General features: G+C 37.9%; 19 protein-coding genes across 32 annotated transcripts in view; 8 read left to right on the top strand and 11 right to left on the bottom strand.

Moving 5' to 3' along the window:
- Positions 1-785, top strand: part of LOC104808292 (protein DENND6A) — a 2,885-nt gene extending 2,100 nt beyond the window's left edge. The window contains exons 2-4 of the mRNA XM_010533958.2: positions 1-90; positions 215-407; positions 501-785. The exon at positions 1-90 is cut by the window's left edge and continues 1,593 nt beyond it. Of these exons, the coding sequence (XP_010532260.1) occupies positions 1-90; positions 215-407; positions 501-653 (436 nt within the window). The 3' untranslated portion in view covers positions 654-785. The remainder of the gene's footprint in view (positions 91-214; positions 408-500) is intronic.
- An 8,807-nt stretch (positions 786-9,592) lies between these two features.
- LOC109116475 lies at positions 9,593-10,354 on the bottom strand. Its single transcript, XM_019201956.1, has one exon. It carries the CDS (start codon positions 10,289-10,291, stop codon positions 9,725-9,727), a length of 567 nt encoding a protein of 188 aa, XP_019057501.1. The 5' UTR covers positions 10,292-10,354; the 3' UTR covers positions 9,593-9,724.
- Positions 10,355-10,481: 127 nt separating this feature from the next.
- On the bottom strand, positions 10,482-12,466 carry LOC104808294 (probable rRNA-processing protein EBP2 homolog). The gene is made up of 2 exons (XM_010533959.1): positions 12,357-12,466; positions 10,482-11,556 (listed from the first exon to the last, which is right to left on the bottom strand). Exon 2 carries the CDS (start codon positions 11,554-11,556, stop codon positions 10,690-10,692), a length of 867 nt encoding a protein of 288 aa, XP_010532261.1. The 5' UTR covers positions 12,357-12,466; the 3' UTR covers positions 10,482-10,689.
- A 994-nt stretch (positions 12,467-13,460) lies between these two features.
- On the bottom strand, positions 13,461-16,362 carry LOC104808290 (peptidyl-prolyl cis-trans isomerase FKBP53). Its single transcript, XM_010533957.2, has 10 exons — positions 16,247-16,362; positions 16,040-16,113; positions 15,660-15,898; positions 15,398-15,543; positions 14,916-15,204; positions 14,437-14,836; positions 14,195-14,282; positions 14,076-14,117; positions 13,927-13,975; positions 13,461-13,726 (listed from the first exon to the last, which is right to left on the bottom strand). The coding sequence occupies exons 1-10, from the start codon at positions 16,257-16,259 to the stop codon at positions 13,645-13,647; spliced, it is 1,422 nt and encodes a 473-aa protein (XP_010532259.1). The 5' UTR covers positions 16,260-16,362; the 3' UTR covers positions 13,461-13,644.
- A 9,858-nt stretch (positions 16,363-26,220) lies between these two features.
- LOC104808289 (somatic embryogenesis receptor kinase 1) lies at positions 26,221-29,658 on the bottom strand. Its single transcript, XM_010533956.1, has 4 exons — positions 29,008-29,658; positions 28,094-28,354; positions 27,119-27,994; positions 26,221-26,897 (listed from the first exon to the last, which is right to left on the bottom strand). The coding sequence occupies exons 1-4, from the start codon at positions 29,453-29,455 to the stop codon at positions 26,416-26,418; spliced, it is 2,067 nt and encodes a 688-aa protein (XP_010532258.1). The 5' UTR covers positions 29,456-29,658; the 3' UTR covers positions 26,221-26,415.
- A 6,230-nt stretch (positions 29,659-35,888) lies between these two features.
- Positions 35,889-37,083, top strand: LOC104808288 (protein EXORDIUM-like 3). Its single transcript, XM_010533955.1, has one exon. The coding sequence runs from the start codon at positions 35,945-35,947 to the stop codon at positions 36,959-36,961; it is 1,017 nt and encodes a 338-aa protein (XP_010532257.1). The 5' UTR covers positions 35,889-35,944; the 3' UTR covers positions 36,962-37,083.
- A 3,437-nt stretch (positions 37,084-40,520) lies between these two features.
- Positions 40,521-44,502, top strand: LOC104808287. 3 transcript variants are annotated; one of them, XM_010533953.2, is made up of 14 exons: positions 40,521-40,875; positions 41,194-41,345; positions 41,425-41,574; positions 41,662-41,773; positions 41,905-42,205; positions 42,386-42,599; positions 42,752-42,841; positions 42,978-43,230; positions 43,324-43,436; positions 43,589-43,693; positions 43,773-43,820; positions 43,914-44,024; positions 44,113-44,203; positions 44,282-44,502. In XM_010533953.2, exons 1-14 carry the CDS (start codon positions 40,638-40,640, stop codon positions 44,386-44,388), a joined length of 2,085 nt encoding a protein of 694 aa, XP_010532255.1. In that variant the 5' UTR covers positions 40,521-40,637; the 3' UTR covers positions 44,389-44,502. The 3 variants fall into 3 exon arrangements, with proteins under 3 accessions (XP_010532255.1, XP_010532256.1, XP_010532252.1); XM_010533954.2 differs by having other exon boundaries at positions 40,522-40,875; positions 41,212-41,345; positions 42,978-43,233; XM_010533950.1 differs by having other exon boundaries at positions 40,522-40,875; positions 42,978-43,233.
- A 175-nt stretch (positions 44,503-44,677) lies between these two features.
- On the bottom strand, positions 44,678-45,622 carry LOC104808286 (21 kDa protein). The gene is made up of 2 exons (XM_010533949.1): positions 45,607-45,622; positions 44,678-45,471 (listed from the first exon to the last, which is right to left on the bottom strand). The coding sequence occupies exon 2, from the start codon at positions 45,440-45,442 to the stop codon at positions 44,801-44,803; it is 642 nt and encodes a 213-aa protein (XP_010532251.1). The 5' UTR covers positions 45,443-45,471; positions 45,607-45,622; the 3' UTR covers positions 44,678-44,800.
- A 9,243-nt stretch (positions 45,623-54,865) lies between these two features.
- On the top strand, positions 54,866-57,325 carry LOC104808285 (probable pectinesterase/pectinesterase inhibitor 59). Its single transcript, XM_010533948.1, has 2 exons — positions 54,866-55,790; positions 56,531-57,325. Exons 1-2 carry the CDS (start codon positions 54,869-54,871, stop codon positions 57,226-57,228), a joined length of 1,620 nt encoding a protein of 539 aa, XP_010532250.1. The 5' UTR covers positions 54,866-54,868; the 3' UTR covers positions 57,229-57,325.
- A 371-nt stretch (positions 57,326-57,696) lies between these two features.
- Positions 57,697-61,301, bottom strand: LOC104808283 (monocopper oxidase-like protein SKS1). Its single transcript, XM_010533947.1, has 9 exons — positions 60,995-61,301; positions 60,373-60,482; positions 59,972-60,242; positions 59,754-59,889; positions 59,082-59,448; positions 58,606-58,971; positions 58,435-58,513; positions 58,136-58,335; positions 57,697-58,057 (listed from the first exon to the last, which is right to left on the bottom strand). The coding sequence occupies exons 1-9, from the start codon at positions 61,145-61,147 to the stop codon at positions 57,955-57,957; spliced, it is 1,785 nt and encodes a 594-aa protein (XP_010532249.1). The 5' UTR covers positions 61,148-61,301; the 3' UTR covers positions 57,697-57,954.
- A 1,751-nt stretch (positions 61,302-63,052) lies between these two features.
- LOC104808383 (PRA1 family protein A2-like) lies at positions 63,053-64,335 on the top strand. Its single transcript, XM_010534057.2, has 5 exons — positions 63,053-63,153; positions 63,477-63,563; positions 63,651-63,739; positions 63,820-63,891; positions 63,984-64,335. Exons 2-5 carry the CDS (start codon positions 63,547-63,549, stop codon positions 64,085-64,087), a joined length of 282 nt encoding a protein of 93 aa, XP_010532359.2. The 5' UTR covers positions 63,053-63,153; positions 63,477-63,546; the 3' UTR covers positions 64,088-64,335.
- Positions 64,336-66,105: 1,770 nt separating this feature from the next.
- LOC104808382 lies at positions 66,106-68,318 on the top strand. The gene is made up of 3 exons (XM_010534056.1): positions 66,106-66,466; positions 66,768-67,282; positions 67,470-68,318. The coding sequence occupies exons 1-3, from the start codon at positions 66,106-66,108 to the stop codon at positions 68,316-68,318; spliced, it is 1,725 nt and encodes a 574-aa protein (XP_010532358.1).
- A 13,967-nt stretch (positions 68,319-82,285) lies between these two features.
- LOC104808282 (E3 ubiquitin protein ligase RIN2) lies at positions 82,286-87,916 on the bottom strand. 2 transcript variants are annotated; one of them, XM_010533946.1, is made up of 13 exons: positions 87,783-87,916; positions 86,807-87,116; positions 86,230-86,307; positions 85,819-85,905; positions 85,592-85,713; positions 84,880-84,976; positions 84,656-84,761; positions 84,363-84,520; positions 84,130-84,267; positions 83,985-84,052; positions 83,680-83,898; positions 83,031-83,400; positions 82,286-82,826 (listed from the first exon to the last, which is right to left on the bottom strand). In XM_010533946.1, the coding sequence occupies exons 2-13, from the start codon at positions 87,041-87,043 to the stop codon at positions 82,770-82,772; spliced, it is 1,737 nt and encodes a 578-aa protein (XP_010532248.1). In that variant the 5' UTR covers positions 87,044-87,116; positions 87,783-87,916; the 3' UTR covers positions 82,286-82,769. The 2 variants fall into 2 exon arrangements, with proteins under 2 accessions (XP_010532248.1, XP_010532247.1); XM_010533945.1 differs by having other exon boundaries at positions 87,814-87,916.
- An 18,867-nt stretch (positions 87,917-106,783) lies between these two features.
- Positions 106,784-109,065, bottom strand: LOC104808381 (putative glycerol-3-phosphate transporter 2). The gene is made up of 2 exons (XM_010534055.2): positions 108,111-109,065; positions 106,784-107,973 (listed from the first exon to the last, which is right to left on the bottom strand). The coding sequence occupies exons 1-2, from the start codon at positions 109,054-109,056 to the stop codon at positions 107,399-107,401; spliced, it is 1,521 nt and encodes a 506-aa protein (XP_010532357.1). The 5' UTR covers positions 109,057-109,065; the 3' UTR covers positions 106,784-107,398.
- A 14,562-nt stretch (positions 109,066-123,627) lies between these two features.
- LOC104808280 (23.6 kDa heat shock protein, mitochondrial) lies at positions 123,628-125,106 on the bottom strand. Its single transcript, XM_010533934.2, has 2 exons — positions 124,799-125,106; positions 123,628-124,298 (listed from the first exon to the last, which is right to left on the bottom strand). Exons 1-2 carry the CDS (start codon positions 125,001-125,003, stop codon positions 123,835-123,837), a joined length of 669 nt encoding a protein of 222 aa, XP_010532236.1. The 5' UTR covers positions 125,004-125,106; the 3' UTR covers positions 123,628-123,834.
- A 656-nt stretch (positions 125,107-125,762) lies between these two features.
- On the top strand, positions 125,763-128,635 carry LOC104808281 (luc7-like protein 3). Of its 9 annotated transcripts, none has more exons than XM_010533942.2 (10): positions 125,763-125,984; positions 126,078-126,206; positions 126,317-126,356; positions 126,672-126,747; positions 126,834-127,034; positions 127,165-127,374; positions 127,459-127,793; positions 127,896-127,957; positions 128,099-128,174; positions 128,302-128,635. In XM_010533942.2, exons 1-7 carry the CDS (start codon positions 125,921-125,923, stop codon positions 127,735-127,737), a joined length of 999 nt encoding a protein of 332 aa, XP_010532244.1. In that variant the 5' UTR covers positions 125,763-125,920; the 3' UTR covers positions 127,738-127,793; positions 127,896-127,957; positions 128,099-128,174; positions 128,302-128,635. The 9 variants fall into 9 exon arrangements, with proteins under 9 accessions (XP_010532244.1, XP_010532243.1, XP_010532238.1 ...); XM_010533941.2 differs by having other exon boundaries at positions 128,248-128,635; XM_010533936.2 differs by having other exon boundaries at positions 128,099-128,635.
- Positions 128,636-131,052: 2,417 nt separating this feature from the next.
- On the top strand, positions 131,053-134,709 carry LOC104808380 (branchpoint-bridging protein). Its single transcript, XM_010534053.2, has 4 exons — positions 131,053-131,715; positions 131,822-131,875; positions 132,000-133,842; positions 134,165-134,709. Exons 1-3 carry the CDS (start codon positions 131,108-131,110, stop codon positions 133,804-133,806), a joined length of 2,469 nt encoding a protein of 822 aa, XP_010532355.1. The 5' UTR covers positions 131,053-131,107; the 3' UTR covers positions 133,807-133,842; positions 134,165-134,709.
- Positions 134,710-136,799: 2,090 nt separating this feature from the next.
- LOC104808278 (transcription factor GTE12-like) lies at positions 136,800-138,553 on the bottom strand. 2 transcript variants are annotated; one of them, XM_010533932.1, is made up of 2 exons: positions 138,327-138,553; positions 136,800-138,235 (listed from the first exon to the last, which is right to left on the bottom strand). In XM_010533932.1, exon 2 carries the CDS (start codon positions 138,206-138,208, stop codon positions 137,087-137,089), a length of 1,122 nt encoding a protein of 373 aa, XP_010532234.1. In that variant the 5' UTR covers positions 138,209-138,235; positions 138,327-138,553; the 3' UTR covers positions 136,800-137,086. The 2 variants fall into 2 exon arrangements, with proteins under 2 accessions (XP_010532234.1, XP_010532235.1); XM_010533933.1 differs by having other exon boundaries at positions 136,800-138,227.
- Positions 138,554-138,990: 437 nt separating this feature from the next.
- Positions 138,991-139,742, bottom strand: part of LOC104808277 — a 2,200-nt gene continuing 1,448 nt past the window's right edge. For both annotated transcript variants that reach the window (XM_010533930.2, XM_010533931.2), the window contains exons 3-4: positions 139,565-139,670; positions 138,991-139,494 (exon numbers count right to left, since the gene is read on the bottom strand). In XM_010533930.2, coding sequence (XP_010532232.1) covers positions 139,226-139,494; positions 139,565-139,670 — 375 coding nt within the window. In that variant the 3' untranslated portion in view covers positions 138,991-139,225. The remainder of the gene's footprint in view (positions 139,495-139,564; positions 139,671-139,742) is intronic.

Below are 139,742 nucleotides of genomic sequence, written 5' to 3'. Positions count from 1 at the left end.
TGGCGATGAATTCCTCTCTAATATATTTGCAAGAGGAGTGGGGAGGTTCATGTCGAAGCGGATGAAGTCCAACTGGTTAGACTTGTATAGGTAACTTACTCTTTTCCTTTGTTGTCTTCACACACTCGAGATTTCTTCTGAAATATTTTGGTTTCGAATGAGTTCTCGGAGTATGGTTACAGGAAAATTCTTGAAAGTGTTGGTTCCCTTGTAGGCGGTTTCTAAGAGGGCCCAACTTTATGCCATGGTTCCAAAGACGACGAGCTGTTGCAGAGCAAGAACAGAATCGGCTATGGAGGATGGCCAGAATGAAGACCGATATGATGCACCTCACGTCTAAAATGAATGAATTGGAAGCCGTGGATTCCTTCAACGCCATTGAAAAGTACCTTAACGAGGAAATGAAGGTAAAACAGGAGTGTGTTTTTTTTTTTTGGTGACAAGTGAGATCCATTGTCATGAGAGACAAGAACACAAAAAAAAAACTGTTTCGATTGCAGCTGGAGGAATATGGAGGAGAAGGCTCGGGAGCAGGGGAGAGATGCCGGAAACTGAGGAAGGATTTGAAGGCAGTGTTTGACGTCCTTCCACGGGACATGCAGCAACTTCTTCTCTCAAACCCGCAAAGAGCTTCTCTTCTCTCCGAAGATTGAGGATTGAGGTTTTTTTCCCTTCCGTTGCTCTGTTTTTAGATGTTTCAAAGCAAGAGTCGGAATCACATCGACAGAAGTGTTATATCATATGAAGATTCCAAAAAATTGATCTATTCAACTCTTTCTGCTCAACACCAAACTTGCTAAGATTTTTACGCCGAACTATTATAAATAATAATAATAATAATAATAATTCCGTTTTTCCCGTGATTCTTGAATCAATATCAACTTGGAATTACATTGGCCCGTCAACTAGACCAAATTTCTTGGCTTTCGGTTCGATTATTCTTCAATTACCAAATCGTTTTTCTTGAATCCGGATAGTTATAAGTTCTTAGCGAAATGCCCCCCCCCCCCGGCGATTTGGGAGGTTGTCGTTCGTTCTCCAGCGGTCGCTAATACTTTGGGTGTTCCGTACACATTTCGGTCTCGGAGAGCAGGAGAGCAAAAGGCCGAACCCGGCAAGTTTATTAAAATTCTACCCCATAAGTTTCTAAAGAATACACTTCACCCCTTGAGTCTAAAGCAAAGTCCTTCCGACCACCGATGGACCTGTAAGCTCCCATGGTCGAACGTGTTGTAGTGAGGCAAACCCAAGACTCCGACCCAGTTGGAGCTGTAACTCATTAGAGTCCGGAAGAATCTCGTTGGAATGTACAAAGTCAGTCGGCGACAATATATATATATATATATCCAAAGGATGGATGATGTTTACGTTGAGGTTGATCTTCAATGAGTCAATCGATATGGATATTTAAACTTCAAAGCGCTAGATTGCTTCTTCTGAAGGATATGGTGTTCGAACTATCGAAGATCGCAACTCCTAACGATCTGTGTTATGGAAGAACATCAAAGGATCGAGAGCATCACGCCCGTCTTGAACGCCCGTCTTGAACTAGCACATTCGGATGGTTGTGGACCCATCAATCCCAAATCTAATGGTGGAAATCGATATCTTCTAATGTTTATTGATTCAAGGTTGAGAGAGATAGAGAGAGAGTAACACAAACTGATAGGCGTGGGCACGGGTCACGTACCCTGATTTTTAGAGGTATCCGGGTTTCCGTCTTCGCGGATTTTAGAAAATAATTATTTCATTTTCGTTTTCGTGAAGTCTGGATACCCGCGATTCGTATACCCGTCGTTAAACTAAAAAACCCGAGGATAGCTGAACCTGTCAAAATCTATGAAAAACCATTGATTTTTGTTGACTTTGAGGTATTGTGGTAATTTTATTTAAAATTATATTTAAATATTACTATAATTACATATTAAAATGTTGAGGATATAAATATCATTTTATTAATATTCGGGTACCCGCGAGTAACTCGTCGCCATTCAAAAAAATCCGAACCCGAATCTGCGGTTCTGATATTCGGCTTTATCACACCCGTCTTCGTTACTTAAGAATACCCGCATTTCGAATACCGGTGAAACCGCATACCCGAAAACCCGCGTCCACCCCTATAAACCGGTAGTTGGAGGAAAGAGACCTTAACTAAAGACATTCAAGAGTGATGTAATGCACCTTGATGAGGCAAGTACTTGTGGAAAAACGACTAATGAAATATATTAGTCGTAATCTCCAGCTTAATTAATGAAACAATTATTGGGGGAAGCGGGAATCTTCATGCCAGCTAACCCCATGATCTTTGTTAATCCAAGAAATCATCAGATAAACTTTGTAATAAGAATCTTGTGGGATGTAAGACCAAACAGCCAAAATAAATATGATACAAACCAGTTTAACCAAAGGAAATTGACTCACCAACTCATTTCCAAAATATTTTCGTCCTTGAATTGTATTTGGATGCAACAAAAAAAAAATTCATATTCCAAATCAAATACAAATATAACACATAAAGAGAAAGTAGAATCGAACAAAAATAAAACTATAAAAATGCTAACGAAAATATCAAAATAAAAGCATATATAGGAAATGTTCTTCTATTATTGATAATTGGAAGAATACATCATAATATATAGCAAAATACAATAGAATATTCTAGGCATAATATCTAGGGTAAATCGTAATCATATTAATGATAATATTCTAATAATAATATCTTCCTATAGCATAAAGTTACGAAATTCATTGTCGTTTCAGTTTATCAAAATAAAATAATGAAGGGTATAAATTGTGAATATAGATGGAGAAAAACATTAGATTTAGGGTTAATTAGGATTGAGCTCACGTGTTCGGTCTGTAACTTGTCTGAACTCAAATCGTCATGAACTGGCTCGCGAGTCTATGTTTTTTTACGGATCCCAAAAAAAAAACTCAAACAATCTTGCAAAAAACATCCATTTTCGAGCGAATCATTTCGAGTGGAACGTCTGATAATGTCTTTTTTTTCGGCAATCGGGTATTCTGGATCAAGGTCCAGACTAATCCCGTGACCGAAAGCCAATTAGGTGATTTGGAATATACGCTCCCTTCCCAAACTTGATTTTCAAACTCGGAGCGGAACAAACATTTTACGCACCCGTTTCACCGGTTGAACTATCAATAGGTTGATAATGTTCGTATATGATTTGTTGGTACGGACGACACGTCATCTTAGGGAAGAAGTGATCGTCGATATGCTTGATTATCGTGTCTTAACACGCTACGTGCGTGCATGGGAAAATCAGTTAGGGTATGGTCATCACTGCATGTCGTTTTTTTTAATCGTTTCGAGTTATGTCTTGAAAAAGCAAGCATTAATTGTTGTGTCGAATTCGTTGTTCGACCCTCGATCTATTTTTGTGTTTTATCAAATGAGAGGCAAAACATAATCTTGAAGCCATTTTCAAGTGATCCAATCATAGAAACGAAATCATCCTTTGAAATAAGGTTGCATGCATTTTATTAGAAAATATGAAGAGTTTCAATTCATATAAAATTTAGATATCAGTGTGTTTTATATTAGGAATTGTATTGAAAAAAATACATTGTATATTTAAATTCATTCGAATCGTAAATAATACACAACATATTATTGCACAAATCATGGTACATTTCATTAGGTATTCTGTTTCTATTAATTTCTTGTTTTATTGTCTTAATTTCACTAACACCTCGCAAATGATATCATGGAGTTCATAACCTTGAAGGCGCTATGAATCATTGAAAATTTGAGTTTCAAATTATTATCTAATTCTTTCAACATGTGTGAGGTAAATAAATATGCCCATCATCTCATCTATATATTTTTCTCATTAGAAAAATCCAATGAAATGTTTGTTTGTCGAGTTAAGAATTGATGGACCACATTTTTTTATTTCGCTTTTGACTTTTTAAAAATATTGGACTGATCTTTTATTAATGATACATTTTCTCCCCTTTTTTCTTCTTATTTCAATCAAGCGGCTAAACCACTAAAATATTTATTTCGTAAAACACAAAGCTCTAGTACATTGTGTGTACCACAACCAACATAAATTGACTAAAAATGACAGTTTAATTGGGTATAAATTTTAATATAATTGATTTGAACTAGCTGACATTATATGAAAAATATCTTCATTTTCTATTTTTACTTCAATATATACCCTTCTCTATCTGTGACCATGTGATGTTAATCAATCTGGAGGAAATCAACGGAAAAACGAGAATGAAATCGAACCGAGGGACCTGATATCTCTTCAAGGCGTGTAGACACTTTTCTAAAACCGTTATTTCGTCCGTTACAAGCAAGGACTACCGGAATACGATTCTGAGATACAATGAAGATAAATATATTCTAGAATTGCTCGTTCAAGAACGCACAGACAAGGAAACGTGAAAAAGAAGATGAACAAAAGCTTTCCGAGAGTTTTTGCAAGAAACTTCCGAAAGTGCTCTCAAAATCTCTCAAAAATCGAATTAATCTCGTACCCAACTTATTCAGACGTCTTTAGTATATAAATACTAAAGAACATCATCAAAAGTTGCAAAATCTGCAGTTATTACGCGAAGAATCGCATCAGTTCGTATATAACTGACATGGTCCGAGTTACACTTGACACAACACGAAGTACTTCTCACAGACTTTTGACTCAGATCGAGTTCCACCTGATACGGGCCGTGTCAAATTTCTGTGCAACACGAGTTTTTCCTCAGAAAATCAACAGGTCCGTGTTACATTTCTGTAGAGGAAATTTCGTTTTCGTCATGTAGACTGAGTTCTACTTCACTCGGGTTGAGGTATATCTCACCCCGAACCGAACAACTTTACTGCCAAACACATATGTGTTTCACCGATCCATATTATATCATTTACGAACATTTAACTCCTCCACCATATTCGTAATACATATAACTATGAATCTCTTGAGAGATTATTATTAAACCCCATTCATTTACTCTAAAATTACAACAATCCTCCATCATTTTAGAGTAAAATATGCAATGGACAATCAAGCAATTAATCATTCATCTTCACAATTCTGCGCATAAATGAAAGTGTCTTTATGATTGAACTTCCACTTAGTGTAATATACAACAATAGACTCGAATTCCGTAGGTGTCGATAACGATTGAACCTACGTAATCCTGTTGAGCTACCAAGTATACACACACACAGAATCAATAGATTTCCTTGTATATCTTGACACTATATCGGCCACGTGTCCATATCCCCTTCACAAGCACATAGATGTCGAGCCACCAACATCTTGAAGCGGCCACACTTCATGCTCGCATAGGTGAATTCTTTCAAATCGTGCTCTGCAACAAAGCACTTTGTCAAAGAATTCATTAAGTATAAAACAACCTCTTTACGTTGCAAACCAATATGCTTACCTCGGGATGATTTACTTCTAAGCATCTACAACCACATATTAGAGGATTTAACTCATTGAACTCAAGATCTAACGTTGTATTAGACGTTGAGTTGAGATTCCTCTAATTGTGATTTAATCAATAGGCCCAAGACCCATCCCTATAGTCATTTTGTGCAGCATGTCCTTCGACAAACTCTTGGTAAGAGCATCATCCAAGTTTTGTTTTGTACGCACAAAATCCACCACTATGGCCCCGTCTTTTATAAGACCATTCACATAGCTATGTCGTAAACCAATATGTCTAGACTTTCCATTATACACATGGCTATATGCCTTAGCCAAAGTCGATGCGCTATCACAATGTATTGTGATAGGCGATACCGGTTTAGGCCATAATGGTATCTCAAATACCAGATTCCTTAGCCATTCTGCTTCTTTTCCCGCAGAAGCTAAGACAATGAATTCTGACGCCATCGTCGAATCCGAAATGCAAGTTTGTTTCTTGGAGGCCCAAAAAATCGCAGCTCCACCTAGTAGGTACAACCAACCACTCACCGAGGCATGATCCTCTTCACTAGAGTTCCAACTCGCATCCGTATATCCTTCTAACACCGAAGGTTGACCCGTGTAGCGAAGACCGTGATTTATGGTATGCTTCAAGTATCGAAATACTCTCCGTACAGCATGCCAATGATGTACGCTCGGGTTACTAGTGTACCTACTCAACTTACTAACCGTGTATGCTATGTCGGGTCTAGTACTAGTCATAACATACATTAAACATCCAATGACACTAGCATATTCAAGTTGAGACACTGGTTCCCCTTTGTTTGCTACTAATTTAGCATTACAATCCATCGGTGTAGAAACTGGAGTACTATCGTAGAGATCAAAACGTTTTAACACTTTCTCAATATAGTGTGATTGAGATAGTGAAATCGTACCGTGATCTCTCATTATCCTAATTCCAAGGATAACATCTGCTTCTCCTAGATCTTTCATCGAAAACTTCGATGACAAGAAATCTTTTGTTTTCTTGACTTGCTCTAATTCCGTACCGAATATGAGCATGTCATCCACGTATAAGCAAATAATAACCCCATGACCATTCTCTTCAAACTTGCTATATACGCATTTGTCTGATTGATTCAGACTAAACCCGTTAGCTAATATCACCTCATCAAACTTTTGATGCCATTGTTTGGGTGCTTGCTTTAACCCGTACAGTGATTTGACTAACTTGCACACTTTGTGTGCTTGATCCGATAAGAGAAAACCTTCTGGTTGCTTCATATACACCTCCTCTTCAAGATCACCATTTAAGAATGTCGTCTTGACATCCATTTGGTGAATTACAAGATTTTTGATCGAAGCAAGAGCGATCAATAATCTTATCGTAGCTATTCTAGCTACCGGTGCATATGTATCGAAATAATCGATACCTTGTTTTTGTCTAAAGCCCTGAGCTACTAGACGAGCCTTGAACTTATCAATAGTTCCATCGACTCTCATCTTCTTCTTGAAGATCCACTTGCAACCAATCGGTTTACAACCTGGAGGAGGATCTACTAAGATCCAAGTGTTGTTGCTCATGATAGAGTCCATCTCATCATTTATCGCTTCGCGACATCTTGCGATCTCATCACCTCATCATACGTCCAAGGATCTCCCTCGATATTATATGTATAAGCGAGCTGAGTCACGATTGACTCATTAGTACCTTCCACCAGGTACATCTGAAAGTCCGGACCATAGGATTTTGCTTTCCTAATACGTTTAGCTCTACGAGGTTCACTTGGTCCATCCTCTTGATCGATTGTGCGATCACTCAAACTAGGTACAGAACTAGGTGGTTTATCCACCGAAGAAAATCGACTTTCGTCGAACAATGCATCTCTCGACTCAATGACCGTGTGAACGGCTATGTAGTCATTTGGTTCTATGGCTTTGCTATGTAAAGCATAACCTATGAAGATACACTCAATTCCTCTATCTCCCAAAGTTTTTCGCTTTGGTTCCGGGACCTTCGCTATCGCCCGACATCCCCAAACCCGAAAATAATTCAGATTCGGTTTCCACTTGTACCAAAGTTCATATGGGGTTACCTTGTTCCTTTTTTATGGAACTCGGTTCAGAATATAGCAAGCCGTAAGCATTGCTTCACCCCAAAATCTCTCACTTAATCTCGAATATGAAAGCATGGAATTAACCATTTCTTTCAAGACCCTATTTTTTCTTTCCGCTATACCGTTCTGTTGCGGTGTGTAAGGTGCAGTAGTCTCATGAATCACTCCTACGGATTCAAAATACGTAGGATCATAGTATTCCCCTCCTCTATCGGTCCTAAACTTCTTTAGTTTAACCCCGAGTTGTAACTCAACCTCGGATTTATACGCTCTAAACCTATCAAGACCTTCGTCCTTTGAATGCAACAAAAACACGTAGCAAAACCGAGTAGCATCTTCTATGAATGTAACTACGTACTTCTTATTTCCTAAGGACGGTGTATTATGCAAGTCAAATAGATCACTATGTACTAGTTCTAACATTTCCGAACTCCGTTCTATGCTAGAAAAAGAATGACTGGTTATTTTTGTTTTCATGCATGTAATACATTTTTCATCATTCAACGTGCATGGTGGAATTAAATTTATTTTCTACATAAGATTAACACGTCTATGTGTTGATATACATCAAATAGTTCGTCGGACATACCGTTCAGAATGTGACCGCAACACACGTAGTTGTCGTTGTCCCATTTGTTCCGTATACATGCCTGCGCCAAACTTTCTTCTTCGGTCTCTTCTGGTCTAGGTGTACTGATGACGTAGACGACATTCAGCGTCGTCAACAAGAAGTGCATCTTCTTCTGCCACCGCCTGAAGCCCACGCCCTCGAACTTGTCGAGTTTGTGAAAGTTTATAGCCAAATCCCTCACAGAAGATGTCATCCTCGAGTGGATAACGGTTTTAGATTGTTAATCAATCTGGAAGAAATCAACGGAAAAACGAGAATGAAATCGAACCGAGGGACCGAATATCTCTTCAAGGCGTGTAGACACTTTCCTAAAATCATTATTCCGTCCGTTACGAGCAAGGACTACAGGAATACGATTATGAGATACAATGAAGAGAAATACGTTCTAGAATTGCTCGTTCAAGAACGCACAGACAAGGAAACGTGAAAAAGAAGATGAACAAAAGCTTTCGGAGACTTTTTGCAAGAAACTTCCGAAAGTGCTCTCAAAATCTCTCAAAAATCGAATTAATCTCGTACCCAACTTATTCAGACGTCTTTAGTATATAAATACCAAAGAACATCACCAAAAGTTGTAAAATCTGCAGTTATTACGCGAAGAATCGCATCAGTTCATATATAACTGACATGGTCCGAGTTACACTTGACACAACACGAAATACTTCTCACAGACTTTTGACTCAGATCGAGTTCCACCTGACACGGGACGTGTCAAATTTCTGTGCAACACGAGTTTTTTCTCAGGAAATCAATACGGTCCGAGTTATATTTCTGTAGAGGAAATTTCGTTTTCGTCATGTAGACTCAGTTCTACTTCACTCGGGTTGAGGTATATCTCACCCCGAACCGAACAACTTTACTGCCAAACACATATGTGTTTCACCGATCCATATTATATCATTTACGAACATTTAACTCCTCCACCATATCCGTAATACATATAACTATGAATCTCTTGAGAGATTATTATTAAACCCCATTCATTTACTCTAAAATTACAACATGTGATCCATGTGACCAGAAATTTAATCTTGATCATATTGGTTATAACATTGAATTTATAAATTTTTTATCAAATGATTAGTGAGAGACTTGCCACACCAAACTGGGTTTTTTCTTAATCAAAAAACAAATTTTTCGAGTTTGCAAAAAAAAAAGAAAAAAAGAAAAAGAAGAGATGCAAAAGCATGGTTATCTCAAGACTCATATGGTTTGCATGTTTTAATACCCCTACTCCCACTTTGCTTGACCGCTCAGACGTACGTAGCCATTAATGTATGTTGGATATGTCATCATCATCATCACCATTATTATTAATTATTATGATGTTGATTTGGGAATCTTTTAGTTGGAGAGAACAACCCATGTCGGAATATCAGTTGGGAAAGAGATATGCAACTGAACTAAGAACAATGTTGCTGTTTGCTGTTTGAGAGTAATGCCGCCTTAGGGGTTGGGTACCAAATTGCTTACAAAACAAAAACAAATCTCAGGATTGAAGAAAACAATTACATTTTTCGGGATTCGATCACAATCAAGAATCGGGTCCATTAGGCAAAAGGGTAAAGTCAAGCCGTCGAATTCTCCCATTTCCATTGGCTGTTAACTTTATCGATGAACTCTTCCACTCTTCTTCGAAGTGTTGCGTCCATCTCATCATCCACGCCTTTCGACGACACTGGTTGAAATGTCAGCTCACTAGTTGTCACTATCATCCTCCTCCTCCTCTGTTCATCTCCGGTTTCCATTGCTTTAGAGACTGGACTTGACCCCTCAATCTCTAAACCCGGTCTCCATTGAGAGGTTTTTGCCCGGAAACCGGGTTTGGATGAGAGACTTTCCTGGTATGTTCTCTTCTGTTCCTTACCTTCATCACCCGTTTCAATGGCCTTACAGACCGGATTTGAGCCCTCAATCTCTAAACCCGGTTTCCATTGAGAGGGTTCTGCCCCGAAACCGGGTTTGGAGGAGAGAGTTGACCGGGATGTCACCTCGGGCCGAAACTTCGAACCGGATAATGGGTCGAGTTTGGAGTTGGCCATGAGGATCAAGAAGATGATGAGGTTGCAGAAAAAGAACATGAAGAGAGAATTTGAAGCAATCTTGTGAATGAACTCGAGAGCACACTCTATCATGGTTGAATAGAAGAAGACGCACAAAACAGAGAACGAAAGATGCAATGATAGTTCTGAGGAAAGAGACAGATAACAGACCTTTATATATATATATAGAGAGAGAGAGTAATAATACAATGCACACCTTAATGAATAAGTAGTAGTTGAAAAGGACTAATGAGAGATAAGAGTCGTAATCTTCTGCTTAATTAAAAAAAAAATACTAATCGGATAATTATAGGGAAACAAAACTTTTTCGCCAGCTAAAATCTGGTCTTTGATAATTCAATTTCAAGTAATCATTAAGAAACCCTTCACTCCAAGGACAGGGTTTTACATAACCTGCTAAAGTGCCGAATGAAAACATGATTCAAGACATTTTGATGATCAAACCTGGAAACCATGGACTGAAACTCCGTTCATCTCCTCTGTTTCTTGTTTGCTTTTGCCTTTCCTCCTCCGAAACTTTTGATATCGTTGGTTGTGTCTGCAGTGTTCTGCTTTTGCATCCCCTTTCTGCCTCCAAATCCAAACTTGGAATTTCGAAACTCCCGTTTCTTACCGTTCTTCCCTTGCCTGCCCTTTCCACCCGATCTATCCCCCGGGGACACACCCGGCCTTTTCTTACCAGACCTCTCGAAGCCTTTGCCATTTTCGAAATCCAAGTCGAGCTCACCCTCTTTATCGGCAAAGCCACTCTGTTGCCTCTGTTTCCTCCATTTCTTGACAGACTCAATATCTTCCTTCTTCTGCTTGGCCCTTTCCTTCAGCTTCTGAGCTTGTATTTCCTTGGCCAATCTCTTGTTCTCCCTTGCCTTCCTCCTCTCTTCCGCCTCCTCGATCTCTTTCTTCTCGTGCAGAAGACGAGCCTTCACTTTCTCCATGTGGGTATCTGATTTCACCATCTCAGCATAATAATCAGATGGCCTGAGGAAAGGCAAGCCCATCCCCTGAAGTTTGTCAAAAGCATGTCTTGTCCCTTCAAGGGCTTGGGTGTAGAAAGCAAGCTCCCTCGCAAGGTCATCATTTACATCCACCTCTTGTCCCTGATCGATGTCAACTGTCAACTTATGAATCCAGTCTACGTTCTCCGGCCAGCTCATGTCTTGAAGTTTATCGAGGAGCCCATCTCTGTTATAAACAGCATTCTTTGAAGGCTCGGACAACTTCACGGTCATCTCTTCCTCAGAGTCCGAATCTGACTGTGACTCCGCTTCAGAGTCAGATGCTTCCTCCTCAAGCATGTTTATCTCATCGTCTTCCACAAGATCCTCACTAAAAGCCATCTGTCCCAAATTCAATAAAAAAAACAATCCTTATTCAGAACCAAGACAGTAAACACGTGAACCCAGACTATTATTTCACACAAAACCAAGCCAAAAAACAGTTTAAGGATGCGATATCCGTTGTATGCTTTGCCCTGTCTGGATTATATATCGATACCAATATCTGATCGAATTCACTCCAAGACCTACTGATACGATAACTCTGAATGAAGATTGGCGTATATTCATTTATTAATATATGCACGGTTTATGACAACATAGATGCTAAATAATACATAGAAAGCCTTTAGGTGTAAAGAGCAGAAGCCAAATTCTGCAGAAAGTAAAATCAAGAACAATTATTTCCATTATAGATGCTTCCAGCAATTCAGCTCAGTGACTATCTAAATCAGAGAGGTAAACCTATACAGAATTCCTAAACGACCATGAAAGTGCAAGCTTTCGCTAGATGAAGGAAATCCAAACCAGTTAATGTAAGTATAAGAACACAAACAAAGAGGGAACAATCATCGAAGTAGGACTAAGATAAACATCAAACCTAAAGGGGGGGGGGAACTCGGAAGAAACAAAATCCTCCCCTCCTTTCCTCTCTTTCTGCTTCTTCTTCTTTTTGTTCTTCTTTTCACTGGAACAGATTTAGGGAAACAACTATAAACCTTTAAACGGTGAAATGAAAAGGATACATCGAAACCCTACAGTTCAAAAATGATGCACACCGACAACAAAATTGACGTCTGAAATCAACCAAACAACAGAAAAATCAACTGAGACAAAACATGCAGAGACCGAATCGAGAGTACCTATGAGCGTGTATGGAACAACGACAGAGGCGAAGAAAAACGAGAGAACAGTAGAAGGAAATCACACTTTTGAGAGGCGGTGGCCGGATTAAAACCCTCTGCAAAACCCTAATTTCAGAGCAAGCAAGCAAGAGGGGAAGAAATCTACCTTTACATGAAAGGCTCTCACACAAATTGGGCTGAGAATATTTGGGCCTATTATTGGGCTTTTCAGCGAGTTGTTAGTATCGACCAATCGGCCCATATGCACGCTTCATTACCAAACTACTGAAAAAAATTATGATGTGCAAAGTGCAAACTCTATTAAAAAAAAATCGAGTTTTGTAAATTATGTTTGTCCATAATCATTAATCATTACCAAATTATTATTTTTTTCAAAAAATATTTATTTATACTATTGCCTCTTTTATCTTTCTCATTAGTATATGTATTCAACTAACATCAAAACTACCCAAGAGGCGTTAGAGGAGTGGTGAAGTTCATGTTCGAGCCGTGGGTTGGGGAAGAGAATGTTACCGCTAAATTTCTTAAATAACAAAAAAAATAAAATAACATCAAAGCCTCAAAACCTCTTCAATTCGGATATCAAATCCTAACGAGATCATATTCTAAACATGGTGCTGCTATCACTTTGCATTATTTGGGATGAGTATATATATTTGTAACACCTTGGCATGATTTGGTTGGATTTAAGATTATTTGATAGAATAAAATAATATATTTGTCATGTGGGAATAGGATATTTCTTCTACTAATCATGTCGCAGTCTACCATGTTACATTATGTCATGTTAAACATTTTATCATTCTTACAATGAAAAGAATTATATGAATGAAATATCCTTCAAAACCAATGTTTTTTTAAATTAAACGCGTGGGAAAACGTAAAATAAATAGAAAGAAGAAATGTATTTGTGAGAAAAATCAATGATTTTTCCAAAACTTTTTATTCGGAAGTAACTAACAAATCAAAATCAAAATCAAAATATTGTTTATACGAATCCAAATCAGTAACAGAAGAAAAAAAAAATCGGATTATTTTATATTTTGGATTAAATTTTAAGTTTATTTAATTATAAAAAAATAGTATCAAACATAACTAAAATAGAATTTTAAAAATTGGTTTTAAAATGTTGGGCAGGATACAAAACTTCATGCAAAAAATTAATAATACCCGGGAGCTGTCTCGTTTTTAGTTTTAAATGGCAAATAGACATTTCTGAACATCAAAATGACAGAACCCTTTTTTTTCTTGTTGCCTTGTCTTGAAGTTCCAAGAAGAGAGGAGATCAGTTGACATTGATGAGTTCAACATCAAAGACAAGCCAAGCGTTTGGAGGGATCTGCCCACCAGCACCTTTGTGGCCGTACCTGATGCACAACCATTCTAATATCAGACTTGGGATCCATCCAAATCCCTAAAACCAATCTCGGGTTTCAAGATTTATCAGCAGTTGATTTGATGCTATAAGAAAATGCCCCTTTTCCGGGGTCTTTTCTCTCTGCCCTTAATCAAAGCTTAAATATCACAATCAAGAAAACCAATCCCAAAACAAAGATAAAGCAATTACCCCATTGATGGAGGAATTGTAAGCCTTCTTTTGTCCCCCACACGCATGCCTGAGATAAGGATCATCAGAAAAGGCTCGAGATGATAAACAATGGTGACAGGTTTAACACGAAGTGAATGAAACCCCATAAAAGAATGAAGGTGAGTTACCGTTAACACCAACATCCCATCCCTTAATGACCTGGCCAACACCTGCACATAACACAAATCAAGAACCAATCTCATTCAAAGCTACTACGCTATCTCTAGTTTAAAATCACAATTCATACCTAGCCGGAACTTAAAGGGCGCTTTTCCGATGTTGGAATCGAAAATCTTGCCATTCTTCTGAAGCTTTCCTATGTACCGTACACTAACCTGCATTCAGATAGCCCAGAAAACAATACCTTCATTGCTTGAGATAAACATTATGATGCTAATGCATACTGATTATATTTTTCATTGCCCGACTTTTCTTGTAACATCTTAGTTCACATGATATTAAGTATGAGCATATCTACATGCGACCAACCTGTTTCCCCGGAGAAGCTCTCTTGCCATCAGGTTTGCCCATGACTAACTCTTCAACAATGAGGCCGTTAGGGTAAGTTCGAGTTTGGGATGACTTGGAGTTCTCTTGATTCCCCTCAGAGACAGAACCTAACTTTTGCTTATCTTGATTATTACCAGAAACGGTTTTATCTTCAGCTTCTTGATCCTTGTTCTTCTTTCTCTTCTTTTTCTTTTTCTTCTCAGAAGTGGTGTCCGGGCTCTTGGAGCTTTCATTCTTATCCGAAGAAACCTGGTGAGTTTCCTCGTTTTTGAGCTCATTTTCCTTTGGAGCTTGTTCAACGGCAGCCTCATTTGCCCCATTGGAGTTTTCCCCTCCTTTCCTCTCTTTCTGCTTCTTCTTCTTTTTGTTCTTCTTTTCACTGGAACAGATTTTAGAATTTAGAGACAACTTAAAAAAACCTAAAATATGCATCAACAAGATATCAAGTGGAAGAGTACCTTTCGATTTCACCACCATCTTGCCCAGCAGCTATGGCCTTCCGCTTTTTCTTGCTTGTTTGATCACTGTCATCTATCCCTTTCTTCTCATCTGTTTTATCAGCTTCTTCCTTGGAAACGGGAAAACCATCTTCATCTTCACTCTCCAGAACCGGAACCCGGGCGCTGCCTTTGACGATAATTTGTTTCTTCAGATTCTCGTCTTCACTAGACTGACACTTCTTCTTGGAACGTTTTGGCTGAACCTCTTTGGCAGGTTTCTCTTCATCTTCTATCTCCTCAATTACAACTGCAAGACAATGTCCATCAGCCTCATTCTAAACGGCGCCATAGAAAGAAAAATCCCACGTAACAATTGCTTTTTGTAAACACAAATGTAGAGGATGGCACAGATAAAATGCTTATGAACTTACACATCCGTCGCCATCTCAAAAGCTACAATCCAAGACCAAAGTAAAAATAGAAAAGATGCAACAAATTACCTCCACTATTGGGGACAGAGGACTGCTGATACATAGCAATATCATCGTCATCGTCGTCAATGAAGTCCTCTTCAGTATCATAGTCCCCTTCGCTGCCATATAAAGATGACTCATCCGAATCGGTCTCAGCAATGTCAATTCCATCTCTTATATTGTCGCAATGAAAACATCAAGAAATTACCAGACAGAAGATTAACAAAAAGAAAACTATTATTTGTTTAAGATAAGAGAAAACAAAAAAAAGAAAAGAAAGAAAGGATACGAATCATCTTCCTCCTGATCGGAGTCAAGCTCATACTCCTCAAAGTATCCAGACAGATGGATGCTCTTTTCACCGATCACCGAGAACTCAACTAACTCGTCATTGTCATCGAACACAAGGCTCAAAGGGCAGCATTCGATTGTGGATGGTAACAACGAACACAAGTAAATCGGGCTCTTGTCTCCTATCGAACACTGAAGCACAGTCTTTGTCTCGCCCGAGCCAAGGCCCAGAGTAGCCTGAAGGATTACAAACATAGAGCAAGTGTGTATCAACGATCCATTTCCCAAATAAATTTCGGGTACAAGGAATTTGCTCCACAGCTCGATTCAGATTACAAGGGAATCCAAACAAGAATCTGTTCAAGAGCAATGCAATACCTGGGTTACGTGAAGCTGCCCTCGTACATTGCATGGGTTATAAGGTTGAGGCTTCCCAGGTTTCACTTCAAGCCCTGCAAACGAGAAGAAAATATCAGACAAATCACGAACGCGTACCGAGAAAATCAAAGAGAGAAGAAAAATCAAACCCCACAGAACAAAAAATCAGGCAAAAGGATATTTTGTTAATGGATCAGAGAAACTAACCCCAGAAACCCATTTCGGCTCGAGAAACGACGCAATTCCGGAAGAGAAAAAAATGGCAGCTTGTCCTAAAACCCTAGTAGGGTTCTTCGCTTGCTTTGAGGGGGTTTTAAATTTTCGGCGACGAAATGCGAAGAGATTTGACTTTCCACCACCATTTCGTTGACGACGAAACCGTTACGTCACTAGGCCCAAATAGGCCCATTATCAACGTTTTCCCAAGGCCCAATAAGGGCCATGACCATGGCGATAGTTCTCCTGTGAAGAACGTGGAAAACCACCAAAAAGTCTTGGATATTTTTCTCATTTTTTAGATTCTCGTGCCATTTTCGCACTAGTTTAATTTTTCATATTGCCTCATTTTTATAGTTCAGGTTTGATTTTTTTTTTAATTTTTTAACTAATATTTTTAAAAAATTACCAATTTAAAGAAACTACCATCAAATTTATTTTAAAAAAAAATTAAACTAGCCAGAATTATTTGAACCATGCACATCTTTACCCTTTGGCTAGTATTAGTATTACCATTATTTAAACCGGAGCATTATATGTTTTATTTTCAATATACTAAAAACACTTCCACACCTACAATATAAAAATTTCCTTCTTCTAAAATATTCTATCAAATATGTATTTATCAAAATACCCTTACAATATAATTTTATATTTATTTTTTAATTAAAATAACCATTTTCTCTCCTCAAATCGAAAGTTTCTCTCTCTTCGTCCGTTTCTCTTTGAAATTGTTTTTTTTTGTTAAAGGTTGTTTGTTTTGATTTCCTAAAATTTTACAAAAAAATTGTTCCCACTCTCAGTGGTACCCTGAATTACATCGGAAGGTTGATGCAGCAAAAATTGACCATCAATTAAAGAAACCCATGAAAATTCTGCGACTCCTGAACATAATGAGTTAGAAATTGTTCCCTCCAAACCATCTTTGGAGTAGTTGATTTGCTACGCCCGAGTGTGTTTGGCGTATTCCCGCCATCCTCATCCTGAATGTTTTGTCCACAATCTTGAGTATGGCTGCAACATCCTTATAAGTGGAAGTATGTATCCTATCATTTCTTTCCCTCCATATAGAGTAGATGTAGATCTGCCAACTAATAATCGCTCCCCATTGCATATCCCTGCATGTCCAGTTTCTTAAGAGCCACATTTGAATGGACTCCCAAGTCAGAGAAGGCGGAAGACTTCCCCACCTGCCCAGAACTGTTCGACACAAGTCCTGTAATGCAGAGCACTGGAAGAAAAGATGATCCCTGCTCTCATTATCAATCCCGCAATAAATGCAAACCAGATCCGTTTGAATACCTCACACTGCCATTCGATCTCTTATCGGACAACGGTTAAGAGTAAACAACCAAGTAATAAAGGAGTGTTTAGGAGTTAAGAACCTGCACCATATTATTTTATGCCATGTCACTGCTTGAGTCTCTGGATTAATCAATTCCCAAACATGTTTGGAGACAAACAATTCACTCTGGTGGTTCCCAATTTTCCAGGATATCGTATCAGGCTGGTCGAACAAGATTTTATCCGCCAAAAAAATAGCTAGATTCAAAGCCTGCTCTGATCTAGGAGAAGGTAATGTCCATGAACCAGAGTCATAAATGTCTGCCACCTTTGCTTCCCTCCTAATTCCGAGAGCTTGAGGTCCCGCTGGTCCAAAGTATTCAATGAGCATTCCAAACGGCGTCCAGTTGTCATGCCATAACCAAGTGCTTTTTCCGTCTCCAATCTTGATCGAGATAATCTTTTTTGTTGTCTCTCTAGCTTTGAGTATTTTTCTAAACGTCCATGAGTGGCTGGGTTTGTTTGTAAGTGACCAAAATTGTCATTTTTGATGTAGCATCGCTTAATCCATGCAACCCAAAGAGAGCCACTTCGAAAGAATAGCATCCAGAGGAGTTAGTATTCCTACCTCATTCCACCATTGGATATTGCGCAGACCCAGGCCTCCAACACACTTCGGACTGCATACTTTCTCCCAAAACACCCTTGCTCCACCATGGTTTTCAATTGATCCTCGCCACAAAAATCTCGAGCTTAAGGAGTTGATTTCCTTTATGCATGCTTTCGGTAACACAAATGCCTGCAACCAAGAGCCAATCATTCCCGCTATAACAGTCTCCAATAGTTTTAATCTCCCCGCAAATGATAGTGTCTTGACTGTCCATGCTGAGAATCTAGTTTTCAGCCTATCCAGCAGAGGAAAGCAATCTGATAAACTCAGCTTCCTAGAAGCTAGCGGAACCCCCAGATATCTGAGTGGTAAATGCTTCTGTTTAATCCTCGACATTTGCTGCAGCTGTGATTTCTGCGCCTCTGTTAGACCTCCCAAGATCAAGCTACTTTTGCTAATGTTTATTTTCAATCCTGAGATCAGATAAAAGTTATGCAAAATTTTCAGTATGCCCTGGATCGATCTCGTCTCTCCATCTGTAAAAATCAATAAATCATCCGCAAAGCATAGATGAGTTATTTTCCCAGCTTTGCAACCCGGATGAAAGCCAAACTTCCCTGCCTCCGTCCCTCCTTAAGCATGAGCAAAAGTACATTCATTATGACAAAGAGATATGGTGACAGGGGGCAGCCTTGTCTCAACCCTCTTTCTCCTTTGAAAAAACCATACAATCCACCATTTATACTCACCGAGAAAGCTGGTGTAGTTATACAAACCTTGATTAGAGAGATGAAATGTTCTTCAATTCCCATGGCCTGCAATAATGTGATGATAAAATCCCATCTCAGAGAGTCGAAAGCCTTGGCGATATCTATTTTCAAAGTGGCCCGTTTTGAGATCTTCTTCCGATGGTAGTTCCTAACCAACTCATTTGCTAGGAGACAGTTTTCTGACATGAGAAGACCTTTGATGAAGGCCGATTGACTTGGCTCTATAAAGTCTGTTAGCAGTGGTTTGATCCGCTTGGCCAATAGCTTCGTGATTGTCTTATATATCAGGTTGCAGCAAGAGATCGGTCTGAATTCTTGTATCCTCTCTGCTCCTTGTATTTTTGGAATCAGACATATCATAGTGGAGTTGATAGATCTTGACAGATTCCCTGTAACTAAAAAGTTGGAAATACTGTTAGTGAGCTCGTCACCTATAGTTCCCCAGCTAGATTGGTAGAACTCCGCTGTGAATCCATCTGGCCCTGGCATCTTGTTCTTCGGCATTGTAAAGATAGCTTCTTTTATTTCCTCGTTTGAGAAAGGTCTGGTCATCTCTCTCAAGTTGTTTTCAGATGGCAATTGCTGATACATGGCTTTGATTTCGTCCAGGTGTGCAACTCGGGTCGTGTCCGGCCTTGCTCCTATGGTTTCAGTGAAGAATTTTATGGCTTCTTCAATGATCTCCTCTAACTTCTCCAGCTTGTTTCCTCCCTCGTCTATCAGGTGTGTGATGAAGTTCCTTGATCTTCTCGCCACCAAACTCCTAAAGAAAAATCTGTTGTTTTTGTCACCCGTATGAAGCCAGTGCACCCTCGACTTCTGCTTGAGGAATTCCTCCTAAAATTGGCCAGATGTTCCCACCTCTCCAGTAGCTCATGCTCAACCCGATATGTGTTTTCTGAGGGCTGCCGTAGTGCTTCTTCCTGCGCCAAAAGAAGATTATCGTGAGCTTCTTTCACTCGTTTGGTAATCTCACTATAGTTCTCATTGCAAAGTGTTTTAATCGGTATTTTCACTCTTCTCGGCTTCCTAGCGAAAGATTCAAGAATAGTTGCATTTCTCCCTGCCATTCTCCAGGCCGTTTGCACAGTTTGGGCATAGTTGGGATGTTTGGTGATGAAGTTAAAGAATTTGAAAGGCTTGGGTTTTTTGTCTAAGGGTCTTATGAGTCTTATGGTGCATGGACAATGGTCAGAGGGATGTGGGGGTTGAAATAGCGCAGAGCTATCCGGGAAGGTCAGACGCCATTGCTCGTTAGCAAGGGTTCGATCAAGCTTTTTAGCTATTGGGTTCAGGACTTGTTTGTTAGTCCAGGTAAAGGCTGGTCCTTGGTAAGGGAGATCATGGATATCAATGTAAGAGATGAGTTGGTTGAATCTTTTCATGGGGGGAGTTTGGTGGTTGAATGTCGATGATGAATGCTCGGAGGGGCGGATGATTTCATTGAAATCACCCCCAACTAACCAAGGTAGTCCTCTCGGTTCTATTATGGAGGAGTAGGTGTCTCGGAGTTGGCTCCATAACATCTCCCTTTCCCCCACCGTGTTCGGAGCATAGACTGTCGAAAATATGAAGGGCACTTATCCTTTGATAGACAGCTCCACCGTGATCTCGTAAGGAGTGGTTTTCAGTAATGAAGCTGTTGAAGGGTGTTGGAAAATGACCCAAATCCTTCCATTGTCGACCTCCGAGTAATTGTCAATTCTAGACCAGTTATCTTCTAAGCTCCCAAGTATGTTGTCAGCATTCACTTCCTTGACATGGGTTTCAAGAAAGGCTCCAAAATATAGCGGTTTGCTCTTCAAAAATTTCTGCACCGCTCTTTGTTTCCCCAGGTCATTTAGACCTCGTATATTCCAAAAAAAAAATCTTCCATAAAAAATAGGGCTTGATATTTTTTAGAGGAGACCCTTCCTCTTTTTAAAAGGAGAGGGAAGAATCTGCAAGCCGCCTAGAGGTGGTTGTTCTGAAGAAGTATTGGCTTTGGGGTTTGATATAACCATTAGGGCAGTTGATTGGCACGTATGGTGTTGGGTGGGGATAGTTAATTTGGTTGCTTGGAACGTGGTAGTTTGGTTTAGGTTGGTGTGGGTTTGGGAAGGTGGGGAAGAAGGGTTGGCCATCTGTGTTGTGATGTCTTGGTTAGGCCAGACATTTATATGGATGAGTCCATTTGGTTCGTTGTGAGGGTTAATGGCTGGGACTTGTGGAGTTGTATCCGTTGTATTCTCTTGCAGGTTTGTGACTTTCTCACCAGACATGTCTTCTTGATGTTGCTTCCTTGGTGGAATAATTGTCTCAGGTTCCTTTTTGCAATCCTTGGTGGCATGTCCAAACTCCCCACAACTCATACATTTTGGGGGTATCCATCGGTACAGGACTTTGATCGTGTGCACAAATCCATCCTCGGTTTCCACCTCCACATCAGGTGGTAAAGGTTCTCTGAGGTCAACTTCAACCTTGACATCAACGGAGTGAACAGTCTTGGGCGGTTTATATGCCTTAGGCTCTCCAACCGCTCCTGCAATGTAGCTAATACCATCTCTTGTCAAGAGGTGTAGTGGAACTTGTGACAGTTGAATCCAAAGCGGAGCCGCTTTTAGGGAGGGTGGTTCCCTAGCATATTCCACATTCCACCGCCTTACAAAGAAAGCATGGTTATCAACATGCCACAGCTCCTGCTCCAATACTGCCTCACGGATCCTGGCAGAAGGTATTTTGACCAAAATGGAAGTTGCAGACAAGGGATGGATTTCCACTCTTTGAGTTTTCCTCCACAAGAAGTTCAAGACTGCTCGAATTTTAGGCATTCTAGGCATACTTCCAAAGAAAGAGCAAACAACAAAGTCTTGATGTTGTAAAAGGCCTGCTGCAATTATCGAGTGTGGAATTTTGACCCTTTTCTTGCCCATTTCCGATATCTCAGCATCGCGAGCCGATGCAGGTCGTAGCTCAGCCCCTGTACTTTGGTGGCCCAGATGGACTTGGCAGCGGCATCCCTGAAGGATTTGGGGTTGTTTTGTGTAGGAACTCCTCCGGTTTTGGCGTCCGGAGTAAATTGCGGTTTCTGGGAGGTTTTTGATACATTCGAAGTGGGTGGCTCCTTTGTTTCTCCTTCCCGGGGAGGAGTGACATTTATATTGGCTATGGGTAGCTGTTCCGCAGAGGATCTAGCCACCGGGGTGGTTTGCCTGACCACAGGGGAAGGTAGGGGGAAAGTCAGAATCATAGGGGTTTGGTTTGGGGGGGCTTTGAGGAGACTCAGTCTGTGTTGGGGAAGCAATGAGGGTGTCATTTAGGGGGTACCGCTCCACTAGAGTTGGGCGGTGATGAAGAGAAATAGGCAGTTGAGGTTGCGGTTGGGTTTTTGGTTGTGGCTGACTGAGAGGGATCTGGCGCTTATCCCTCAGCCGGGAGGAGGAGCGGCGAAGGGGTGGTGGTGAGGTTGAGTCTCGGGATGAGGAGGAGCTCTTGTTGGGAGGTGGATTTGTGGATCTAGGGATCTTCGGGGGAAGTGTGTAGATCTGGTTTTGGGTTTGGTTTTGGGAGGTATGTGAATACAGTAATGGCTGTAGGAGTGGTGGTTCGTGAGGTGTGTCGGTGATGGCGGAGATGTTTGGGGGTTTTTGGTCTGGAGGTTTGGTAGGATGCGAAGGAGTGAGGTTCGGTGACTGGTTTCTGGGTCGGCCCATGACCGACGGGCAGATTCCAACCAGAGGTTGGAGCTGGGAGATCGGCGCTACTATCTCTCTCTCTACTCTCTCTCTCTCTCTATTATGTTTTTTTTTGTGACCTCGTTTAAACAGAAAATTGTTTTTTTTTCTCTTCAAAAATCCGGCGAAATCATATAAAATCTGTGCGAAATCAACGAGAAACTTGAAAATAGGTAAGATAGTGTCGAAATCTCGGTCTTTTTTTATGCATATCGATGGTTCTTTCATTTTTCGTTGTTTTTAGATTATCATTGTATCACGGATCACACAAGTCACTTGTCATGATAGTCAGATATGGGTCACAAAAATCATAATGTGCACACACTACTCATAGATCACAAATGTCACAATGTTCACAACAATTATACGGGTCACAATTGACACAGATTACGAATCACAAGGTGACATAGATTAGAAAGAAACCGACTGACTGTCCCAACACGTGAGCAATATCTAGTCTTGTACAAACCATAGCATATATCAAACTCCCCACTGCAGAGGCGTATGGAACTTGTCTCATGTCCTCCGTCTCTAAATTTGTACTCGGACTCTGTTGACTGCTCAATCTAAAGTGTGATGCAAGAGGTGAACTCACAACTTTAGATTTCTCCATATGAAACCGTTGAAGTACTTTCTCAATGTACTTCTCCTGTGACAGATACAACTGCTTGTTACTTCTGTCCCGAGCAATTCTTATCCTAAGAATCTGCTTCTCTTATCCCAAATCCTTCATAGCAAAGAACCGACCAAGTTGCTTCTTCAACTCTGTTATCCTCGCCATGTTCTTGCCCACAATCAACATATCATCCACGTAGAGCAGCAAGATGATAAAATCATCATCAGAAAACTTATGTACAAATACGCAATGATCGGAAGCCGTCTTCTTGTAGCCATGCTCCCCCATAACTGACTCAAACTTCTTATACGATTGTCTCGGTGCTTGCTTCAACCCGTAAAGACTTTTCTTCAACCGACAAACATAATCTTCTTTGCCCTTCTCAACAAAACCTTCAGGTTGTACCATGCAGATCTCTTCGTTCAAATCACCATGAAGTCGTCTTCACATCCATTTGTTCAACCTCCAATTCAAGACTAGATGTCAATATCCCAGAACAACCCGTATGAATGACATCTTCACAACCGGTGAAAAGATCTCATCAAAATCAACTCCTTTCTTCTGACTGAAACCTTTTACCACCAGTCTAGCCTTGTATCGCGGATGCAGACTGTGCTCTTCATGCTTAACCCTGAACACCCATTTCTTAAGCAATGCTCGTTTATCCTCTGGTAGCTTCACCAACTCGAATGTTTGATTCTTGTACAAAGAATCCATCTCGTCATTCATGCCCTTCATCCATTCGTCCTTGTGTTCATCTCCGAGAGCCTCATCAAAACTCTCTGGTTCTCCCCCTTCAGTAAGTAATACATACTCACTGGAGCTATACTTCGTTGATGGTCTCCGAACTCTCTCAGACCTTCTCAACATCGGTGAATCTTCGGTAGTTGGTGACTCAACCGATGCCCTTCACCAATACCGCCATCAACCTGTACAGGAGCATATGTACCAGGTGTATCACGTTGAACCTCACCTTCAGTAGAATCCTCAACTATTGCTCGAGGAATCATCTCTGAGTCAATCAAACCACTGCTATTCTGAGTTGGATTTTTGCACTTCTGAATATCCCGAATAGTTTGATCCTCCATCAACACAGCGTCTCTGCTTCTGACGAGCTTCTTCTCAATTGGATCATAGAATCTGTATCCCATTTCATCCAGACCGTATCCGATGAACACGCACTGCCTTGACTTCGCATCCAGCTTCGACCTCTCATCCTTACGAATATGAACAAAACCTTACACCCAAAAACCTTCAATTGATGGTAAAAACATCCTTACCAGTCCAAACCTTCTCCGGAACATCACCATGAAACGGAGCACTAGGTGACAGGTTCAATACATGAACCACGGTGTTCAAAGCTTCTCCCCAAAAGAAATTCGGCAAGCCTGATTGAGAAATCAGACAACGAACTCTCTCCATGATCGTCATGTTCATCCTCTCTGCCAACCCATTCAACTGTGGTGTCTTGGCGGCGTCTTCTCATGTCTAATGCCTTGTTCACGACAATAGGCATCAAAAGGTCCGGAGTATTTACCTCCATTATCGCTTCGGATACACTTCAACTTCTTTTCAGTCTGTCTCTACACCAAAACATGAAACTGCTTGAAAATTCCCAGAACTTGATCCTTAGTCCTCATCATATACGCCCACAATTTTCTTGAATGATCATCGATGAATGTGACGAAATATGATGCACCACCCATTGATCTCGTCTTCAATGGACCACACACATCCGAGTGCACCAAATCAAGAATCTCCGATTTTCTGGAAGGTGTAGAAGACTTAAACGCAACTGTGTTTTGTTTTCCCGCAAAACAATGATCACATTTCTTCAGATGTAATCGTGAGACTCCTTGTAGAACCTCCTTCTTCGCCAGTACAGACATTCTTTTCTCACTCATATGACCAAGTCTCATGTGCCACAACTCAATAACATCTTCACTCTCTAAGGCATTAATGATATCCTTAGAAAGCTTAGCGTGCATGAAGTATAGTGACGAAGACTTCGTCCCACGAGCCACAACCATGACGCCTCTAGTGAGCTTCCACTGACCTCCATTGAATGTACTGCAGAAACCCTCATCATTAAGTCTTCCCGCTGAGATCAAGTTCAGACGAACATCTGGAACATGCTTAACATCCTTAAGCACAAGTCTAGTACCAAGACTAGTCTCCAAGCAGACATCTCCAATGCCAACGACTTGAGCTGATCCATCATTGCCCATCTTAACGGAACCAGAGTTACCCGGAATATAGGTAGCAAAGAATTCACGTCGTGATGTGGCATGGCATGAATAGAAGCTCCACTATCAATCACTCAATGCCAACGACTTGAGCGTTTTCATAATGTTTGGTAGCGATTGTCGGTGGCTGATACTGAATAATTGGTAGATAGTTGTTGGTGGCGATTATAGTTGAATGCGATTAGAAGTGAATGGTTGTAATCGTTTGCAGTTATTTTTGTTGTAAATTACCAAAAAGTACGTGAATTTAAAATAGAAAAAATTGGTACCAATTTCCAAATATGCCACATCATTAGAAATATATACTTTTTTTTTTCTTTCATTTGCAAACTATATCTTTTTATAAATTTTTGACAGAAATCTTCTTACTTTATTGTATAATTTCAATATTGTCATTAAATATTTCAAAAAATTTGCAGCATAAAATTTTTTTTTTTTTAGAAATTGTGTTATCTAGAAAAACTTTTTTTTCATATATGATAATTATTTTTTATCTTTTATCTGGAAAAATCTGTTTTTGTTTGGAAAAATATGTGTTTTCCATAATGACAATATTAAAATTATAAAATAAAATAAAGATATTTTTATCAAAAAATTATAAAAAGATATAATTTGTAAAGAAAAGAAAAAAAAGTATAGATTTATAATGATTTAATATATTTATCATAGTCTTCCAATTGCACCTTTAAAATAATTTTGATGTATACGGAATTTCAAAGACTCAGATACCGAGAATATAACGTCTAATCAATACTACTACAACACATTCAACAGTTTTACATGGATTAAAACCTTCTAACCTAAACCCTAAAACCGACACAACAACCCAAAACACAAAGAAGGTGGCTACATTTTTTCAAATGGAAAATTTAAAAAAAAAACCTTGCTTGAGTCCCAAGGCACAATTCACATGAAGAGTCATTAGAGACAGCTGCTACAGTTTCCGAGCTCGTGAACCACGGCATCCATGGATGGCCTTTCAATGGCGGATTCGTGGGTGCAGAGCCAAGCGATTCTCGCAAGCTTAGTAGCTTCGTACTCAAAGAATCTGCCGTTGAGGTTCGGATCAATGTAGTCCTGGAACCTGCAGGCTTCAGTCCCGAGTCTCACAAGGTTCGAAACCTTCAGTTTCCCCGAGAGTATCTGGAAGACGAGGACTCCAAAGGCGTAGACGTCGGATTTCTCTGTGAAACGGCCTGTGAGGGTGTATTCCGGGGCGAGGTATCCCATGGCAGCGCTGTCTTTGAGGGCTGAGAAGATGATATCGTTACTCAGAAGGGTGTGGAGGCCGGAGTTTGAGAGCAGCGGGTTGTACCGCTGATCGATGAGGACTTTCTCCGCCGATATGTTCTGGTGAACCAATGCCGGTTTGTTCGCTTTGTATGAATGCAGATAACCAATACCTATTAAGAAAAAAACAACTGAGTTTAAATATTAAGGCTGGGCAAAAACAGAGATACCCTACCCTACCCGTAGATAGGAGTCCAGACACTATATGAAAAAAAAAAACGAAAATCAAGTCCGGATTCGGATTTGTGTCCCTAGATTTCAGAAAAATTACATAGAAATCCAAGACTTTCGGATATATGAAATGGGAAGAAAAGGAAAAAGATAGGGGGTGTACCCTTTGCGATGCCCTTGGCGATGGAAACCCTAGTGGACCAATCAAGAACATGAGGATCGCCATTCTTGAGGTCGAGATAGTTCAGTACACTTCCATTAGGGGCGAAATCGTAAATGAGAAAGCACTCGCCTCGGCCTCTGGAACAGCAGAACCCTCGGAGTCTAGCCAAGTTCTCGTGTTTCAACGACGCCAACATGTTGAGTCCCTTCAAGAACTCGGGTTCTTCTGCTTTGCAGGCCGTTTTACTGAAGCTCTTGATAGCCACTACCGATCCATCTCTCAAGATTCCCTTGTAGGTCGTGGAGAAATTGCTTCTCCCGAGCAAGTTCACTTCCGAGAAATACTGAGTAGCGGTCTCAACCTCTTCCAGGTTAAACCGAAAGCTTTGGATAACCTCTTGAGCAAAGACATTAAGGTTCTTGTTGTCCGACAGCGGGTCCCAACCATTGGTGTACTCAAGGCTGATCAGAGGAGATCCATTGTTCTTCCTGAATTCTCTGTTTCCCTTAGCGAATTGGTCAGTGGTATCGGATATCTCACATGGGGTCGAAAGCCTCTGTTTGCGTCGGCGGTATTGCGTGAACAAGAGGACACCGATAGCGGACAGCAAGATTGTCATCACGACCAGACCAACAAGGACAGCTCCCTGGTGAGATCTTGGAGGGTCGGTACAGTTACTAGCGTTACAAGGCAACCGGAGATTAGCAGATTCGGATATGTCTCGGGCCGGAAGACCAGTCACGGATGCACTGTACGGCTTGGGCTTGCCTGATTCAGCCTGAACAGTGTCATTGCAAGACTTCAAGGGAGAGAACTGCTCTCCGCATAGTCCCAAGTTGTTCTCAAAAGCAAACCCTTCATTCAATCTCTTCAGAGCTGTTACGAACATAGAACAAAATATCAAAACATTGAGAAGTTGCTCAACTTGTCCAAACAGACAAAGACATGCCCACTAGGAGACTGTATATTTCTTACAGGGAGGTACATTGCCAGAAAGCGAATTGTTCTGGATATCAAGAACACGGAGGAGAGCAGGGTCGGCCAATTTGGAAGGTATCGAACCGAACAAGCGATTGAAGCTCAAATCTAGCCTCTCGAGGGTGTTTATTTCGCCTAAACTCGCGGGTATAGCACCGGTTAGTTTGTTCGACTGAAGAGCAAGAACACTGAGATTCTTCAGTGAACCAAGCTCGGTCGGTATGCTTCCAGTCAAATGGTTATAGCAGAGCTGCAAAACTACACAATATTGAGAAAAAGAAGAATCAGATATCAAGAACCATCAATGGATTCCAGATTCCTCTGGTGACAACACCCAACTGCAAAGCTTTTCGGTCGGAAAAACATCAAGTGTTACACCATAAACAAACAAAAGTTGTAATAAGAGCAAGATTACCCCGATAAAAGGGCGAGCCTTTTTTTAGGATTTCAAGACGAAGTTTGAATCTTTTAAAGACAATGTAGCAGCAGACCAAGTTTAAGTTTTGCAACAGTGACGACCCACTGGTTTGAAATCTAAAGTTCGTGAATTTGTCCTTCAAAGGAATAAAACAGAAAGAAAAGAGTCCAGCAAGGAACATGAAAAGGACGTTCTATAAACAGAGTTATTATCGAACGCATTAAATTGCAAACCTTTTTTGTAGTTGAAAGCTTTAAAACTTTTTCGACGGCCACAGATGTTAACATCTGAAAGCTGGGTTTTTTTTTTTCGTTTTTACTGCGTTTTTTTTTTGCAGGACCAAAGATCTTGATTACAAAGTTACAGAAGCAGTGGAATTTGGTTCCACGACTCGTGAGATCTCTAAAACCTATAGAATCTCTAAGTTCAGATCCTAACCGATGGAATCAAACTGAGAGAAAACAGTTTACGGAGAGGAAGTATGAACACTGACCTTGCAAGCTCTCAATCTTCCCAATCTCAGGAGGGATCTCCCCGGAGAGATTATTAACATTCAGATAAAGATCTGTTAGCTTCGACAAGTTCCCCATCTCTCTGGGGATCTCTCCGACCAGAGCATTGTAGTGTAAGAACAGACCTGTCAAGTGCTTGAGCTCTCCAATGGTGGGCGAGATTTTACCGGACAACCCTTTCCCTTGTAGAGATATGTTGGAAACGTGTCCGTTCTCGTCGCATCCAACGCCTTCGAAGCTCTTGCAGAAATCTCCATTGACGGACCATGAAGCGAGGTGCTTCTCTTCTGGGTCAAGCTCTGCTTTTACGTTCATTAAAGCCCGTAACTCGCCCTCGGGTTCTGGCACAGCCCGGTTAGGGTTTGCATCGGAGAAAACCGAAGAAACGAGAAGAACAAGAAGGGCAAAGAGTCTGCGTGTCGTCGCCATTTTTGGGGTTTGTTTGAGCTCGAGATGGCGTTTGCAGCTGCGAGTATGAGAGAATCTCAGAAGAGATGAAATATTCTCTCTCTCTCTCTCTCTCTCTCTCTCTCGTTAACACTCTGTTTTCAAGGGAGACAAAGAAAGAGACAAAGATGCAGAGATGCTCATGCTTGTTCAGACAAAAGTGAAAAGAAAAAAGAAAATGGTGCTGTAATCGGAGAAACCAGGGAGCGAGAGACATTTTAAAAAAAACGATAATGGGTTCGGAGGAATCTGGACCGTTGGATCTGATGAGATTAATGGTAGGTGTAGTGTGTTATTGTGGGGTTAGTTGCAGAGTATGATTCTTCTTTGAACTCGTTGAGATTACTCAGGTGAGCCCACTGCCCCATGCATTTTAGTTTTGTTTTTCTTTTTCAAATCCACTTCGACTTTTTTTTTGGTTGGGATGTGACCTTAATTAATTTCCAATGATAATTTCCTCACAAAAATTAAATTTAGAACATATATATTTTGATTAATTAAGTGGGATAGGGTTCCAATATTTGCCCGTCTTTCTTTAAAAATTGTAGATGAAATCACTCTAAATTTTTAAATTTTAGATTAGACCAAATTTGTAAATTATTTTTTTCATAAACTATATCCCGTTTCTGTAGTGAGATACATCCAAAGAGGCATCACAATAAATCATTGCATTGAATCATGAATGATGAGAGTGAGTATGAAAAGTCAACTTAATTTTTTATCCAATAAAACCAAAAATTATATAAAATATCTATGCAATTTATTAGAATCTATCAGTCCATTTCAAGCTGCGAAAATATTTCTATATTTCAGTTCCAATGAAGTCTAAAAAAGCGAATAGAAAGATATAAATACAATATAAATGCAGAAAATATGTTTTCTTTTTTAATTACCTTGAAATAATGTCATTATTTATTTATATTTCTTAAAATAAAAAACCCCAAAAAAAACTAGATTTACTCACTCTCAAATCTGACAGTCTACCACGTGGCAATTGACTGAGTCAGAAACTTCTGAGATTCGAAGTGCCCCGACAGACATTGCACTGTTTTTAGGTTTGAAATTCAAAAGGAGCTTATAATCAAGTACAACATGTTCCACGTACGCTCGTTATAAGAACCTTATTTATTGGTTTAAGTATCGAAAAGAGCCAAACAAAAGACTGACCTACGGTGGAATTGAACGCACCGGGTTCTGGTGCATCGCTATTGGACGACGATTGGAAGAAAGGGGACCACTGTATTTTACCTATTTGTTGCCGTTTTAATCAATGAGAGCTACACATCATGCCATTTTCGATGTCAGCATTCGACACGCAGTCCAAACGAGGACGACTTGGTTAAAAATATTATCAAAATATTCTCGTATCTTACAATCTTTCTGTTTGAATGTATTCCAATATTATATGTTATCTCTCTTTTTTCACAGTTTTAGACCATAAATATATAGCACATGTATTCTGCAATTCTTCATTTTCATTATATATATATATATATATAACAAGAGTTGTTCTTTTCAGATTTGAGATTTATAGAACGCTTGGCTGGAAAATAAAAGACTAAAAATAGGACCATAAAGATTGTTCTTGAATCGCCTAGGACAAATATATATATATATATATATGTCTATATAACAAGAGTTGTTCTTTTCATGAAAATTTCGATGTTTTGGACATTAGTAAATGTCTATGGAATCTATGGATATGGAGCTCGATGCGAAATTAAAATTTAAAATTCGCTAATTCCTTTGGTGGCGTCCATGTGCTTTTGGTATTATCTTTTGGGATTTATGAAAAAACAAACAAAAATAGCTTGTGGAAACCAAAGCAGTAGTGACATTTTGGGTTTTCGAGTTTACGTCGGGTTTTATTCGATCTTTATTTTAAAAAAATTGTTTTTTTTAAATTAAATTATTTATATTCAATTTGATTTTTGGGATAAACAGTCTCTAACTTATTTTTGTGAACTACGCAAAGGAGACAAAAAAAAAAAAAAAGAAGAAGAGGTTTTGGTTTCAGGTTTCAGCCAACGAGGAAAAGTAAACTTAATTTTGGGAATATCAATTTTAAAATATATACCATATAAATAACTAATTTGTGTATAGTTTCGTAACATGTGAATAGTAAAATATGCGATTCATGCTATTAGATTTATGCATAACATTTTATATATTCGGATTTTTTTATAATATATATATCAGTTTGATTGCTCGAACCGGGTTCAATGGTACCCTCTAGTTTGGTTTCGGTATTCCGTCCCTCGCCATGCTTTTGTTCAGTGGCAAGCGATGCATAACCGTCTCCCAACGAAAGATCGCCTACACCGTTGGGGTACTATATCTGATGTCACTTGCAACCTATGTGGTGATGAAGATGAATCACATCAACATCTTTTCTTCAAATGTACCTACAGCAGGCAACTATGGAACTTCTATGCCTCTTGTTGTTGGCCAAGCCCACCGGAGAAACTACACGGCTGCTTATCATGGATCGATAATCCGAGCAACGATTTCGCAAGAAGCAAGGAAATAATCAGCAAGTTGATAGCACAAATTGCAGTATATGAGCTATGGAGAGAAAGGAATCACCGCATATTCCGAAACCGAGCACGGCCAGTCGATGTTATTCGATGGAAGTTGGACCGCACGATGAGAACCATCCTACTTGCCTCTAAGGGACCGACAACAAATGTCGTTAACTCCATCCTACGGCACTATTATTCTCTAACTGAGAATACAAGGCCACGTCTGTCAGGTTGATAGTTTGATACATTAATTCTTGGTCGTTTCTGGGACCAATTTTTATTTACCACTTCTACATGGGTTATCTTATATTTTTGTATACATCTATAAACTAGCTGTAAACGTTATTTTTGAGTTTAATTTAATCACCTTTACCAAAAAAAAACATTTTTTTCCAACTGAAACAAAATAGAACGTGTCGTATCATGAATATCCGTTATTTGGGCTTTTTTATTTTGGGCCTCAGTTGATAAGGAAAAAGGCCCAACTGCACTGTCATTAAAGTGCATTCGTTAATCATTGTGAGGGAAAACGTCACGCATGTCACCGGAAAAGGGCATTAAAATTTGTGAAAACGACACACATGTTCAACAGTATGTGCCATAAGGCTCATGAACTCCATTCCATGTCATGTAATATTTTACAGATATATATGTGTGTATATATATATAATATAGTAGCCAATATGTTACAGAAATTGCCACATCATATGTGTGTCTTCTAATTGGCAATCTTTGTTGCAACTGCAGCCATCTGTTAAGAGTTTTTTATTCCATTCATTTTTTTGGATAACGGAAGGAACCATCACAATCCTTTGCATGTAGAATAAATCCACTGGTCTTACATAATAGTTTATAAACCACGTAAAACAAGTGAACTAGTCGAAACTGACAGGTTAAAAAAAACTCATACTCCATAGATTTGAACCCATTATCTCCTATTAGAAGTCATATGCTCTCAACCAACAGAGGTGGGGGCTTCCCTTTATTTCTTCATCTTATGTTTTTCCAATCAAACTAAATATCCCCACCATCTGAAATCTCCGATGACGATGATGTCTTTTGGTTTGGGAGTAACAAATATATTTTTTCGGATCTTTTTTAGTTTTTTTTTAAATTCCAAAAAAAATAGACCAGACTCGAGAGTCGTTTAAGAATTTAGAGGAGCACAAGTGGAATTTTTGCACAAGACCCATATTAGATAGGGTTTATTTAAACAAAATTAAAAATAATGTATTTAAAAAATAAGAATTAGTTTTTAATAACAACATTTTGTAAAAATTTTATTTTAAAAAAATTTTAAAATTTTAAAATTTATTTTGATGTATTAGTATAAATCTAATAATATTATTTTAATTATATTTGTAATTATAAAATAATATTTATTTTTATTTCATTATTATTATTATTTGTTATAGATCATATTATATATAGATGGTTAGAAATACCATTTAATAAAACAAATTTATTTAATTTTTTAACATATGTTTTTATTTGATTCATTTATTACTTATTAAAATTTAAAATTAATACATTTTTTTTACCAATGTTATTTACGTGAATAATTAATATATTTAAGTTGGCTTGATATATTTATATTTATAGATTATCATGAATTATAGCAATAACGATGTTTATAATAAAATTATATATTTTTATTTATTTATTTTTCTTATTATAAAATGATTAATTTTCTATGTTTGTACGGGGTCACTACTCACTAGACGACTAATAATAGGATTAGGCTCATTGCTCACTTATATGGGCTCCACTTTCGCTTAATCGTCAAATCTTTGCATCAAATACTAATTTACAAGAAGGCAAACGGAATATATGGAGGAAAAAAAAATATCCAAGGTAGATATTTTTTTGAATCAAGATTTCATCATTTACCCGTTTACCCCAAAAAAAAACATGTTGGGAAGAAAAACTCACGTGAAACATGTGAATGGCAAACGCCTTGAACAACGTCCACACACGTCTTTTGGCATGAAAATTTCACTGCAAAATAAAAGACATATATATATATATATATATATATATATATTCTTCTAATTTTGTACTAGTATCTTTTATATTCCGAAAGTTTATCGGTCATTCGCAACTATATCTCTTAGTGTATTGAGGAAATCCATGTAAATATTTTTTTCTAAAAATATATTTGAATTTGGATCGAGAAATAATTTTTTCTATTCCTTACCAATTGAAACATCTGATTTTAGATTATACAAATATTTTTGTCATAATAATACCACATTATTTTTTTTTATAACGGATGACCCTTATCTCCTATATTTTGGACGCGCTGATTAGATAAACTTTCGATCTGAGATCAACTTTTGTATATAAGTCTTAATTGATCCATAAATTACATCTCTCTCTATCAAGGAGAATCGAACATCCGACCTGAAGTTGTTTTGAATCATCAAATTGACCACTCAACCACTGGTGGACCGAGAAGAATTTTGTAACGGGGCAAAAAAGTAAAAAAAATATATAATATAAAAAAGTTAATAAAAATATATGGTATAATTTTTTATTTAATTAAAGAGAAAAATAAAAATTTAAAAATAGAAAATAAGAAAAACAACTATAGGAGATATAGATTTTTTTTATTTAATTTGTTAGATAACGTTTTAAGATACATTCAAAATTAACAATAATGGGATCCATAACCAAATTATAATGGGTATTAACTGTATTTTTTCAAAATCTTTAATAAATTTTATAAATAATTTAAAAAAAAATCAGTGGGAGCCAGTACCTCATTCATCTTCAAGTGGATCCGCCCTGCACTCCACCATCCCTTATTGGGTGATAATACAACAATAGCTTACGATTATGCGGAAAACACTCACAAGACAGTATTTTAAAACAAAATTTAAACTCTCATGGTAGAAAATATATATCTTCTTTATATCCGACTCTCTTCATGGTCTATGTAGACCTTTTTTTTTTTTAAATAATTGGTCTATATAGACCCTTGACTAATTATATTGGATATCTGCTTCCATGCTTTCTCTTTTCTAATTTCCACTTGTCATTTTAGCAACCCGTCTTTTTAATATATCTACCAAAGTATCTAATTTTTGTTCAGACAAGAGCCATACAAATAATCAATTTAAATAAGAAAAACATTTATAATATTCTGATTATATCCGAATTCAATTCTATCCTAAGTCGTTTTTTCCCCTTTCGAATTTGTTTTTCATTTTATCGAAATTGTAGCCTTTAAAAATTAAGAAAAATGAGGTCCACTTAGAAAAAAAAATTAAAAGGTCGGGGGCCAAAATCCCCAAATTACCCCTGAAGGCCAATCAGGTTTTCCCGCGCAACGGGAACCGAAAACAGCGTTGGGGTTGCTGACGACTGACATCAGATCAAGGACAATCGGACGGCTAATGAAGACGCCGCTTGTCTGTTTGTCGGGGACCCACTTATCCACCTCACTTTTAAGAATCCATCTGTCCTCCATATTACTACGCATCTCTATGACCCATCATCAATACTCCAACTACATATATAAATACCAAAGCAAGCATAGAAAATATAATCTCGTTCTAATATTTTTTTTGTAATAAAAAATCTTACATTTAAAAAATATTATATTTCAAATTATACAGCTTTTGTAGGATAAAAGATATTGGACTTTTAAATTCTTTTAGATCAAATAGACATTTTTTACCTATATTTTCAAGAACAGTTTTGTTAAAAAAAAGGAGATAGCTTTACGTACAACTTGTTAATTAGGATAATATTCCAAAATCTGTTCAAATTTAATAAAAGTTCTGTTTAAGCATAGAAGGTAAAAGTTCGATGAAGAAAAACAGTTTAATTAATTTGTCCTATATATTGATGATACACACTCGTTCATTCGTCTCTCGGACCAGAAAACTCTAAAAAAAAAAAAAAAAAAAAAATCCTCCCTTCCATATTTTTCTTACAAAAAAACATGATGCGTGTTCGGGTACTACTCAGCCTAACTGTGGTAACGGTGTTGCTCACATCTCCACCGTCCGTGATCGGATGGAGGCCGTGGCCCCACCAAACCAACGGCTCAGATCAAATCTTGAGCGGGTCCAAGAAATACGAAGGCTCGTCGGAGCTCGTCCACCTCCGTTACCACATGGGTCCCGTTCTCACCACCAACATCACCGTACACCCAATCTGGTACGGCACGTGGCAGAAATCCCAGAAAAGAATCATCCGTGAGTTCATCAACTCAATCTCAGCCGTTGGATCTAAACGCCCCTCCGTCGCCGGATGGTGGAAGACCGTACAGCTCTACACCGACCAAACCGGCTCCAACATTACCGGTACGGTCCGGTTAGGCGAAGAGAAAAACGACCGGTTCTACTCTCACGGCAAATCCCTCACCCGGTTATCGATCCAGTCCGTTATAAAATCCGCCGTCACGGCGAAATCTCGGCCGTTACCTGTGAACGCAAGGAGTGGTCTCTATCTCCTCCTCACATCTGCTGACGTGTACGTTCAGGATTTCTGCGGGCAAGTCTGTGGGTTCCACTATTTCACTTTCCCATCGATCGTAGGGTTCACACTTCCTTACGCCTGGGTTGGGAACTCGGCGAAGTATTGTCCAGGTGTGTGCGCGTATCCTTTTGCCGTACCGGATTATATCCCGGGGTTAACGCCGTTAAAGTCGCCTAACGGAGACGTTGGAATTGACGGCATGATAAGCGTGATCGGTCACGAGATTGCCGAGCTGGCGACGAACCCGTTGGTGAACGCCTGGTACGCGGGTCCGGATCCGGTGGCGCCGGTGGAAATAGCGGACTTGTGCGAGGGTATTTATGGAACTGGAGGTGGTGGGTCGTACATGGGACAACTAATGAACGATCGCGATGGCGCCACGTATAACATGCACGGCATCCGACGGCGGTATTTGGTTCAGTGGGTCTGGAACCATTTTGTTAATTATTGTACTGGCCCCAATGCGCTCGATCAATAAGGGTAGTTTTGTCTTTTTATTTGTTTCGGGATGCGGCTTGTTGGGGTTTTCCATAGCATGTTAGTAATGTTAGTTTTAACTTTTGTTAAAATTTAATGATATTATTTATGCATTAATGTATACTGTTTTGATATAAATTTTTTTAAACTTTATAGTTCGCAGAATTTTTACTTTGGAACACAATCTCTAAATAGGTTTATTAGGGGTATTGTTCTCATTTATCAAGATATTATTCGTTGCCAAAAAATATTATAACATAATAATGTAATCATGTTATCAAATAACTTAAGGTTTTATACGAATAGATAATAAATAAATAGTTATTATATAGTTAATATTTTTCAGTATTTTTATAAATCAAAAGTATCGTCGTTTTAACAAAGTGAAATTACAATTTCTAATGTACTATAAAAAAGTTATTTTTTACTATTTGAAAACAAATTACAAAAAATAAAAGGGGAATTAAATCCCGATTTTTTTTTTTGTTTTTCTTGGAAATTATTTTGCATGTAATATGAATCTATATAAGTTTGCTCCATATTAAACTAATAATGTACTTTTATTTATTTTTACACATATACAAAATATCTAAAAATTCGAATAATCATGTATTTATATACATCTAATAATAAAATAGTATGTAAAACCAACCTATTAGTTATCCATTTGATAGTTGAGGAGGCATAGATGATTTTCGAAAAACATTATTTCGTCTCAACCGAACAAGAGAACAAAAGAGATTGCCCGAAATACATTTTTAAAATACAAAAAAAAAAAAGACAATGATTATGGTTTACTCTTCTAAAATCACCGCAAAACTATTGTAAAAATCTCAAATCTTTCAAAGAATGAATCTCTAAAACTGTGTTCAAACGTCCATAGTAAATAAAATCCAAGAGATATCAACGAAAAATCATAAAAACTCTTTATGGGTTGATTGGATCAAGGAGAATACTACAAGGAAGCATGACTTTTGGGACACTCCGATAACAACAAATGCATCATACAACTTTAGAAAATTGCTCAAGCTGTATGACCTGAGAAAAACTTTTCTACGAGTCGAAATAGGTGACAGCATGAAAGCTTCGTTCTGGTTTGATAATTAGACTGAGAAGGGACCACTTATCAGCCTTGTTGGAGAGACGGGGCCTCGCTTGTTGCGCATCCGTCGGCAGACGACTATTAGTGACGCAGCGGAATAGGGAAGTTGGAGACTACCACCGGCTAGAAGCCTAGAAGTGAAAGGCTAGTTGAGTTACAACAAGCACTGTCTACCATTACACCATCCGCATTAAATAGAGGCGAAGACAGGTTTCAGTGGCGGCAAAGAGCATGAGAGTACCGTGCTTGTTTTCACTCGGGAAGTACACGTGCTCTCCTACGATCGCACAACCCAGATCTCACCTGGTACCACCTTGTTTGGTTCAAACTTCAGAGGTGCAATCCCGCGTATGTCTTTCATCATGTGGCAGGTGGTTCAAAACAGACTTCCAACCCGCGACCGACTTGCATCGTGGGAAATGAATGTTCCCCCGTATGTACACTATACAATAGGGAAGATGAATCACACGAGCATTTATTTTTTAAATGCTCATACATCAGCAGTGTTTGGATCCCAATGGCGGCATATTGTGGCACTTCACCACCGGATGATGTCAATGCATGCTTACAGTGGATGATAGCTCATGTTTTTTGGCCAAGATCACAGGCAACCGAGATTAGCAAAATTCTGTGCACAAGTTGTTGTAGTCTACGAGCTATGGAGGGAAAAGAACAATTGGATCTTTCGACAAAAAACGCGATCTGCATCCGTAGGAAAATTGACCGCACTTCTCGCCTTGAGGGTAGAAGGTCGGAGTTGTCCCGACAATGCACTGCTTGAAAATTGGTACCATTTAACGGTGCACGATAGATGATTAGTTATTAATCTGGTTGTTTTTTTGTAATTACCGCTTACACATGGGAATTAAACTTGCAGGAGAGTATTTTCTATATACTACCAACATCGTTTTTTTTTTGTAAATTTTTCCAAATAAAGTAATATGAAGCACGTTAAACCAAAAAAACGAAAAATCACAAAACGTGGTAGTTTTCTCCAAAAAGCCGTATAAGTTTGTGTTTCATAGCATTGACTCGATGAGTTACACTTAACCATGACCAAGATAGTCATAGAAAAAGTCAAGAAAGGGAATCTATATGATTAAAAAGACTAGATAGTCATTATTAAGAGGTTGACATTTCGGGAAACGGTTCGGGTTCGCGACGGGAATGGAACGGTTCGATTTTTTCGATTTTACAAAAATAAGTACCAATCGGTTTTTATATTATTTCGGTTCGGTTCGGTTTCGGATTTTATTAAAAAAAGATAGATTATTTTCTTTAAAAATATTCGGTTTTTCAGGATTTTTTAAAGTTCGGTTCGGTTCTGGAAAAATTCGGTTCTCTAAAAATAATATCGTTCGGAAATTGAGAACGGTTTCAGGTCGAAAAAAATACCGTTTTTTCGGTTCGGTTCGGTCCGGTTCCGAAGAACCTAACCAAAACGTCCACCCCTAGTCATTATACCCATGACCAAAGAAAAAAAAATCTAATAATTTTTTCATAAAAAATCTTTATTTTACATAAAATATTTTAAACTCTCAATCATACTAAAATTTCAAAAAATCTCAATACTTTGTTCGTATTTGATTTATAATTATCTCTATCTAAATCAAACTAATTTAATTTATAACAAATTTATGTTTTTCTAAATTCGAAATTGAATTTAGATCAGCTTTAATATCTTTTTATCAAATATTTCTCATCATTTATTATTCGTTTCTCATTTAAAATAAATAGATTTTAAAAATAAATAGAATTATGTTCTGGTCAATAAACATGAAATGTGTTAACAAAAAAGAAAAATAAACATGAAATGAGCTATATATATATATATGTGTGTGTGTGTGTGTATGTATGACGAGGTTTCTGAAGTGGGCAGGGAAAGGTTCTTCGTCTTTTTGACCCCAAGGATTGAGCCCCTTTTCCCCCACCCCAAAATCTATACATATTCAAATATCATGTATGTATGTATGTATGTATAAAATATGTACAGAAATTATTAAAAGAAAATGAAGGGCCCTACTTTGAGATCTTTTGTTGACCAAACACTCAAATCTCTCTCTCTCTTCCTTTCTGTGTGTCCCTCACGATGGGGGTCCCCCATCGATGGCTTTCGTAGCAAGAAGGAGAGTGATGATGTCATGTTCGCCATGCTTCATCATGAAATACACCCAAAAACAAAAAAAAAAGGAACTTCATGATGAATGGGTAACAACTAGGGTTTCTGCACGAGAAGAGACGATGAAGATGATGGAGTTTGGGAGAGAAGGAATATGAAACATGGACTTGTAGCGCCATTTTCAGTTTATTTGGTTCCAACTACTCACATATCATACGTCGTCGTATTGATGTTGGGTCAACCGCAAACTGCTTGCCGTTTCGTTTCAAACTACATGTCGTTGTCAAAAACTTTTTTTTTTAACCTTTGAAACGACGTCTTTTATTTCTCTGCGTTCTCCCTCCACCACAGGCTCCAACGAGTCTTCTGCTCCACAATCTCACTCTATCTCTCTCTACATTTGTACTCCATGGAAGCTAGTGAATCTCATCTCTCTTCTTCTTCGTCTTCTCCTTCATGGCGTCGATCAAGATTCCGCGATTTCTGCCTCCTCGTCTCCGGCCAGATCATTCTTCCTCCGATCTCCGGAGGAGGCGGTGCTTGTGTCGTTCGTCTCCGGAGACCAACGAGGGTTCCACGGCAGTTGTATGGTTCAAGCATGATCTCCGAGTCGACGATCACCCTGGCCTCCTCGCCGCGTCTAAGTGCCAAGCCATTGTTCCTCTCTATGTCTTCGATCGTCGCATTCTCTCCCGTGAGTTCATATACATTTCAGTAGTGTTGAAGAAATCCGACTGTCTGTTGCTTTTTCATCAAATTGGACCGGATGTTTCTGGAATTTTCCGTTAGTATATGATTGTATATTTTAACTGAGGAACTTCAGTTCGAGCTCTGAATATTATGATTCGTCATATAGCTTATAACGGACTGCAATGGCGTAGTTTTGATTATTTTTTTTTCGCTAATGGGATTCGATTGGTCAAGGTGATTAGGGTTTTTAGTAATCTCGCTAGATGATTAGGTGCTGATTATAGCCGTTGTTGGGTTTTTGCCATTTGGGTATCTGATGTAGATCGTTGCTCGTCTATAGGATACACGAATGAGTCGCTTGAACTTGCTGTTATTGCCTTGGAAGAGTTAAGGAGATCTTTGAAAGAGCAAGGATCAAATCTTATGATCAGATACGGGAAGGCTGAAAATGTAATTGAAGAGCTTGTCAAAGAGGTACATTCGTGTGTATAATTGAGTGTTTCTGCCATCTGCAGTCAAGAAAATCCTTGAAGCTTGTACTTGGCTGTAATAGGTTCAAGCTACAGTCGTATTTACAGAAGAAGAGGCTGAATATCATCTGCATAAGACTTTGGACATTGTCAAGAAGAGATTGGAGGGAACTCATTTTCCGGGAGAGAACCCAAGGATTGTGGTGTGGCAGACTCCTTTTTATGAGACTCAAGTAATGCATTTGCTTGTCTTGTAAAGTTAATTTCTGCTATCAGATGTTGGGGGAGTAATTTATTTTAGTATGTTTCTTGTCCTCTAGAATTTGATGGAGCTGCCTCAATCATGGGAAGAACTTAAGAAAATAAAGCTGCCCCTCAGTTTGCCTGTTCCTGCAACGATCCTACCATCTTCAGGAAGTGAATTGCAATGGGGTAAGCTCTCTTTTCAAAGTATTGGGATTGTATCTCTTTAATATCTCTTAATGTTTGGTGTAGTATTTATTGATCTCTAATATGTGACTCTTATTAACACTAGGGGAAATGGTAAATGAACTATGCTTCAGGTCCTGCACCAATACTCCGTGATCTGAAGGACTATATGAAAGCAAATCCATGCAAAAAAGAAAATAGATTGATGGAGATGATGCAAGCATCTGCTGACAGAGAATTACAGGAGAGGTTTGGTGAATTAGAGGAAAGCAGCATGGGCCCAAGTGTTGACAGAACTTTGGCGAAGAGGGCTTACAAATCTGCTTTCTTCACACGAAAAAAAGATACTGTTGGAAGTGGGACTAATGATGTTCTAAATGCATTAGCAGCATACTTGAGGTATTTGGAGGGAACAGCTCGAGACGATTGGCAAGAGTACGTGATACTTCTGGCTGTCCCGATCACACATTAAAATGTGGACTAGATTCCCATTAACCGAGCTTTCTGATGCGGGATTCTTTATAGCTTATAAAAGTTACTAGAAAATGAAACTTGGTCTATCTCTCTCTGTTTGTGTGTTTGTAAGGGTGATCTGCTTGATCTCTCTTTGGCCAGGGTTCATGCAAGGCTGCGAGATTATGAGACTAGGCCTGGAGCTTCATTCTTTAAGCTCTTCGGACCCGTCCTTTGTTTTGGAATTATATCCAGGAGAAGAGTTCACTATGAAGCAATTCAATATGAGAAGGAATGGAATGGTGGATTTCTTTCTCCGTTTGGATATTCAGCCACCACGGTATTTGCTGCCACAGATACTGTGCGCTCGATGGAGGTAAAAGGATAATCTAGAACAACTCTCATTTTGACTGTTATGCTGGCTGACATTTCTGTGTGGATGCGAGTATGATTGCAAATCTTTCCTCTCACGTTCTTAAATTTTCGTGTTAAACTTTTCAAGCCATTTGATTGGGTTTTTTGGGGCAGTGGTATTCATTAATGGCTCTGAAAAGTCAGACGAACGGAGAAACAAGGCACTCTATAAGGATTTGGAGATGGAAGGGGTATCTTATTCAGGTTTATGTCATCACACATATAATAAGTATCCCGAATCTTCAACTATCTATGATATATAAACTCTCTTTGTTAACTCAAATCTTGAAATACGTTTCGGGACTCTAAACATGTATCTCTTCTTTTATTTTCTTTGCAGTACACAGTTCTCGGGGACGAAGGTCCTGCTGTTCTTCTTGTGCATGGTTTTGGTGCTTTTCTGGAGCATTACCGTGACAACATAGACAGCATTGCCAACAGCGGGAACCGGGTGTGGGCCATCACACTCTTGGGTTTTGGAAAATCAGAGAAGCCGAATATCATATACACCGAGCATTTGTGGGCTGAACTGCTGAGAGATTTTCTGATTGAAGTTGTTGGTGAACCGGCACATTGTGTGGGAAACTCCATAGGTGGTAATTGCCTGAACTAATGAGTACTTTGGGGAAATACCGTATATTCTCATGGTATTCATCTAATTGTGCCAATTCATTGTACCTTTACAGGGTATTTTGTTGCACTAACGGCCTTTCTTTGGCCTACCTTGGTCAAGTCCGTTGTCCTTATTAACAGTGCTGGTGAAGTGATCCCGGGATACTCTCCTCTGCCACCTTCAAGAGTATGTATCTCCTGCAAATGTGGCATTAGTTAAATTCAAGAGTTCAGGCCCTTCATTGTTCAACCTTCATAGTTCTTTCTCTAGACTCCAATATGTTGCTTTGTGAAGTTCTCCTCCAGTAAATTTCATTTGTATTCCGTTCATCATATTAGTTTCAGGAAAGGCGGCTTCCGGGAGGTGCATGGCTTGGAGCTCGGCTTCTTCTCTTCTACCTAAAATCAAATGCCAGAAAGCTACTAAGGAATTGCTATCCAGTTGTAAGTGATCATTTATTATGACTTCAGTCTGCTCTATATCTTGCTCGAGGGTTTGAACCCACTGGTCTATATCGTGCAGAAACCCGAGCGAGCCGATGATTTTCTTGCCAGTGAAATGCTGAGAGCAGTATCCTCTATGATTGTTAGTAGCATTCATTGTTTCATCAGCTGTAGGCATTGAACAATATCGTTCAGACCATTACCTTAACAAATACAACAGTCACAAGATCCTGGTGTGCTTCTGGTCCTGGAAAGCATATTCGGTCTTGATCTTTCGATTCCATTGAATTATCTCCTGAAAGGGTTCGAGGAAACGGCTCTCGTGATACAGGTAAGAGGAGTTCGTAACACAATCCCCTTGCGATTAATCGCGTACTTCTCTATGGGACTGGAGTGTTTGAATAGTTTTTCACTCTTAGGGAATGAAAGATCCCATCTCTGATTCCAAGAAGAAAATGGCTTTACTGAAGGAGCATTGTCCAGGGATTCTGATTAAGAAGCTTAATGCAGGTTAATTACTCTTAACAATATACTTCTCTAATCTTTCTTTTAAATCTTATTTAGTTTAATTCGTGCTGAACGTAACAGGCCACTGTCCTCATGATGAGATCCCGGAGGAAGTAAATCCGATCATTTGCGAGTGGGTACTGAAAGTTGACCACAAACAAAGCATTGAGAGTCTGTCTCATCCCTAATTAATTTAACCGCAAGTACGATTTACATTCATTTATACGTCTATTGTAACGATTACATTCATTTATACGTATACTATACAGATTGAAAAATGGAATATAGATATATAAAAATCACTAACAAGAACTGCTAAACAATTTGTTATACATGTGCTCTAAATAGTGTTATGTATGATCTAATATACAGTGCGATTTATATATTTGTAATGCTTAATTTTTTATGATCCATTATTTCTCCAACCAAGTGAACCGGTTCGATTTCGTTTTGCATTCGATTATGCATTCGGAATCGGAATGTTACCTTTTTTAACTTGTGTTAAGAAACCCTTACGTAAATATGAAAAAGAAAGTTAACTTGCATGCAAAATATACTTTAATAATAATAATAATAATAATAACAATAAGTATCAAATAATCAATATCGTAAAGCGGTGACAAGAGCCAAAGCGTTGCTAGTGGTCCTGGAGAGATTCAGAATCACCTTCTTGACCTTCTTCTTCGTGTCGGCGTTGACTTTCGTCATCTCGTCAAACCCGTCCGTACATGTCGTCTCGTCGGTCAACGCCGAGCTCAGAAACGTCCGCGCGTTCGTCACACGCTCCCCCTTGTCTCCACTGCTCCGACTGATATTCTTCATCTCCACCGTCGCTTGCTTCAGCTCATCGATCGTGTCTTTGATCTCATCGAGGCAGTCTCTGAGGATAAGCGTTTCTGGCCGTTGGATGGATCCTCCTCCACCGTACGGTTTCTGAGTTTTCTTCAGAAGCTTCGAGACGACTGAGGAAGCTTCCTTCGCGACCTTGACGTTGAGGCTGAGAGCGGTGGTACAGAGCTTGATGGGGTTGGCTTTAATGGCGGTCGCGTAGGACGACAAGGAGTTGTAGCACATCATTGGGTATGTCGTCGCGTTGCATGCCGTTTTCACGAACGCCCTGTAGTTTGTGTAGCTCACTGGTGCAGTGGCTGTCGTTTTCGGTGTGCTTGATGTGAAAACGTTGATTGCTAGAGAGAGTATTAGGAAATGAGAAACGTTTGTGGCAATTCTCTTGACTTCCATTTTTCAGGGTTTCCTTCTTTCGGTTGTGACTGGACAAGAAGAATATATGCAATTTATACACATATACATGTGTGTGTGATATATATATATATATATATATATATGTATATATATACACACACTCACAAAATGAAGTTATCATAATAAATTATAAATTGAGTTACCTAGTGTGGGGTAGGCTGGTGGCAAGGTGTTATTCACCACCAGGGTTCAAATCCCTCTTGGGCCAAATATTATAAAAAAAAAAAAAATGAGTTTGGTTTTCATATTAGAAAACAAAAATGGTTAGATCTTTGCTTACTTTAACATAACAACAAAAGTATTGCAGGTTCGAAAATTATTTAGATTAACATTTAGTAAATAATAATAAAAATTATTATGTTGCTGTAACGTTCGAATCTAGAAAGCCATATATATAAATTATCATTGGTCGGCTATATATTGGATTCCGAAAACGGTCACAGTTGGGGTTTTTAAGCATGACGAACTCCGTTCACACACGAGATAAGGTCAGGATCTATATATGTGTGTGTGTGTGAACGGATACAAAGAATTATTTTTTAGAAAAAAAAATTATATTTTAATAATAATTTATTGGTACCGGATACAAAATTAAATCGCTCATATTTTTTTTAGATCTTATAACTCTGTCTATGCCAAAAGAAAATAGAAATAAAGTTATAAGTAGATGAAATTAAAATAGGATGTTAGTGAACATGTTTTGGGTCCGAAATTTATTCCATAGTTTAAGCATAGGAAACGTGAGGTGGCATGTGATGTTATTCATTATGTCATCATGAACGTGACTCAGATCTCATATTTCGGAGCAAACACATCATCATATCTCTACTTTTATTTTTTTTTTCCAGAATAATTAATTATCGGATGGTCAACGGCGTCTAATCCTACGTATAATTATCGTTATTATTATTACTATACTATTATTAGTCCTTCTGTCGTCGTAATTTCTTTTTTTTTCCTTGTTAAATTTATTGTACGTCGAGTTTTACAGTTTGAATTACACACGTGTATCAATTTGTGAAAGAAAAAAATTGCATTTTAATGTTCGGTACTCATTTTAAAACACTAAATAAATTCTCATTGTGACCTTTGAAATCATGGGAGATATTTCGGTTCGGTTCCGGTGGGTAATTTTCATATCTGGATTGTTTTTGTTTTTAAACATTTCGGATTTGGTTTTAAGCAATAAAAATTTTCGTATTTTTTTAAATCCAGTTCTTATGCGATTTATTCAATTCGAATCGATTAATTTCAATTGAAAAAACATATATAATTAATTTTTTAATAATAAAATTTGATTTGACACGCTTTATAAGATTCCGTTTTGCATACCCTGTACGAAATGTTCATGACAACTCGAAGGCGAGCGTAGACATGAAAACAAGCAACCAACATAGGGATCAATGAACTTGAAGAAGGGATCTTCGATTACAAAACATGTGGATTAAGAAGCAAACTCGGCCGTACGTTAAACTGGTTTGGTTTATGATTAAAGTAATAAACCAATTTACTCTTAATCATTAGATTCGCTTCGCAATTAGAGGAAATGCTCTTAAGGTCTAATTTGACTATTCTAAATCTAATCACTCATTTCCTCAAAAAAAAAAAAAAAAAAAAAACAGGAAACCACCAAGAAACCCAACCTACGCAAACGATTTGAACTAAAAAAAAAAAGCTTCCATCTTTTTCTTGTGGAGAATGCAAGTCATGAGACGAAACCCACATGGGGAGGGTTCCAAAAAAAAAAAAAAAAAAAAAAAAATCAGGAAACGTTCCAACTGCTAAATTAGAAGTACGAAAAAAAAAAGTAAACTAAATTTCTAAATTATTTTCTTTGACAAATTTACTCACGAATTTACCAAAATATTTTATTATAATTCTTTAATTGGTATTCGAGAAAACTTCGAATATGTTGATTTTAAAAATTTGTTACATACCAAATTTAAAAATTTAATTTTTAACTATTTTACAAATTCGAGAATCTTTTATGGGTTTTTATTTTTAATTGAATAAAAGGGTGAAATCAGGAAGATCAATTTTCCCCCTTTTTTTCCCGAGTTTTCTCGATCCTCAAGAATGCATCACGAGGAATAGCCACATGAATGCGCTTGTATGCCAAGAAATCTGCGTTACCGCTCCGAGTCTTAGTCTGTTCCTAACAGCAGAGAGTACCGAAAGAACTACGGCAATGGAAGATGCAGCCGTTCAAGAAAATGGCACGGCTATGTCTTCGACCTTCAACAGAACATATATCCAACATACAGACGGCAACCCCCGAATGAAAGGATAAAAAGATCGATCATCATATCACGGTGGAGAGAAAGTGGAACCTAATTCTCCTACCAAAGGAAGGATGCACAGCAGCTGTGTTAAACAATGCAACGGATAGTCCGACCAAAATAAAACACTGCCTGCAACACGAATAGAAGAATATACACTGAATTGCTAGAGATGAACAAGGCAATACTGTTTCCCAATTCCACACTACAAATCAAATCCTGGAACGCAGTTACTCATCCATTTCCGAAGAAAATCGTGATTTTGCAATCAAATTCCGGTACAGATTGCAGTCGGTAGATTCCACACACCAAAATAGAAACCAAACCAACAAATCCAAATCTAAAGCCAATGGATTCTCTTCCTAATAAAGCCAAATCGATTCGTGCCTGAACGAGGATCAGAGAACGAAGACGAGACTTCCCTTCCGCGACCTTCGTTTAACCTAGGATGAAATGAGCGACACAAACCATCAACGCGAAGGGTTGAATAGAATGGATCGGAGACGGAGGAGACTTTCAAAAGTCACGAGAATCGACGGCCGCCCGGTACGAGTAATAGGAGCCATCGGTGCCGGAGGGCCTTCCCGCCACTGGCTTCCTCCGCTGCATCTTCTCCGGCGATGCCTTCCCTTCCACTCGACGAAAACCGGTCAAAGAGATTAAATCCAAACTTCAGACATCGATTGGCCCAAATCGAACTTGGCCCTATGGGCCTAGGTTTCTATACAAATACTGGAAAAAACCTCATAAAATCTAAAAAATATCAATTAATACTAAAATACGGGATTAATTTATGTTTTTAAAACTCAATTTATAATTATTATTTTTTGTTTTTCTCTGTCGTAATATAACCAGTGTGATGAGATTTGGTTTTTCATTGTTCAAAATATATAAAAAAAAAACTGAAAAATTATAGATTAAAATGGTGTTCTAATAGATCAAAAAATACCAAAATCATTGTATGCTTATCTTAAAAAATAATTGTTCCGACACATGAATCAAAACCTCAAAATCAAAAGGGAATATATATTAATTAATTAAATGAAAATGAAACTGTAAAATAGTGAGGCAATAATAGGGAAGATATAATGGATAATGCAGAGAACTTATCAGAGTTGCGTTGCAAAAAGGTCAAACCAAACCCTTGTGTCTTACGGATCCAAACCCAAAGTCCACTTCTTCCACATGGGGTTTTAACGGTGGCCACTTATCGCTTTTCGTTAAAATAAATGTTTCATTTGCAGACACAACTTCACATTTTTCATCTTAATCTACGAATCAAATTTAATTTAAATTCAATTTAAAGTTATTTGATTCGATTTTAAACAAATCCAACGGAAATATCTATTCTTTCTTAGAACCAACCAATACGGAAACATATTGAAAACATTAGATATCAAAACTCGCTTGTTAAAACTGCGTTATATTTCTTCCTAATGGATAGTTTGTGCATCTGATGATATTTTTTAAGGTGCATGTTATTGAATATCAAATATATTTGTTTTTTTTTTATTATGTATTGATTGTTACGGCGATCGCTTGCGTGTGCATGGACGCTCGTGATCACATGGCTTCAATTTTTTTTTTTATTTGTTGTTTCGACGATTAATTCAATTGGAGAAAGAACGTGCTTATCTTTCACAACTTGGCCGTTCATACTATTAATTATCCATTGTATCTTATTGCATATATCTATGTATAAATAAATTAAAATAAAAAAAAAATAGAACTATTTGTCAGCCATTAATTAGTTTAAGAGTTTTACTTCTTGGATCCTCGATAGAATGAAACATATAATACTTACAAGTTGCATTGATGCGTGATTCGGAGGAATTTTCTTTGTTCATATTAATTAATAATCAAGATCTCGTACGGCATCTTTTAGCTTACTATTGGATTATTTATATTGTGCTAGATAGGATGATACCTAGCCTTCCCCGTTTTATAGGTTTATATATATATAACTTTATACTATTATTTTAATATTTTAATTTGGTTGAGAAAAAGGGTTTAGTAATATTTCAAACTCGCAAATAGTATTAAAAAAACATGTGAAAGTAGGTAATACAATAACATTTTAAGACCTTATTTGTTTTAAAAAACATTAACTATGAAGTACCATAAAAAAATATAAAAAAATGAAGAAAATATAATATCGGTTATATCTATATTTTCCAGAATATAATACTGAATAGTTTGGTTAGAGAAATCAAATATGCCAATTTAATTTCATACTAATCCAAATGACAACTCGAGTTTCATACTGAATCAAGCAAAACTATAAGAATGAGTTGAAGTGTTTTCCATCTTTTGCCAACTCAAACCCGAAAACATTCACTAACATAACCCATTCTATATTATTAGCTTTTGTTTTGTGTGTGTATATATACTTGGTTAAGTTAATATTATTACTATTTGACTATTTTTGGCATTAGTTATATATATCTTGTGGAGTGTCTTCAGCAAAGCCTCCAAATGGAGGAGAGGTTTCCGAAGTCTACAGGCGAAGTGGAAACTTTCAAAGTTTCTGGGCAGAACAGAAGGTTCGAAGGGGCAAAAGGGTCATTTGGTATAGTCATTAATCTGACCTAGGTTTCGCTTTGGTTTCGGATTGATTTGGGTGTTTTTCGTCTAAGAGTCTTCTCTCTCTTTCGACGAGGCGATTTTGCTTCTCCGGGTTCGGGACTGCCGTTCGGCGGTTTCCGGCGGAAACTCTTGTTGTAACCCTAGCAGAAACACGCGTCTTCCTCTTTCCGAGATGTAGGCATCGAGATTCATCTCGGTTGCTGAACTCGTAAACCTCTGTCTCCTCTTTCGTTTTCTGTTCTTCATACACGAGAGATCAGAGAGAATGGTGAGGCGAACCTCGACCGGAGCTGATCTACCAGGAAGATAATCGGTCATCATCTGACATACTTCATCCATACAATTTTCCATCAGATTATAACTCGACTTCATGCCCATCATTCGTGCAGAAAGAGATAATTGGGATAATCCTTCTACACACCCATCATATATAGGTTGATTCGCTGCCTCCAATAAATCAAAAAACCTTTTTGATTCGTTGTTTGGTTCTTCGACTTCCCTGTTAGAATAAAATTGAGAATGAAATGCATCTTGAACCATATCAACGTAACGGTTAGTTGGTTCGCTGCTCCCAACAAATTTGTCATTAATAGTAGGAACATTAACAACATCGAGCGTTTCACCATGATAAACCCAAATATAATAATTTGGAACAAAACCCCTTTTGAATAGATGTTTTAGAACCACCTCTAGAGTAAGAAACTTAGAATTTTCACATCGTGCACACGGACAATAGATTTTACCTATTCTTACGCACTGATTCTGACTTGTCGCAAATTGCATGAAATTCTACAACCCCTCTTCATATTGGATGCTCAAATTTCCCGTAGATGTATCGATTCTCTCATATAACCATCTTCTAGAGTGATAAATATCACTTCCACTAGATGTCATTTTTTTGTTTGAATTTTCGAAGTTTGAAGAGAAAAGGAGGATGGGGGGATTTTTATAAAATTTAGTTGCAACGCAATTTCGTTGCTAACCTTAAACTTTTGCAACGAAATTGCGTTGCAACATAAATAACCGGTTAACAACCCTCACCATGTTGCAACGCAATTTCGTTGCAAAAGTTTAAAGTTAGCAACGAAATTGCATTGCAACTAAATTTTGTAACGCAATTTCGTTGCTAACAAAAAGCGGAATTCTGACAACGCAGAAATTTCGTTGCTTTGTAGCAACGAAATAATTTTCGTGGCAATTTCGTTGCAAAACGTTTACTCTTTGCAACGAAACTTTCGTTGTAACAAGCAACGAAATTTTTTCGTTGTAAAAGCGTTGCAAAGCGTGATCATTTCGTTGCAAAAGCATTGCAACGTTTTCGTACGTTTGTTAGCGTTGCTAATCGTTGCAATTAACAACGAAACATGCGTTGCTATTTTGTAACGCAATTTTTAGCATTGCTAAGCGTTGCATAAGCGTTGTAAAATCGTTGCGATTTCGTTGCTAAATTTTTTGTTGCAAAGCATTGCTAAAGCGTTGCAAAGTTAGCAACGAAATAGATTTCGTTGCAAATTTCGTTGCAAAAACGTTGTTTTTTTGTAGTGCAGGTCTGTAGTAGACTGATTTAAGTCGGTATAGGTCTATAAATGTTGTTTAGGTCTTAGTTAGGTCTGGTTTAAGCCAAATTTGGGTTAGTCTAGCTTAGTCTAGGTCTGATAAAAAGATAATTAAGTCAATATATGTTTGGTTAGGTCTGATTAGAGGTTTAGAATGTTTGTAGAGACATAGTTTAGATCTGATCATGTTAGTAACTTGGTTGTAGACTTAGGTATTATCTAGTTTAGGGCTAGATATGACTCCTAATTACCTGTTTTGAGTCATAGAGTCCGGTTTAGATCTGATTAGTTGGGATTTGGCTAAAACGAGTTAGTTTAGGAGTTGGTTAAGTCTAGAATCGGTATAGGTCTGTATAGGTCAGTTTAGATCAGGGCAGGTCTTTAGGGGTTGGTTCTAGACGTTTTTAGGGTCTGATCATAGGAAAATTGGGTCACATAAGGCTTAGTTTAGGTCTGATTAGGATGCTAAAAGTCTAATCAGGGGTTGGTAAGTCAATAGGGTTGGCTTAGGTTTGTTGATTAGGACTTTTAGGTGATTGACTAGGACTTAGGGTAACTAATCAGGGGTTGGTTAGGTCAATTAGGATGGGCTTAGGTCTGATTAGGTTTCTGGTCTAATTTGGGCTTTTGGTTGTCTAACTAGGGCTGTTAGGGGTCTGAGTAGTACTTGTTGTAGGTCTGATTAGGACTTTGGTAGTGGCCAGGTAGACTCGGGATCGTAGGACTGGTTAGGACTTTGTTGGGGGCCATGTAGACTCGATGGTGTAGGTCTAATTAGACGTAATCAGGTCAGATTAGCCTTAAGTTAGGTCTGGTTAGACGTAATCAGATCTTAAGGTAGGCTGTATTTTCGAGTCTAATAGGTCGGTTAGGTAAAATTATGTCTAGGGTAAGTCCAATCAAGTATGTGCGAGAGTCTAAGAGGTCGGTTATGTAGAAATATACCTTGTGTTAAGTCCAATCAGGTATGGTCTAAAGTCTATTAGATCCATTTTAGGTAAGATGTACCTAGGGTGATGCCCGGTTAGGCTTGGTTTAAAGTCCGTTAGATCGGGTTAGGTTGAGTACTTAGGTTAAGTCTAGTCAGGTCGTGTTCTCTCTGAGTCTAGAAGGTCTGAGCAGGTAGAGACATACCTAGGTTTAGGACCGATAGACTAGGGTTAGAGTGTGTCAAGCACGACTAGGTAGAAATATACCTAGGGTAAGTCTTATAGGCTGTTTCTTAGAGACCATTAGGTCTGTCTAGGTAGAAATATACCTAGGTTTAAGTCCTCTAGGATTCGGTCTCATCCCTCGTGTCATGTTACATCACTTCTAGGGGTCGGTTAAGTCTCTTCGGGGTAGAGTCAGTTTTAGACTCGGGTCTTATCGTCTTAGGATGATGGACTTAGATTTTCTAACTCGGTATACCCTGAAATAGGATATGGTTGAAAGACTAGGGGTCTCAGGCAAAAGCGAGAAATCGGGTTTCAGGAGAAAACCAGATGGAGTGATTAGTTCCGCGAGTAGGTATGGACACTACAAGAAGGAGTTGTAGGTCACGGATGACGAGGGAGGGAGAGTCCGAGAGAGAAAGACGTATTGACCTCGGAGGAGTGAACCGAATTCACTTCGGTTCTTGGTGGAAGGTCAGGAGGTGAGGTCTCCACATTTAGGTGGAGACGGGTAGATGTCGGGTATAATCCTCAGGTTGCTAGCAGATAGAGTGTCAGACTTTATCATAGAGGGTTATGTAAACGGTCTAGGGAATCATAACTATTCGAGGTCTTAGCTAGTCTTCGGAAACGGAAGGTGTCTAGGACACTCGTTTTGGGTAGACTAGGTATTTGCGTATTTATTTGTTTATCACGCTGAGACGTACTTTTGGTATGCTCGGTAAGAACTCTATTAGAGCGGCATGTTTGATACGCCTACAATGTGTTGGGAGGTAGAGTTACAAATGGAAGTAGACGGGAAGCGACAGCATGCTAGGGTTCATGTTTGGCGTTATATATTATGTTGCTTCGTGTTCTTTTTTTCTTTTGCAGGATTTGCTGATGAAGGTGGAGATTTGTGGAGTGTTTTCAGCAAAGCCTCCAAATGGAGGAGAGGTTTCCGAAGTCTCCAGGCGAAGTGGAAGCTTTCAAAGCTTCTGGGCGAAACAGAAGGTTCGAAGGGGCAAAAGGGTCATTTGGTATAGTCATTAATCTGACCCAGGTTTCGCTTTGGTTTCGGATTGATTTGGGTGTTTTTCATCTAAGAGTCTTCTCTCTCTTTCGGCGAGGCGATTTTGCCTCTCCGGGTTCGGGACCGCCGTTCGGCGGTTTCCGACGGAAACTCTTGTTGTAACCTTAACAGAAACACGCGGCTTCCTCTTCCCGAGATGTAGGCACCGAGATTCATCTCGGTTGCTGAACTCGTAAATCTCTGTCTCCTCTTTCGTTTTTTGTTCTTCACACATGAGGGATCGGAGAGAATGGTGAGGCGAACCTCGACCGGGATCCACTACATATCTAATGCTTTTGATCTCATCTATTCAAATTATTATAATTTAGTCTATGAATTTTATATCATTCGTTAAGTCAATATTATTACTATTCAAGCTTCGCAATTCGATAAATTCAATTTTCTAATTCTTCTATCATTCATCTATGAATTTTGTAAATTACTCTAACTTTTCAATTTTCTTTGATGTAATTGGCTATTATTAGAAATTTGTGTAGTATTTGATATTTTTAAAATTTTTGAATTGGGGCTAACTTTTGATGACGCAAATGCAGAGCTCATAATTCTTCCAAGTCATAATTACACTATACATATAGTTTTCCCTCATTTTTTTTCCATGCAATAAAACCCCTAAAATATAACTTTTACAACAATTTATCTATAGTTCTGTTCCCATTTCTAACAAATCTCCAAAACTCAAATATTCATACATACATATATATATATATATATATCCCACTCTCACACCGAACGCATCACTAATTTCCCAAAAAAAAAGAATGATAACTCTAACTCCATTCTCTCTACTCTTCTCACTGTACCCATTGACCGTACTTTCTCTCGCCGTAGAAGCCGCCGGAAATCCAACTAACTCCGGCAACGACATTGCAAGGTGGTGCGACAAAACCCCCTATCCCGAACCATGCAAATGCTATTTCACCAACGACAACACTTCTGTCCCCAAACACTTGTCTGAATTCAGACAAATGCTCGTCAAATCAGCCATGGACCGAGCCGTTACCGTCCGGTCCGATATCGCTCGGTTCGGTATGAACTGCACCGGCGACTCACGGCGACGTGCCGTGTGGTCCGATTGCCTCGAGCTCTACGACGATACCGTCCTCCAGCTCAACCGCACCCGAACCGGCGTGTCCGGTGGTTCGTGCACCGACTTCGACGCGTCCACGTGGCTCAGCACCGCCTTAACCAACATCGAGACGTGCCGGTCCGGCTCGTCCGATCTCAAGATCTCAGATTTCATCACACCGATCATGTGCAAAACCAACCTCTCACAACTCATCAGCAACACGTTAGCCATCAACGCAGCGCTCATACATGCTGACGTCACCACCTGCAACTCCAGCAAAAACGCCGGCGCAGGAGAACATTTCCCGATCTGGGTCTCCGGAAAAGACAGGAGATTGCTCCAATCTTCGATCCGAGGAGCGAATCTGGTGGTGGCGAAAGACGGATCGGGTCATTTCCGCACGGTTCAGGCGGCGATTGAAGCAGCCGGGCGAAGAAAGGTGACGTCAGCGAGGTTTGTGATTTACGTGAAGAGAGGGGTATATAAGGAAAATATTTTGGTACGTAATAATAATGACAATGTAATGTTGGTCGGAGATGGGATGAAATACACGATTATCACCGCAAGCAGAAGTGTCAAAGGAGGCTACACAACGTATAACTCCGCCACTGCAGGTAAAAAAAATAATAATTATAATTTGTATTTTATGATGACTATAGAAAAAATTCGTAGAGATTATTGGTTATGCGAAATTATAAATTTTCCGTACGAATTCGATCATTTTTATAATGATTCGTATGGGGATGGGCGAACGGGGTGACTTCGTCCAAGGTAATCATACGTCGGGATCGCCAGCCGTACATTATATATATATATATATATATAATTTGGATAAAATATAAATAATAAATTGTTTGATTTTTGTGCAATATACGACCAAAATAAAATTTCGGATTTTACTCATAGATCCGAATGTATAGATACATACATACATACAATTCTAGTATTAAGGTTAGTGCAGTAGAAAAATATGACATATTATCTAATATTAAACTATAAATTTCATTGGCTTTGTACACATTTTCTATTTTTTGTGAATCATTTTAATATATTTTAATCGCAAAAGTTTTCAAAGAGCACTCTATTCACAATTAAAAAAAGTGTATTACTAGATAAACATATATTAATTCACTCTTAATACATTACCTAAAATCTTTTTAAACAAAAAATATCATTGGTTTTAAGTAACATATTCGTACAGGGAAAACGTGAAAACTTAGATACAGAAAAAAAAAACAGTGCATAACCTCTCTTTTTTTGGTTTCGGTTTGATTTGTTTTATTCGGGTATATTTATATATATATATATATATATATAATGAAATCATGTTTCCCTTGCTCCTTCACTCTTTAAGGCATAGAAGGTCTCCACTTCATCGCAAAGGGCATAACCTTCAGGAACACGGCCGGTCCCGAAAAGGGCCAGGCCGTGGCTCTGCGGTCGGCATCCGACCTAGCCATCTTCTACAAATGCTCGGTGGAAGGCTACCAAGACACGCTCATGGTCCACTCCCAACGTCAATTCTTCCGCGACTGCTCCATCTCCGGCACCGTCGACTTCATCTTCGGCAACGCTGCCGCCGTCTTCCAGAATTGTCTCATCCTCCCTCGCCGTCCCCTCCACGGCCAAGCCAACGTCATCACCGCCCAAGGCCGGGCCGACCCTTTTCAGACCACCGGCTTCTCCTTCCACAACTCCAAGATCTTCCCCTCCCCCGACCTCGTCCCTGTCCTCCGTACAGTCAAGACGTACTTGGGTCGGCCGTGGATGAAGTACTCTCGGACCGTGGTCATGAAAACGTACATAGACGGTGTCGTCAGTCCACTCGGGTGGTCACCCTGGATCAAGGGCTCCGTGTTCGGATTGGATACTCTGTTTTACGCAGAGTATAAGAACACCGGTCCGTCCTCGTCCACGAGGTTTAGGGTTCGGTGGAAAGGGTTTCATGTTTTGGGTAGAGACTCAGAGGCCGCGGCTTTCACCGTCGAGAGGTTCATTGCCGGAGGCGCCTGGTTGCCACGCTCCGGTGTCCCCTTTACCTCAGGGCTATGAACGAAGAAAACGAGAGATTTATTTGTTGTTGTGACACGTGAGAATACAAATGTATACCCATTTTACTCTTATGATTCTAATATAATGGTTCATAATATATTACTGTATCAATTTTACCCAAAATCCGGTCTGAATCTGTCCGAATAATGATCAGATTCGGTTTCGAATTTTTAGGCCCGAAAAAAAATTGACTTTTCAGATCAGATTCAAATCAGATTTTGGATCTGGTTGGGTTACACCCAAAAGGAATCGGACCGATTAAATCGATTTAAAAATATTGTAAAAAAATGATTCAAATGAAAAAAAACTCTAATCAGACGGCCCAGCCCAACCCGGCCCGAATCCGAGTTTTATAAGACTGGGCATCATATTAGATTTTATAGATCCGAAAAAATTCGGACCAAATGTCCTCAGGATGAGACAAAAACTCAGGCCAGACCAACCGGTTTGACACCCCTGGCCTATATGGTTCGACAATGAAACATTGTAGGAAACAAGACTTTGATTACAGTTGGGTTTTTGAATTTTAATAAACGGAATGAAGTTTTTAACAAGAAAAAGGAGATCTAAGCCTAAGAAGAACTTGTGACCACCTAAAACTCAAATGAAACATAAAGGAAATGAACCCAACAGTCTTGCAACTTTCCATCTACAGAAGAACCAGGGCATGCTTTTTTTTCTTTTTTCTTGACAGATCAATGGACACAATGATGTAATTTTGCTTAATCATAAGGTGAAAACTGAGACAAGCACCGCCATTAGCATGCTGAAGAAACTAAGCTTCAAATGCCCATTTAGTATCGATGTTGCAGCAGAGTGGCGTTGTTCCCTGCACCAAATTTACAAAGAACGGTGTCATTAGTATTCTCAATCAACAGAGAGAGACATAGAGGTTTCTGATGCATACTTCTGCATGCTCTTAAGGGCGCCACAGTAGAGAACGTTGTCAGGAGGATCCATCTCTGTCTTGCCATTTTCCTCGGGGTTTATGATTCGCATATATGTTTCTTGGCCAAGATACCATCGGTCCAGATTCTCCACTCGGATGTTCCAGACTCCTACGTTATCAAGGGAGATTAGGACAGCAGTCCATGCTCCCGGGTAAACCTGAGCCCACATTCATAACCAAAAAGAAAGACCCTTTCAGAAAACCTACTAATCAAACTACAGTAGTCCGACTCTGAGAGAATTTCTTGTACTACAAACCTCGACAGTGCTTCTCGAAATGGCATCCCAGTTGTTGTAGGAACCTCGTTTGTCTTCAGACCAAATACCAAAGTCCATTCTGCAAACATGGTTAACCGGACTAGATCATGAAAAAGAGATGGCTTGAAAATGGACGGATTACTGAATGAATATAAACCAGGGAAGACATACCCAACGACAAAAAATGAATAACCGTTGACATGGAAACTCTGGACTTTGGTGTCGTTGTTTTGAAAAATAACTTCTATGAAGCCCTTGTATGTTGCATTGATTATGGACCTGTCCAAACGTGGTGGTCTATCAAGAGGCTCGTCAGGAAAATCCAGCTTGTAAGCTCCTTTCACTTTGAATCGATCTGCAAGCCTCACGGGTGTGCTTGGGTAGACAAACGAAATTCCATTAAGCGTAGCGCGGAGAGATCCATTGATCGTTGTTGGAGGTAAACTCCTCAAGATGTATGTATGGGTTATGTTTATCTGGCCATAATGAAATGAACCCTGTGGATTTGGACGAGCTCCACTGGCAGATGTATTTTGCCTACAAACACAGACAATATGATGCCCTCTACTGACAATGTACACTTGCACTACTATGGCAAGGAAAAAGAGCCCTTAAGCAGTCTAGCTGGAAAATTTTCATAGACATACCTGATTGCCCTTGGTTGGTTCATGGCTGACCACTGGTTCGAGACATCGGTTGTTGGAGCCGGGAGTGGACCAGAAGCAGGTCCCTTGGAGTTGGAATAATGGAGAATGGCAACACCCGTGACTCTTTGCCACACTGTTTCATTCACAAACCTTGCACTTGCCACTATGTAGTAATCACTTGTGGCGTTCTGGTCCATGGTGACCAAGAAAGAATATGACTGTCCAACATGAATATCAAAGTCTGTGAAGTTTGCCTGTGAGGTATAGTGACCCTCAGCTTCCACCAAAAGGAGTTTGTGTTCCTGAATCCTGAAGTTCAAGCTTGTGGAGACACCGACATTGTGAACACGAATTCTGTATGTTTTTCCTGCAAATTCAGACACCAGTGTTGGATTGATCCTATGTGTAAGAAAATGTTAATAGAATAAAGGACAGGTTCAAGGGTCTAAAGAGATCGTTTTGTTTTTCTGTGTTTTCCCAAATCGTTAAAGAGGTCAATCTTTAAGCACACGATCATAGCAAAATGTTCAATTGCAAGGCAACAATTAACCTAGAACAAAAGAAAGGTAACTCATACAGACAGGACAATTAAACCTTACGGGAAGAGATTTATCCAGATTCAATGCATGAGCAAATGAAAGCAAACTTTGATAGAAACCCCAAGTATGTTACCTGGATCAACATGAACTGTTTCATATTCAATTCCGTCAGGAACACTACTGTTGTACTTGAAAGGACCCTTCCCATTAATGAGGACTCCATCAGGCATCCCGAGTTCTTTCCCAGAGTCAAGTGTTTTTCTTAATGCCTGAAAAGCAACATTGTTTTGAACTTTTGCCACTTTAACCAAATGTGAACAAATATCAGAAGCCCTGGTGATGGTTACATACCGTATGGTTCTGGGTGTACCAGTCACCGATAATAAGGATGATTTCACCATCAGGTTGCGGGAATGGAATAGGAATAATGTCTCTGTTATTGACGATGATTGGACCAAAACCCCCAGATGCCCTCTGGAGGTTGAGTGAGGGGAAGTAGAAATAGCTTCCAATCTGATCTTTCACTTGAAATTGGTAAGTGAAGTTCCATTTCGAAGGAATGGGACAGTTTGTGCCAAGAACACCGTCCTGCCATGAGTCCCGCCGCATTTCGATTCCAGACCTATATAGACAAACCCAATGTAGAAGAACCTCAGGAAATGCCAAACCCAGCAAAATTATTCAAGAACAAGACAGAAGACCCAATAAATTTTCTGATGGAACCCACAGTAAAATCTCGGCCAAGAACTCACCAAGTCAGGAGGAGAGGCTCATCCAATTCATTTAACACGTTAACAACAACATTGTAGTTGGTAGTCGCATTGAGCACAGGACCTGGAAACCCCTTGTTGACGGCTATAACCTGAAATGACAGATTCAATCAGATGAGTTCCTTCGAGTTTGTAACATAGAAAGCCCCAAATCCACCATCCAATATATGTTCAGCAATAAAAACGTAAATTTTCCGTCACCATTCACAAAATAAGAACAGGAATCACAGATCGCAGAACGAAAATCAACAGTATGAGATAAAGCCATGAATGAACTTGAGAGTTTACGGCTTGAGTTTTATTCAACTTCGGTTACACTCTCTATACCGTCAACCTGATTTGACAAAACACCGAAAAAATCGCAACCCATCACTCACAAACACCCTGAAACTACAGATAACCGCCCCAAAACGTATTGTACGGGAGATCCAGAGAAAAAATCAACTGCAGTACAACTTTTAGCAAAAACCCAGAACCCTAAATCACACAAGACGCCGTTAAAATCCCAGGAAACAGCGAGAAGCTGCATCAGAGACATCGACCCGCACAGTTTCCGCGTAGAAGTAGGGAGAAAAGCAAGCGAGCGAACGAATGGAGAACGAACCTGCTGAGGAACGCCGAGAGGAGAAGCGGTGATATAAGAAAATTTGAAGTCGTAGAATACGAAAGGGTCCGCAGCGAGAGAGACGCCGAAGAGGAGAGCAAAGCAGAGGAATGACGCAAAGAGCGAACGCCGCAAGAACAAAGCCGCCGCCATTTTTTCTAGTTCTTCCAAAGGGTTTCTTATTGATCTTCGACTACGGAATCGGCATTATGGGAAGCGAAGGAGCGAGAGAGAGAGAGAGAGGTGTGAAGAGTGATTCTGCTTTTGAATTTCGGGATGTTTCTTACAAAGGAGAGGAGAAAATGACGAAAAATGAGGTTTTCAACTTTTCATATTCGCTTCCAAAGCCATAATAATGAAAGCGAAACGCGTCTTGGTTACCGGTTACCGCCTATACCAAGTTTCCTTAAATCGCCATTAATTAATGTCAATTTGACTGTTAATTTTCTTGGTTTTACAAATGGAATTGTATGTGTATATATATAGTATTCATATTAAATACCGAATGGCGAATTCCCCTTTACTTGCAGATAAAATTTTCAGGATGACTTTAAAAGATTATATATAAATCATCGTTAGTTGAGGAAGCTTCCGATTCCACTAAAATTTGTGATTTATTAGTATTTGTAGGTGAATCTATTTTATAGTTTGATAAACTGGTTTTAGGTATGGCCAACTAGATCTGTTTCTGTAATTGCTCCGCACATTGGTTTTTCGACATATACATATACTATAACAAGAATGATTTTTTATAGTAAAATATCTATTTATTTAATAATCAAGAGAAACCATAATAAAACTTTGTTTATTAACATAAACTATGAATAAATAAGTAAAATTATTGTACCTACACATTCATGTTTATATAGTTATACAGAAACTATAAATAAATAATATATGTATGTAGTTATACATACCTAGATAACACAAGAAAATATCACTTTTTTTTTTTGTATCAAAACGTATAATATTATGTGTAGTTTGTCTTTTCTAATTTCATGTTTACATAGGGTCGGTTACAAAACCTCATTTCTGTTGGATACTATCAAATTTAAAAATTAAGATAAAATATTTAAAATAAATAAAAATCAAGATATATGTCGATTATACATTAAACTATTATTTAATCTTTCGTTATAAAAATAATGAAATCACCGGCAATAGCCAGTTGCCAAATCCATTTGTATATAACAATATCGCTTGATTGCACTAGTCTCGGCGTCCGTCTCCTTGGATATCTTTTATTTAATTTCTTTTTGCCATTATATTAAATATTATTCCTAACGTTCATATTTTTCACATCACATGCTACTGTGGGCCCCACATATTTTGTGGGTCCGCTTCGTATATTTCCTCATAAAATATTATTTCCTTTTCTGTACATTTTTTCTAGTTTCATATTTTTCTATACAGGGCAACAAATGTGTTTTGTTCGCCTGCCTTTCTTTTCTTTTCCCTTTCCTTCACCTTTATCAAAATCACAATTTTAATTTGCATAAATTGATTTTTTTGGGAATGTTCCGTAAAAACCTCGAACTTATAAAATGTTTATCAAAAACTCCAAATTTGTAAATTTCCATTAAAATATATAAATTTCATTTAGTTTTAAAAAAACTTCGAATTTGCATTGCTTCTAAATTAATTCCTTAATTTTATTGACCATTTTATTTTTCAAGTTTGACGGTTTACGTGACTCACCAGAGCAATGACGTTGCAATCACATCCGTATCACGATAATTAAAAAAAAACTAAACAATATGCACACATATATTTATTTATATATATATATATATATATATATAAATATATATATATATATGCATGTATATATAAAGAGATATGAAGAAGATTTGAGAAAATTACGTAATATTTAGATTTGGTTTTATTTCTATATTTTACATATTTATATTTATTAAATAAGATATTTTATGATTTTGTTTTCTCCTATAAATATTATAATATTATATGTTGAATAATGAGCCGTAGCTCCTTACCTTTTTTTTTTCGCGATCTGGGTTTTGATTAGATTAAGATCCTGTTGAGTTATGTTAATTAGGGTGATTTTGTTTTGGTGGAGCAGGTCTTGCGTTAATTACCAGACCAGTGGCTATCATTGGTGCTGCTCTTACAGCATTGGGCATAGCTTTCCTTAACGACAGGTGTTTCCCCTGATTTTGCTTGTTCCCAATTTTATCTCTACTAGTACTGTGGAGATGCATTTGTTGCTCGTTGGAATCATGGAGTTTCTGTAGGTTCTCATCAACTGAAAGATGATATATTGGCTGTGGTTCTTGAAATGCTGATATCTCGAAGTATCTTAGTTCTGGATTTATGCAGTTAGGATTGTTCATGTTAGGGTCTTTAGTCAGAAACTTCATATGCATTCTCATTTATGTGGTGGGATATCATATGCAAATGGTTCTTTGTGTGTTCCAAAATAAGAACATTTACAAGGTCTAGTTGATATGTTTTTTTGCTGCAGCTTTGCAGCTAGTTTTAATGAGAAGGTGATACGGACTGTAAGGCGTTTCTCCCCGCACTTAGCTGCAAAGATGAGACCTCCCCACATGTAAGAGTTCATTTCACTTGCTGCTACTACTCCATCCATGGAAGGGTTTGAGAGCTTTTTACATGTATTGTTTGTTAACCCTTGCAGGCCTGTCATTAGGGGACGGTCTTCAGCAAGAAAGACGATTTACATCTGTGGCCAACCACGCTTTGTTTCCGTCTTTATTTGCTTAGCCGGTACTCAGCATCCCTTGTCTCCCTCCCTCTTTGGTTTAGCATGTTCAACTGATCAAAAGACGTTGATTTCTTTGGTGTAGTCAGCCTTGTCTTGTGGTTTTCTTCTTGTGGATTGTTGTGGGTCCTCTATGCTCTTCTCGCTGGTATTCTCGGTGAGTTACTTGCACGGGCTTTATCGTAGATATCTTTTAGAAGGGTCGGTTAAATTCCTTTCCTTTTTAACAGGACTTTTTTCTCGATGCAGCTATCGTTCTTCACGCAAGCCTCAGAACTCCAAACCTGAAGGCACGTCTGAATACATTCCGTGAAGAATTCCGTGCTGTCTGGCGCAACTACAGTGAACTCTGAGACATAGGGGAGCTAAGCCGTTACTGTTTTCGAGCAAAGGGCATGTTGCAGTTACTGCAAATGATTGTAGTGAACCAATGTTGTTTTGGTTAGCCGGCGAATCTTAGGCCACTGGTCCTGAAATGCACATTCCTCTGTTTTGTCCGAACAGATATGGTTGCCCATGGGACGACTGGTTGTAATGTATTACTTGGAGAATCATGTTCAACACTTTTTTACAGTTTCTTAGTGGCCAAGTTTTAATTTAACCTTGCGGTTTCTACAAGTTTTTGCAGCAGATTATCATGAAGAGAACAGAATTTACATGTTTAAATATATAAAAAAAAACAATTTATATATCGAAATGCAAATTGAATCCAATATTACAAATTCAAAAATTAATCCATTTTCAATTATGATTTGAGACATCTACACTTCAATCACATGCTTAAATCCATTCCAGACAAGAAGGGAACTGTAAAGATTACATCAAACTGTTCCATGAACACAGAGACAGCAGTAGCAGTAATAGTGGATCGAAAGCTGACATCAGCTACTGTGGTAGATAAGCAACAACCAGTGCTCCAACAATGACGCCGCCATGGATTGAACGTCAGGATCTCTGTGTTCATTCAGAGATTGCATCCTTAACCCGGCATCCGTCGACATAAGAAGATCACGTGTCACCCCCTGCGGAACTACGAACAGTCCTTTCAACGCCACTACACATCTTCTCGACTCCTCTGCACTCAGAATGCTACGCTTTTTCACTGCCTCGTGCGCTTCCTTCAAGGTCTCGTATACTTTCATATACTCTGTCGTCGTCGTCTCCATCTTCTTCTGCTGCTGTGTATTATATATATATATATATATATATATATGCATGTATATATAAAGAGATATGAAGAAGATTTGAGAAAATTACGTAATATTTAGATTTGGTTTTATTTCTATATTTTACATATTTATATTTATTAAATAAGATATTTTATGATTTTGTTTTCTCCTATAAATATTATAATATTATATGTTGAATAATGAGAAATCTATTGATTCTCCTTCTCTTTCTCTATTATGGTATCAGAGATTTGGTTTTTGATATAATTTTTTTTTCTTCTCATCAACAATGTTGGTTGAATCCGAAAGCGACGATGAAGATGACAATGATGTACTAAATCTAATAGTATCATCGCCTTGAGTATCGTTTTAAATTTATTTTGCTCTTTTTTTTCTTCTATTTTTTTCTCCGACGGCGGTGTTTATCAATGTCAACCCTAGCCTATATGCTACTCTTTTTTTTTTCTTCTGCCGACCTCATTGTCGTACAACCCAAATCGCGCATATGCGCCGCACATTCGTGCCACATCACCCTTTGAATCCGGCTTTTAGCCTCTTTGATTGGAATACTCCGATCGTCGATCCGCACATTTGCGTCATCTTCTTTTTTTTTCCTTTTTTTTTCGGCTTTAGCCGCGTGCATTTGCACAATCTATTTTCTTTTCCCGGCATAGCCGCTAAACCATCGCGCCTTTTGCGCTGCCGACATTGCTGTTGCACTACACCACAATACCGTGCATGTGCACCACGCTTCTGCTTCATCGGACTTTTTCATATCCGCCAACAATCCACCGGTTTCTAGGTTCGATTGTCAAATCCCGTTATTTTCTGGAGAATTCAACCTCAATCAGTTGTTTCTCATCTCCTTGAGTTTGAGGGGGCGTATAAAGAGATATGAAGAAGATTTGAGAAGATTACGTAATATTTAGATTTGGTTTTATTTCTATATTTTAGATATTTATATTTATTAAATAAGATATTTTATGATTTCGTTTTCTCCTATAAATATTGTAATGTTATATGTTGAATAATGAAAAATCTATTGATTCTCCGTCTCTTTCTCTATTAGTATATGTGTCATTGATATTGCATACGATTGGTTGCCGCCAACATGCAGTAAATGTCATGAGATTGGTCATAGCCACCTCCATTGCCCCATGTTTCCTCCGATCAAAAACCCGATACTAGACTCCGCCAAACCCATGGGAACTATAGTGAAAGCACCAAAGGAGAAAGTTGTAACTCTAGATGAAACCGAAAATCAGAGCAGTGAGGATAAATCTGGGGAGCAAGATAAATCTGGCTTGGTAATAGACTTAGTACACTCAGCAGAAAAGGGGGAGGGGGTAGCTAGTCTACCTAACACAACCATCGTAAAGCAGAGCAGTGAGGATAAATCTGGGGAGCAAGATAGATCTGGCTTGGTAATAGACTCAGTTCACTCAAAAACAAAGGGGGAGGGGACAACTAGTCTACCTACAAACCCTCATGATCGAGACTCGAGACAGAATGTGACAGCAACCAACCGAAAGACCAATAAAAGCCAGAAATCTCAGAGCAAAGGTAAACTTGACCAAGGAGAGGTAGAGGTACAGATACAAACTCGTGGCCGAAAGGCCACGGGAGGAAACTAAATCTACCATAAGGATTCCCATGATTTTTGCCTGGAATGTGAGGGGCATAAATGCCCGGAATAAAGGTTTCTTCACCCGCAAATGGATTGCGGAGAATAAACTCTGTATGGGAGCACTACTTGAAACTCACATACATGAGTCAAACTTTCGTCGGATAACTAATGCGATACCTCTAGGTTGGAAGAATTTTTGTTCTTTAAGTGATCGGTCTGTTGGTAGAATCTGGTTAGTATGGGAGGAATCAGTCAAGACTACTGTCTACAGTACAATGAACCAAGCTGTAACATGCGGGGTGGTGATCCCGAGCCGAAATCTACAGTTTACGGCAACGTTTGTCTATGGATCTACATCACTAATTGAAAGAAGGCAACCATGGGAAGAGTTGAAATTCATCGGGCAATACGAGTCTATTGTCAACTCACCTTGGGTTCTACTCGGGGATTTGAATCAGTGTCTCAATCCGTATGAACGATCTGATCACGGACAACAACAGAGCCAACAAGCTGGTATGATAGACCTTCATGACTGCATGTTGGCGGCTAGAATTTCCGATATGCCTGGTAGAGGAGCATCCTTCACTTGGTGCAACAACCACTCACAAAATCCGTTATCTGTCAAATTGGATCGGGCTATGACCAATGGAGCCTGGAAACTCATGTTCCCCAACGCTTATGCAGAATTTGCCATTCCTGGACATTCAGATCATACTCCCTGCATTATCCATTTTTCGGATAACCAAACTCAGGTACGACGTCCGTTTAAATTTTTTCAACACTTAACCCTGGTTCCCGAGTTTTTTCAGACAATCTCTAGATATTGGGTAGCCTCAGATATTGAAGGGAGACCGCAATACCAGTTATGTCGAGCCATGAAAGAGCTCAAACGTCCCACTTAGAAACTTGAACCAAGACAGATTCTCTGACTTATCCAAGAGGGTGATTGAAGCGGAAAAGCTCTTGAAAAGGGTACAACAAGCCTTATTTGAAGCCCCGAGTGTAAATCAGATTGAAGAGGAGAAATTAATACGACTGAAATACATGACTCTGGTATCAGCCGAGGAAAGACTGTACAGACAAAAATCTCGGATAAGGTGGCTACGCTTAGGGGATAAAAACACAGCTTATTTCCATCACATAGCTTCGGCAAGGGCGGCAAAGAATCACATACATTACTTAGTCGACGATCAAGGCAACCGGTTGGATAAAGTGGAGCATATCAAGAGACATGCAGTGGCCTTTTATTCAGAGCTGCTTGGCCGACGAGGAGAGGTTCAAGCACCAGAACTGGACTTGTTGCGAGACCTAATACCATACAGATGGAGTGGCGGTCCGAATGCTCCGATGGATGCCATTCCCTCGGCCGAAGAAATTAAGCAGATCATGTTCTCTTTACCGGACAATAAAGCGTCCAGACCGGATGGATACCCAAAGGAGTTCTATACAACTAGTTGGGAAATTGTGGGGGGAGACGTGATAAAAGCAATTCAGGAATTCTTCCAAACGGGTAAACTACTTGGGCAAATAAACGTCACTACCATAGTCTTGGTTCCGAAGAAGTCAGAGGCAACAAAGCTCACAGAATTTCGCCCCATAAGCTGTTGTAACACCATTTACAAGGTGATCTCGACCATACTAGCTACTCGACTAAAGGGGGTGGTGATGAATATGATCTCTAAGAACCAAACCGCGTTCTTGAAGGGCAGATTGATGATAGAAAATGTATTGTTGGCTTCTGAAATCATCCGAGAATACAATAGGACTTCTACCAAAGTAGTGCAATGATAAAGATCGACATTCGGAAAGCTTTTGATTCTCTGGATTGGATCGTCATCGTCAAGCTACTGAGAGCAATCAGTCTACCTCCCAGATTCATCGCTTGGATTACTACATGTATGACAACGCCTAAATTCTCGGTTGCCATTAATGGTGAGCTAACGGGCTATTTTAAAGGTCGTAAGGGCCTACGGCAAGGGGATCCCCTCTCTCCTTATTTGTTTATTATGGCAATGGAAGTCTTGACTCGTATGCTAGACAGATCAACATCTGAAGGCAGATTAAAACCTCACCACCGAAACCTTCAACCCTTGATCACTCATCTCTCCTTCGCGGATGACATTATGATCTTCGCAAAAGGTGACTTACGATCATTAGAGGAGGTCAAACGTACGATGAAAATGTTCTCAAACATGTCGGGGTTACATATCAACCCGGAAAAATTGGAGCTCTTCCTGGCAGGCATGATAGATGGGGAAAAGCGGACACTTAGTTCGCACATTGTCATTGGACTTGGAAGCTTGCCTGTAAGATATCTGGGAGTGCCTCTAAGTTCGGTAAAACTCTCTAAATCAGACTTTCAACCTTTGATACAGAGGATTAAAGACAAACTATTGGGATGGACAAACAAATTTCTATCTCCAGCGGGGAAGATTCAATTGGTGACCTCGGTGATATTTGGCTTGGTAAACTCTTGGGGTATGACTTTTGTGTTGCCTAAATTTGTGATTACAGAAATTGATGGCATGTGTTCTAAGTTCATATGGCAGCACACATCGGATAAAGCTCCAAGTCACCAGATTTCTTGGGACAACATTTGCAAACCAAAAAAAGAAGGTGGTTTGGGCGTCCGAAGACTTGAGGATCAGAACTTGGTGTTCAGACTGAAGCTGGTGTGGATATTGCTCTCCAAAGCGGGTTCACTTTGGGTGGCTTGGGTTAAGGCGCATGTCTTTAAAGGCGGCACATATTGGGAGAGCAAAACCAGGAATAACGCTACATGGAATCTGAGGAAATTGTTGGGGTTGAAAAAGCATGCCACAAAATATGTCAAGGTGACGATTGGAGACGGAAAATCTGCATCTTTTTGGTTCGACCATTGGTTGGAGGTTGGGCCGCTTATTGAGTTCGTTGGCATATCGGGACCTCGTCTACTCAGAATCCCCATCGGCGCAAGGGTATCAGATGCAACACGAGACGATCAATGGCATCTACCGGGTGCAAGGAATGATAGGATACAGCAAATCCAAATCATCCTTTCGACCACTACACTGCCAAGAGAGGAGTTAGGAGCAGATGAATATACATGGAGACACAAGGAGCACAAGTTTCAACCGATGTTCAATGCGAAGCAAACATGGGAGCTTGTGCGACGACCATCCCCGGAGGTTCCTTGGCATCCACTAACATGGTTCATAAATGCTATTCCGAGGCATTCATTTTTGCTATGGCAGGTACTCCATCGGAGACTACCAACCATGGATCGGATAATGCGTTGGGGTATACAAGGCCCCAATAGGTGCATTCTATGCTGCAGGAGCTTGCAAGACCACAATCATTTGTTCTTTACTTGTGAATATTCGGCTGCCATATGGTCCTATTACGCAGGAAAACTCGGAGGGAATGACGGAGATGCGGTTCAAGATCCGATCAGCTGTTTATCGTGGTTACAAGGGCCGACATGCACGGGTGGGAAATATGGAAAGACAATCAAGCGACACCTCATCCAACTCACTGTCTACGAGCTATGGAAAGAAAGGAATAGAAGGATACATCGACACTCCTTCAATCCCGTTCAGCAAATTGTTGCGAAAATCGATATGTTATTGCGGAATATTTTGATCTCCTTGCACAATCCGGGAGTCATAGATCACAACGAATGTTTACAGCTATGGTATCGCATTAAATAACTATTGGAGTTCAGTCTTTGCCCGACTATCATGGGATTCCTTTTTTTGGTTGGTTTTTGTAATTTTGGTCACTTAATATGTACTTCTTTTGAATTTTTGAAAGGAATACAAGCACATTTTATCAAAAAAAATGTGTATGTGTATATATGTATATATGTGTGTTATACTATATATAGTGTTGAAGTTGTAAGATATTTGAAAGGCATAGATGTATTATTGCTTTCGATCAATATTTATACACGAGTATGTTTAACCTAATGCAACAACTTCCCTAACTTAATGAGATATCAAATATATACAAGATATTGATAATATCTCTAATACACCCCCTCAAGATGGAGGGTCGGAAGAAACTCCAATCTTGGCCGACAAATCACGAAAGGAAGTACGAGGAAGCGGTTTGGTCAGAATATCGGCAAGCTGATCCTTAGAAGTAACATGAGAGACACGAAGGGAGCCATCATTCACTTGGTTCCGAACAAAATGATAATCCAATGCGAGATGCTTCATCCGAGAGTGAAAGACAGGATTAACACAAAGGTATGTAGCACCAATATTGTCACAAAAAATAGTCGGGACCGATGGCAAAGAGCAACCAAGTTCACGGAGAAGAGAGGAAAGCCAGCTCAGTTCAGCCGAAGTGTTGGCAATCGAACGATATTCAGCTTCCGTAGAAGACCGAGATAGACCCATGAGCTTCTTGGAAGACCATGAGATCGGATGTCGACCAAGATAGACAATATAGGCTCCCGTGGATTTAAAATCACTTGGATCACCAGCCCAATCTGAATCACTAAAAGCATGAAGCGTCGAGATGTTATTAGAGGAGAAAAAGATGCCTGTCGATCGTGTACCAGCCAGAAAACGAAGAACACGTTTCGCTGCTGCCCAATGTTCATCAGTCGGGGAATGCATGAATTGAGAAAGCTTGTTGACCGCAAAACTGATGTCCGGCCGGGTAAGAGATAAATATTGCAAGCTACCCACAACCATTCTGAATTCCGAGGGATCCGACAACGGTGAACCTGAGGCAGGAGTGAGGCGAGAGGTAGAAGCCATGGGAGTTGCTACCGTCTTAGCGTCATGCATATTCGTCCGAGCCAAGAGATCATTGATATACTTGCGTTGGCTAAGAAACAGACCCTTGCTCGAGCGAGATGCCTCGATCCCCAAAAAGAAAGACAATGCTCCAAGATCCTTTAGAGAGAACCGAGAGCTAATGCTAGCTAGAAAGTCCCGAATACGCTGTTCACAACTTCCCGTGACAATGAGATCATCAACGTACACCAAAACAAAGAGCTGAACACCGGCATCACGTAGTATAAATAAAGACGCATCAGCCACAGAGTTAACAAAACCAGCTGCAAGGAGGTAAGTACGGAGTTCAGAGTACCAAGCCCTTGGAGCTTGTTTAAGCCCATAGATCGCCTTATGAAGTTTGCAAACAAATGTCGGATGATCTCTATCCACAAAGCCCGGAGGTTGTGACATATACACTTCATCAGATAAATGACCTTGGAGGAAAGCATTGTTAACATCAAGTTGTCGAATATGCCAACCATTGGAGACCGCGAGGGTAAGAACGACACGTATCGTAGTGGGTTTGACAACCAGACTAAAAGTCTCCTGAAAATCCACACCGGGACGTTGATGAAATCCCTTCGCAACTAGACGTGCCTTGAAGCGATCAATCGAGCCATCAGGATTTTTCTTGATTCGAAAAACCCATTTGCAACCTACCGTATTCGAAACACCCACTGACGAAACGAGCTCCCAAGTGCCATTACGAACCAAAGCATCAAATTCATCACACATGGCCTGCCTCCAACGAGGATCCTTCAGAGCTTGAGTGACACAAGTCAGTTCCCTGAGAGAGTCCACAATAGAGGCAGCTAAGGTCAACTTCTGAACCGGTTTCACAATGTTGTTCTTACCCCTCGTAGTCATAGGATGTTGATTGCGTGTCGGAGACGGAACTAAGGCAATTGGCTCTTCCTCGACAGTCGGCAAGGAAATATGCAAACGATCACAATCGGGATCAACCATCGTCAACGGAGAAACACCCTCAGCTTCCAAGGGCGAAGGAGCAAGACACGGAGGCTCACCAAAGGAGGCAGTAGAGACCGGCGGTGAATATGGAGTAACACGTGTTGCGGATGACATAAAAGAAGGACGAAAAGGTTCAAACGACTCGGAGGAAGAAGGGGAGGCAGACGCAAGACCACGATTGGCAAATGGAAAGCTAGACTCGTGGAAAACGACGTGACGAGAGATGAATAACCGAGAAGAAGAGAGGTCAAGACAAAAATAGGCACTTTGAGAGGGGGAGTAACCAAGAAAAACACACGGAGTCGACTTAGGAGCAAGTTTATGAGATGCATATGGCCTTAACCAAGGATAACAAAGACAACCGAACACTCGTAACTTTGAGTAGTTCGGAGACGAGTGAAAAAGAATTTCAAACGGCGATGACATACCTAGGACCGAGGATGGTAAGCGGTTAATGAGGTATGTGGCTGTGGTTAGGGCATAGGACCAATAACACAATGGAATGGAGGCTCGGTGGAGAAGGGAGAGACCGGTCTCAACAATATGTCGATGTTTTCTCTCGGATATTCCATTGTGCTCCGGAGTATGTGGCAGTGTTGTATGATGAGAAATACCATGAGATACTAAAAAGGAAGATAGAGCTAAAAACTCACCATCATTGTCCGAGTAAAACATAGATATTTTGGAGGAGAACTTGTTCTCGACAAGGGCTTTGAAGCGAACAAAAGTGTCGTGAACATCAGATTTACGTTTGAGAGGGTAAAGCCAAGAATAACGCGTGAAATGATCAACAAAAATCACATAGTATTTGAAACCATCCACGGAAATGACCGGAGATGTCCAAACATCGGAAAACAATAGTTCGAGAGGACGAGAAGAAGATAATGTGGACAATGAAAAAGGAAGCTTATGACTTTTATTGACCAAACACGAGTCACACGGGGAAGACAAGGAATGCTTAGATAACGAAACATCAAAGCTTGAAACAATACGACGAAGAATCGGCAAAGCCGGATGATCTAAACGTAAATGCCAATCGGACAAGGTGGGTTTAACACAAGTAAGGGCAAGAGGTGACGACAGGGGTATGGAAGCCACCGGCCACTCATAGACGCCGTCCTTAGATTGTCCTTGGAGAAGGAGCACCCCCGTGTTTAGATCCTTCACCTGAAAACAACGAGGAAAGAATTCCACCGAAACGTTATTAGTGTGACATAGTTGATAAACCGAAATCAAGTTCTTCGCCATAGAAGGAACACACAAGACATTATCAAGAGATAAAGGGCGAGTGTGAGAGGGAAGAGATGTAAAACCCTTGTGAGTGATGGAGAGACCCGAACCATCACCAAGGACCACATCATCATTGCCATGGTAAGGGCTATGAATAGCTAGGTTGTCAAGCTCCGAAGTAATATGGTGTGAGGCACCACTATCAACCAACCACGGATTCGGATCAAAAGACGGTGCAACAACCATGTTAGCTCTCGGCTGCCAAGGGCGAGGAGAGACTGAGCCAGACATATCAGAGGGAGACGCAGTGACAAGACGAAACTGTGGATAGCGCTGTGCACTGTGCCCGAAGATGCCACAAGCTTGGCACTTTCCTTGATAACCCCGAGAGGAGCCAGATGAAGAACGATCCCAGGGCCGACCTCGCTAATTTGTATGACCTCGAGAAGAATGACGAGAGCGAGCAGCTATAGGATTTGCCGTCACAGGCAATGACGGCGAAGAGCGAGAAGATGCAGCAGCAATCTTGGCTTCATGGTTGAGAAGTTTCTCATGGAGTTCCTCTAAAGAAATAGCGACATCCTTGGCTTGCACCATATCCACAATGGGCTTATAATCTTCCGGTAATCCCTCAAGAACAGCATCAAGAATATCCTCATGATCAAGAGGTTTCCCGAGAAGAGAGAGTTCATCCGACTTGGCCGTGATGAAGCGGAGATACTCATCGACGGACTGCGTACCCTTAGTACAGCGCTTGATCTGATCCCGTAACTGTAGGAGATGCCCACGAGAGGCCTTTCCATACGTATTGGCAAGGATTTGCCACGCCTCACGAACTGAAACAAATCTAGCCACGAGCGGTTGTAATGTGGCAGAGATTGCACCAAGCAAAGCACTAAAGAGAAGCCGATCTTGCTGCCTAAAGGGAGCAAAAGCTGGGTTGGTACAGAGAGTACCGTTAGAGGAAAGCATGGCAGCAGGAATGGAGCCATCATCAATGACGAAACCGTCAAGACGGTAACCTTCAAGTAAGGCACGAACTTGGATACTCCAAGTGATATAGTTGGAGGAAGAGAGCTTGGTGATACTCGTCATATTGACGGCGAGCAAAGTTTTGCTGGGATCCTCAGGAGTAAATGTGGCTATTGTTTCGGAGGTCGAGATAGCAGGGGTGTCATTGGAAGCCATCGAAACAGGGGTTGACTAATGTCTAAGACAATGTCTTCGATAGAAGAGAAAAAAATTGAAACAGGAAGTGCGTTGACGGCACTAGGGTTGACGATAACAGAGGTTATCGTCGTCGGAAAAAAAATGGCGGATTTGAGTCGTTAGACTTAGGTTTTTCTCTGATACCATGTAAGATATTTGAAAGGCATAGATGTATTATTGCTTTCGATCAATATTTATACACGAGTATGTTTAACCTAATGCAACAACTTCCCTAACTTAATGAGATATCAAATATATACAAGATATTGATAATATCTCTAATAGAAGTAGTCTTCAAGTCAGTATTTTGTTGTGTCTAGTCGACAATTGCATGTTAGAAAATTGATCAACGAAATCCAAGAATTATTTTGAAAGTAAATTGTAAATTTGAGATAAGTTTAAGATTTTAGATGAAAAAGTGAATGCAATTTATGTTTTTTTAATAAAAGTTTTAAAATTCAACAATTTCTAATAAAATATTTTTTTAAATCCAGGATTTTTTGGAATTCTTTTTTTTTTGTAACGTGTAATTGTAATTTTCATAAATTGTTATATAATATGAATGATTTGTTTATTTATTAAATGTAATGTTTTTTACTTGCATTTATTTTTTTTCTATTTCTTAAGTTTGTATTAATTTAATAAAATTTAAATTATATGAGAGCCATTTTAAAAATTCGAGCCAAAAAGTGATTTTTAATGTTTATTTCCGAACTATGCAAACCTCGTGATATTTGTGTTTGAAATCTATTTCTTTACAAAAATATTGCATTTCCAAATATACAAACTTTTGATAAAAGAAAATACGTACTAATATTTCGTTTATTGTAAATTTTGGAGTTATATATATGTGACGTTAAAATAAATTAAAATACGTAATAATCTTTTTAGAGGTCAAATCATATAGACTTTACATTATCGGACAATGGCAAAAACTAAATAACAATAAAATAAACAAGTAAACCGCGAAACACACAAATGAAACTCGGAGAGAGAAAAAAAATGAAATTAAAAAAAACATACGAAGCCGAAAATATTTGTCATAGAGTTACAAATAATAATAATAATAATAATAATAATAATAATAATAATAATAATAATAATAATAATAATAATAATAATAATAAAGCAGAGATTGAGGGACATCGCTGGAAACACGTGGAGGAGAATGTGGGAGAAAGACACCACCAACTCAGCCATGGATTATGGCATTATCATATTATAAATCCATTCGCTCTTGTAACTCTATATATACGGTGTGTGTGTATATATACATATTTAATATCATTACATTATTCGTAATATATATGAATTATGGGGATTGATGATGAGGTGTCCTTCCTCGTTGTAATCCCCGCAGATTGTGGCATCAAAACGGGCCACGCTTTTATTTTCTCTATCTATGATAAAGTCATATATATATATATATATATAGCTCTATCAAATGATGATTGCCCCAGAGAATGTGAATATATATATATCATATTTATAGGAAACAGTTCAGTGTCGAATTTGTAACTTTTTTACAAACAAATTGTAATTCTAATAATGTTGCTGGTGTAAAAAATTAGGGTTTTCCTTTGCCTTTCTCGTTGATAATTCTAATAATGTTTCTTCACCTAATGCTACGTGTTTACACAATGCCCCCTTGTAAATTAGAAGTTACTAAGATGTAATTTTTTGTTGGGATATACAAGTGTAACTTTTATTGCATTAATCTTACCTGATTTTTTCAGTAATTTTGTTTTGAGATGAACATATAAACTATCAATTTTCAATATATATATATATATAATTACTCCATCTCGTTTTATATATGCATAATGGAAACGATTCTGAGCGTAGAGATCCTCAAATTCGAAATAACGCCAAAACAAATGATCATATGAGGATTTGGACCGCCTGTAACTTAAACATAGTTTAATCAAGTTTTGTTTAATGAAACTTTATGGTCAAAATTCCTCTTGTCGAGGTGTGTGTATATATATATATATATAATAAAGTTACATGGGCATTAAAATATCTTTATATGCATCGTTAAAACAAATTAATCTAAGCCTTTTGTTTTCTTCCAAACAGTTTCAAACCTGAGTTGCTGGATCAATGGGTACCAACCGGTACTGTAGAACCAAGTTCGACCACTACGTCTTCAAACACCGTATTGTTCAGCCACGCACATTGTCTCTCCATCTCCTAAACCGGCCTCTTAACCGGCCATAGAATGTTTTGGACTGGAGGCATAAGTAATAAGTATAATACCTACCGTACAAGGCCCTTAACCGGGTCGTAAGCCCCACCCATGCTTATGCATCTTCCTTTTCTCGTCCGAACTCGCTTTTCAGTACGTGTTTTAGACAAAGCTCATTAACCGACGTGTATGAACCGACAGACCGGTTAATCTAAACCGGGATGAAATCCACGCATTCTTCATATCTCCGTGTCTTAAACCGGAAAACACAACAATGAATGCCATTAGCTTTAATTATTTTTTATCAAAATTTGTACTAAATAATTAATCGAATTTACATAACTGTAACCGCGTGTAACGTCTCTCCTTCATAAGTTCATATACGAGATACGAGGTAAACTTCGTGGTTTCGTAAACCGAAGTCAAACCGGTTTTGTTATCCTTTGAACCTATTGCGACCCGCCATTTCCCGTTGGGCCCAACAAGCGAGGGTTCGGTCTGCAGCTCTTTGGACCCAATACCGGGTGGATTGGAGTTATTGGATATTAAAATACATTTAATCCATATATATACACGTGTGTGTATTATCTTAATGTAATATTAAATCTTATTATCATGATTAATTGTAAACTAATTATAAATAAAAGTGGAAGTTCAAGAGATTAAATAAAAAATTTAATTTCAAAATCCAATAAAATATAGAAAAAAATCCGCTGAAGAGAATTTGTTTTATATATCACATATATGTTAAACATATGATAAGGAATCCAACTTGAGAGGGGACAACTTACAGTTAGAGAAAGAGATTGGTCGGAAAAAAGAAAGATCTCCGACTATATATATATATATAAGTCTTCATGCGATCTCTTTCATTCTAATTCCGAGGTTCTTCTTTCACGGAATATTGATATGATGGTATTTTTCGGTTATACTTGGTTTCGCTATCCCTTGTACCAATCCAACATTATCTGGTTTATTTAATAATGATATATTGTAGGGTTGTTATTTACTGTCCGTAGTAGAATAGCCTTTTTCTTTTTGCCTTTTGCATTGTTCCTTCTTGTATATAAAGAGAAGTATAAAGAGAAGTACAGTGAAGGAATCCACAAGAAAAATTTTCCAATTCTCTCTCCTTTAAAGCTTTCTCGCTAAAGTTTCTGAGCTTCAATGACAATTTCTCTGTTTATCAAAATGGTATCAGAGACCAACCCTAGCGCTCCAATTCTCTTCTTCGTTTAAGCTTTTTCGTCCTCTCCTTTTTTCTCCCCTGTTTCCTTTCCTCTTTAACCTACCCTTTTCTTTTTCATCCCCGTTTCTTTTCGCCATGGATACCTCACCTCCTTCTCCACCGACAGCTACATCTGGTATCTCCTCGGCTGCACCCATCCCACTCCCCAACTCTGATCCATATTCTAACCCCCTTTTTCTTCATCCTGCCGACTCTTTTAGTCTTACTCTGGTTTCTGATAAACTCACTGGTGAATCCAACTACACTCTTTGGTCGAGATCTGTCACCAAAGCGCTAACCACGAAGAACAAGCTTGGGTTCATACACGACACTGTCTCCAAACCCTCTGTAGATCATGTTGACTACAGCTCATGGCTTCGCTGTGATGCTCTCATATGCACCTGGATCACAAACTCTGTTTCGCCGGACATCGCTACTTTTCTCATGTATCTAGATGAGGCGAGTCTCATCTGGTCAACTTTGGAATCCCAGTTCAAACAGAAATAATGTTTCCAAGATTTTCAACATTGAACAGAGGATTGATGCTCTCCATCAAGGTTCGATGGATCTAAACACCTTTTACACCAAGCCGAACTCTCTGTGGGAGAAACTTAAAAACTATGAACCCTACCCCATGTGTACCTGCAATGGATGCACTTGCTAGGCGGGAACCAAGATGCATGAGCTCTTTGACAGAAAACATGTCGTTAAGTTTCTGATGAAACTCAACGAATCATATTATTCGGCTCGTCGCTAGATCTTGATGCAAGATCCCCTTCCCACTCTGGCAAAGGCTTACAACATGATTCTTCATGAGGAACATCAACGTCAGGTTATTTCTTCTTTCCCTGATACCCTAGTGTTTCAGATTTCCTCTGCTTCACCTACTCGATCCCGTGGTTCTGCTACAACCTCGACAAAGCCTCGTCCTGTTTGTTCGCATTGTGGTATGACTGGGCATACCATTAACGTTGCTACAAAGTTCATGGGTATCCTCCCAACTCTCGCACTACAGGCTCTTCTTCAACCTTGTCTTGGCGCAATAAACCACCTTTGTTGCCCACACCTGTGACTGCTACACCTCCCAAGTTTCTGTCCTCTGTGAATCTGGTCACGCAGGACTCCTCTACATCGTCTTCTGCTACTTCAAGAACTTTGGCTGAGGCTCAAGCGTTGATTGAGCAGTTTTAGACTCAACTCAGACCTCTTAGCAATTCTCCTTCATATTCAGGTTCCATAGCCACCCCATCCCCAGGTATTCACTATCCCTCATCTTATATTCTTTTTACATTTACTCCTTGCCTCACCCATTTAACCCAGACCTGGATCCTTGATACTTGAACCAGTAACCATATTTGTTGTGATTTACGGTTACTCATTGAGGTTCATATTGTGACAGCCCAGAAAACCATAGGAGGGCGGAGAGTGATCGTTGGGGCGAGAGGCATGGACAATGTACGGCTCCTAACGAACTTCTGGGTAGGGGTACAGGGATGAATTAGACACATCAGAATGAGAGAGATCAGAGTGCTGTGTAGGTATGAGACTACACAGTCAAAGATAACTTAAAGGAATTGATTGAGATACTCATAGCAACAAGATGCATCTACCTTTTCGGTTGCTCATCTCGAGAGAACTCCAAAGTTAAGTGTGCTTGCTTTGGAGTAGTCTTAGAATGGGTGACCTCCTGAGAAGTACTTTCTGGGATGTGTGCGATTGAGGACAGTGTTGGTTGTAATGATCTAGGATGATCCGTGATATGACATTTTGAATTTGTATTGATTCGTTGGTTTATGAATGCATTACTCTTCTCGTTATATGATTGACATGTTTGTTATATTTCGGTATCCTTGAATCATTAGAGAATGATTCTAAACTCCCTAGACAGTTATCATTGTGGAAACAATAATGAATTAAGACTAGCATGAGGTGTGATCAACGCATTGGATGCATATCACAATCATGGGTACTCGTTGTGAACGAGTGACTGGATGACCCGTATGAGATTGTCACATGGGCAGAGTGATGACTTGAATCTCATACAACGGTTCGTTCTTGGATCCTCATACCTGAGTCTCTCTTTGTTTTCATCTTCTGTAATCGAATCTTTCATGTCAATTGTCTCTACTGATCCGTCGATCACTTCCATGCCATCAATGACTTGAGAAACTCTGTCACCTTCGATGAAAATGTGAATTAAATCGGCGTTCTATTCATCTGGAAACTGAAACATTTTGATATGTTTGTTACCTCTGAAGGTCTCTTAGAGAGTAGATGTCATTGCTTTCTTTTGGCACGACAGAGACTAATGGCATATACCCACAATTCGTTTCCTTCCTTAATACCTAACAATAATATTGCCTGTGCTCTAAGTAATTGCACGAATCGAACCCGATCGACCGTCTATTTTACATCCCATATATATGTATCTATATATGTATATATAATATATATGTGTGCATGTATATCTCTATATACGTATATATGTGCGTATGTATATATATATACTTTGATATTATTTTTTATTTTTATTTTTATTAATTGTATATAGAAAAATTAATAGTATATTGTGACATCCCGACGGTAATTAGTGAAATTTAATGCCGTTTAAAGTTGTATAAAAAATTGTTAATAATTTTGAAATTTGATGTATGTATTTAGCATATTTTGAATTCGAAAATAGTTTTTGGTCGAATTAAAGATATGTATACAATTATAACACATTTTGATAACTTCGTGTAGTTTTTGTTATTTTTCCTTTTTCAGACAAAAAAATTCATATTGAATTCCGAATTGGTTATGTGGAAAGTTTTATGAATAATGGTTGTTTGTATAATTATTAGTCGGTTACATTAAAAATATATATACATAAATATAAATTAAGAAAGTCGAGAAGAAAAACATGTGTGGCGGGTTCATGGCCATTCTCATAAGGCTCATACACAGAATCTAACAAGAAAATGTCGAGCCTCACACTGTTTCCATCCCTCTGCCGTAAGCCTGACCTAAGTATGACGTCACACAGGTACACATGCAAATATCCAATACAATTGTGAATTCATAAATTAAAATATAGTTTGTTAGTTTCAATAATATTTGATTCTATATTGAGTTATGAAAAAGAAGGGAAAAATACCCTCTATTGGTATTTTGATTTCAACCCATATATACACCCTTCTACAACTTGTGATCATGGTCACGATAGAAAGCAAACATTGTGGATCCATAACAGGCCTATATCTAAATATGGGCCTAGAGTGCCTCTTAATGGGATTCTCAATGGGCCTGGTGAAGTGGATCCTCGTTTTAGAGACGTTGCGTGCTTTTTTCCCGAGACGAACACAACGTTCTTTCTCGAGCAAACTTTTTTTTTGGTAAAGAAGAGTGCAGTTATGACGGGGAGGCCAAGTGGACGGCTTTCTCGAGCAAACTTAACCAAATTTGGTTTTCTCTGTAACCTGAGGGAAATAGGAAATGGTGAGCCTCTTCGGGACATTATTGTAGTGAACAGATGAAACATCAAACATGGATCAAAACCATGTTTTTTGTCTGAAACCCGAAATCCGAGTCGGAAACAGTATGGAGGATCCGACGAGAATCACAAGCGTGCATGATGAATATGAACATGAGAAGGATTGAAGCAGCAGGAACTGAACTCATTGCTCAAGAGGACGTCGAACCACTCCTCTTGAAATCCAAATTTTGAAACGTATAAGTTAGTGCCTCTAAGTCTTACAAAGATAGTGAGGAGAGACAAAAACAAACGAAATACGACAATCTAAGTCGGTGAAAAACGAGACGAGTGTTTTCATGCTTTTTGTCTCCTCTCCCTCCCACCCACATTCATCTACCATTCCCAAAACCACAGTAAATACTCTATATAGAAAACCAAAATGCTAGCTTCTTATCATAAAATGTGAACCCTAAACCTTTTAAGCCATTATTTTTAGGGGAAAAAAAGTACCTAATAATGGTGGTTGCCTCGAAGATGGACACATCTGTCTTCCAAAAAGCCATGCCAGTCTCCTTGGATTGCTCAAAGCCTGCGTTCACATGAAACGAATCTTAGTACCTGCTTTTGTATAAACTTGGATTATGCCTTCAGAATATATCCATCTTCTCTCCCCCTTCCCTACAAAGAAATCACCAAAACCTGTACAGAAGCCGATAAAGGAGACACCTTTTACATTTTCAGAGAGAAAGGTCCACAAGGAGTTTGCACATTTGATCACTACAGACACCTATTGGATTGGATCAATAACAATACAATTTCAATTGGCTTTTCTTTTATTGTAAAAATACACATTGTTATACAGGAAGAGAAAGTAGCAGCCCCACAAGTATATCGCACTATTTGGTTACTGCCCTCGAGAAGGTGAGAGAGACTGTGATGAGATATCTCCGACCCGCCAAGGCATGAACCTTCGAGCGTATTTTTTTTCCCGCCAGAGAACAATGAACCAAAAGGTACTAGAGCCTCTTCTTTCTCTTTGCAAGACTGGCAAGCCGCCTCTATATACAGAAGATGTAGTAGGTTCCCGAGTAAAACATAAAGAGAAGGTTGTGACCTGATAGTGATCGATTTTATCTTATGCTAGGAATCATCAAGCTTGAAATGGAAAAGCTCGAGACTTGAAAAAACATTATCACATCTGGAGAAGATTGTTCACTGTAACTGCAACAGAATTTGTTCTCTGCAGGTCCTGCCAGAAAACGAGTTGCAGTAGGTCTTAGTATCAAGTCAGAAAGGTTTTAGAAATCACCGGAATTCTATAAAAGTTGCCCATCGATCTCACGATGAGAATTCAGTTTCGAAGAAACAAATACGAAGGTCCCTATGTTCCATGCAATGCAGAAAAAGACCTTAGTGACCTCCGGAGAGCGTTCCGATCACGTCTAACATTTACCTGGAAAATTATTTCATCCGGCACATGTGGCAGGACTTCCCTCACTGTCTCGGCCATAGCTAGTATATTCGCCATGTTGTCATTCACCGTATGGGAGGCAGTTCTCAGATGCAGACCAGCAGTTCTTCCACTGACACCAGGAGGAGCGGATGTAGAAGAAGTTGATGCTTGGGAAGGATTCACTGGCCAAAGACCCCAAGCAGCATCTTCAAGTGCAGTTTGAGCATAACTTTCCCCGACTGATGCAAGATGTCTCATCATCATCTGAACACGTCCAAGCCCCACGGATCCGGTGGCTGTGGAGGGACCAGCTCCATCAACACCATGACCCGACCATGTTTGCAGCAAGCTTGGATCCAGTCCTGAATTCCTATTTGTTGAGATAAAAGGGTGACAACTGGTTACTATCCAAAATAGATCCAGCTCAAGAATGTCACTCCTGAACAAGAAATCACGACAGAAAGGCACCAAAACTAATCCTCATAAACCGAAACCTACTTAACTTCCTGTGCAATCCGTATATACTTTTAACACAAACAAAATTTAGTACTTTAACATGGCGGAAAGACTGGAAGGGGATCATGTAGTCATAAACACAATGTTACTTCTAGTAGCCAAGAACGAATTACAGTTGAACAAAGAACCATACCCCCAAGAATCACTTTCAACAGAATTTGGCATCTCCGTAGGAAATAATCCAGTAGCTATGGCATGTTCAGAATTGTTTTGTCTGTCAATCTGACGAGCTAACTGCTCATCAGTTGAGACTTCCCCTGTGGAAGGGTTTGCTTCACTTTCAGTTCTACCAACAAAAAGAGGCTTACGGCATGTAGGACATGAGTATGCCTCATTTAGACCTTGATCCAACCTGCCAATTTTATTTAAATATCATCAAAATGACAGACCCCACAGAACTGCAAATAAACACAAGGTTGGCAGATATAGCTAGCATACCAGGATCGCAGGCATGAAAGATGAAAAAGGTGATTACAGTGAAGCCTTTTAGCCTTCGCCATAGGCTCCTGTCATTAGTAATATATACAAGGTAATGAGGAAACCGAGAAGGGGATATGCAAATGTCTCTACAGCAAAAACATACCCGGCATATAGCACAATCATCATCATATGCACGTAGTTCTTCGCAAGTTGCGTCAGGAAGTGCTGCATGGAGTGCCCCTAGAGCTACTCTAAGTTTGATGTATCCTCTTATACGTTTTAAAATCGCACTAAGCAAGGCCTGCCAAAATCAAATGCAAAAAGTAAACGAGGGGTTGCAGCCAATAAGTAACATGGTGAGCAACGCTTTATAAAAAGATCACATAGGACACTTACACGGATATTGAGAAACAAAACTGCATCCACCAAATGAAAAACCATGCCATGAAGCCACCAGATGTGCAAATAATGGCCAAGTGCCATTACCAAAGTGGCCATGTCCAAGAAGAAACCAAGGTTTCGGTTGAGGAGGCCTTTCCATTCCAACAGTGAGCCTACCACAGATACACAAAAATAATTAAAGGTAAGTATTCACATCACGGATGTGGAGCTCAAATAGACCAAAAATATTTAAGAGAATGCATTTCTGGATTCTAATAGAAAAATAATAAAATCGAAGAAGACAAAACCTGCTGTCATAGAATCAAGAAACTTAGATCTTTGGCAGTCTGAATTCTTGACTGCTACATGGTTGATCCACATATCAAGCAGCTGAAACCCATGAATTAACAGTGCCTACAAAACAATCCATTTTGTGACAATGATCAACCCTCTGTTTTTTCGACCATAGTTCAAAAAGAAGAAACGAAATATAACAAGTTAAATACTGAAGAAATTGATGCTACTGAAGTACCTGCATGGTCTCAAACGCTATACTGCATGGCTCATAAAGTAATAACAGGTACATAGATGAGCCATTTGTATTGTATATCAATAAAGACAGCCTTATCCTGCAAAATTAAACAAAAAATATGCAATTTGAAGTCAAAACATTGTTTAAGCATGAACGACAAGCTTGGTAATAATCACTCGATCAGAATAGGATATGATTCAAACGTATTTCCAGTTTTTCACAGTTCAACTGCAGACAAAAAACAGAAGGAATCGCATAGGTGACATCCTCCTTGCTCAACATAGTGGCAGGACAGGACATGTGTATTCAGCAGCACATTTAGTTTCCTTCATTTCGTCACAATATGGACATTAATAAGCATAGATGATTTATCAAGAAAATATTTTCACCAAGTATCCTAAACATAGAGAGCAGACTGGAGACTCTATTCATATTGTGCAAAACTTAGCAAATTGTTTTTAACAGATTAGGGCAAATCTAAGAGACACATTCATTTGAAAATTTGGTTTTCTGAGCAGGATCGAAATTATTTTTCACAGGGCACAGATTTTCAATTGAAAATATCAGGAGTATCAGGCATGCACAGAACGATCACATGTATATATCAATTTGTTTTCCCACCTTGGACAAATCGACTTTCCTACATAGAAATATAAAGAAATGGCTGAAACTGAATGTTTTGACATTATACCACAAGAACTAAAGGTAATACCAGAAGAGATCAACAGCGAGAACCAGGAACAACACTGAATACACACGAAAGTATGTCCAAGGTGTAGAAGATGGAGATGCATTTAATCGCTCAAGCCGATCTCTAGCCAAAGCTTGAAACATCTGTACAATATTACACGATATCTATTAGGATATCTGGCAGAAAATTCAAGCTTATTTATCATACACCAAGAAAGCCTACATTTTCAAATAATCCATTATTCATACCTTTAGAGTGCACAGGACAGTCAGCCAGACCGTCCATAGGACCCCCTGCAATATTGTTGGTGGAACAACTAGTGGCAGGAAGGTACCCTAAAAACATCGAGAATACACATGATCTGCAATGCACTCAAATTACAGCAAAACGAAACAGAGATGCTAATGCAGGAGAATTAAAAGGGGGAAAACATATCAATATAACAAAGGTATTTGTCTGAGTTAAGACATCTTTTAAACCGTCACAACTTAAATTTATTTCTCCTTTTCCATTACACATCCATGTAAGGTAAAAAATGTAACTTTTTATGCAGTTGTCAAGATATTCAGTAATGGATACCAATCACAACTCATATATACACAGAGTGCACGTTTTCCTCTGCTAAATCTATTGCCTTGCATCAAAATATAAATCATTACCTTGTAAATAATGTAATTCGCAAGGCGCTCCAGTAACTTTTTAGTTTCAACGGCATACAAATCTCCGAAAAATAGAGTCTGCAAGAAAATCCAAGAATCATTAGAACCACACATAATGGTCCAAAGACATATCTGCAGAGAAATACCAATCGGTATACAGCAAGATTATCCACACTGCTGAGGCCAATGGACAGAATGGAGTTCTATCTTCTAGATATTTATCATACACTACAAGCTATTAACCAGCGAAAGACAAAGGAAATCTCAGAAGCTTGCTTCCTATTCCATAATTCTTTATTTGGACATGGAAGCTATTTTGATGCTGTAGTTGTTACCAGAGTAGTAAGAACTATAGATTGGTTCTCCTTCAAACTGTAGCACAATCTGTAACAAGATGTCAGATACATTGACACAGAGAAATAATTCCACGCAGCAAGACAACCTTTAAGGATATGAGTAATACACTTTGATAAAACCCCTTAACCATATGCATGCCTAAAGTGTTTTGAAGAAAGTTAGCCCAAAACTCACAATTTTACATCTTCAAGTTCAATAGTAGCAGAAAGGTTGCTCTTACCTTGAGAGAAAGAACCAGAAGAATATATACATTGAGAGCGAAATTTGCAAGCAATGCAATTGTTGTGAAAGAACCCAGAAGCAGTTCAAGGGCATGCTCGGAATCCCCTAAAGAAATATTCTGGGTGATTAGCCCATCTGTCCTAAGTCTGTGCAAAGACAACTCTGTCCAAACTTGAAGGCCGACAAAGCTCACAGCCGCTGATGCTACCGAAAGGGGCAAATATTTTATACCCATCAGGAACTATTACTGCCTTCAAACTGAATCTTATCCCCTGAAATCTCATCTAATCAAATTAGCATGATGCTACCTGCATCGACACGATTTTCCGTTCAGTGTTAACTTAGATGGAATAAATATCCACAGTCCAGTGATGAAAAAATGCACAGAAGGCAGAAATATACATAATCATGTATAAGTTAGAAACTAAGTGGTCTAAAGTATTAGCTCCTTTGCAAGTAGCAATTCACACATCAGCATGGTGAAACAACCTGACATGTAATCAGCAGTTCAAGTATACGGGCAAGACAGGATCCTTCAACAAATCCTTTTGCATCATAAGGAATGCAGACTCTACAGAACATTGAGCTCCACAACATCAGACAACCAAAATAGGATTCTTGCCTTTCTTACAAAAGATTAAGTTCTTCCCTATGTCCGAAGATGAATCCGAGAGATAAAAAAAATTCATCCATAAGGGACCAATTTCTCGAAAGCGAGAATGTAACAGAGCAATGACCTCGACTTTGGGAAGGTCAATCACAAGTAAATACACAGCCCCAAACATCTCTCGAACAAAGGATCCCATGATTCACAGGTTCAGAACCATCGAGACGAAATATAAGACTCACAATCGAACATAGAAATTCAAAACAAAACTGGAAAAAATCATGGAACAGAGGACAAAAGAGGAGCTGAATCACGGGGGTTTTCCACGAGAATCCAGCTGTCGAAATGCAAAGAATAAGAGTCGTACAACGATGAAGATCGATCAAATCGAGGAGAACCTGATTCGGCGAAAGCTGTCGGTTGACAATTCTATTCAGCGCCGGCGATTGCCTCTCTCTCCCTCGATCGAGAAGGAAAAGTAAAAGAACATAAATCGAAAGATTTTTTTTTGTTGGTTGGGGAATCATATGTGTGTGTATATATATATATGTGTAAGAAGAAAAATATAAAAAGGATAAAAAAAACAATAAAAAAGATAAGTCAGACGCTAAGGAAAGAAAATAAATGGGTAAAATTGCAAAAATAACCGATCTTTGACTTCAAGGATGACTCTTCAGGGTTTTCAAAATAAAAACTAAAATGACAAAAAGATTAAATTACCCTTAAAAATTTGAACACGAGATTACTGAAAAAAAATTCGAAAAATTTATTCTCACTTTTTCTAAAAATTCAAAACACAATTTTTTTTTCTCTCCAAATAGATTTCGTTGACGATTCTAACAACAAATTTCTCAATTTTCGTCTTACACTCGACATATTTCTCTACTATGACGAGATCAGACATTCCAAAGTTGAAGAATTTAAGAATGCATGGAAAATGTTCGATAAAAATCCTCAAAAAAAATTTGGCTCTTAAAACGTCATACTGGTCATATCGGTCAGACTTTGGTCACACCGATCAAATTTTGGTTAGACATTCACAATTTGGTCAGCCGATCACACTTTGAGTGAATATGACTTATGTTAAGAGATTTTTTTATACATAGAATTAGATCACCAAAAACGATGAAATATATTCTTATAACCCCTTATACAACTTTTTGAATCATTTAAACTTAATTTAAACCTTTTATTTTTCGTGTAAAAAAAGGTCATACCGGTCACACTTTGATAAGACGATCAGACATTGGTCATACAATCAGAATTTGGTCAGACATTCAGGCTTCTTGAAAATTGATAAATTTATATATAATAAGTGTTAATATGATATAATAATAATATCATATAGCACGTTTTTTAAATTTAAATCGGTCAGACGGTTAGACTTTGGTCAAATCGATGATGCTTTGGTGAGACGATTAGACTTTGGTTATACAGTCAGATTTTGGTCATACCGATCATACTTTGATCATATCACCAGACTGGTCATAGGATTATATGGGCCAAACTAGTCAGACTTTTTCAAAAATTATGAATTTACGAATTTAAAAGTGTAGATCAAACATGTTTTTCTTATATTGAATTTTAGTTTATTAGGGTTTTACTTCGATTCGATTCGAAGGAACAATATCATTTACGCTTACACTCGTCAAATTTTTTCTCTAGAACGAGATCCAACACATCAAAATTGAAAATTTTGAGAATGTATAGAAAGCGTTTGATTAAAATCCTCAGAGAAATTTTGGCTATTGAAATGCCACACTGGTCAAATCGATCTGATTTTGCTCATGGTGGCAAGAACAACGATGTCATCAACAATGTAACTCCTTCCAAAGAGACCTAAAATACTACTAGTGTTTGTATAACACATTGGGTACAATTGACTTATATTGAGAGATTTTTTTTCTACATGAAATTTAAATATCAAAACGATTCAAAAGTATTCTTATCACCTCTATACAACTTTTCAAATCATTTAAATTTAATTTAGGCATTTCCTTTTTGTATCCAAATGGTTAGACGGACATACTATGGTCAGACGTCATACGGTCATACCTTGGTCAGACGGTCACACTTGTTCAAAATTGCATAATTTATAGTTGTAAAAGTGTTAACATAGTAATAGTCACATCATATCACAAATATTTCAAGTTCAAATCGGTCATATGGTCATACCTTGGTCTGACGGTCATATTCCTTCAAAATTGATTAATTAATCGTTTTAAAAGTATTTTTGTTTGTCAATGTAACTCCTTCCAAAGAATGTATAAAGTACTAGTAGTGTTTGTGTAACACATCATATACAATTGACTTATGTTGAAAGATTTTTTTCACGTGAAATTAGAACTCCAAAACGATGCAAAAGCATTCTTATAACCTTATACAACTTTTCGAATCGTTTAGATTTAATTTAGACATTTTTTTCGTACCCAAATGGTCATACGGTCAGACTTATTCAAAATTGCATAATTCATCGCTTTAAAAGTGTTAACTAGTAATAATCATATCATATCACAAATATTTCAAGTTCAAATCGGTCATAGCAATATGGATTGAGCACATTTTTTGTTTGACAATGTAACTCTTTCCAAAGATGATCTAAAGTAATAGTAGTGTTTATGTAACACATTGGGTACAATTGACTTATGTTGAAAGATTTTTTTTCGCGTGAAATTAGAAATTCAAAACGATGCAAAAGTATACTTATAACCCCTATACAACTTTTCGAATCGTTTAGATTTAATTTATGACCAGTTTCGCAAGTATGACCATTTTGAGAAGTATGACCAGTCTAACCATTCCGATACGTATGTATGACCAGTTTTCTGAATTTTTCCGTTTTGACGAATTTCACAAATTTAATGATTTCGACCAGTTTGAATAACGTGAATCATGGTATTTCTGATAAATATGTCATTTTTTATTCAACCCATATTCATATTGATTAAATATAAATATGAGAAAACAACAAAGCAAAAATGCTCACAAATGCTCAAATTTAATAGGGAGAATCGCCTGTACTTTTCCATGATCTCAATTTAATACCTGTACTTTTTTAATTACTGAATAATACATGTACAATTGGTTTTTCTCCAAATAAATCCTATACTTTTAAATAATTCGCCAAAAAATACCTACCGTCAAATAACTGCCACGTAGACACACGGAAATCCTACGTGGCGGCGAAATTCTCAACCTCTCTCCTAATCATCGCGCCATGTCATCGCCACGTCAGAAATTAAATAAAAAATAAATAAAAAAATAAATTACTTAATAATAATAATAATTAATTAATTAAATAAAAATCATAAAATAAATAATAAATATATATACATATACACATATATATACATATATGTATATATACATACGTATATAAATATATATACATATATATACATATATATACATACATATAAACACACACATATATATACCATATATAAATATATATATATATACATACATACACAAAAATATACATATATATAAATAATAAAAATATACATATACATACACATATACACATACACATATATATATACACATGTTTATATACATACATATAAATACACATATATATATATATATTAATACATATATATAAACATACATATATATACATATAAATACATACATATACATTATACATACACATATATATACATATATACATATGCATACACACATATATATATATATACATGCATATACAACACATACACATATATATATATACATATATATACAACATATACATATATATATATAAATACATGTATATGCATACATTTATATATTTATATATATGTATATATATGTAGCATGTATATGTATATATATTATTTATATATGTATTGGTATATATATGTGTGTATGTATATATATACATATGTATATATGTATATAAACATATATATATACATATATATAAATATATAGATATACGTATATACATGTATTTATATATATATATGTATATATATATGTATATGTTGTATATATATGTATATATATGTATGTGTGTGTGTTGTATATGTATGTATATATATATATGTGTATGTGTATGCATATGTATATATGTATATATATGTGTATGTATAATATATATGTATATATATGCGAATGTATATGTATGTATGTATATGTATATATATGTACGTTTATATATATGTATTAATATATATATATGTGTATGTATATTGATATGTATGTATATATATGTATACATATATGTGTGGATGTGTATATTTATATACGTATGTATATGTACATGTGTATATATATGTATATATGTATATGTGTATGTATATGTATATTTTTATTATTCATATATATGTATATTTATGTGTATGTATATATATATTTATATATAGTATATATATGTGTGTTTATATGTGTATATATATATGTATATATGTGTATATATATATTTATATACGTATGTATATATACATATATGTATATATATGTGTATGTGTATATATATATTTCTTATTTATTTTATGATTTTTATTTAATTAATTAATTATTATTAAGTAATTTATTTTTTTATTTAATTTTTGACGTGGCGATAACATGGCGCGATGATTAGGAGAGAGGTTGAGAATTTCACCGCTACATAGGATTTCCGTTTGTCTACGTGGCAGTTATTTGACGGTAGGTATTTTTTGGCGAATAATTTAAAAGTATAGGATTTATTTGGAGAAAAACCAATTGTAAAGGTATTATTCAGTAATTAAAAAAGTACAAGTATTAAATTGAGACCAGAAAAAAATACAGGTATTTTACGGCGATTCTCCCAATTTAATAATGAAATTTATAAACAATACTTTCATTTATTCATATATGTTTTTAATTGATGAAATACCCAAATTGTTTTTTCAAAATAAATTAGCTGAAAAAGAAATGGAGATGAAGGCTCCAAGTCACAGAACGATATTCGATAGAGATGGAGAGGAGAGAGAGAGAGGCGGGAGAGGAGAGAGAGGATAGAGAAGAGATGGATCTATAATATATTAAAATTAAAAATGAAGAATATTTTTTGAAAGATACAATTATAAGGTTATGAGATGATATTGTCTTTTTTTTTTAAAAAAAAGTCAAGGTCATCCTTTGAAGTCAAGATCGATATTTTGGGTTATTTTTGCAACTCGTCCAAATAAAAGTTCCTGGAATAATTATTATAACAACATGAAATCATATATATATATATATATTCTCCTCTCAATGTAGTAACAATCCTAAAACTCTGTTACGACATTTATCCATTTTTTTAAAGCTCGGATTAGAAATTCAAAAAATTATCTTCATTAAATTTTTCTTTAATTTTAGATTTTATTTATTATTTATTGAAAATATTTATTTTTTCAAATATTTATATTTTTTCTCAATTTTCTATGGTTTTTATATTTAATTTAAAATTAATTAATTTAGTTAACATAATTATATCAAAATAATTTTAAGTTATATTCCTTTTAAATATTATTTAATATAATCCAATTTGTTATATATATCCAAACGAAAGATATAGACCTAGAAAAATAATTATTATATTATTTTTTTAGCTCGATTCAAATATTTAAGCTAATAATGAAAATAATTCATTCTTTTTAAGATTTAACAAGTGTAAGTTAGTTGGCCTTGAATATATTGCATGATTTATTAGTGCTCCATTTGCTGTATTAAAAATTGAAAGTACAATGAAATTGACAATATGTGTAGTTCTAAATCCTAAATAGTCTTATTTACCTACCATTTATATTATACTTTGTTCTACTTGGATATTTTTTAATAAATCAAGAATTAAAAAACAATAGAAAAGTAGTGATTCTTTTTTTTTGGATTATAATCCTCATTTTTATGATAGAAATTATGTGATAGCCCAGAATACCGTAGGAGGGCGGGGAGTGATCGTCGGTACGGGAGGCACGGACAAAGAGCGGCTCCTGACGAATTTCTGGATAGAGGGTACATGGATGAATTGAATGTACCGGAATGAGAGAGATCCGAGGACTGTGTAGGTATGAGACTACACAGTCAAAGATAACTTAAAGGAATTGATTGAACTACTCATAGTCTCATAGCAATAAGATGCATCTACCTTTTTAGTTGGTCATCTCGAGAGAACTCCAAAATTAAGCGTGCTCATTTTGGAGTAGTCTTAGGATGGGTGACCTCCTGGTAAATACTTTTCGGAATGTGTGTCAGTGAGGACAAAACACGCTAAAATGTCTCGTATTGGTGTGTGTGAGGACAGTTCTATCATTCCGTAGCGATATTTTTAAATATATGATCTTATAGATAATTATTTCAATTTATCATAACATAAAAATATAATTATATAAAATCATACCAATCAAAATAATTTCATTAGTACAAAACATTTTTTTGAATAAAACTTAGGTTATGAATGGTGATACTTTTTATTTTGAATTTTTGGTCTTATTTTTTGGATTTTAGTTTTTGATTTTTGTAGTTTTTTTTAGTTTTTACAAAACTTGATTGGAATACTAATATTTTAGTTTTTAGATTTTAGATTTTAAATATAAAATTATTAAAAAAGGTTTTTGTATATATATAAATTATAATTTTTTGTAAAATTATGGATATTTTTATCTTTTGAATATTTTATATAATTAAAAATTATACCGTAGGAGGGCGGGGAGTGATCGCCGGTACGGGAGGCACGGACAAAGAGCGGCTCCTGACGAACTTCTGGATAGAGGGTACATGGATGAATTGAATGTACCGGAATGAGAGAGATCTGAGGACTGTGTAGGTATGAGACTACACAGTCAAAGACAACTTAAAGGAATTGATTGAGCTACTCATAGTCTCATAGTAATAAGATGCATCTACCTTTTTAGTTGGTCATCTCGAGAGAACTCCAAAATTAAGCGTGCTCATTTTGGAGTAGTCTTAGGATATGTGACCTTCTGAAAAGTACTTTTCGGAATGTATGTCAGTGAGGACAAAACACGCTAAAAGGTCTCGTATTGATGTGTGAGGACAGTTCTATCATTCCGTAGCGATCTCGAGTTATTACAAATTATGCGTTCAGTGAACTCAACATCATTAGTTATAATGTTTTTAAATTTGTAAATAATATATATATATATATATTCTTCAAATCTAAGAAATATCATTTGATTCATAAAACATTTTTAAATATATGACTATATAGATAATTATTTCAATTTATCATAACATAAAAATATAATTATATAAAATCATACCAATCAAAATAATTTCATTAATACAAAACATTTTTTTGAATAAAACTTAGGTTATGAATGGTGATACTTTTTGGTCTTATTTTTTGGATTTTAGTTTTTGATTTTTGTAGTTTTTTTTTAGTTTTTACAAAACTTGATTGGAATACTAATATTTTAGTTTTTAGATTTTAGATTTTAAATATAAAATTATTAAAAAGGGTTTTTGTGTATATATATATAAATTATAATTTTTTTGTAAAATTATGGATATTTTTATCTTTTGAATATTTTATATAATTAAAAATTAATAAAAATAAAAAATCTATTAACAAATGAGATTTTTTAGCTAGAATCTAAAAAAATACTTTTTGACTTTTCTTATTTTTTTCTAAAAATGGTAAAAAGTAAAAAAAAATATTGATGGGATATTTTTTGAGTTTTTAAAAACAAAAAAACAGGAAAATTTTTAAAGAGATTAAAAGGCGTTAATCTAAATCAAAGATATAACCAAAATATTTTTTTAATAAAACTTAATCCAAATCTATATATATTAATAAAGATGTTTAAAGAGATTTGGTGAGGACACCTAAACATCCTATGTGGCAATTTTCTTCATTTCAATTGGTTTATAAACATGTTCATTAGTTTTAACTACATGAAAAATATCAATTGACTAATTAATGAAAAACAATATTATTAGTTATCTTAATGAAGAAAAATTAAAAAATTTCATCTTTGTAATATAAAAAATATTATTAGTTATCTTGATAATATTATTCAAATTACAAAATTAAAATATAATATTATATAATAATCTTGAGAGAATGATAAAAGAAAAATATCAATAGAAATCTAGGTGGAATCTTTAATATTATACAAAAAAGAAAATATCAATGGATATTTTGGTGGAATCAACCTAGCGTGATAACAATCATTTAATAACCACTAATGAAAAAAACCATTAGTCTTCCCCACTAATTCACTAATGAAAAACGTTACTAATGAAAACCGACGTTATAAATATTTGCATTGCATGTCCATTTTATTTATTTTTTGTATAATTGCAATTAAAGTTCTTGGTTGGGGTGAAGATGGTTTTTATTTGATGAGCAATCTTTGCATTCTCTGGCATGTTCTGTCGTTGTGGAATATCTCCCGAGTGTAAATGTGAAACAGTTTATAATCCGTAGCTGCCGCAAGATATTTGCTTATCATATTGTGATCCAACTCGCTGAGGATCTCTCCCAAGGGTAATTTTCAACGATTTCTTTTCATTATTTTATTTGAAGAAATCGTGAGTTTGATCGAGTGCAGGTAAAGCTATTAGATTTCGAAGAAGATCGTTTATCTTGATGTGAAAATATAGAATATGCTTCTAAACACCAACATGAATCTGAAGATAATTGATTTTGGGTTGTTCGGGTGGAGGCACACAATCCAAAGGACATGAGCGGTGAAACTGATACTTTTGGATAAATGAATTATGAGGTATATACTAACCTCTCCATCGGATTTAAAGAAACACCATAATTCATTGTGTTCTGGATGGCAAACCCTACTATATGTTGGATAATGCCCAAAAAGAAACACAAAGGGAGACAAAGATTTTTACTTCAAATGTACTACAAAATATTTTGTTTGACTTTGTATGTTGGCAGTTGAGTTATAGATTTTTAACATCTTAAATATTTCTTATACAACATCATAAATATGATAAATTGTAGATTTTTTTTTTAAGTTTTATACAGGAATATTTACTCAGTAACCATATAAATATATAAATCTAATTATTTCCCTATATATTTTCAGAACATACATATATATATATATATATACACACACTATCTTTATGTTCTATATGTTTCAGAACTTGCACTTAGACCTACGGATATACAACACTTATCTCTTGATGCCTCTTTTTTTTAACCATAAATAATGAATTAGAGTTGTCAAATGGAAAAGCAAATATATCTATATATCTATATATATATATATATATTGATTACATATTTCAAATGATATATACAATGCTGATCGGATTATTATTGTGATTGATGAGTATTTGTTATATGAAGGGAATATCATCTGGTTTTAGTGGACAAAGCGGTCCATTAAAAAGCCACCATCGGCGGCAAGGGAGGGAGCACAGTATGTATCTGAGCATTGATTTTTCGGCGAGAACAAGCTAGGTGACTCGGCCATTGGTATAGACGATTCCGGTCCAATGACACGGAGTCGGGTTGGAATCTGACCAGGAGCACGCAAAACAAACCGATCTCGATGGCAGATTTTAAGGCAAACACAAACACCCCATTAGAATTAAGCGACGAACAGAAGCTCACCATGCACAGAAAGATGAAAGAAACAAAAAGAAAACAAAACTAAAGCATATTCATTTCGAACAAAGAAATCTGAAATATGCGTCAGTGATTGTTCTAAAGAGGAATCATGAGGTGGGTGAAGCAACGAGGAATTGCAGAGAGAAGACGAAGGAGAAGACTAAGAAATGTTATCGAGGTTGGAGTGTTATGCATTCCTTGAGCAACGTGGTGTAATGAAACCATTAGAAAGTTTTTGAATTCTTGGCAGACACTGTCAGAAAATGTGCGAGTGAGGTATTATTTGAAATACTAATAATAGTATAAAGTTAAATTAATGTTTTACTTAAATCCAAGTTTTTTTGTCATTGAACGATGGATGAGGATGCAAGTGGGTTGTTGTCTTTTTTTATTTGACCAATCTAGTTTTGTTATATTAAATTATAAATGTTAGGACTTATGTCGATTAACAATTTAGCATTGGGTTTAAATTTTTACATCATATAATATATGCTTCTAGCAATGATCGTGTAACACAGATAAAACTACATAACGTAGGCTTAGAAGAATAAATTTAATCAAACTATACGACTAAAATAAATGATGTATGTATGTGTGTATATGTATAGATTTTTTTCATCAATTTTAATATTTATTTTATTTGGGTATTTATGTTAATAATTTCTTTTTAGTTTTTAATTTATTTTAATTATATGTAGCGTAATAAAATGAATGTTGCATAGATATATAGAATGAAATTATTTTTTATTTTAATCAAAATAAATGTAGTTTTATATTTTTCCACAGTTTGTTGCACAAAAAATCTAAATAAGTCATATATACTATTATTACATTATATTTTCATTAATAATTTATTGAAATGAGATGTTTTTAAATAAGGTTAAAATTGAAAACTTTACTAAGACATTACCTAGAAAATATTGAACGATATTTATTTAGTAATAAAATTTTTTCAAATGATGTATTTACAAAAGAAAGGAATAATATATATAGATACATATAGATATAGATATAGATGGGTGACTCGATGGATATTATTTTGCTTGTGGTGAAGAAATGGGTTTAAAGGATTGTAATGAAGCATTGAAGCCACCTCAACATCCACATCATCATCTATGTGATATTTTTTAAAATATTCAAAATCTTTGTTTAAACATAATTTATTTTTAGTTTTATATATTATTAAAATTTTATTTGATTATACATATATTTTATATAAAATTAAAATATGTTTAAAGATATAAAAAATGAAAAATATCAATATCTTATTATCAATTTTAAAAAAACAAACAGTTCATCTTTATTTTAGATAATAACTATGATAATTAAAATGATAATATTTTGAGAAAAAATTTATCAATGATTGTTATAATTAAAAAATATAAAAAAACTACCAAAAATATGGTTAAAAAATATTCATTAAACTACCCATAAATAAAAAACGGACAATAATATTCATTAGTTCATCATAATTATTATGACAATAAATGGAAAGCAATATAATATATAACATATATTTAATAGAATAAAAAATTAAAAAATTAACTACCCAAAACGATTCATTACCTTCAAAACAAAAAATGGTGCATATATTGGTGGTCATAAGTGGTCAAGATTATTAATTAGTAATATTTTATGTAACCTATAAAGGTCTTCGAGTGGTGGTGGAAAACTCTATTTTTTACTCTTTTTTTGCAAAAAAAAAGCTCTAACAAAAAAAATCTTAGATTCAAGGAGAAAAAAAAAGAGGAATAGATCTATACAGTTCCAATCCAAGAACCATGGAATTATTTGTCAATGGGATCCTCAACTCCATATTCCGGGAAAGATCGAGAAAGAGCGATTGGATTCGATGATTCTTATTTTATGGATTCGATTGTTCAATGTTTTCATGATTTGGATCAAAGAAATTGTACTGTTTGCTTGAGACTTGCATTCCAAGAAACGTCGGGTTACTGCAGTCAGTGTTAGTGGGCTCCGACATTAACTCCCAAATGTCTTTTGAGGTTCGAAACCACTTTTAGGATCACCAAATAGTGGTAGTGGTTCGTTTCCATTAACATGAAAGGTTCATCCAAAATTGAAAAGATTTATCAAAAAGTGTATAAAAAAACTGGTTACATACCTAATAAAATTATATCTTGAACTGAGTATCACATCGTGAGAACGGAAAGGATCAAATACAATTTCAAAGATCAATCTCTTACACCTAAAGAACACGTATTTCAAATTGAAATCAGTCTATGCACACAACACTACTGAGAAAAGAATAGAGGAATAAAAAAGATAACATATCTTCATATCATTTTTATTAAAGAGAATAATTTTATTCTTAAAGAAAAAATATAAGAAAACATTAACATCTGTTATCAAGGTAAGTTTTCAATTGTATTTGCCTTTTGTATTTACATGACATGATTTTTGTATATTATATTATAGATATTACAGAATCCCATGTGTATAAAAAATAAAAATTATAAGTATCACATAAGTGATTTATATTTTTTAAATATAATTTATATAAATTTAACCAAATTTAAAACAATTTTTTACTACAATATTTAAGAATATCATTTTTATTTATTATATTACTATAATATTTTTTATACTATTTTTATAGCACTGGGTCATTTTTTAAATGATAATGTTGAAGATTTATTATCAAAAGTTGAAGAGTAATATCAGAATTTGAAGAATCATGATTCTCTATTTCTAACATACCAAGAGTCTTTGATTTCTCTTTGAACTCCGTTAATAGCGGTGGCAAAAGATCTGACGGTGGCTTCGGCGATATCACCTTCGAATTCGTGCGGTGTGGTCGTTCTTGGCGGCACATTCGATAGATTGTCCGGTGGACATCGGTTATTCCTAAAGATAATGAGTTTTCACATCGTTTAATGTTTCTGAGATTTTACTGAAGTTAGACGTAGATGTCGGGATTATTCATGGGAAGGAAAAAAATTAGATAGCTACAAAGCTGCTGAGGGATCGGATTGTTGTCAGAATATGTAATGGTTTGATGTTAACGAAACAACAGAGAAGTAAGTGACATATGATGTTTTGGATTACATAAAAAGCTGGTAATATGCGTTATGTTTATGAAATATTTATATTAGAATTACTCCAAGTAATTTTAGTTCACGTATTGGATTTACAAATTAAATTTTTAGTTTACGAAAATGACGATATCTATTTTTGTTATGTTTAAATTCCAATCGAAATTGAATGAAAAATCCTAAAAAAATATTGACCTTTCCAAATTTGATAAAAAAACTAAAATTTTGATTTTATCAAATAAACATAAAACTTTTTAAATTTGTCAAAACAAAACTTAACTCTTCTACGATTTTCAAAATAAACAAATGAGATGACGTGACATAAGGAGATGTAAACATGTCAAATTATTATTTTAGTTTTTTTACGATTGTATATAGTTCATGTATTTTTTGGAATCATTTAAAGAGTTTAATATTTTTTTTTGACAATCGCATAAACGTTTATGTATTTTTTGGATCACTTAAAAAGTTTAATGTTTTTTAAATTCACTTAAAAAGTTTAATATTTATTTGACAAAAACAAAAAATCGGTGTAAACAAATGTTTTTGATTAAACATGTACTTCACCGTAAAAAATATATAAACGTATTCAACGAATATATAAAAATAATTTTATAATAAAATAATACAATAATATCTATATTTTCAAATTTTAAAGACCTTTGTATATATATATATATATTAGTTTTGTTATATTCATTTCAACGTTTTTTCATAACAAAAGAGAAAATATTTTATATTAAAATAAAAAAGAATCAACCGCGCATCGCGCGGATCTCACCTAGTCTATATATATTAATAAAGATGTTTAAAGGATTGTGATGAAACCACCTCATCATCCTAGGTGGAAGTTTCTCAAATTTTAATTGGTTATAGAAAAAATCTATATCATTAGCTATTTATAATGATAGTGATTATCATCAAATGATCTTATAATTAACAAAATTTCATTTTTATTACATTATTACAATTAACAGTGTTAGCTATAATGATTGAAATGCTAATATTTTGATAAAATCATGTTTACAAAAATATGTCACGTCATACGCCACGTCAGATCGGTCAACTCGTTTTTTTGACCAAATAAAGCTATGGACGAATATGGAACCGTTTAACAAGTTCAGGATTTAACGTGTTCAATTTTGCAAGTTTGGGAATTAATAGGCACCTCTACAAGTTTAGGAATTAATATTACTCCAAAATACAAGTTTAAGAATTTTTAGGGGTTTTTCCCTAAATTAAAAGCCCCACTATTCATCGTAGACGTCACGAATTGAATCTCCATCACCATCATATATTTATTACCAAGCTATTATTAATTTCTATATATATAAAAAACGTTAAAAATATTCTATTGGAGTAACTGAAAAATTTACTTTAGCTTTCAAACCATAATTTTTGTTAATTGCATAAAATGTAACTGATAAGTAGTGACTAAGGCATTTAAAAAAACAAAATAAAAAACGGAAGATTCAAAAACGTGGTATTAATTACCCCAATATGAACCAGAGTTCAATAATATATATATATATATGTGTGTGTTGTGTACCGCAAAGATAAAGTTGTTGTCTAAAGCGAGGACTTCTCTTAGAAGATCAATTCGTCTCCAGATATGATTGAGATAACCTTCCCTCTCGAACCGTATTTTCTTGACTTTCACATCGTTTCTTCCATGGAAGAGAACCGTTTGTTTAACCATTGTCGTCGTGCACCGCTTCAATACCCGCCTTCACCCCGTCATTTCTTGCGAAAACACCGTCGTGTTTTCCAAGAACGTTGTCCCCATCAGAGTAAGAAGGGTTCTTGTCATTTTCTTGGGTGTTTTTGTCACCGTTTAATCTCTCTTTTGGAAGGATTGAAGCGTCGCGGGAATGAGCGGAGGAACGAGGAGAGATGGGGAGATGAGAGAAGATTTGACGGGAAAGCAAGTGGCCTTGGAAGAAGATATCATCTGCAGGAGATATATCCACAACGAAAGATTTGGTCTTAACGTTCGGGAAGAGGAGGATATGTGAAGATGAACTACAATTCCGGAGATAGACGGTGAAACCGAATTCGGGAGATGGTGAAGATGATGATGAGGAAGGTGATGTTTATGTTCTTCGTGAAGAATATTCTCCTTGGTTCTTTGATGGTCTTCATTATCATTACAACTCATGATTGAGAATATACGAGTTTTTAAGGTTTGAAAGAAGTAGAAGTTATGGATGCAGGAAATGTTATTGTAATAGACCAGAGCTTTTTTTAAACATTAGAGAACTCCTAAAATAATTGAATGTATATATATATATATATATGTATATATTTGCACTTGTCTATATATCTTTGTACCTTATGTGTGTATGTATGTCTACTACGTGTATGTGTGGAGATAAGACCGTCGTGATCCATACACACACGCTAAATTCTATAAATTCGATTACTTTTATCCATAAATTTTATTATAACATTTTATACATTGGTTGCATGTGCACAAAGGCATACATGCATGTATGTATGTGAAATGGAAATGTGGTAGTAATGGATCAGGAAGATGATGTATTTAGAATTACATGCAAGAACAATATATGTGAAATGTCCAATGTCGAGTGTATTTTGTAAGTTTAATTTTGTAAGTTTTGTTACTCGCGTTGCCTTTCACACCAATACCATGTTACAACATTTGTCTTCACTCCACAAGTGTTGAAAATAATAATAATAATACTAATAATAATAATAATAATAATAATAATAATCTATATATATAATAATGAGGTTTAAAGGTTTGTGTTGAAGCCACCTAAGTATCCAACTAAGCACCATGTCATAATTTTTAAATTTAAATAAATGAAAATTAGAAATTTGAAAGATTTCTATAATATAAACAAAAAATATTTAATATATCCAAAATAATTCTATATATATAACAATGAGATTTAAAGGTTTGTGGTGAAGCCACCTAAACATCCAACTAAGCACCATGTCATCATTTTTAAATTTAAATAAATGAAAATTAGAAATTTGAAAGATTTCTATAATATAAATTAAAAATATTTAATATATCTTAAATAATATTTAAGATAAATATGTTTTAAAAAATTAAAACAAATATTTATATATTTCTAAAATTCATACAAATATATGACATAGAATTAAAAAATCTATGATTAAAAATTTACACAAATTCACACACGTTTTTAAATATAAATAATCACAAACTACAAATTTGAAAGATTTCTAGAATATAAACAAAAAAAATATATATATCAAAAATAATATTTAATATAAAGATATTTTCAAAAAATTAAAACAAATTTTTATATATTTATAACATTCACACAAATATATGATATACAATTAAAAAATATATGGTTAGAAATTCACATAAATTCACACACGTTAATGAACTAAAATATTAATGAATAGATAATTAAAATAATTTTATTTTCATTTATTTAAAAAACCTATATATAAATAAGTAGTTTTTAAAAGATTTCTAATTCAAAATCAATGCATCATATTAATCTATGTATATAAAAAGTTTGGTTCAAGTATTGCGGTGAGGACATGTGGCATCCAAATCATCATTTTTCGGGCAAAATTCTTGATCCTCATTGCCTAATCAAATTCCACTTCATCATCATCATCCACTTCATTATCTATATAATAGTCTTTGTTATATATAGATTTTGCATATGAGAAAAATAAGGTTTTTAAAATGAAAACTAAGAAAAAATCATTTTTTTTATAGTTTTTTCAATTGTCATTGACCTAATATTCTCATATATTATTGGTTCCTTTTCTAAATAATTCTAATTTATGTTAAAATAATTTAATATTATAATAAAAATTAATAAAATATATATACACATATTCTTTATCAAATATATATATATACACATATAATAAAATATATATATTCTTTATCAAATTAATAATATTATAATTATTTTTAATAAAATAATTAAAATTTTATAGTAAATACAAATTATGTTACATTAAAAATTAAAGATAAAATAAATATTATGAAGAAACGCACAATACATATAATGATAATAATGTGTTCAATTTTTGCGATATTTAATAATTCATTAAGGGTCATGTAGTTTCAAACTTCGATTATTAGTTCCCTTAAAGCTAATTGTAACGCTAATATTTATTTATAAATATTAAATAATTGTAATGTTGATATCTTAAAAGCCACCCACTAAAAATTTCTTCAAACACGAGAATAAAACAAAAAACGGTCATGATTTGGAAAGTTTTATTCGTTAGTACACTAAAGACCACATTTAACTAATATGTAACTGATATTTTTTTTTTGTAAAGAATATGTACCGAACTCTTTTCGGCCATTATTTATCGAATGAAGCAACCAAAGATTGTGCTTCTCATATTGTGTCGCATCAGATTGTGCTAACCAGGGCCAAGGTGAGGGATGACACATACATAACGTTTGAGAATATATACCCTATGCTTACAGAATTCGTCCAGCAATATGCGTGGCCGACCTATTCCGGCATCTAGGTCTTTGCGGGTTTGTAGTGTTCGTTGTATCTGAAACATCAAGTGTAATCACCTTTGTATCGCCCTTTCGTGTAATTATGGATTATGGGATAAAGAAAAAGAGGAGTTGAAACCAAATCTTCATTTTGTGGTGAACACTCCCGTTTTGCTTAGATCTTTTGAATAGTCACATTTTTTTTTCTCTCTTTCATGTTTTTCAACTTTTTACATTTGTTTTCGAAAGAAGTAAAATTGAAAAATGATTTTCATCTTCTCCCCCTCAACTTTCTATACTCCACCTTAAAGAGAGTTTAATCAATTTGGTTGATTGCATGTTTACATTATCATTTGAAAAAAAACAGGTAATGTATACATCAGGATTCTTCAATAGGCCTTTCGTCAAGAGATCAATTTCATGGTCGAATGTTAAATTCATAGGAAGAAACTTGCAATTATTTTCACAACTAATCAAAGATTTGCATTTGGAAGCAATATATGCCTTAACCTTTTAACCGCATTTAAGAAATGCATTTCTTCTTCTCTTAAGCATGTTCCGGAGTTATATCTGTGCAGTTTATCGATTCAAGACGAAGCCAACAACAACTATGGAGGAGGATGTAGAAGAAGAAAAAAGAAAAAAGCAGCAGAAGCAGGAGGAACAGTTGAGTGAAAATTTTGAAAGGAATAAGAAAAATTGCCGACGAGCACTTGAGAGTTAACAAGAAAATGCATAGCTATGATTTTTTTTTTTGATAAAGGTTATGTCCATATGGGTTCGAACCGTGGATAGGTAGACATTCTCAACCACACGTTGTGGACCATAGCTATGATTTTTACTGTTTTCATATTTTTTTTCCCCTCAATTAACCTGTCCTCTTTTCTTTTTCTTTTTTGATAGGTTTTTTCCATACAGACCATTCAGTGGGTATTTTAGGACTCGTCCATCGGAGAAAACGATGATGCGGCCAAAGGAGAAGACGGGTCGACAACGAGTACGAGGAAATTCAACAGCAGGAGCATGGGAGGAGGAGAACAACGTTCTGGTCGGAGTCGTTGGTTATGGCGATATTTTGGACGCTGTAACTATGGCGTCCTCCGCTTTGGTTTCTCCTCATTCGTATCGATCTCACGAAGGTTTTAGTAATCAAATTCAAAGTTCATGGTATAGAACGAGTAAAAAAATATCATTATATACAAGATTTTGACAAACAAACAAGATTTCTAAGATGTTACTGATTTATGAAAAAAATGAGAAAGTCCATCTAATTTTTTAGAAGTTTTAGAATTTGTATATTTGTATAATAGTTTTTTTTAAAATAAGTGTTTTTTAGGTTATTATATACATATAAATATAAAACTATATATGATATAAAAAAAGTTTATTATTGTATTGTGTTAACTAAACTTTTTATTACTTTTATTTTATTATTATATCAAATTAACTAGCTTTATAATTCATATATTTTATCACTTGACACATCATTATCTAGACAAAATGGAAAACTTAGCCTAATCAATAAATTTTATGATAGATATGAAAATTTAACTATTATTAAAATAAATGATAATTATAATATTTAATAATATCATTTTTAGTATTATTTTTTAGCTAAAATTTTCATATAAATTGAATAAAATATACCAACAACGAGGAAACGTAGAACAAACATATGAAAATAGAATTGAAAATCGAAAATTATTAAAACTTAAAAGTTATGGAGATAATTTTCAATAGAATTAAATTATCACTTTTTTTATGTATATATGTTTATTAGGAATAACAACAATCATCTACAAGTATGCACAACTAAAAATTATTTTTTTACATATAAAAAAACAGTAAATATTGGAAATAAAGACATACAAAACAAATCATTGACAACTTTATTTATTCAATACATATATAAAAAATTATTCTATAATCTAATAACAATGATATTTATATTCTTTCATTACTTCAATTCTTATTATATGAATGATTGAGAAGGAATAAGGATTTGTTCTTGCGCGGTTCTCATCTAGTTTATCTTAATAAAAACCAAATATCTGCTTGTAATTTGACACTTGACCAAGACTTATTATAGTGCAATTAACCCATTTTATTAACTAAATGAAAACTTGAAGATTTAAAAAAAGAAAAAAAGAAAACCCTGTGTTTAATAATAAATTTCAAAGCGAGCCCAACGTATCTAACGTTGGGTTCTCTTTGGAGGGTAAACTCTCTCTCTCTCCCTCTCTGACTCCAAAGCCCTAATTTTGCCGATCGGCGTTTTAACCGGAGATTCCAAAAACCCTAATTCGCGCATCACTAGGAGGAGAAGAAGAAGATGAGGATTTACACGGAGTCGCTTCCTGTTCATCGCGGGTACCATTTGCGGGATCCACAACGTCCCGAACATCAAGATGCTCGCCGACCAAGCAAGTGGAGGAGAAGTATCCAACCCATGAGCATGATCCGTGGATCGAGTTCCACCGGCTTCTCTGGCGTATAAGCTCTACAATTTTCATGAGAATGTGATACTTATTTTCTGGGATTGGAGGTAAATTGGGTGCTTGAGATTGAGGATCTTCAACAATTTGAGTGGATAACTGGGATCTGGATCTAGATTTTGTTTCTGGTCGATGACAAGGGAGCCTTGAGTGTTCGTGTTGGATGTTTTTGGAAATTTGTTTGGTGAGATTTTAGGAAATGCCACTTCTGGATCTATAAGCATGCATATTTGTGTTTGAATATTGTGGATCTTCCGACAGGGAGAGTTATTGTTTGCATTCACACCTTCAAAACATGTCTCTTACGAAAACAGACAAAAGACCGAAGAAATTCAGACGAACAAGGGAAAGCCTCTCTCTTGCGACAAACACCGGATGAATAAGGAGGAGCAGACTTCAGGTGAGGACATCAATGGGAGGTCTGGACACAGGTGCAGAGATGATGGCTTCTTCGTCGGTTGATCCAGACAGCTTGGCTTGTACTTCTGTAATGACAAGTTGGGTTAGCAACAGACCCGAGATCAGTGCTGCAGCCATCAACATGTAAAACACCGCACTCCAACTGATTGCTGAGATGTAACCAGTGAGAACCGGTCCAATGGCGGCACCAATGGAACCTGTCCCGTCTATAATAGCGGTAACAGTAGCCAAAGCCCTAGCATTGCCTTTGAGTGACTTGTGGGTACCGAGATCGGCTGAGACAGCAGTAGTGATGAGAGCAAAGGGTCCGATGACGAAAACCCCAGTTATGAACATGAGCATGAGGTTGATGGTCATGGAGATGTGGCCATAGATTCTGTAGAGGAAAAGAGCCGGGATGGCTAAGTAGATGAACCCTGCAGCTGTAATGGCTCTGGCATCAAGTTGATCCGAGACGTATCCTGCTAAGATTCCTCCAACAACGCCTCCCACGTCAAAAAGGGTCGACAAGTTTCCTGCTGTCTCCTCAGACAGATATTCCCCTCCTATCTCTGAAACATGTTGAGAGAGTGTCATTATCTGAATTTCCAGCCAACCATAAGACAGTGCAAGCTGGAGGATGAAACTTTACATACACACACACATATATAATAGTCAGGGTGAAAGAATGAGAGATCAGGAGACATACCTGTGTGGCTGACGTAGAAGGGAAGCCAGTAGAGAAAGGTGTAAGAAACTAACTTGGTGAAGAAAAGGCAGAAGGCGAAAGGAGTGACACCCGGGATTCTCCAAGCAGCCCAGAACCCGACAGCTCTCCTGTCGAGCCCAGTGCTCATCCGAGAGCTTATTAGGAGGTTCTCTGAGAAAGTATCCCCAAGCTTCATTGTCGAATCCACTTCAGTCCCGTCTCTCTCAGCCCCTACAGCATATGGGTTTACCGGCACGAAAAGGTACACCACAATGCCGAGGAAAGTAATGAGCAGAGCAGGACCGGCAAAGGACCATCCCCATCCGTATTTGAGCAAACCAGCGGCGATCAATGACCCGATAATATTGCCGAGCGAGGTGTGAGCACTCCAGATACCCATGATCATCCCTCTCCTCCTCTTGTCGAACCAATTCCCCAACAGAGCCACCACACAAGGCCAGCCGATAGACTGGAACCACCCTGCAAGGGTCTGGTCAGCGAGGAAATAGTAGAAGCTGTGGATATTGGCCCATTGAGCGAACCCAAACAGGGCGGTGAACACTCCCGTCCCAATCATTCCAGTCGTCAGAAACGTCCTGAGATCCAACATATCACCCAAGTGACCAGCAACGAACATTCCGACAGCGTAGACAGAGAGGAAAGCCAAGTCGATCTGGCCGAGCAAGGTGGGTCCATCCGGGCCATCGAACGGGGCCCAACCCTTCCCATCGGTCGTGTTGGACGGGGTGGTGAGAGTGCCCTTGACGATGCTGTTAGGTTTGCGGGAAGCGTGGAAGGCGACGTAAGAGACGAAGGTGAGGACGAAGACGATGGCTTGGTTGTTCTTGAAGGAGAGCCTTCCTGAGCGTTTGAACCGTTCAAGGAACTGGATTCCCCATGGCTTTGTCTCCTCGTACAGGAACCGTGATGAAGTCCACGACGACATGTCTGAATAAACCTGAATGGATAACAAGAATATTACGTATCAGACAGGCTATATGTTTATTCTGCTCACTTTAATGATCATGTCACAAAACAATGAAGAGTCTTTGAAAGAACTTCATGTCTTCTATTTAGTAAGACAGAGCGTAAAAATAAAACACAGTTACCCATAAGAGCGATTACCTTTGAAAGTACTCTCTCTCTCTCTCTCTCTCTCTCTCTCTCTCTCTCTCTCTCTCTCTCTCTCTCTTATATAGGCGGACAAAACTTGGAGGGAAAAGCATTACTTGTCCAACGTGAGATTAACTAACTTGAACCTCACTAACGTGAAATACCAAATTTACCCTTTTGTCCACCTCATGAGTTGGCTCATGCCTGTTCTGTTTTCTGACTAGAACACTCTGCCTTCACGTATGTACATGTATACACATACATGCATACATATGTATATATATATATGTATATATACATGGCTATATATGTATATCCATGTGTGTGTATATACACGAATATGCAATACAGTGATCGTGTTTAGAGTTTGAAGAGAGCCATTTCGAATTTATTGAAGATATGAACCATACGAATACTTGTGTTGAATATAGAGTCTTTTAATTGCATATTTGCAAGCAGTTTCATTGTATTGGTTTGATTGGTAATCCATCGAATATGTACAATTCATTTATAAGGTAAGGTGCATTAATCACAGTATATATATATATATATATATATATATATATATCCGTTGAAATATGTGGATTATTAGCTGAAGGAGATAATTCTGTAACTTTGTTTGTGGGAAATTGGGGTCACCATTCGGATTTGTACAGCTAAAAATCTATTGTTTATATATCCTTTTAAAATCAAATATAAATTTAATATAGATGATAGAACACGAGTTCCCGGAAAAGCTTGGTCTGTGTCATTCCAATACTGTGTACATATACAAGCAATCGACAAAGCTAAATCTCCAGAAAATCAGGAGATGATAGAGCCGAAACAACCAAATACAAGCAACTGAATATACGCAACATATTTGGAGAATATCTCCCGAAACTCTCGCCAACACCCCCCCTCAAGTTGGTGAGTGTAGATTCAACAGGCCCAACTTGTCCCGAAACCATGCAAACTCCTTCTTACCCAATGCTTTGGTGAAAATGTCCGCCATTTGATTGTTTGTCGATACGTGGTGAGTGGATATATTTTCGTGGTCGAGATGATGACGAAGGTAGTGGCAATCGACTTCGATGTGCTTCGTGCGTTCGTGATAGACATCATTCGATGCAATGTGCAAAGCCGCTTGACTATCACACATAAGCTGCATGGAATCGGAATGATCAACGCCAAGGCTGGACAACAAACTTTTGATCCATATTAATTCGCAAGTTGTGAGCCTCATGGCGCGATATTCGGACTCCGCGGAAGAAAGAGACGGGATCGATTGCTTCTTGGTCTTCCAAGAGATCGGCGACAAACCGAGCTGAATGAAGTAACCAGTCAAGGACTTTCGTGTGAGAGGACAACCAGCATAATCTGCATCGCACCATCCTCGTAAGCGTAAGTCAGAATCAGCTCGAAACACAATGCCTTGACCTGGGTTAGATTTCAAGAACCGAACAACATGGAGAGCAGCATTCCAGTGATCTTGACGTGGTTGTTGCATGAATTGCGACAGGATGTGAACACTGTATGACAATTCCGGTCGAGTTACAGTCAGATAAATGAGACGTCCGACCAACCGCCGATAGCCACCGGGATCAGCAAGCAACGGACTATCTGATAGAGCTAAACGGTGATTTTGCTCAATTGGAAAATATGTGGGTTTGCAACCGAGCAAGCCGACCTCAGACAAGATGTCGAGGGCGTATTTCCGTTGACAGACATGAATACCAATGGAGTTACGAGCCACTTCGAGTCCAAGAAAATACTTCAGATGACCGAGGTCCTTCATGTGAAAACACGAGCTAAGGTACTCCTTAAAAGCGTGCAAAGCAATGTTCGAATTCCCGGAGATGATCAAATCATCGACGTAAACAAGTACGCACAGCTGAACCTCCCCATCGCGGAATGTAAAAAGAGAATGATCGGACTGAGATTGTAAAAAACCATACCGTTCAAGAGCTGAGCGCAATTTGTCGAACCAACAGCGTGGTGCTTGACGAAGACCGTAAAGAGATTTTCGAAGACGACAAACAGTGTGTGGGTCGTGAGAATTAAAACCGGGTGGAAAACGCATATAGACTTCTTCACGTAGATCGCCATGTAAGAAAGCATTATGCACGTCCATCTGATGAATTTCCCAATTTCGAGCTGCAGCCACCGCAAGGAACGTGCGAACCGTGACCATCTTGGCAACGGGGGCAAAAGTTTCACCATAGTCTAGAGCGTCCACCTGACGGTTACCAAGAACCACCAGTCGAGCCTTGTAGCGCTCAACCGAACCATCCGAACGATACTTGATCTTGAATATCCACTGACATCCAATCGCTTTCTTACCGGGGGGAAGTGAAGTGACTGTCCATGTACGATTCTTTTCAAGTGCACTGATTTCGGACTGCATTGCGTCATACCACCGAGGATCACGAAGCGCTTCTTTGTACGAACGTGGTTCAGAATCAGCCGAAATAGATGCCAAGAAAGCTCGATGCGAGAGCGAAAAATTTGCGTAACCCACGACGCAAGCTAGAGGATACGGATTTCCAGACAACGGCTGGTCTTTGAGAGTCGAAGGAACAGAAGGCAGAATTGAGACCGTGTTCGTGACATGATCCTTGAGGCGAGTCGATGGAAATTTCAGACGCTTACCCCGACCCAGAGCATCGTCAATGGAAGCAGAGGTTTCAGCTGAGGCGGGCGGAGACGGGCCCCCCCTGACGTCCAAAGAAGTGTCGGACTCTATTTCCAACGTCGTCTGAGGCTCCAAGGAAGAGACCAGAAGAGGATCAGTAGTCGGGACAGAATCAAGATCGTCGTCTGCAACAGGAAAAGGGGAAGAACCATCTATTTGCATCACAACTGGCGGAGGTGCAGACGAAACAGGGGCTGAAAACGGGAACTGAGACTCGCAGAATGTAACATCACGGGAAACCAAGAAACGCCGGTTATCGAGATCGTACAAACGCCATCCTTTTTTGCCCGAGGGGTAACCCACAAAAACACATCGCAGACTACGAGGGGCGAACTTGTCTCCCTTATGATTTGTGTTGTGAGCATAACACAGACACCCCACGGTTCGTAGGGTTGACAAATCCGGTTGACGACCATGTAAGACCTCGTACGGAGTTCGTCCTGACAACACTGAAGATGGAGTACGGTTAATCAAAAAACCCGCAGCCAACACGCAATCGCCCCAAAATTCGATCGGAAAATGAGTCTGAAACATCAATGCCCTAGCAACATTAAGGATGTGTCGGTGTTTACGTTCGACCCGTCCGTTTTGTTGCGGTGTATCAACACAAGAAGTTTCGTGAATGATCCCAAGAGAACGGAATGTGTCTCGTAGACAAATAAACTCTGTGCCGTTATCCGAGCGAATGGTTCGAACTTTTCTCGAAAATTGACGTTCCACCATTGTCAAAAAATCGAGAAGATAACGAGACACGTGAGTTTTGTCCGGCAACAGAAACAACCAAACAGCCCGAGAGTAATCATCAACAATGGTAAGAAAATATTTTGCACCACAGAACGACGGTGTCCGATACGGACCCCACAAGTCACAATGGACGAGCTGAAAGATATCGCTGGTTTTATTCGAACTCAATGGAAAAGAATCATGAGTGTGCTTAGCCCGAAAACAAACATCGCAAGCCACCTCAGCGTGAGCAACAGAATCAGAAATAACAAGACCAGAAAAATTCTTCAAAACTCTAGAGGAAGGATGACCCAATCTTCGATGCCATACTTCAAACGAACTCGAATCAGGAAGACGAACGACGGCCGCAAACTCAACTCCGCGAAAGTAGTATAATCCGTCCCGCAAATCACCCGCTCCAATCAGCGTCTGCGTAACTCGGTCCTGAATGTAGCAAAGTTTATTAGTAAACTGAACAATGCAGTCACAATCGGCTAGCAACTGAGAGATCGAAATCAAGTTGACATGTAATCCTTCAACGAAAAACACGTTCGACAGTTGAAGTGCCGATGAGAGTACGACTGTCCCCGACCGAGATGTCGTCGAATGTCGACCATCCGGAAGCACAATATGACACGGTGACATCATCGATGGGTGACGTAATAGATCCAAACAGCCTGTCATGTGATGTGAGGCCCCTGTATCAAGAATCCAAGGGATAGAGGACGACATACCAGAAGATGTTTCGGTGGCACCAATCTTCCCGGCATTAAGTAGGGTAACAAGGGTCTTCCACTGATCGTCACTTAGACGAGAAATCGGAGGTCTGTCAGAATCGAGCACACCCGAAGACGACGGCGGAAGTGAGGTCGACGGAGCAGAGCGTGCGGCATTCACCCGGCCAGCTCCACGACCTCGAGAACCACCAGAAGAGCCCTGACCACGACCGGTACGGTTACGTGGTCGATCTCCCCACCATTCCGGAAAGCCCATGAGCTGAAAACACGAATCAGCCGTGTGGCCAGACCGGTTGCAGTTGGAACAAACCACCGACTTGTCTTTGGCAGCGGAAGACGGTCGAGACTTGGCGGCAGCTTGAACAAAAAGAGCAGAAGCATCCGAAACTTCAAAAGAGCGATAGAGACTGTCCTTCGAAGCCTCGACCTGTGTCACGACCATATAAGCTTCTTCAACGGTGGGTAGGGGAACCCGCGACAGCAAGTTCGATCGCACCGTCGCAAATCGCACCGTAGCAAATCTGGCATCGTCAAGGCCGAGTAAAATCTCGAACAACCGATCTTCTTGGCGTTGAATCTCCAAGTCAGTCGCGACGTTGCAGGAACAACCACCGCACTTACAAACTTTGATCGAGCGAAGAGAGGCCAAGTCATCCCATAGTTTGGTAAGTTTACCAAAATACGATTCGACCGACAACCCTTGCTGACGACAGTTTGCAAGTTCGCTTCTTACCCGAAGCAGCCGCGGCGCAGACGACATCCCAAATCTGCGCTTGAGATATTCCCACAGGTCCTTCGCGAACTCGCGATGAACCACATCAGATCGTAAAGTCGGCTCGAGCGTGTTCTTAATCCAAGACACGATGAGAGAGTTGTTTGTCTCCCAATCTTCGAAATCAGGAGAGTCCGGGTCTGGTTGCGGTATTATACCGTTCACAAACCCAAACTTCTTCCTTGATTTTAGAGCATGTCGTATGTTGATTGACCATTCTTCGTAATTGTGACCACGTAACAGTGGTTGGGAGAGGATCAATCCCGGGTTGTCGCTGGGACTGAGATCAAACGGAGATATCGTTCTCCTTGGTGCGTCAGAGACGGACAGCCGCGTTGCAGTGGACATCGTCTGAGCAGTCGGGTCGAGGGTGGTCGAGTCAGAAACGCCGTCAGGAGAGGTCGGCATGTGTGGAGGTAGAAAATTAGATAAAACAGAGAAATTCGTGCTCTGATACCATGATAGAACACGAGTTCCCGGAAAAGCTTGGTCTGTGTCATTCCAATACTGTGTACATATACAAGCAATCGACAAAGCTAAATCTCCAGAAAATCAGGAGATGATAGAGCCGAAACAACCAAATACAAGCAACTGAATATACGCAACATATTTGGAGAATATCTCCCGAAACTCTCGCCAACAATAGAAAATAGAAAATATTTATTAACTAAAAATCCTTTTACAACATGAAGAACCAATACCAACTGAAATGTTTTTGAAATGTTTTTTTTTTATACATTGGGGAACCCCCCGTGACTACCTTCCCTTACAAACGGAAACGAATTGGCCACCACCTGCGCCTAACGGTTCCCTATCCAGACCTGGCCACTAGACGCGCCTAACGCTCGGGCCATAGTTGGGCTTAGGCGCCTGCGGGTCAAACTCCAAATCCACGCGCACGAGCCTGCGATATACGCGTAGGATGTAAATCAGCCCGTGATGACAGGCTGGCAGACGAGCAGGTCAGAGAAAGTGAGACAGCGAGGAATCGAACCCTCCACCTCATGGGTGCTCTCCATGCTCACAACCAGATGACCGGGGCGAACCCCTACCAACTGGAATGTTGTTCATGTAAAAACGAAATCATTGTAATGCACCACATACGAGTGACACGAATTATATGGATTATTTAATTAGTTTATATCATAATGATTCGGTGAAGATATCACCGGATAATGTATACTGGAAATCGTTTTTAAACATAAACTATGCACAGTCGTGACGAGCAAGCACACTGGATAATATTATTTTGTATTTTTTTTCTTTTCATTTTTTCCATTTTTTATTTTATTTTAAACTCTAGGTTTCTATGTACACTCGATAATATTATTAATTTTTTAATCTACCATTAGTCATATCCCAATTAAAAAAAAAATTGTCAGTTCGAATAAATCCCAACAATGAATAATTTATGCACCTGAAAAATATCGAATTTAAATATTTGTTTTTTTGTGTGAGAGAAGGTGTATGGAGCATTGACTATTTAATATTAAAAATGGTAATAATATTAATAACAATGGAGAAGAAATATTCGTACATGAACATGGTTGGGTTTCATGGGATTGTTCATCGTCGTAATAAGAAAAACAAGAAGGCCGTTTAAGGATCAGACAGAGTGGATACAGTTTCTTGCCCTTAGATCGAGTCACACTTCCTTACTCTTTTCCATTTTTATTTCAAGTCATTGGACATTCGTTGTTTTCGTGGACAAGAATTGTCGCCCAACTGTACATGCATCGAACAAATTGTTTATGAATTTATTAATGTTTTTACCAATTCCGTAACACACATACATGTATGTACATGTATATATCCTAAAGTTTGTTTTTACGTTCCATTGTGTTAGATTTCTATTGGGTCCAATAATAAAATATATATCTTCATCCATTTTCAATTATTTTAATCTATTCATTTCGAATCTTTCTTATTAGATTTAATAAAATATATCCAATTGATTCCAAATTTTATATAAAATTATGAGTTATTTTATCGAGATGATACATGTTAGTAACCTTGATTTTGTTTGGGCCAACAAGTTTAAAAGTAACATACATATTGAGCTCGTAATTGTTAAACTATACTCGTTTTCCTTTGTTTTCCTTTGTTTCCATGTCCATTTTTCCCATTTAAAAATGGAAAATTTACGCTACCAAATATGTCACATCATTTGAAATGTATAACTTTTTGTTCGTGCTTTGCAAAGTATGTTGGAGATATAATCTTGTTATCGAAAAAAAATAAATTTGTTTTATTTATGTTTTCTTTTGTATTTTCGTATTGTGCACTCGGTCCAAGAGTGACCGATTCTTTGGGGAAAACATATTAATCGTGCTAAATCATGCACGTGAGACAGATTTGTCGGATTGAGAAGTTAGCTTTAACGTGTATAAAAAGCATACTAGAGAATGAATAAATAAAATTATCCTTTGGCATTCAATTTCTTTTAAGTCTCTCTCTAACGATGGTATTCAATTTCTTTTAAGTCTCTCTCTAACGAATATGTCACTCATTCTCTCTCTCTAAATGTCAATGTCATTTTTATGTTTTCAGCAACCATGCGTAAATCCACATTTCATTTTGTTTCTTATAAATCATTTTCTTCTTTGAATATCCATTAATGTTTTTGGATATATTTTATTTTCAAAATAGTATTTTTTTCAACAAAGTGGTATCAAAGCCCGGTTGATAGGATCTGTGCTTGGTCGAAAGAACCTATATTTGGTTGGGAGGACCCATATCTGGTCGGGAGGACCTTGTTTGGTCGGGAAGACCTGTGTCTGGTCGGGAGGACCTGTGTGAGTATCTATGGCACTCATCACGCAAGGAGCGAGGGAGAACGACGGAGTGTCGTTGCAATGCCCTATGTTGACGTCGTCCAATTATACGACATGGGCGATCAAGATGAAGGCGATCATGGATGCCCAGGGGATCTGAGACGCAGTTGAAACTGCGACCCGAGTGGTCGTAGACGAGAAAAAGAATAAGATAGCTCGAGCGTTCATCTTTCAAACGGTACCGGAAGATGTTCTTATGCAGATAACAAAGAAGAAATCCGCTAGTGAGATTTGAGAATCCCTGAAAACCCGGTACGTGGGGGTTGATCGCGTGCAGAAGGCACGTGTGCGAACCTTGAAAAGCGAATTTGACGCTTTGCGTATGAATGAAGGTGAGACGATTGATGAATTTGCTGGGAAATTGAGCAGTATGGTCACCAAATACAACGATCTTGATGCTACTCTCGAGGATGGCGCACTCGTTAGGAAACTTCTTGATTCGGTGCCAGATAAGTTTTTTCAATTAGTTGCATCTATAGAACAATATTCAGATATTGATAAAATGTCGTTCGAGGAAGCGATCAGGAGAATGAAAGTATATGAGGACCGGATTCGGCTGCGCAATATGGGTGATAACTCCGATGGACAACTTTTGCTCACTTATGCAGAGTGGCAAACTCGACAGAAGCATGGAAGAGGTTGTGGACGCGGAAGAGGCGAACGTGATAAAGGACACATACAATGTTTTACTTATCAAAAGTATGGGCATTACGCTTTAGAATGTCCTAGATCGAGAAACGAAAAAAATGACGAAGAAATCCATCTCGCGGAAGACGTTACTGTGACGAGGATTGAAAGACAAGGTTAAGAGGGAGATTGTTGGAGATATAATCTTGTCATCGAAAAAAAAAATTTGTTTTATTTATGTTTTCTTTTGTATTTTCGCATTGTGCACTCGGTCAAGGAGTGACCGATTTTTTTGGGAAAACATATTAATCGTGCTAAGTCATGCACGTGAGGCAGATTTGTCGGATTGAGAAGTTAGCTTTAACCTGTATAAAAAGCATATTAGGGAATGAATAAATAAAATTATCCTTTGGCATTCAATTTCTTTTAAGTCTCTCTCTAACGAACACTCATTCTCTCTCTCTAAATGTCAATGTCATTTTTATGTTTTTACCAACCATGCGTAAATCCACATTTCATTCGGTTTTTTATAAATCATTTTCTTCTATGAATATCCATTAATATTTTTGGATATATTTTATTTTCGAAAGAGTATTTTTTCAATAAAATATACCTTTGTGTTTATTTTGGACAACAATGCCCTCGTTTGTAATATTGAATATCAACGGTGCCATTAACTTTCTCTCTCTACAAAACGGATGCGCAATTCCACAAGTTGTTGTCGGACACAACGTATTAGTGTAGTTTTCTCTCTCACCGACCAAAGACGAAGTATTCGGGAATAAGATTTTGGAGGGCTAAACAAAGGTAATTTTTTTAAAAACTTGAGATTTAGCTTCACTTGAATCCCGGTCGGCCGGGACATCTCACACTATTCTGGTTCCCAGTTATTCCGTTTAGTCCAGTACATTCTGTGTTCCGGATGTACATGTTTTCTGGTCATTTAGACATTGTCCGGGATGAGTAATTGTATCCGGTTGTGAACATCCATCCGGGAATGTTACTGGAACTCCGGTAGGACAGATGATGCGAACCTGAGATTTCATCCGGACAAATCATGTTGTCCGTCCTGCTGGGCGCTTATGAATTAGGTCTGGAATATATTCCCGGATGTACATATTTTCGGGCCATGTAGACATTGTCCGGGATGTACAGGACTCCGGTTGTGGACATCATTCCGAGAACGTTAGAAATGGTCCGGCCGCATAAATGATGCGAACGTGTGGGATTTCGTCCGGAGAAATCCCACAGTCCGTAAATGTCCGGTTGAGGCTTTATGAATTTGGTGGGGAATATATTTGCTGAGTACGATTTTGTAGAACGGTTCGGACGATAATTGTAATAGAATTTTGTGAGGACAACGTGATCCGAGTTGTAGGCAATATGTCCGGTACGTAACGGAAAAACTCGGCGGGTGGAGTCTTTGTGGAAGGATCAATAAAAAGTAAACTTGACTATCAAGTAGACTAAATCTGTGTACGTGTGCAGATGTGGTTGTACTCTGTGTTCGGGCGATGGAACTCAGGAATATTCCAAGTTGAAGAAGATATTGGTGCTAGAATGTTGTAGATACACCTTGGTATTTCTTATTCCGAACTTTATAAACGGATATGTGAAGATTATGGTTTTCAATCTTCCAAAAAACAATTGGTGTTTAGTGTTCTTCCCAATAGTTTCTCGGATAAGAAGTTATTTCCAATTTTAATTAACAATGATAGGGGAGTTGAATTTCTTGTGGAAAAACTTTCTGGCGATCAAGAATTAGCGCTGTACGTTTCGTCAAAAGCCAAAAAACGAGTTCAACAACATCGTAGCGTCCGACGTGATGGAAGAAATATATCATTCGATTTGAACATGTCACATCCCTATACTAATTCATCAGGTGTTAAATCGCCAAGTGAAAGTAAAGAAAATGGGAGAGGGGGTAGTGTAGGTGTTGGGTCAAACGATCCCGAAGGTCCAGATATTCCTCGTCAAGGATGTGGTGTTCTTGTTGATAACGAGGGAGAGATTGGTCAAGTGAGGTATTTAGAAAATCTCGTTGCGACCGATTTATGCGATGAGGATATGAATTTATGCGAGGAGGATGGAAATGATACTGATGATGGCGATAGTGTTGATTATGATTCTAGAGAGATGCTCTGCTCTTCCATTTTTTCCTCCGTTCTTGAACACGAACGCTGCTCTCCTCCACACCTACAGCCTTCTTATGTTTCTTCCTCGGAGAGGGTTGCACCACAAAATCTTCGTCTCCCTCACTTGGAACACTCTGATGTTCATCCTAGGCAACTGCCATCACTGTTTTCCCTTCACTCTCACCACCACTACGACACCTCCCCTCTTTCGGTCCATCATCGGATGTGCTTCTCTCAATCAACAATGACTGATTGTTGGAAAGCACTTCCAATATTTTGGTGACTGTGGCATCCTCAACCTCATCTTCAAACTCACTACATTCACTGCGAAGAAGGACAATGTAGTGTAGAATGTGACACCTCTTTTCTGATTCATTAACCATGTCGTTGTCAATTCTCTTGGCATAAGAACCCCATTTACCACCAATTGGTGCCAATGAGGCTTCAATTTTGGCAAACATGTCGTCCAGTGGTCCGATTGTTTCCATCGTCCAGAGTTGAAGACCGAGAATAAATCCATGGACCGTGTAATTTATTTTGGTCAATTGTGTCATGTCAAGCAAGTGAATTGACTCCAGTAGATGGACGAAGGACTTTCTGCCCCAGTTGGTTGCTTCAAACTTAGTCAAGTTGCTGACCAACTTCATATAAGTCTTCTCAACTGGCCTCCTCTTCTCTTGAGGGACTAGAATTCCACAGACAATCACCAAATAGTGTAACCTTCTTCTGTCATCTGCACTCCAACCTTCCCTGCTTGCTGGTAGCATGCCCAATAAACCCTTCAAAGTTACATTATTCTTTGCAAGCTCACCAAAACGTCCATGCTCCTGACCCTTCGTCACTATGTTCTAAGGATCCTTGTGGCACATCATTCATGTGAGTTCCCTGAACTCTACCAAAGAAAACCTTAAAGGTTGATGCCCAAACATACACCACATCTCGTACTTCTTTGTGGTTATGATCCGTCGAGCTAGAATGTGGTGAAGCATGACTTTGGATATAGAAAATCCATTGTCAAATAGCCTGAACAAAAATCCAAAGACAGAAGTGCTCAATCCATTCCATTCTTCTGCACTCATGTTCCCCTTCAACTCTGCCATGCAACTACCAAACTTGCATACATCGTTCATATTTTTCCTCCAGTCTGGTTCTTGTCCTGAACAAAAGTATCATTTTGTCTGGAAAAGTCCATTGCAATCTGCCAAATACAGAACACAACACAAAAATCAGCTATCAAACTATACAAAACATCAACAAAATACACGAGGTTATATTGTGATTCCCCGGACAGGTGATAAATAATCACCCGGGTGGAATAACCGGACATATATAGCGATATCCCAGACATGTTCGAAGATATCTGGATTATATGTCACATTCCGAATAATAGGAACTGTCGGACCTCAATATACCCAGACTATATACGTCCGGGCTTAAACCCTTACGACGCTTATTAGACGGCCATAGTGCCAAAGTTATTCGGGACATTCAGCAACGTCCGAGCACCCCAATATTTGACCACAGTCAGGGAATGTAATCTACCTGTCGGATACTACACTTACAAATGGGATTCATACGTTACTATAAGCAATATTTAAATCTCCAACATGAATACTTTACGTGAAACCCATTCGCATACAACCAAACGACAGCCTCTCTCGATAGGGGTGGGTTACACATTAGTAAATAACAATATTTTCCAAAAACGTTAACTACGCTGCAACACAGGAATCATAAAACCGCAAATACGTTAAAATTTAGAAACGAAGTAAAAAAACATACCTGTTATGGAAATGTGTGCTCTGAACGTCGCCGATATTCTTCTATTTCGTCCTAAAATCGTCTTCGATCTAACTCTTCTTCGTGTTTTGAAAAATGAATTTTGGAGAGAGGAACAAAATGGCAGTTTCATTTTGATCTCGACGTGACGGCTCCGCTTCAGGGGCATTTTAGGAATAAAACAAAAAAAATGTATAGTTTGTAAAGATCACAACATTTTTGTCATACTTTGCAAAATACGACATCTTTTTGTCACACTTTTCCAAGAACCCCTTTAAAAATTAGCAAATTTTATATCGGTGGTAAAGATAAAACCCCTAAAAAACCTCGAATTTGCAAAAAAAAAAAAATACAAATAAATCTTTAATTTGCAAAATTGTCATTTAAACTCCAAACTTACAATATGTAATTGAATAAAACCTCGAACTTGAAAATTATTACTCTAATAACCCGTTGACTTGTTTGACTACAATTTCAGGCAATCAGAAATCCACGTTAGCCCGGAAAACTGATGTCAGCGTGTTCACGTAACCAACTTTAAATGAATTTTTGCCACATCAATATTTTTCAGATCGAAATTTAATCCAATTTGAGAGTAAATAAAACCGGTTTTCGGGACCAACGTAACAGAACATAATCAGATTGAAGCTAGGTTTATTCAGTTAAAATTGGTTACGTAGACACACTGATATCAACTTTCCGGGCCAACGTGAATTTTCGATCGTCTGAAATTGTGGTCAAACAAGTCAAAGGATTATTAGAGTAACAATTTGCAAGTTCGAGGTTTTATTGAGTTACATATTGTAAGTTTGGGGTTTGAATGACAATGTTGCAAGTTAAATGTTTATTTGTATATTTTTTTGCAAGTTCAAGATATTTTAGGAATTTTATACCGGTTGTAAATAGAGTATATAGTAAGAATATTCTCACTTCAGTGTCTACCCCTAAACCTAGTTTTCTTTTAAAAAAAATTCACCAATGAAAAGACACTGATAACCATATTTTTTAATGAAAAAGATTATAATGCCAAAGGTTTTTTAAATTTTTTAAAATTTTTTTTGTTAAAATTAAAAAAAACGATTAAAAAAATTAATATAATCTCTCTTGAGCTTTCTCTCCGAAAAATTAATATTCTCTCTTTTGAGATTTCTCTCTCCGAAATTAATATCATATTTCTCTCTTTTAAAATTTTCTTTCTCCGAAATTAATATCTTCTCTTGAGATTGCTCTCTCCCTTTTCTTGCGATTTGAAAATCTTTTATCTCTCCTACAATTTATTTCTCGATCTCTGTTGCGATTTCAATTTCACTGTTGCGATTTCTCCATTCTTTCTCCTCGAGACTGCATTTTTTCTCTCCTATGATTTGCTCTCTCGATTTTCTCTCTCTCCTATGGTTTCCACTCTCTCTCTTCTGTTTTTCTCTCTCCTCCGATTTGTTTCGTTTCTCCTCTTTTGCTTGCTCTCTTTTTAGATTTGCTCTCTCTTTCCTCCGATTTGTTTCGTTTCTCTTCAGATTTATTTGTTCTTTATTTGACCCATATGATTCATATGACATGTGATCTAAATATGGTGTTCTCTTTGACAGTTTTGGACACTGTCGAAAAGAGAGTAAACAAATCGAAAGAGAAACAAAATAAATCAAAAGAAAGAGAGAACAAATCTAAAAAGAGAACAAACAAAATCAGAGGAGAAACGAAAGAAATTGGAGGAGAGAAAGAACAAATCTGAAGAGAATAAGTAAATCAAAGGAGAAACGAAACAAATCGGAGGAGACAGAGTAAAACAGAGAAGATAGTGGAAATGTAAAAAAAGAGAGAGTAAATCGAAAAAAAGAGAGCGCGGTCTCAGAAGAGAATGGAAATATAAAAAGAAAAATAGATATTATGCATTTAGAACGGTATATTTGAGAGAATTAACGTACTCAATACAGACCTGCATAAATTCTTTTGAAATTTTTTTCTTTAAAATATCAGACCGATCCAACTCGAGTCTAAAATTCTATTCGAATCCGATCCGAAAATCCGATATTTTTTAAACTAAAAAATTTAATCTCAAAATCTGCTAATTTTCAAATTAGACCGAACCGAACTTCAGATCTCAACAACCCTATAGACACCCACCCTATAGACACCCTCCTAGTAACATTTTAAAGGTATTTTTGATAAATTACATGTAAATACCAATAACCAAAAGAGACGGAACTATTTAGTTAAGGAAACAAAACCTTCCTTATCCACAAACACCAAAGCAACAGTCGAACACAACACATCTTTATTGGAACCCTAACGAGGAAAAAGAGAAACCCTCGTCATTTAAAAGCGGTGCCGTTTTATTGGACCTCGATGTGGCGCACTTCACTTCTCTCCTCTTCCTTCACCTTGGGGATCACCACTTTCAACACGCCGTTCTTCATCTCCGCCTTTATCTCCTCCGTCTTGTACACTTTCTCCGGCATCTCTATCCTGCTCGTGTACCTCCGGCCACCGCTTCCTCCTCGGTTCTCCACCTCCTCTCCGCCGGCGGCGGCGGCTACGTTGTCGTCTTCTTCTTTGCCTTCCCCTCTGATGACCAGAGTGTTCTGCTCCAAGGCAAGCTTCACGTCCTCTTTGCTTAACCCAGGCATGTCGATTCGCAGATACAGTGCGTCTTCTTTCTCTCTCACGTCCCATCCGCGGCGAGCTCCCGATGCGCCCATGCCGCGCGTCGCTGAGAGCAGAGGATTCTCCATGAACTGGTCCATTAGGTTCAGCACTTGGCTCAGGTTTCTCGTCGTCGAAAACGGATCAAACACATCTGCACCATCACCACAGCGGCTTAGGAACAAAAAAAAATGTCCAACATTGAAAAGTCAGCAGTGAAATTGTCACCGATACTAAAATCGCACGCTCTGGATTAGGATTTGCTCCACAGCGTGTGAATATGAGCGACATGTCACGAACAAAGCAAACGAAGACCCAAAGAATTTCGAACATCTATGAATCCAACAGGGTACCTAGACATCAACGATTAAGTGTGGCGATGAGGTATGAGATCGGAAACGTTTCGAGCCAACAAAATTTCTAGAAAATCTGACAATACCAAAAGCTAATTCGCTATTCACCTAGCATAATCTCAACTGCTTGTGAGCTCTTGATAAAACCAATAGTTACCATCACTCAAACGTCAGAGAAAACAGCAGCAGACGCAAAACAAGGGTGTACTCAGAAAGTTGCAGAAGAAATGGACCAGGAAGAGGAAATAGCGACTGAATTCGAGGTTAGCCAAGACAAGAAGAGGAATGAGAAGACGACTACCTGAGAAGAAATCGTTGCGTCGCCGAGATACCGATCTGCCGGATCGGCGATCGACCTCTACGCCGTGCTCCATCTCATCGTCGTCGTACCTCCTGACGGCGTCTGTGTTGAAGAGGCGAGAAGCCGCAGCCGGACGAGTGGCGCGCACGGAGCGTGGGACGACAGAGGAAGAGAGGAGTCTCCTGAGGGCGAGAGAAGACGCCATGGTTACCAGCTCGATCGAGAGAAGAAGCGAAATCGGGAAAGGTTTTAGTGTGAAGCTTCTGAAACGTCGTTGAGCAGAAGAGCGGAGAAATGATTATATAGTGGAGAGTGGAAGGCCCTAGAGAGAAGGGAGGAGGAGGAGAGAGAAAGTTCTAGAGAGATGCTCTGTTTCATGATGGTTCTAGAAAGACGTGGATGACAAGCAAGGAAACTGCATTAATTAATAATTAACAACCGAAACTATGATTTAATAAATATTTTTTTTTATGACATTTAATTGTTGAAATCCGAAAATATTTTATTTTTTCTGGAGAAAAATGAGGGAAAATATGCAGTCATAACAGAGGATGAATGAAAATAATTGATTTTTTTGTTATAAATTTCTTGGATATATTAGATTGTGTATTTAATTGATTTGTATATAATTTGTAAGATTACCATTACACCCAATTCTATCGAGGAGTGGTACAGACAAATAGAAGGAAATAAAATGTATACACTAGTATTTAAAAATATTCAAAATTTGTATATCTTATAAAAAAAAAAATTATGTACATATAGTTTTTATCTCGATGACATTTAGATATTTAAAATACAAGTGAGGCTTCGTAGTTTAAAAATAACATTTCGAGGAGCCGCCTCGGCGAAAAGCGTGCCGGTGATTGGATATAGACTTGAAAATCGTGACGTCTAGCTTCACATGAGAGGAAAACGTCGTCGTTTCAGCTACCGCGTCAGCCTGGAACCCAAGATAACATCTTTGCGGCTCATGGAGAAAAAACCCTAGTTATCAACTGGACTGCTCTTTTTGTTTTGTTCGTCATCGCCCGGAATTCTCCAACAATAATTCGTAATTCGGTTTCATATTTACTCAGATTCGATATTTATACAGTTTGATTCCACCGGAATCCATCATGGATGCTCAGCGAGCTCTGCTCGACGAACTCATGGGTGCAGGTGAGTTGCCAGGAGCGATCCAAGTGTATGTGAGAAGCTTTACCTTTGTTTACATTTAGGGTTTTGGTAGATTTTTGTTGTAATGAGCAAAATGACGAACTTTTTTGGTTTTCTGCAGCTCGGAATCTAACGGAGGATGAGAAAAGAGGGTTCAAGGAGGTCAAATGGGACGACAAAGAAGTCTGTGCATTTTACATGGTTCGATTTTGTCCGCACGACCTCTTCGTCAACACCCGAAGCGATCTTGGTTAGTGAATCCTTTACTAGTTCGGTTCGAAGGAAAATATAGAAAGTTCGTCTCGATTTCAATTTGCAATTCCGAAATTAATCGTGTTTTTCCTTTGTTTTCTTTGTCAGGAGCATGCCCGAGAATTCATGATCCAAAGCTGAAAGAGAGGTGAGGCTTGAAAGAGCAATTTCTGATAAATTTGATGGTTGCATTGCACAAGTCATGAGGCTTATGATTGTATTGTTTGGGAGCCTATTAGTGGCTTCTGTGTTCTTGTAATTATTATTGGTTGTGATGTGCGGCCATAGCGAAAACTCATCTTCGTGGTCTTCGCACCTGCCAAATATTTTGGCATTATGATGTGTCCCCTTCCGTGATTAGTCTCCCACGAAGTGGTTGATATTGAAATACTTTGGAGCAGTTTTCCTTTTCTCTAATCAGTTCCATAAAATTCCTTTTTATGGTTTGATCTCTTGCTTTCAGCTTTGAGAACTCTCCAAGACATGATTCCTATGTGCCAAAATTTGAGGCTGAACTTGCTCAGTTTTGCGAGAAGTTGGTGGGTTATGTTTGTTAGTCTTCTTTCTCTCTGGTCATAACTTACAGACATTCCTATCTTCAGCTAAATTGTGGTAATGTTTGCAGGTGAATGATCTTGATAGGAGAGTTAGGCGTGGACGGGAACGCCTTGCGCAAGATGTTGAACCTGCTCCACCTCCTCCTCTATCTGCAGAAAAAGCTGAACAATTGTCTGTTTTGGAGGAGAAAATTAAGAACCTTCTGGAACAAGTAGAGGCACTTGGAGAAGCTGGCAAGGTGGATGAAGCCGAAGCACTGATGCGGAAGGTAATTTTGTGTCAACTGTTACACACCTGTTGATTATCAATGGAACTGCTAATGTGTGGATCAAACAGAACAGAATTTTTCCTTATTTATAGTGCATTGAGGTTTCACATATTTTTGGTAATTCTGATAGGTTGAAGCACTTAATGCTGAAAAGACACTGTTGTTACAACGGCCAAACGACAAGGTATTAGCAATGGCACAGGAGAAAAAGATGGCATTGTGCGAGATTTGTGGTTCATTTCTAGTGGCAAATGATGCCGTTGAGAGGACTCAGTCTCATGTCACGGGAAAGCAACATGTTGGTTACGGTATGGTCAGAGATTTTATCGCTGAATACAAGGTAAGCCTCAAATGAATCGCAAGTATCCTGTTTTGCCTATGTTATTATTCCTTGGGGATAATGAAGGACGAATTGTTTTTCCAGGCTGCGAAAGAAAAAGCAAAAGGAGAAGAACGGCTATCAAGAGGAAAAGAAGCAGATGATAGGAAGAAGCAGAGGGAGAGGGAACATGATAGTAGACGAAGGGGTGGTTCTAGTGATAGGGACAGATACAGAGAGCGTGATAGAGACCGTGACCGGTCTTATGACAGAGATTGGAGATCGAGGGGTGGGAGAGATGGCCGTGATCGTAGCAGATCACGGTCTCCTCATGGGAGGCATGGTCACAAAAGGCACTCGAGAAGTCCCATTCGCCAAAACTAGTTTGATAATGTTTTTCTCTATAACTGGGGGGGGCAAGGACTTTGCAATTTAATGAGGTAGACAATGTGACCCTAGTTTCATATTGTAAGCATGTGTTTTGCTGAACCTCCTTTGTGTTAAATATCATTATGGGTGAAACATCTTTCTACCATTCACAGCTTTGAGACCTTACACAATGACTCTCCTTCATCACATATTGTTAAAGGTCAAAAGGGTTGAGGTAGGTATCGTCTGATAACTCTATACCCTTTACTATACGTATGTCCTGAAGCATTTTTCAAAACGGTATGCTTCATGTGTTTTTTCTTTTGTTGCTGCTTTTGCATCTGTTTCGGTCTTATATGGCTTTCTTGTTCTCAAGTGATCTAGCACCGCAGAATCAGGGATATTGGATTGAATGAAGATGTCACGGGGGGGATATTTTATAAAGCTTGGAGGTAACTAACATATGGCAGATCTCTCATTTCGAGTTTCCACTTTCGATTTTGACGATCTCATGTGCATTTTTAGCATCAGGTAACAAGGCTTACTGTGAGGGGTGATTAATTTTTCCATCTGGGTTAGGTAAAAATGGCTCCTTTCTCAGCATTGTGTGCCCAATCGGTTGAGATCCAAAAGGGAAGGTAAAAAAGGGGTTGGTTATATGTTATCTGTGAAAGCAAGCAAACCATTCACTGGTGCAGGAGACAGAGCATGAATGAACCTGTTGATGCAACAACAGTGGATCACGTTACAGAACACCAGAGAGAGGTCAATGGGCCACTTTCAAAAACACCTCTCTGGTAGCATTTAGAATTTAAGACAGTCTGAAGAACGTGAGTCGTGTATTGAGTGCATGGATCTTGTATGGATCGTGTGTATATATTGAAAAAGAAAATGAGGTAATTCTTGTCTTTAATAGGGATCCAATTTGGACCGTCGATTTGGACAAAACAAATCTAGGGCTGTCGGATCTGTCAAATTCGGTCTCAGATGGAACCATTCGATTTCACATTTTAATCTCCACTGTCCAGTCCCTAGTTTCATCAATCCAGACCGTCTATGTGAACTGAATCCATCTGAAATTTGGAAAGAAACGATGCACACACCACAAATTTTACAATTTACAATTTCACACACATATATATTGTGAATAAGTGATAAGACAACATAACAAAAATGTTTTTATCACTGAGTTCAAATCTAAATGTGAAAAAGAATGGTTAGATAAATAAGAATTTATCTCTGATTTTGGATCGTGGGATTAGTTAGACCAAAGGAAAAACTCCTTTTTATAAAAAAACTTAATAATATTTTTTGTTAAATATTTATCCGAGACGTTACCAATATCCCACATCCGATTAATCCTCGCCAGATTCAATTTTACCTCGTCGACGTTTCAATACCATTTTCGTAAATATATATATATATTAGTCTTTACACAAAAAAAAGGTTGTTTAAAATACTAATCCTAATCCTTATAGAAGAATGGAACTTATTTCCCCTATAAATAACAATAATTACAATTTTAAACTCATCAAAACATCCCTCTCTATTTCGTTTCTCTGACCCACAGAGGATCAACACATTCCCCGTCACATGGTCGGAGGAGCTCCGACTTCTGACGCCGGCGCCGGCGGCCAACCATCGCATACGACTGAGGCGCCGCCGTCTGTTTGCATTCCGTTGTCTTTTCCGGCGGCCGGAGATAGACTCTGCCGACGGAGAACTTCTACGGAGGACGTATTTTACGGCGTAGATGACAAGAGAGCTTTGATTTGCAGAGAAGAAGAGGAAGAAGAAGAAGAAGACTTTGCCTATAGAAGAGATTTAGCCATGAGATCTACTAAAAAGAGAAGAGGCTTCTTTTCCATCGAATGTTTAGAGTTTCTTAATCTTGTTTTTCGTAGGGTTAAGTAGAGATTAAACGAGTTTTTATTTCTAGGGATTATAGAGAAATTTGTTAATTATTGAACACATTAAGAATTCGATAATAAACATGGAAACCATCAGTTTGATTTGATTGGAATTATACACAGATGGAATTGATTTAAATAATTAAGAATTGATCCAATATTAATTAGGGTTCTACAAATAGTTTCGAAGCAGTTTTTGCAAAAAAAAGTTATATTTATTCCGTCCTTAACTAACAATCAACTAATTAGTTTATATCCAATTAATAGATTTTCTTTAATTTTAATACAATAACATACTAACTTTATTAAATTTCTAAATATAACAGGGAACATTTAAAATTAATGATTCTTCAAATTTCATTTTTAAAATCCTACAACATTAAGGTGTTGAATGGGAGGTGGATTTCAGAGTTTTTAGATTTCAAAAAGTGAAAAAATCGACAATCAAGTTTTTTGAAATTTGGTTTTCCTAAAAACCCGGAAATCTACTTTATGAAAAAAATCAACTAAAAACTAAAAGCCACTTTTTTTTAGATTTATAAACTTTCAGAATCCAAAAGCCAAAAACCAAAAACTAAAAACCAAAAACCAAAAACTAAAACCAAAAACCCAAAATAAAAACCAATACCATTCAAAGCCTAAATAAAAGATAAATGATAAAAGAACCAGGGATGAACATTTACACTAAAAAAAACCCATAATCTTTGGATTTGCTAGTATATGGCCCCGTGGTACTCGACGAGTAGATACTTGATATTTAATGAAAATGAAAAATAAATATAAAAGGTGGAAAACCTATATGACGGATTTGGATTCGGATTTTGGAGATTTACAAAACGGGTATTTGCGGATACCCGTATATATATATATATATAAATAAGATAAAATTATTCTTGTATTTCAAATTTTTTTATCAAAATATCTAAGATTTTATAATGTTTCTATTATTATCCTAATCTTTTGAATTTCAAAATTATTTTGTATCTTTGAGAAATTTTATAGAAATCTATATATATTCTCATATTTTAAGAATTTTCAAATTTTAAATATATTTTTGAATCAAAATATATATTATTTTATTCGATATTTGGTTTAATTTTAAATTGATAAATATTATATATATAGATACGGATATTCGCGGTACCATACAATACATACCCAGTTAAGTGATACATAACTATTATTTATCTTAATTTTAAAATTTTAATTTTGGTCGTATGATAAGATTCCCTTTGTTTTTTAAATGTTAAAAAGAAAAATAACTGTTACAAAGATTCAATTGGGCTTAGAATCGTAGAGTTCCTTAGGGCCTGGAGGTCGGTCCAATGGACCTTGGCCCAACCCAAACCCAATACGATGCCGTCCTAACCCTCTTTAAGACCTCTCTCGTTACGCGTTTTTGTCAATTTGTACTTTCTTCTTCTCTGATCTCTTATCCCTCTCTCGATCTGAAACCCTAGCTTCGAAGTTCGGTAATGGACTCCGTCTTATTAAACCGCGCGAATCTGTCTCCCGAAACCCTCGAATTCTCCAACACAGCTGTTTCTTCTGTCCCTTCGAGTGAATCCCCGGCTTTGGATCACCAAACTCCTGCTTCCGATGGTGTAAACGGCTCTTCTGTGCCTCCGACAGAGAATAACGGTGCGATGTTGAAGCCTGAGATCCAGCCGCCGCTGCTTTCGGAGAACGGATTTAGCAAGACTCAGAGTGGCGCCGACAAGGATCAGTCCGGTGGAGAGGAGGAGACTACCAGCCGGAGGCGACGCCGGAGCCGGTGGGAACCGCCGCCGTCGGAGTTGAATAACACGATCTCGGACGGTGGCACTGGGGACTCGAGCACTGCTACCAAAAAGCGTAAGTCGAGATGGGCAGATGATGAGCCGAAGCCGGTGATTCAGCTCCCTGACTTCATGAAGGATTTTACGGGAGGTATTGAGTTTGATCCCGAGATTCAGACTTTGAATAGTAGGTTGCTTGAGATCAGTAGGATGCTGCAGTCTGGTATGCCTTTGGACGATCGACCGGAGGGACAGAGGTCTCCGTCTCCAGAACCGATATATTCTCCCGTTGCATTTGCTGCCCCGTCTTTCGTACTGCAACCTTAGCTTCAATTCCAGGTTTTTCTTTGTGCTGCATTCTTTCTAGCTCTTTTTTCTCTTGTTGTTTATTCTTTGGATCGGTTTTGCTAGTGTGGCCAAGGACTTTTCTGGCTTTCAGGATTGTGTCAGCATATCGGCTCTTGAGTAATTCAGCACGAAGAGCTCTCTTTGGAGATAAGGACACGCCAATTGCTGTTGTTTTCCCCTGCGGGTCTGGTGAAATACTTGTGCGAGGTTGAGAAGAACAAAGACAACGACCATCGTCCAGGGAAAGACAAGAAATTATTTCTCAGATAATCAAGAAGAATCCGGCGTTTAAACCTCCGGCAGATTATCGGCCACCCAAACTCCAGAAGAAGCTTTACATACCGATGAAGGAGTATCCGGGGTACAATTTCATTGGTCTTATCATCGGCCCAAGAGGAAATACCCAGAAGAGAATGGAGAGGGAGACTGGTGCGAAGATTGTAATTCGCGGTAAAGGGTCAGTGAAAGAAGGTCGATTGCAGCAAAAAAAGGATTTGAAATATGACCCTGCGGAAAACGAGGATTTGCATGTTTTAGTTGAAGCTGAAACCCAGGAATCTCTTGATGCTGCTGCTGCTATGGTTGAGAAGCTCCTGCAGCCTGTTGATGAGGTGCTGAACGAACACAAACGGCAACAGCTTAGGGAACTTGCAACTTTGAATGGAACTATAAGGGATGAAGAATACTGTAGATTGTGTGGTGAGCCAGGACATAGACAGTATGCCTGTCCTTCGCGTACAAATACCTTTAAGAGTGATGTACTTTGTAAGATTTGTGGTGATGGTGGACATCCAACTATCGATTGCCCGGTGAAGGGTACGACAGGGAAAAAAATGGATGATGAATATCAGAGCTTCTTGGCGGAGCTAGGAGGGACTGTCCCTGAATCGTCAACTAAACAAAGCTCTCCCTTGGCCCTTGGATCAGGCAACTCTGGAAGTAATCCACCCTGGGCTAACAATTCAGGGAGTGGGGGAAGTGCACATCCAGGCTTAGGTTCGACTCCTATCAAACCTTCCAAGGAATATGATGAGACAAATCTCTACATCGGTTACTTACCTCCAATGTTTGAGGACGATGGTTTGATCAACTTGTTTTCATCCTTTGGTGAGATTGTAATGGCAAAGGTGATCAAGGACCGTGTGACTGGTCTGAGCAAGGGCTATGGTTTTGTCAAGTATGCTGATGTCCAGATGGCCAATAGTGCGATACTGGCCATGAATGGCTACCGATTAGAGGGCCGAACAATTGCTGTCAGGGTTGCTGGTAAACCACCACAGCCTGCTGCACCCCCAGCAACTCCAGCCCTTCCAGCTCCACCTCCGAGTTATCCTCCACCGAGCCAGCCTGCTGGTGTGTATCCTTCTCAGCAATACGCTACTGGTGGACCTCTGCCAAATCCCCCTCCTGTGGGCTATTCCACAGCTCCGGTTCCCTGGGCACCACCTGTTCCTTCTTATTCGCCTTATGCCCCTCCACCTCCTCCTCCTCCTGGCTCTTATCCTCCCGTTCCTGGTCAACCTATGCCTCCTTATGGAATGCAGTATCCTCTGCCTCCCCCTGCTGCACAAGCTCCTCCGCCTGGCACTGCATCTCAAAATGCTACTTCTGGTGAAATCCAGCAAAGCTTCCCACCAGGGGTGCAGTCAGACGGTGGTACTTCTGCTCCATCTGCCCCGCCAAACGTCTATGTTAACTCGGTTGCAGCTATGTCTGGACAGCCGCCTTACATGAGTTACCAATCTTATTACAATGCTGTTCCACCTCTACCACCTCCAGTTTCTGTCTCGTCTGCTGATCATTCTCAAAGCGTGGGCCATGTGTCATGGGCCGCCAGCCCTCCTGTCTCAACTTCTCATCACTCACAAGGTCCAGGTAATGTTCCATGGGCACCTAATCCTCCTATGCCCACAGCTGGCCATTCACAGAGTATGGGGAACATGCCTTGGGCTCCTAGGCCTCCAGTGCAGCCACCTATTACCTCTGTAGAGAATTCAGCTTCTGTTGGAGATGCTGAGTATGAGAAGTTTATGGCTGAGATGAAGTAAGAGGGTCTTATGAGAAGAATCTACCAGCGGGGGGAGGTAAGCTTCCCATACTTAATTCATCTGTCTTTCGATTGAATTTAGGGGCTAAATCAAACCAGTTTTGGAAAATGATGAGACGATTCATTCTCTTGTTGTTTTTATGTTGTAGAATCAGATAAATTTTGTAGACTTGCAGTGTAAAACAGGTCCATCATGTTGGGTTTTAACAGATTGCTGTTATCTTTTCTGCTTTTGCTGATTTTCCCGTGTGCAGGCTAACGGTTCTTGTACACTGTTTTTTCACATTCAGCTTGTATTGCTATTGATATATCTCTTTTAACACAGTTTCTCTTTTGTTTGGTATTCTTAATCTTTTCAGATGTGAGTGAAGTATCTTGGAGCTCAAGTAACCTTATTTGTGTCATCTTTGTTGTTGGAAGTTTGGGGACTCACATCTTAACCTTGCTCTGCTGTTGTGAAATGTGCAGTGATCCTTGCTGGAAAGCTCTCAACTCATACAGTGTGGTGTTTCCTAGAGGCCATTAGAAATCTTATCACTGATAATAATTTGATGCTCTTTTTATAGGATTAAATCGTGTCGTGTGGTTATTGTTTCCTCTTTATACATTTTGCCGTCTGCTCATTTCCAGTGGTGATGGGTGTGTTACTCTTTGCCTTCAGCAGGTTTCATTTCAGTCACTGACAATTTCTCCTGTACCGTTTATTTGTTCTTCTGGGACATGCAACTTATAGTCGTGTAGTCGGAAACATGTTCTTTATCTCTGCTTTAATGATCCTCTTCCTCCTGAAGCTGTCTTTTTTCCATCCCCTGTATGAACAGGGAATGTGGCCACTCTGCCTGGTGTGAAGACAGCTTCTTGGGTGGGTATGTTTTGTTTTGATAAATGGCTCAGTGGCAGTGTTGATGGTTCGATCTTTTATTCTATGATCTGTTTGATTCATCATCGTTTGTAGCTTCTCTTCTTTGTGGGCAGGATGGGCATATCTAATCTTTAGCTTGTGGATCAGATTTAAATGGTGGGTGTTGTTTGTGAACTCTTAATCAAATAAGAAAGCCAACGCCTGGTCTCTCTGCTGCAGAAAATAAGAGGATCTAGAATCCTCATAGTGATTTATAATGTTTAATTTGCCATATCGATGTTTTTGTAGCGATTTGTATTGTTCATCTAGTCTAGTTCCAACATTGTTTTTCAATTTTATGATTGGATGATGATGTGGGCTAACTAAAATTTCTATTTTTTAGTTTTAAAAAAATTTACTTTTTTACTTTTTTAATATTTTATATTCTTTTTAAAAAATTAGAGTCTTCTACTCGTATTTTAGATGATTAATCATTTGTTTTTTTAGTTTTCATAAAATTAACAGCTTTTACATTTCAACAAGAAAAAAAAAACTTGTGAGCCCCTTAAATTTTTAAAAATTGGTACATGTAATTTTTAAAATTTTCACCGAAGAAAATAAAGTCGGCAATAACGTTAACTTACGATTCAATTTTACTCTAATAACATATCCAATGTCCCAATCCCCTAAATAATAGTAAGAGGAAATATATTTAACATTGAGAAAATACAAAATCCAATAATTAAAGGAGGAGTTGGTATTTTGAGAATTATATATCCTAAATATGGAAAAGATATTTATATATTATAAATTCAAATATGGAAAACATAAGTTTTCCCAAGTTTAGATGATCTACTGATAATTATATGCAAAACATACTTTTATCTCGGGTTCAAATTCAATATAGAAAAGATATTTATGTGGATTTTTCCGATTCTTTGAGAGATGTAATTAGAGTAAATACTTTTATTTCGGGTTCAAATTCAAATATAGAAAAGATATTTATGTGGATTTTTCCGATTCTTTGAGAGATGTAATTAGAGTAAAGGTATCTGAATTTCTAAATTATAAAAAAAAAGTACGGAACCTTTTTGTCTAAGTATTAGAAAATAATACAAAAATAACTATTATTTTTCTATAGACACCCTAATAGAAGATTATTTATCCATAAACAGGAATAAAACTTTATCCTTCATAAAATTTCTAAAAAAAATAAATAAATTTTGTTATTCATTTTTATCATGAATAATTTTACATGTTATTTCCCTAAAAACACGAAAAACAACGTTGTAGTATGTATTCGATGTATAGATAATTATTTTATTTAATAAGCTTATTCTTGTTTTTTTATCATACATTATTTGATATATTCATTGCATGTAAATACCATGACAACAAGATACCAATCTAATTTAGAGTTTTATGTACAAAATACAAAGACCACCCTAATGAATTTCATAATTAATCATTAAAATTCGATATAAAATAATATCCAATCAGACTTTCCACGTCAGCAACAAGTTGGACCCAGTTATAGAAAAGATGACGTGTGCACGAGTCAAATGCGAGATCTTCTCGCCTCTGAATATAAGCCAGTGCCCACCAATTCAAGAGGTCGTCGTCGTCATCGCCGGAAAAATGGCTCCGCTGAGAGAGAAAGCCAAATCGTAACTCTCCAGCATGATCTCCTCCGTCGACCGATTCCTCGAGCTTGGCGTTGTGTATCCTCCTCGTTCCCATCATCATCCACGCTCCAAATCTGTTTGATTTGAGATGATTTAACTCTGTTTGCTACTTCTGTTTCTCGAATGGAGGCATTTCTGCGATCTCTGCCATGTTCCATGTCCGTGAAATTTGGATACCGCTAATTGTTGGGAAGTGTTATTATGGTTTAACTAAGAGATAAGTTATCTATTTCTCCTTATCAATATGCCAAATTACCTATTTGTACTCTTGAATGAGAATTGAGTTATTGTCTCTTTTTTACTATATTAGGCAATTTTATGACACATCTGAGGTATATCTTTCGCCGTATATGATGTTATTTTTAAGACAATGCTTGTTTAGTATGAGGGGAGTGAAGGAAAAAGGCAGAGACTATGGGAATGTGATTTGTTTCTAAAACGGATTCACTGTTATATGTATGCATCAGGTCAAAATTTACATCAGAGTATGCAATCAAAGAACTCTAGAATATCTCCCCTTCCTCAAGATCTGCCACCAAAACAGACGATTCTGACTCAGTATCATCGAGACCATCATCCTCTTTCAGAAATAGACCAAGCTTCTCGAGCAGCCGAGGACTCCTCATACTACGGAGAGCGAGTTGCTCCAGTTCCCTCTCCACCACCCTGTTGCCCTCTTGTTCTATCTTGGCAGCTTCTTCCATTTTCTGTAGAGCGAGCCGTTGTCTCTCCCGTTGCATTTGCTGCTCCGTCTTTCATACTGCAACCTTAGCTTCAATTCTAGGTTTTTCTTTGTGCTGCATTCTTTCTAGCTCTTCTTTCTCTTGTTGTTTATTCTTTGGATCGGTTTTGCTAGTGTGGCCAAGGACTTTTCTGGCTTTCAGGATTGTGTCAGCATATCGGCTCTTGAGTAATTCAGCACGAAGAGCTCTCTTTGGAGATAAGGACACGCCAATTGCTGTTGTTTTCCCCTGCGGGTCTGGTGAAATACTTGTGCGAGGTTGAGAAGAACAAAGACAACGACCATCGTCCTCATTAACAGAAATGACAGATCCATCAGGATGTGGATTTGGCTTGCTGGTATGCTGTGAACCTGAATTTCTCTTTGCCATACAATCTGCAGTTATTGATGATGATGCGCTGCCGGTTTCTAAGTCGAGATCTTTGCCAGTCGTGCTACGGAACTGGAGGCTACTGTCAGTAGTAACCATGCAGCATGAACCACAATGGCCGGCATCAAAATTTGGAGCCCCATTTTCACGATCACAACCAACATTGGCAAGTTTAGAGCAACGTTTCAGAGTCAAATGGGTTCCAACAGGGCCGTGATTGAGCTTTTTAACAAGTCTCTGCTTTGTTGTTGCATTCTTTCTGGTCTTCTCTACTGTTGGGTCTAACGTTGAGACAGGAGAGAGTGCTTGTGTTTCGGATCTTGTCTTATCCAAGAAAACAGCCTCGAAGAACTCCTTCAGCTCCTTCGCCATCTTGTGGACCAAATTCTCCGGCGGATTATACAACATCGCATTGGAGAAGATTAATCTGACGTCATTTGCGAACCCGTCCACGGTACCGTATGCGTTCTTCTCAATCTTGCGTTCGATGGTTTTGAAATCCATCGGCTCAGAAACGACCGAGAAGTAATCGGGAAGATTTAGTTTCACAGGATCGACGGGCTCGTAGAAGACCCACCCGAAGCGATGCTCCATCGCCGATTCAAGTAGGACAGAACAATGCGGAGTCACACTCTGGTCCTGTTTCACCTTCGGCTTCTTCTTTGTCTGAATATCATCTATTTCTTCAGCTCCACGCTTTCTGGAGCCGTTCGCGACGAAAACTCCTTTCCCCAACTTGATCACCAGTTTTGGTACAATGACCATTGTAGCGAAATGTGAGAACCTGAAACCCTAGCACGAAGCAAAAGATTAGTCCGATTTTTTGTAAACCCTAATACGAAGTAGAAAGTTAGGGTTTCTCTGAAAAAACCCTAATTCGAACCTTTCTTCTTCTGCTAGGGCTTTCCGCAAAGATGATTCGAACCTTTCTTCTTCTCAAAGCAACGAGGAAAATGTTGTGGCAACTCGAAACTGCCTTTCCACGCTCTCCTTTATATACAAGCAAATGCCACTCTACGTCAGTCAGAAGCAAAGGAAAAAGCGATATTCCGAATGTGGCCCTTGTTATTACCAGAATTACGGAACTGTCACTACGCTAGTACACTTAAATAAGCAGAAAAAAAGGAAAGAATGAAAAGGGAGGTTGCGGAGGGATTATGACCGTTGAAAATAATCTACTGCCAAAAAACATATATTTAAAAAAAAAATTAAAACTACAGTCATCAAAACAATATTGTAAATTTTATATTACCGAATCAATAAATCACTTTTATTTTACTAATGATCTAAAGAAAATATATTTTGTATCTCAATATCCTCTAAGTTTTACTATATTTTTTATATCCACGAGTCTTGGGATTTAATTGGGTCTATTATGAGCGGGTTTTATCAGTTTGCTTAAAAGTTTGCAAACGATACAAGAAACATTTATCATTTAAATGTGATACACAAGCTAGATGTTCTACCATACATTCTACACAAGCTAGCAACACATATGAGGCCAACCTTCTGTATATCATAGGTGAGAATCAATGCAGAACCCTCTCTGGTAACAAAAGAAGAAAGACGCGTTGCCGTACGTATTCGTGAAAGAGGAGAGAGCGATGCTCTCCGAACATTCTAAGGGAATCTCAGACAAAGACAGGCAGGAACTTGTACGAGATGTCAAATCAAGTACAGAGCCCAGACTCTAGAAACATGATTTGCAAGCAAAGATGAACAAAACAAAAGGTGGCAGAGAGAAAAAGCTTATTCTGTGTAATGTCGTCAAATTGGATTCCATCACAAGGCCGTGGGACTGGCTCGGGACACGATCACGACCAGCATGACCGTGACCGTGAGCAGGACCGATGTCCTTATCCTTTCTTCAAGCTCGTTGCTGTCTTTCCTGCTGTCATCATCGTCATTGTCTTGTTTCTTGAAGAACACGGCAACAAGCTTCGATATCTTCTCCATCACTTCCATGGCTTTAGCCTTTGTGTTGTCAAACACCCACTTTATGAAATCAACCCCTGGCTTGTTTTCTTCGCCTGGTCTCTCCTCTTCGTTCCCTGCTTCGAACAATAGGCCATTATCAGATTTCTGTGTAAAAATGTGAAGTTTAGTTGTGTCTTGTAATACCTTCACTCGTGCCGTTGTTGTATAGCTCCCTGATCTCGCGTACCACCTCATTGTTCATGACAGCTTCCCAAACTGCTCTGTCTGATGAGAGAGATACTACCATTTTCTGCGTAAAACCCGAAAATCTCTCTACTCATGTCATCCAAATCTAACGAAATAACGAGCTCGGATTTCTGAA

This window comes from Tarenaya hassleriana, unplaced genomic scaffold, assembly GCF_000463585.1.
Source record: "Tarenaya hassleriana unplaced genomic scaffold, ASM46358v1 Cleome14, whole genome shotgun sequence".
NCBI classification, from domain to species: Eukaryota; Viridiplantae; Streptophyta; class Magnoliopsida; order Brassicales; family Cleomaceae; genus Tarenaya; species Tarenaya hassleriana.
This window is presented reverse-complemented; position numbering and strand designations above follow the sequence as displayed.

What these genes read in the sequence shown, in the direction of transcription:
- LOC109116475 (XM_019201956.1), bottom strand. Translation starts at nt 10,291, where the DNA reads ATGATAGAGTGTGCTCTCGAGTTCATTCACAAGATTGCTTCAAATTCT.
- LOC104808294 (XM_010533959.1), bottom strand. Translation starts at nt 11,556, where the DNA reads ATGGCTTTTAGTGAGGATCTTGTGGAAGACGATGAGATAAACATGCTT.
- LOC104808290 (XM_010533957.2), bottom strand. An exon ending in ATGGGATGTTGGTGTTAACG is followed by an intron (nt 13,976 to 14,075) that starts GTAACTCACCTT and finishes TCCTTATCTCAG; the next exon opens with GCATGCGTGTGGGGGACAAA. An exon ending in ACAATTCCTCCATCAATGGG is followed by an intron (nt 13,727 to 13,926) that starts GTAATTGCTTTA and finishes GTTGTGCATCAG; the next exon opens with GTACGGCCACAAAGGTGCTG.
- LOC104808289 (XM_010533956.1), bottom strand. Translation starts at nt 29,455, where the DNA reads ATGGCGACGACACGCAGACTCTTTGCCCTTCTTGTTCTTCTCGTTTCT. An exon ending in TTCTGGCAATGTACCTCCCT is followed by an intron (nt 27,995 to 28,093) that starts GTAAGAAATATA and finishes TGTTCGTAACAG; the next exon opens with CTCTGAAGAGATTGAATGAA. An exon ending in CGCCAAGGGCATCGCAAAGG is followed by an intron (nt 26,898 to 27,118) that starts GTACACCCCCTA and finishes TTTTCTTAATAG; the next exon opens with GTATTGGTTATCTGCATTCA.
- LOC104808288 (XM_010533955.1), top strand. Translation starts at nt 35,945, where the DNA reads ATGATGCGTGTTCGGGTACTACTCAGCCTAACTGTGGTAACGGTGTTG.
- LOC104808287 (XM_010533950.1), top strand. Translation starts at nt 40,638, where the DNA reads ATGGCGTCGATCAAGATTCCGCGATTTCTGCCTCCTCGTCTCCGGCCA. An exon ending in CTCCTCTGCCACCTTCAAGA is followed by an intron (nt 43,437 to 43,588) that starts GTATGTATCTCC and finishes TCATCATATTAG; the next exon opens with TTTCAGGAAAGGCGGCTTCC. An exon ending in AAACGGCTCTCGTGATACAG is followed by an intron (nt 44,025 to 44,112) that starts GTAAGAGGAGTT and finishes TTTCACTCTTAG; the next exon opens with GGAATGAAAGATCCCATCTC.
- LOC104808286 (XM_010533949.1), bottom strand. Translation starts at nt 45,442, where the DNA reads ATGGAAGTCAAGAGAATTGCCACAAACGTTTCTCATTTCCTAATACTC.
- LOC104808285 (XM_010533948.1), top strand. Translation starts at nt 54,869, where the DNA reads ATGATAACTCTAACTCCATTCTCTCTACTCTTCTCACTGTACCCATTG. An exon ending in GTATAACTCCGCCACTGCAG is followed by an intron (nt 55,791 to 56,530) that starts GTAAAAAAAATA and finishes TCACTCTTTAAG; the next exon opens with GCATAGAAGGTCTCCACTTC.
- LOC104808283 (XM_010533947.1), bottom strand. Translation starts at nt 61,147, where the DNA reads ATGGCGGCGGCTTTGTTCTTGCGGCGTTCGCTCTTTGCGTCATTCCTC. An exon ending in GAGCCTCTCCTCCTGACTTG is followed by an intron (nt 60,243 to 60,372) that starts GTGAGTTCTTGG and finishes TTGTCTATATAG; the next exon opens with GTCTGGAATCGAAATGCGGC. An exon ending in AACAGTTCATGTTGATCCAG is followed by an intron (nt 59,449 to 59,753) that starts GTAACATACTTG and finishes CTGAATTTGCAG; the next exon opens with GAAAAACATACAGAATTCGT.
- LOC104808383 (XM_010534057.2), top strand. An exon ending in CGTCTTTATTTGCTTAGCCG is followed by an intron (nt 63,740 to 63,819) that starts GTACTCAGCATC and finishes TCTTTGGTGTAG; the next exon opens with TCAGCCTTGTCTTGTGGTTT. An exon ending in TCTTCTCGCTGGTATTCTCG is followed by an intron (nt 63,892 to 63,983) that starts GTGAGTTACTTG and finishes TTCTCGATGCAG; the next exon opens with CTATCGTTCTTCACGCAAGC.
- LOC104808382 (XM_010534056.1), top strand. Translation starts at nt 66,106, where the DNA reads ATGGGAACTATAGTGAAAGCACCAAAGGAGAAAGTTGTAACTCTAGAT. An exon ending in CCAGAAATCTCAGAGCAAAG is followed by an intron (nt 66,467 to 66,767) that starts GTAAACTTGACC and finishes GAATCTGGTTAG; the next exon opens with TATGGGAGGAATCAGTCAAG. An exon ending in TTTCGGATAACCAAACTCAG is followed by an intron (nt 67,283 to 67,469) that starts GTACGACGTCCG and finishes GACTTATCCAAG; the next exon opens with AGGGTGATTGAAGCGGAAAA.
- LOC104808282 (XM_010533946.1), bottom strand. Translation starts at nt 87,043, where the DNA reads ATGGGTATAAAATATTTGCCCCTTTCGGTAGCATCAGCGGCTGTGAGC. An exon ending in CTCGCTGTTGATCTCTTCTG is followed by an intron (nt 84,977 to 85,591) that starts GTATTACCTTTA and finishes TTAATTTTGCAG; the next exon opens with GATAAGGCTGTCTTTATTGA. An exon ending in ATGATTGTGCTATATGCCGG is followed by an intron (nt 84,053 to 84,129) that starts GTATGTTTTTGC and finishes TACTAATGACAG; the next exon opens with GAGCCTATGGCGAAGGCTAA.
- LOC104808381 (XM_010534055.2), bottom strand. Translation starts at nt 109,056, where the DNA reads ATGTCGTCGTGGACTTCATCACGGTTCCTGTACGAGGAGACAAAGCCA. An exon ending in CTTCTACGTCAGCCACACAG is followed by an intron (nt 107,974 to 108,110) that starts GTATGTCTCCTG and finishes AACATGTTTCAG; the next exon opens with AGATAGGAGGGGAATATCTG.
- LOC104808280 (XM_010533934.2), bottom strand. Translation starts at nt 125,003, where the DNA reads ATGGCGTCTTCTCTCGCCCTCAGGAGACTCCTCTCTTCCTCTGTCGTC. An exon ending in ACGCAACGATTTCTTCTCAG is followed by an intron (nt 124,299 to 124,798) that starts GTAGTCGTCTTC and finishes GTGATGGTGCAG; the next exon opens with ATGTGTTTGATCCGTTTTCG.
- LOC104808281 (XM_010533942.2), top strand. Translation starts at nt 125,921, where the DNA reads ATGCTCAGCGAGCTCTGCTCGACGAACTCATGGGTGCAGGTGAGTTGC. An exon ending in GATCCAAAGCTGAAAGAGAG is followed by an intron (nt 126,357 to 126,671) that starts GTGAGGCTTGAA and finishes TCTTGCTTTCAG; the next exon opens with CTTTGAGAACTCTCCAAGAC. An exon ending in ATTTTATCGCTGAATACAAG is followed by an intron (nt 127,375 to 127,458) that starts GTAAGCCTCAAA and finishes TTGTTTTTCCAG; the next exon opens with GCTGCGAAAGAAAAAGCAAA.
- LOC104808380 (XM_010534053.2), top strand. Translation starts at nt 131,108, where the DNA reads ATGGACTCCGTCTTATTAAACCGCGCGAATCTGTCTCCCGAAACCCTC. An exon ending in CCCGTTGCATTTGCTGCCCC is followed by an intron (nt 131,716 to 131,821) that starts GTCTTTCGTACT and finishes CGGTTTTGCTAG; the next exon opens with TGTGGCCAAGGACTTTTCTG. An exon ending in GTCAGCATATCGGCTCTTGA is followed by an intron (nt 131,876 to 131,999) that starts GTAATTCAGCAC and finishes ACCATCGTCCAG; the next exon opens with GGAAAGACAAGAAATTATTT.
- LOC104808278 (XM_010533932.1), bottom strand. Translation starts at nt 138,208, where the DNA reads ATGGTCATTGTACCAAAACTGGTGATCAAGTTGGGGAAAGGAGTTTTC.